Genomic DNA, 137,644 nt, shown 5'->3' with positions numbered 1-137,644 from the left:
CCTCGGGGTGGGCACCTCCTGGTATGGCGTGGGGTCTGAGAAGGGGCCTGGCCGGGCCCAGTAGTCCAGCGCTCGAACCCGGTAGGAGCCAGAGACAACAGCTGTTTCTGGGGACACAAAGACACAAGTGTGCTCTTGAGCATGTGCCCACCTGAACCCACCGTCAAGTCCCTGAAGCCCCTCATTCCAGGCTTTGCAAGGCCCTGGACCCCACACCATCCAATACCCTGCTGCAGCCCAGGAATGGGGTGGCCAAGGCCAGGGCAGTGGGCGGTGAGCACACCTGGGCTGAACACAAAGAGGTTGAAGGTCGATGGCCTCCTGCTGACTGGGGCGTACACCTTACCATCCTGGGAGAACTGGATCTCATATGTCCACAGGCACCTGGGGAGGTCAGAGGCAGGGCCAAGACTGGGGTCAAGGGTGGGGTCAGGGTGGCCCTTGAAGGTCTGCGGTGGGCAGGGCAGGACCCACTGCCCTGTCTCCTCCAGCACCCCTCTGTGTCCCTGGGCAGCATGGCAGGCCACACTGATGGAGGAGAGAGAGCTGGAGCCCAGCAGTCATCTTCAAATGTCTCCTGTAAGTGCCCCCACGCCCCACCAGATGGCGAGTGATCATGGGCCATAGTGCGTGCAGAGTGTGTGGAGAGGAGAAGTCAGACGGCCACAGTGGAGTGACCAGAGAGCATTGCAGCTGGAAAGAGGTGGTGGCCACGGGCACGTGCAGGATGGGCACAGGGGTGGGGCAGTGGCCCACTCACGCACTTGGAGCCCACGCGCTCATCAGACCAGACCAGGACCAGCTGCCCTCGGGTCAGGGGCAGAGTACGGAGCCGGGTGACCTGGGGGAGGAAGGAGCGTGACAGGTCGAGAGGAGCAAGTCCAGGCAGCTGAGGGGGTCGAGGGCTGCCACTTGCCTGGCCGGGTGGCTTCTCGGGTCGTGCGCACACGTGCACCAGCAGAAGCGAGGGCAACGCGAGCTCCGGGTTCAGCGTCAGGCGGCCACCGGCAGGGAAGGGGCATGGCGCCGTGGCCACCGGGTCCTGGCGACAATGTCAGGTCCTCAGGGCCCTGGTGGCCGGGCTGGTGACCCTCCCCCGCACCCCAGGGGCCCACGAACCTCTGCCGCGCGCATGCGCCGGAACTGCTCGGCCGAGGGGAAGACAGGCCGGCCCAAGCGCTGCCACTCGCTGTGTGGGCTGCAGAGCCGGTTGTCCAGGTAGCGCGTGACATAGATGAGCCCTGCGGAGCCAGACGCTGGGGCCTCTCATCGCCAGGCCCGCCCCTTCAGAGCCCCCGCAGGGCCGGAGACCTTCTTGGGACCCCCTCTCTGCTACCTGGGCCGGGGGGCACCCTGTGCAGTTGCAGTGTCACGGCGAGGCTGCGGTTGGCATGCGCGCGGGTGTCGTCGCTTGCGTAGAGCAGCACCGTGGCGCGCCAGGCATCAGCGGGGCCCTCGGGGTGGTGGGCGCTGGCCAGGACGCCCACCGTGTGGTTGCTGTCCAGCACCGTCCCGGCCCGCGACACCTCGGCCCAAAGTTGTTCCTCATCTACAGGGGGGTGGGTGGTGACTGTCACCATGTGGGGGTGGGGAGGGTAAACGCCAAGCAGGGCACGGCTGGAGGTGCTCTCCTCCCACCCCCGGCAGGCCCCTGCTCCCGCTGCCCAGCCCTCCGCACAAGCTACTCCTGGACCCGGGAGACCACCCTGCCCGACTGAGGCCCTCACCCGGCCCGGCACAGCCTCCGCCCGCAGCCCGACCCGCCGGCGCTCACCGAGCAGGGCCAGCAGCCCCATGGCCGTGAGCACCGGCTTGCGCAGCAGCTGCACGTGGCGCGGGCGGGTGTTGTTGACCTGGAAGCGCGCGGTGAGCGTGCGCTGCGAGAACGGGTGTGGGTGGTAGCTCAGGAAGGCGTTGTCGTTGCTCAGGAGCGCGAAGCGGACGTGGGGGCCGCTGCCGGCGACCAGCAGGTTCTGGTGCTGCGCGATGACCTGCGGGCGCGCGGGGAGGCTGGGACCACAGCCGCCGCCCCCACCGCTCCCGCCCGGCCAGGCCGGAGGGAAGTCCCGCGGGGAGGATGCGCGGGGGCGCAGCGTGCCCACCTTCACGACCATGGCCGCGTAGGTCACGTCGGCCCTCCACCGCCGCGGCAGGGACCAGCCCACCAGCGGGTCTGCCTCGTCGTTGTAAACGGGGCTGTCCGCGAACGTGGGGAAGAGCTGCTGTATCTGCGCCACGGCCACCTTCTCCTGCTCCAGGATGGAGATGGAGCTGCCCGCACCCTGCGGGCGCCGCGTGCTCAGCACCCAGGGTGGCTCCCGAGCCCACTGCCCGGGGGCGGGCGCAGGGGCCGCACCTTCTTGTGCAGGGAGATGTAGTCCAGCCGCACGCCCACCTCCCCCGTGAAGAAGTTGGTGCCGTTGTGACAGTGGCTCAGGAGGCTCCAACACAGCGGAGATCGCGGAGGGGCGTGGAAGGAGTCCCCAGGGCCTCCCAGCCGCAGGCGGGGGCTGGCAGCGCGCAGACCCTCGGAGCACGCGTCGTAGTAGTTGAGGAAACCTGGGCCGGGGGGACCGCATCCAGCCCGGCGCAGCGATGGACGCCGGGCTCCGTGCTCCCCTCCCGCCCTCCCCCCACGTCAGTTTGGCAGGACCCCAGGAAGCACTGCCCACCTTGTGTGGTCATGGAGACGTTGTCAAAGTCGTGGTGGTCCGGCTCGTTCCACGTCTCGAAGTTCCACTTGGAAACGTGCGCGAGTCCGTACCTACCTGCGGAGCGTCTCCGCGGTTGCTGGTGGGCTCCACCCCTTAGAGCGGGCCGGGTGCCCACGGCTGGGGGCTTGGACACCATGGGGACTGTCTGATTCCACGTGAGCCCTCTCCCACGCTGGCTGGCCTCCCCCTCCCATCGGGAAGCCCGGGCCGGGGGCGTCCATGACAGAGAGGACCCACCAGGTGGCCTGGGGGGTGGGGGAGAGGACAGTCTGCCCAGGAGTACCCACCCTAGTCCCCAGGGCCTGCGCCCTGCCCACCAATGTATCTCCTGGCCAGGAGAGAGACCAGGTCTTTCCACTCAAACACCTGCTGCTTGTCCTCAAAGTCCGTGAAGTGTCCTGAGGGGCTGCCCATCAGCTCAAATCCTGCAACACATGGGAGTGGCTGCCTGGCTGCCCACCTGCCACACCACACCCATACCCTGCCCTGCCCGGGCTCCCCCATGCCAGCACCAAGGCCAGTCCGGAAAGGGCAGAGCTGGCTGCTCACCCGGAAGGAGCTGGTTCTCCCCGAGAAGGTCCAGGTACCCGTCCAGGTGGGTGAAGTTGTAGGTCAGACCCTGCCCAGCCGACTTCCTGTGGAAGGACAGTCAGTGTTGGGAGGAAACGGATGTTGTGTCTCAGCACCCAGGCTGGAACTGTGGCCACATTCAAGCAGGTAGGAAGCCCAAAAGGTGCCACACAGGACACGGATCCAGGCTTCCCAATGGGCCCTTCCCCTTGGAGAACACCAACACTGAGAGCTTATCAGCCACTCACATCCTAGCCCCAGCTGGTGTCTGTACTGGGAATCCCCACCCATAAGCCCTCGGGAGACGGAAGACTTGGGGTGGGAGCTGAGAACAGCCATGAGGCTCAAGGGTGGCAGGGGATAGGCAGGTCCTTTGGGAAAGGCACACCAGGACAGTGTAGGGGAGGACAGGGTATCTTGAAGACAGCTGACTGGGGAGTGGCAGCTGAAGGGCAGCAGCCAGGCAGAACCTAGTGTGTGCTCTACCCTGGCTCTCTGCACCTCCTGAAGGCCAGGGCCCCTAATTTGGCCCAACAGTACCCCCTGTACCCGCTTCCACACTCCCAGATGCAACAGGGATGGGCAGGAAAGGGAGAAGGGAGCCTCCCCCACCCTGCACTCATCCCAAGCTGTGTCCAATTCCCACAAGGCTCATGCTCCAATGTGGAGGATGCTAACATTACCAAAGCATGATAAAGTACACGAACTAGCCAGGGCCTAACATAGAAAGGTTACGCCTGTGGAAACCTTTCCCAGGCTAAAGTCTCTGCTGTAGATGAAGAATTGTAACACAGCAAAAACGCTGGCACTGGGGGCGGATGTCCTTGCTGCAGCTAAACCTAGCGAGGGAAAGTCTTCAGTTTCTTTAAGTCTCTTGGGGGACCAAGTGTTGCCATGACAAATATTTACTGTTCCTTTTGTAACCATCTATGTTCAATTTCTGTAACCTTCCTACCTGGACAATAAACACTGAGAGAAGACCCCAACTCGGGGTTAGTTTCCAAAAATCCTTTTCCCTTGAAGGATCTGTCTGGACTTAACACTATTCGGGCCTCTCACTGCTCAGAAGAAATGAGTTTTGAGTAATCCTTTGCGTCTCCGTCACCCTGGGGGAGAGGTGACATTCCAAGAGAGGACAGGTGTCATCAGGCAGCTGCCTGGATCTTTAAGAGCACATCAGATGTTCGGGGAAGGGGATGTGATGGAGTGAAGGGGGCAGAGGGTCAGGGAGGGAGGACCTCCCTGAGGAGATGACATCTAAGACCTGCCAAGTGACAGGACAAATGTGACGGGGAACAGAAGAGAGGTACTGAGTTCTCCAGACCTGCGCTGCCTCGAGGTGGGGATGGGCTCATGGGAATCAAGCTGCAGCCTGGGACTGAATACAGGCACGTCCTGGGAGACGAGGTTATGTGGGGTGGGGATGAAACCTCGGGGCCATGTCAGGGCGAGATGGGGGGCCCGTCAGGGTTCTGAGCATAGAAGAGAGTGGCTAACTGGATCCAGAGTGGGAGCTGGATGCCTGACCAGGGCAGCAGTGGTCACCCAGGGAGATGCACCCAGACTGGGCAAATGCAGCTGCCAGGTGGTGGGGGCTCGGGGGGGACAGTGCTTAGTGAGGGGCAGAGGTGGGTCACCCAGATGCCTGCGAGCCAGCCTGTGGGTGTGACGTGCCCCCTTGTGGCAGCTGGGCTTGTCCGTGTGGGAGAGGGAGCCTGGGCGGTCACCACCACAGATGTGGACTCAGGCCTGACACAGCTCTCCATAGGAGTGTCTCCTCCAACCCAGTCACAGCCTGGCCAGCCCAGCGTCGTCCCCCTAAATACAGCACAGCTGTGAACAACTCAACACCTCTTTTTTGGTTCTCATTTCCCCAACTCTTGGCTTGCACGAGGTCAAGGCAGAGCCTAGGCCTGAGACCACCGCCCACAGGTGCCAGCTCCTGCTGTGCTGGGCCATCCCCTCTGCTAGTCCTGCTGGCCCCTCTGCCCAGGGACTGCGCAGCCAGCATGGGCACAGTGGGGGTCCACCCCACACCCTCCCATCCAAAGGTCACGCCCGTAGCAGCGAAATAAAACTTAAGCACTTAGGTAAAAATTAAATACCCAGGAGACAGGTTCCAAAGTCCCGCAGGTGGGGGGAGGGGTGCGGGAACAGATGGGGGCGGTGGGGACCAGGTGGAAAGTGAAGGCAGGGCCGCGGGCTCGGGCTTTTTCCGCAGATTTCCGAGGCCATAACCTGGGGCCGCGCCGGACACCGGGCCACGCGCCAGCCTGTCATCCTGGGTGGACATGAGCGCAGCTGGCCCAGCCAGCCTCGCAGCTAAGGATGCCTGGGGGCCGGCATACCCGCCCCAGGAACCACCCCGGGCGAGGACCCCCGGGGAGCAATCCTTCACCCCACGTCTGTGCCTCAGTCTCCCTCCCCTCGGCCCGAGCTGGGAGAGGGGTTTGAACGCCCTAAACCGGGGCGGGGCTGGGCTGGTGCGGTGCAGAGCGCAGCTCACCCCACGCTCGCCGTGCGCGGTGGCCGGGTCGGACACGAGGACAGGCCCGTCCCCCAACCCGGGCCAGGAAGCCGCGAAGGCGCCTCCCTCCCGCTAGACCCGCGCAGAGCCCCGGCAGGGCGGCGGCGACAGCAGCCTCGTTCGGCGAGGACCGAGCCGGGCCGGGCCGGTGAGTGCGGGGGGCGGGCGCGCGTGCACGCGGGGCCAGGGCGGGGGGAACGCGCACGGGGTCTCGGGGCGGGGCCGCGCGTGCCCGGAGGGGGGCGCGGGGCGGTGGAACGCGGGCAGCGGCGGACACGGGCCCGCCTCCGGGAGAAGGTGCTCCGCCGCCCGGGCTGGGGTGGGGGTCCCCGGGAGCACCCCGCCCACGGGCGGCTCATCGGGAAGCAAGCCCGGCCTGGTCCCCAGGACTCTGCCGCCGGCCTCTTCCCCGGAGGTAGCGGTACAGCGTTTGTTTTCCAAACAAATGCACTCAAATTTAAAGCGGTTGACTTAAAGACAAAATTAAGGAAATAACGCGACGCCCAGGACTGGGGTCCCGGCAGGCAGGCGCAGGCGCTGGGGACCCCTGCTCCCCGCCGCGTGCGGGCCAGGGCAGGGCGGGCCTGCACACCCTCTCCGGCCGGGACGTCCCAGATCCACATCGCAGCACCAGCTGCGGCCTCAATGCACAGGTAGACAAATGGGAGCAGAGAGATGGGGCAGAGGGGGGATCAGACCCCAGGGGTCCTGCGGTTTTCTCAGCAGCAGGTGTGACCTCACTTGTATTTCCTAACCTCTTAAACACCCAGCCTGGTGGGGGCTGAGCGGGGTGCAGGGCCCAATCCCTGCCACCCAGCACAGCCAAGGCCAGTGCGCCTGAGAGGCTTGGGAAGCCGGGTGCCGGGCGCAGAGAACCACCCCTCCATGAACTACCTCTAGGTGCCTAAAATACCACCACGGGTGCACCCTGAGAGCTTCCAGAAATCCCCATCCCGCCTTCCTGATGGGGGCAGAGCTGCCTCCTACACTAGGTTTTTCCATCCCTCCAGGCAACCCCCTACCCTGTCCTGCACTGGCACCTCGACCCCAGCATGCACGCACACGTGTGTGCCCTGGGCACTCCTGCTGGGTGAACCCAGGACCCCCGCCCTGTGGCACAGCCCAGCCCCTGCCCTCCTTTGAGGGAGACCCCTAGGGAGCAGGCCTCCCAGGGTAATGGGGGCCAGGTTAGCATTTTATGACCCCCTGGGTAGCTGCTCTCTCCTCCAACTTTATCTGCTCAGAGGTCTGAGTCTCTGAAAATCTATGACTCACCCCACCCCACCCTCTGGCCAACAGCTTCAGTACACCGCAGCTCCCAGCCGCCAGGCAAACAGCTGCCCCCCACGGACCAGTGGGTCTTGGCTACACTGGGGTGGGAGAGGAGGAGGCCCAAGCCCTGCCCTAGCTGGGAGGGGCAGGTCTTTGAGGGGAAGGAACTAGATGTGGACATCCCAAGTGGGGGGCTGAGAACAAAGGTGTGGGGGTCCAGAACCCCTGGAATATTGGGCCCTGCTCCCCCAGCTTCCCACCCTCTGGACCCCCCATTCCCTCTCTCCAACCACTTTCCACTCCCATTCCAGCTTGGACCTGACCTGGCTCCTCGCTGGATGGGGAGAATATCCAGGGATTGGACAAGGAGACTGGCCCCTCCTTCACACCCTCTCCTGGGTTGGGGGGTACTGAACTTGACCCCAGGCCCCAGAGCTTAAGGGTTGCTGGGTGTCTGTGCTCAGCTCTCGAGCCTCTGCCTCCCATCGAGGAACCCCAGACACACAAACATCCTGCTCCAGCCACTCACTGCAGCCCCTCCCCACCCCACCTGGCAGGGCCTCAGGCTGCACCTACAGCCCCACTCCTGGGAGGCTGGGAGCTTACCAGAGGCCCAGACAATTGTAATTATTTGTGAGCCTCTGATTACAGTACAACTCCCCAGATTAGCCACTCAGGTAACTTGTCTGGGGGGACCCATGACTCAGCAGTCTTCGGTGTAAATAATTTAACAGCAAGCCCAGCACACAAAGCACTGCCCACAGGTCAGACCGGCCACTGCCCCTGCTGCCCCACCCGCCGGCAGAGGCCACAGGGTTCCAGCCTTGGTGGACGGCCAGCCCGTGCTATCCTGCACCTGCCGCACCAGTGAGGGCCCCCTCAGGTAAGAATCATCCCTGAGCCCCAGTCTCAGGACAGTTAAGGGCCCAGACAACTGGGCCGCAGCAGAAGTGCCCACTGCAGAGGCAGGAGTCAACACTGAACCATTGGCCAGGGATGCCCCAGATTCCGCAATGTCTTTTGGGGGCTCTCAGGACAGGTGGCATTTACACAGTCCTGGCACTACACACCTGGGTCCTCAGGGACTCGGGGTGAGCTTCCAGGTGTCCGGGGACTCCTGTGTGGCAGGGGTTTTGTTAGAAGGCAACATCATCTCCTAACATCTTCTGAAGGGACAGAGCTGCTACTCTGGACTCCACGGGGTTTGTACCTGGACGGCCCAAGCTGAGCTGCCAGGATAAGACCACTGCTGTCCCCTACTCTCCAGGGAGACGCCAGGCCCCTTGTCCTGGGCCAGCCCATATATGGTGGACTCAATACCACCACGGGGTGTCCTGGGTGTTTGCTTAATGTCACTATGTAGGGGATTTAAAACATCAAAGTACTTTGGAGCCTGTAAACAGGACAGATCCAAGGCTGCTGTGTGATCAGTTTGGTCTCTAAGCGCCACCTTCCTGATGCCCATGGTGCTCTCCAAGGCTGAAAGCAAGGTGAGGAAGTGCTCTTAGAGCTTGAAAGGCCAGGCTGCTGTTTTCAGGGGGCTGGAGTGCCCCCGGGCGCTGTCCTAGGCATGGCGTACCCTGTCTGTGCACGTGCAGCCTGGGAAGGGGCTTTGGCACCCCATGTCCCAGAACACCCTGGGAAGGAGAGACGGGTGCCAATCACCCCCCAGGCTGGCCCCACCAGGCTACTGTCAAGATATATTGTCAGAATTCTGCTACAAGGATGGCTGGATGAGACTGGCTGGTGTCCAAGTGCCGCTCCCCAAACATGGCTTTGGGGTCCCAGCATCCACAGGCATGAAAGGACCCGCAGAACAGAGATGGTGGAGGGACAGGCCGAAGGTGTCCACAGAGGGAGAGTGGGCGACGATGGATGTGGGAAGGGCAGGGGCTCTGGTGTGAGCATGGGGTGGACGTGGGAGGTGGACGGCAGCCCAGGTCCGGTGGAACGTGTGCCTGGGTCTCTGCAACCCTCTGACCTGTGGCACGTGTGTGGCAGCCACCTGGCCAGCTCCTCTCCCTGGGGAGGTTTGCTCAAGGAGCTGCAGGCGGTTTTCAGGCAGGAGCTGCTGGGTAATGGCCAGACTGCCTGGAGCACACTGAGGCATGTGGCCGTTGCTCAAGAGGGGATTCTGGAGCACAGCCTGACGTGCCCGTCCACACAGGGCAGTGGGTATGGGGCCCGTGCTGTTGGGAGGGAGCTCAGCATTCAGTCCCCAGCCTGGTCCTCCCAGCACCTGGGAGCAGGGCGGCTTCCAACCTCCAACCTCGGTGCCTGGGCCTTTCTTGTTTGAACCTGGATCCTGGGTTCCTGGGCTCTGGGTCCCCACGAGCGTGCCCACTCCTTCCTTGCAGGTTGGCCTGAGGGCCAGGCACTGCGGAATGGAAGTGTTCCCTGAGCCCCTGCGGCAGGGCAGGGGGCTGGTGCTGGTCCGACGGCAGCCCCCGGCGCCCCTGACCCTGCACGAGAGGCTGAAGGCTCGGCTGCAGCGGGGCTGCGCATGCAGCGTGCCACGAGCCCAGGCGCTGCTGCAGGACCTGGTCCCCGCCACACGCTGGCTGCGCCAGTACCGCCTGCGGGAATACCTGGCAGGTGACGTGCTGTCCGGGCTGGTCATCGGCATCATCCTGGTGCCACAGGCCATTGCGTACTCGATGCTGGCCGGGCTGCAGCCCATCTACAGTCTCTACACCTCCTTCTTTGCCAACCTCATCTACTTCCTCATGGGCACCTCACGCCACGTCTCCGTGGGCATCTTCAGCCTGCTCTGCCTCATGGTGGGGCAGGTGGTGGACCGTGAGCTCCAGCTGGCTGGCTTCGACCCCTCCCAGGACGGCCCGGGGCCCGGGGCCAATAGCAGTGCCCTCAACAGCTCGGCTATGACGCTGGCACTCGGGCTGCAGGACTGCGGGCGGGACTGCCACGCCATCCGCATCGCCACCGCCCTCACACTGGTGACTGGGGTTTACCAGGTGAGCAGCTGTCACCTGGGGGCAGGGACAGGCTGGCTTGGCTGCTCAGGGTGCTCACCGCCAGGGCAGGCCTGGGAGGAAGTACAGAGCCAGGGCCCCGGAGAGAGGGTGGGGGTGGGCAGACAAGCAGGTCCTAGGGCCAGGCACTGACACACGGGGGCTGAAGATACAGGAGGGGCACGGGCGCTGGCCTGGCTAGTCGTGGCATGGGTGAGGTTTGTGGGCCAAGCATGGCGGTGGCTCAGACGAGCTGAACCACAGCCCACATGGCCTCCTGGGCTTCCTGCCAGGTGGGATTTAGGCCATGACCTCCCCACACCTGGCTCTCTGCAGTCAGTCTCTGTGCTGCGACCACCCTTGGGCCCCTGCCAGGTGCTGGTGACACAGGGTGCCTGACTCCCATCAGGTGGCCTGGGCCTGACTGCACTCTGCCCACAGGTCCTCATGGGCGTCCTCCGGCTGGGCTTTGTGTCTGCCTACCTCTCACAGCCGCTGCTCGACGGCTTTGCCATGGGGGCATCTGTGACCATCCTGACCTCGCAGCTCAGGCACCTGCTGGGTGTGCGGGTCCCTCGGCACCAGGGGCCCGGCCTGGTGGTCAGCACATGGCTGAGCCTGCTGCGCAGCGCAGGGCAGGCCAACGTTTGCGACGTGGTTACCAGCACCGTGTGCCTGGCTGTGCTGTTGGCCGCCAAGGAGCTCTCGGACCGCTGCCGGGGCCGCCTGAGGGTGCCGCTGCCCACGGAGCTGCTGGTCATCGTGGTGGCCACCCTCGTGTCCCACTTTGGGCAGCTCCACAAGCGCTTCGGCTCGAGTGTGGCCGGCAACATCCCCACTGGCTTTGTGGCTCCACAGGTGCCTGATGCCAGGCTGATGCGGCATGTGGCACTGGATGCCGTGCCCCTGGCCCTGGTGGGCTCAGCCTTCTCCATCTCACTGGCGGAGATGTTTGCCCGCAGCCACGGCTACTCTGTCTGCGCCAACCAGGAGCTGCTGGCTGTGGGCTGCTGCAACATGCTGCCTGCCTTCTTCCACTGCTTTGCCACCAGTGCCGCCCTGGCCAAGAGCCTGGTGAAGACGGCCACCGGCTGCCAGACACAGTTGTCCAGTGTGGTCAGCGCGGCTGTGGTGCTGCTGGTGCTGCTGGCGCTGGCGCCACTGTTCCAAGACCTGCAACGGAGCGTGCTGGCCTGCATCATTGTCGTCAGCCTGCGGGGGGCCCTGCGCAAGGTGAGGGACCTCCCACAGCTGTGGCGGCTGAGCCCAGTGGACGCGCTGGTCTGGGTGGCCACCGCAGCCACCTGCGTGCTGGTCAGCACGGAGGCAGGGCTGCTGGCCGGCGTGCTCCTCTCGCTGCTCAGCCTGGCGGGCCGCACACAGCGCCCACGTGCTGCCCTGCTTGGCCGCATTGGGGACTCAGCCTTCTACGAGGACGCTGCAGAGTTCGAGGGCCTGGTCTCTGAGCCCGGGGTGCGGGTGTTCCGCTTCGCGGGGCCACTTTACTACGCCAACAAGGACTTCTTCCTGCGGTCACTCTACAGCCTCACGGGGCTAGACGCTGGGCACCTGGCTGCCCAGAGGAAGGAGCAGGGCTCAGAGGTGGGGGTCAGCGAAGGAGACTCCGTCAGTGGCCAGGACCTGGGCCCTGCGAGCAGCAGGGCCGCGCTGGTACCCGTGGCAGCCGGCTTCCACACGGTGGTCATTGACTGCGCCCCACTGCTGTTCCTGGATGCAGCCGGCATGGCCACGCTGCAGGACCTGCGCCGAGACTACAGGGCCCTGGGCATCACCCTGCTCCTGGCCTGCTGCAGCCCCTCAATAAGGGACGCTCTGAGGAGAGGTGGCTTCCTGGGGGAGGACCAGGGGGCTGCAGCCGAGGAGGAGCAGCTGTTCCATAGCGTGCACGGGGCTGTGCAGGCCGCGCAAGCCTGCCACAGGGAGCTGGCCGCTGCAAACTCCACCCTGTAGCAAGCAGGGCCACGGCCTGCCCCCAGCCTCTTCCCCTCCCAGGAGCCCTCAGCAGACATCGCAAGCCACCACCGACATCCTCCCCAGGGAGCAACGCCAAGACGCACCCTCGCACCAGCTCTGCCCCAGGAAAACCAGGGAACCCCAATGGGGAAAGGGGAGGGAAGCAATCCGAACACACACAGGACCCCAAATGCTCGGTGATGAAGAACCTCGCCTTTGAGACAGGCGCTGCCTGGCAGTGCTGCTGACCCTGACACCAGTACACGGAGCCACTCGGCCCGAGGTCAGGAGGGCCAAGCCCCACCTGACACTGTGCTGCCATCTTATTCGAACAAGGGGCCCTGCAAATTACACAATCTCCAAGGTGCTGCAAGGACTCCGTGTCCCCAGGCCTGCCCAGCCCCTGCCCGGCTCGGTAGGAGCTGGTAGTACTGGCCCAGGGTGTGAGGGTCTCTGTGTTTCTAGAAGACCCCCACACGTCCAAGTGCCCTTCATAGCTCGTGCCTCAGCCCCTCTGGGCCTTACAGGAAAAACGTGGCATGACCCACACGATGTCAGCCTGGCCCTCAGGAATGGTGACCCTGCATAGCCCGACCAAGTAACACACTGCATGGGCACAAGGGCCAGTTGTAGCCCAAGGCCTTGACCCAGGCCTGACCCCAGACCTCCAAAGTGACCTTCAGAGAAGTCAGCAGTGCCCCATCCAGGGGCTGCCCCCAGCACACAGGGTCCCCTCCCCTCCCCACAGGATGCTCCGCCAGGAGGTGCAAGGGCAGCTAGTCCTCAGTGCAGCCCCCCAGCCCTGTGTTCCACTGCAGTACCCCCCCAATTGTCTCTGTAAGGCAGGCTCTGGCCAGCGGCCCCCAGGATCCCCCTGCATCACCCACCTGGCTGTGACGAGGTCCAGCAGCCAGTGGGTCCGGACCTGTTCAATCCCACCGTGAGGCACGGCGCCCACATAGGCGAGGTTGAGCTGCTGGTCCCAGCTGAGGTCGTACTGGTCAGCCTGGCTGTGCGGCAGTGGGGGGCTGGGACAGAACAAGGGAGTGGCTGCATTAGTCCTGAGCTTTGGGGCCTGGCTCCTGTAAGTCCAGGGCCCACAACTGCTGGGCTGCAGGGTCCAGCATACAAGCCATTGCATGTCTACTCAACGAATAATAAAGTGACCCTAAAGCCAGGAATGTTGTGAAGTCTTCTTAAGGGGGATGGGAGCTCCCCAGGACAGAAAACATAGTCCAACCCTCCCCTTGCCCTGACAGCCAGGGGAGGATCTCAACTCTCCACAGCGGGGATCAGGTCCCACTGCAGGGACATGTGACACCCCTGGGGCTGCCCCACTTGGCCTGTGGGTGACCAGGGGCAGCCACAAGCCTCTTCACGCTCCTGGGGGCTGCCAGGCAAGCTCAGGGCCTAGTTCCAGGCCTCCACCACGCCCGGCACCCCTTCAGGTAGAAACCCCCCACCGGACTCCAAATACGTTATAGATCCGGGGTACAAGAAAGAAGACGCCCACCCTGACAGACGGTCGACCCCAGAGTTAGGAGCTTGGGGCCGCCGTCCTCACTGTAGAGCTGGAGAGCACGGGCAGGGTCTCCCTAGACGCGACAATGGGCCCGAAAGGCCAGGGTGGATGGCCTGGGCTGGGAAGAGCGCACGTGGAGACGGAGACGGTGGGCCGCTCGGCCCTCAGTTTCCCCGCGCGGGGCGCTCACCAGAAGCCCGTGCTCCTCCAGAAGGCCCGCAGGGGCCGCAGCGCGCGGGCCGCGTCCACGCGCACCAGGTAAGGGGCCTCGGCCAGGGCCACCGGGGGCGCGGCCAGGAGCGCGGCCAGGAGCGGGAGCAGCGCGGCGTAGGGCCGCGGGGGGCGCATGGCGCGGGGCGCGGAGGGTGTCTGGGGTCGCGGGGCGCGCGGGGTCACGGAGGGTGTTTGGGGGCTCGCGGGGTCACGGAGGGTGTTTGGGGGCGCGCGGGGCGTTCGGGGCCTGCAGAGCCCGCGGGTCGGCCGGGCGGTTCCGCCTCCGGGTCGCGCCCCCACGTGACGGGCGCCGCGGGCGGGGCGGGGCGGGGCTGGGGGCACGTGGGCGGGCGGAGCCGCTTCCGGGCAGGTCCCGCCCCGCCTTGACGTCGCCGCCGAGCGTGGCCTCCTGCGTGCAGCGAGGGCGGGTCACTGAGCACAGCGGAGCGCTCAGGAGAAGACCTGGCGCTTCGGGGCTCTGGCGTGAGCCATGGCCGTCTTGTCCGTGCTGCGGGCTGGTCGCTCTGGGGGCCCCGGAGTGGCCTTAAGGGACCGGCCTGACGCCGAGGCAGGGCAGGTGGCTGCTTGGTGGCTCTGTCCCGCGATAGCTGGAAGGTGGGCAGATGTGAGGGACCTTGGAAGGTGGAGCGCTGGGACTGGCTGGTGGATTGGAGGGGGCGAGAGAAAGCAGTCGAAGGTGACCCCGAGGGTTTTGGCCAGAGCAGCTGGGGGAATGTGCCTTTTCTGAGATTGGGATGGTTGTTAAAGGTACAGGTGTGGCCAGGGGACACGCTGCCTTTGAAAAGCCAACTGGATGGCCTGGCCTGATGTCCGGGAGTGGTGGGGTCAGAGTGCAAATGTTTAAATTTTGAATTGTGTACATACACGCTGTAGGTTATGGCATCACGGACTTCAGCAATCAAAAGTTTCACAACAGGGTGAAAAGCCCCTGTCCCGGCACCATCTAACCCCAAACAGCAGCAGCCCTTCCCTGGAGTCAACCGATGTTACCAGCTCCTTAGGTCGCCGATCTTAAACTGCAGATCATGAGTACACAGCCAGTAAAAGGAAAATGTTATAAATGGAGAAAAGAAGGGGACCCACAACAAAGCCTCACACAAGTGTCAGCTAAAGGAGGAGCCTCCACCCTCTCCCCACCACGTGGCATTTCTGAAATGAAATGCATTTATTGAAACAAAAAGCTCAGTGGGTGGTTAGACAGCCTACTGCACACAGCTGGAGACAGACCTAGTGAAGAAGACATGTCTGAAGAAATCACCCAGAAGATAGCAAAGAGCCAAGAAAATAATAAGTGTTAAGTGTTCAGGAGAAGTGTCTAAGGAGAGTCCCAGGAGAGAATCCAGATCGTGCAGTAGAGACAAAATGTGAAGAAATTACTTAATGGGAAACCCAAGTCCATAGAAGCAGAAAGGACAGTGTGTGCCCAGGAGGATAAATAAGAAGTGATTCTCATCTGGACATCTTGTAGCAAAACTGCCTGCCACAAAGACTGCAACAAGATTTGAAAAGCAACCAGAGAAAAAGGTCGGATCACCTGGGAGGGAAGGACAGTCAGACTGACAGCAGAGTTGTCAGCGATGACACTGAAGCCAGAGGACAGTGGAAGGTCTGTAACAGCTTGAGGGAAAGAATCCTGCACCTGGCAAAACTAGTTTGCAAGTAGGAGGGTTAGATAAATACACTTGCAGGTCAAAGAAAACCGATAGTCTCCCCAAGATAACCATACCAAAGGGGTTCTAAGTGCGTTCTTTAGCAGGAAGGAAAGTCATCCTGCAAGAGTAGTTCAGTGTACATATGTGACTCCAACGAAACGTTGTATGTAATAATCATGAAAAGAACAGCCTAATAAGAAGAGAACTAAAATACCGGACAGTAGTGGCCTGTGAATTTGGAAGAGCATTATTAGAGTTACATTGTTCTGTGGCCTTTTTATTTTGGGGAGAGGAGTTAAGACACTGTTAACATTAGGTCATCTTATGTTGACGCTTCAAGGTAAAATGTCATGATTACCCAATTAAAAGAGAAATAGAGTGTATAAATTCCAAAGCAGCAGAAGGGAAAAAATGTAATACAAAACAAAACAACCAATCACACTGGACAGTGTAGCACAAAGATCTGCTTGAAGCGCTGAAGAGCTCAAAAGGGAGCAAGGGGGCCGGCCCGTGGCTCACTCGGGAGAGCATGGTGCTGAGAAAAGGCAGCAAGGATTTGCAGGGCCAAGACGGGAGGAAAGGTTTCGCAGATAGTGGGGCCAGCATTTGGAACTGGAGGGGATTTTCAGTCAAGAAAGAAATGGCTGAGAAGATGCGCCAAGTTTTAGCAGACTCATGGGGGCCACAGGACAAGAGTCAGAGTTCAGGCAGAGGCCCTGGAAAACACATGAGGTGTCGAAGGGCTGTACTCCAACAGTGAAGGGGAGCCAGAGGCGGGACTGAGGTCCAGTCTGGAGTCACCTCAGACCCTGAGTGAACTAAGGTGACCTATTCACCTAGCCACCTGCCAGAAGAAAAGTAAATCTTCCCTCAGGAAGATAAAACAAACAAAAACCTTTAACAGGTAATGCTGGAATAGATACTTGATCAGGAAAAATAGAAAAATAAATCTTTCCTGGAGGGAGATTTAAAAAAAAAAATACTTCGGGCTGACCCGTGGCTCACTTGGCAGAGTGCAGTGCTGATAACACCAAGGCCATGGGTTTGGATCCTACATAGGGATGGCCGGTTCTCTCACTGGTTGAGTGTGGTGCTGACAACACCAAGTCAAGGGTTTAGATCCTCTTACCGGTCATCTTTAAAAAAAAAAAAAGAGAGACTTCAATGTATGATACTGGAGTAGATCCTAAATCAGGAAAAAATGAGTATAAAGGGCATGACTGGCACAATTCATGACTTAGAACATACACTATATGTTGCATGATAAAATTCTACCAATGACAAATTCCAAATTTGTTAATTCTACCAATTTTGTGAAGTATGCATAAAACAAATGTAGTTCACAGGGCCTGGTTTTCCAAAGGCTTGCAGTTTCAAATATTGACCTTGCAAAGGACAGGAAATTTTGCCCAGGCCATATAGTCTCTGCTGTAAGATAAAGAATTGTAACATAGCAAGGTTGCTGGCTCAAGGACAGACAGGTTACTGATTGATATGTAAAGATACTGGGAAATTGCTGTAAGAAGAGAATGTTTGCTGAGGTCAAGCTTTTGTTGCAAATTGCGTTATGGAAGGTCACCTTGCTTGTCTTACTGAATGTTACCAGCTTCTATTATTAAACTTGTTAAATTATACTTAGTAAAACCCCCACCTATGTTCTCTTTCTGTAACTTACTGGTCTGGAGAATAAATGTGGAAAGAGAACCTCAACTCATGGTTAATTTCCCAAATGAAAGGAATGCCTCTATCTTGAGGGTTCTGGGAGATTAACCCCTTTCTGGGGCTTCTCACTGCTCAGAAGAGATGGGCTTTGAGTAATCTTTGGCAGCTCCGTCACCCAGAGGAAAAGGGGTGACAAATCCATGGGAGGCAAAGCAACAAATTTGATAATTGATAGAATTCATATTCTACCAGTGACAAATTCCAAAATTATTCTGACTTAATTGCATCATGATTGTGAATGGAGATGTACTTGTTCTTTTGGGATCCATGCTGAAGTGTTTAGAGGTGAAAGGTCACACGCCTGTACCCAAAATGGCTCTGAAAATTAAAATAAAAAACAGTGATATGATTACCTATAGAGATAGTGAGATAAAAGCAAATGTTTAACAGAATGTAAGCAATCGTGGACCTGGGTGAAAAGCATATACTAATTTCCATGAATTTTCAGTGAGTTGCAATTTTTCAAAATGTTGAAAAAAATATAAAAATCTCAAGAAAACGTAGTCAAAAGTTATTAAATTAGACATTTTAAATTCGTCCATTTTATTGTAGGTAAATCATTTGTCAATAAAAATGATAAAATCTTAATGGATTGGTTTATCGGCAGATCAGACCCAACTAAAGAGAGAATTAGGGAATTAGAAGATAGATGGGGAAAAGAAAGCGTTGACACTGAAACATGGAGAGAAAAATAATGGAAACTGCAGAACAGACATGGTGAAAAGGTCTGACATAGTGTAATTGAGTTCCCAGCTGGAAATGAGAGGGAGAATGGGGCAGAAACAGTACTTGAAGGGGTAGTAGCTGATAATTCTCTAAAAGTGATGAAAGACATTAAGCCACAGAGTCAGGACGTGCTGCAAAACCCAGAAGGAGATACAGACAGAAAGCAAAACATAAGCACATCCTAACCATCGGCTGAGAACAAACACAAACTGGAGCGTCCAAAGGAGTCAGAGGGGACAACGTGCTGCCTTCAAAGTGCAACATGGTAGCAGTGAGCACTGATGCTGAGCAGGAGCTACTGGAGCCCGGAGCCCGGAGCCCGTGAAAAGAAGACTTCAAGGTCCTGAGAGTAACTAACTGCTAACCTAAAATTCTAAGTCCAGGAAAAAATGTGCTTAAAATATCAAGAGTGTTTGTCACCATCCAACCTTCACTTAGAGAAATATTAAATGGTGTCCTGCAGCAGAAGGAAACAGCCCCAGACCACAGCCCAGAGGAAGGAGTGAGCCAGAGGAAGCCCATGTGTGTGGAAAGGTGCCGAGTGGTGACCATGCGAGACAGCAGCAGTGACGTCGTGTGGGGCCTGAGCTGCATCTAGAGAGTTAAGAGCATGTGATGCAGGAGCATAGATGTCACAAGGGGACAAATGGGGTGTGAGAGACTGAGTAGTGGCTCCCAAAGACGTGCCCTGTCCTTGCCCGGGCACCTGTGCATGTCACCGTAAGTGGTGAGGGACTGGGCAGTGTGAGTATGTTGAGGATCTGGAGCTGAGGAGATTATCCCAGATTAGCCAGGTAGGCTCTAAATGTCATTACAGAAGGCTGGGGGGGGTGGGAGGGTGCAGACAGGAGACTCAGAGGCTGCGACAGCTGCACAGGAGAGAGAGGTTTGAAGATCACCTAAAATCTGCCCCCAAGATTTGTTTTCATCAGGTATCGTGAGACTCGCAAACATGGGAAAGACTGCCATGAAGGAAAGGAATAGGGCATGTCTTGGCAAGGCCTTGCATTGTGGCCTCAGTACAAGATATGTGACTTTGACTTATATTTTGGGTGTCTGTGAGGCAGCAGATTCCTGGAGTTCTCTGCCCTGAGGGGGACGACTTTTAGGTAATGGCCTAACAGTTTATAATAAATGTGAAGACGGTGCTGTCCCTCGGCCAGGGCATCCAGTGCTGAAGTGCTGCCTGCATCTTGACCTGGTGCCTTGTGTTTGGGTCCAGCCCTGCAGCAGAGACATGTCTGGCTGCAGGTGCAGAGCAGCAGCTGCCCACAGAGCTCCGTCTCATCTGGTGGTCGGCACTGCCGTTCAGGTGGTCCACGAACTCCTGTCCTGTTGTTCAGTGAAGTCCAGGGGCTCCAGAGAGCCCGGCAGGTAGCCGGTCACTTCCTGCTTCAACCTTGGGTAGCCCGAGGTCAGGGGGGCAGCCTCTTGTCTCAGAAGCCCGTGAGCAACTTCCAGCCACTGTCAGTGGCCAAGAGAGTCCAAGAGGCAGGCGCAGAGGCTGCCAGATCCTCTTGGTAAAGGGGTCTCGGGGGGCGCTCGCAGGAGAGCCCATTGATGCTGATGTGTAGGAAAATTTGTAAATGAGGAACATGTTGCCACCAGAACCCAAAAGCACTAAGAAGTATTGGACTTGAACGTCCTTATGTGTGTATCGAGTGAATCCCCTCCTCGGGGGATGTCGACGTAGCGCTGCACCTGTGCTCCTGGGAAGGTGGTGTCACCAGACCTTGTTTGCAGAGTGTGGTGGTGACAGAGCTGCATCCCCAGGGCAGCCTGGAAAGGTGCGTGTGTCCTGCTGGAGGTGAGGCAGGCTGCAGCCGAAAGACCAGGGAAATGGGCCACAAGAGCAAGATGTGTCTCAGGTGTCGATCGAATGCTATCAGCAATTTTAATACTATTGGACGTTGGGTGTGGGGCCCTGACGGGTGGGACCGCAGCATCAAGGTGGCACTGATCCACCGCGAAGTACAGAACAGGAGCAGTCGGGCTTTTGTTTTGTGCCCGTTGTGTCTAGGTGGGTGGTCCTCGCCACCCTCACCCTTTTTCCTCTCTTCGAGGCTTCTAGGTGCTGTGATTTTAGTTTCTGCCTCTGTCTGATAAGAGCAAAAGGGGGTGAAGGAGGCTGTCCCCAGCAAAGTCACTCCCTTTCTCCCTTCTTTCCCCCTTAAAATCTTATTTCTTCTCTTTAAACAAAATCTAGCTTATCTCTCTAGGTGGGTAAAAAATGTTTCCTTTTTCTTTTTTGTCTGTCCTTAGTGTATTGACTATATAAGGTACTTTAAAAAGTTCGTGAAAAAATGGAATTAAAAGATAATATGACTCTTTCCATGAACTTTTTGAAGACCGCCACATCTTATTTTCTGTTCTTTTTATGCACTGGCATTTGGACCTTGATAGTGGAGAGGCTGCCCGAGTCCCAGAGAGAGTGCAAGACTCCCCTGTGAGACACAGACCAGCCACCCCAGCCCACAGCTGTCTCCTTTAACGAGCCCTCCCACACCAAGCCAATGTCCCCCCACCCACCCCAAATCACCCCAGGGCCAGGACAGGAAAACTAGGGAGCACCCCTAGAGCCCAGGGCCCGGGACTTACTCAAACTCTGCAGTCCTCACCTCACGCAGTGTCACCCAGCCTTCCTGAAGAAACCCCCAGCAAGTCTCTGGGCCACGTTCTCCCCCTCTTGCTCCTGACCCTGACCAGAGCAGGGCCCTCCCTGTGGCCTGTGTGGCATGGCATGGCATGCCCCCTGCTCCTGGGGACTGTGAGTAATAAATCTTCTTTCATGTGTGTCCCCTAACACTCCTGATTAAAACTGACCCCAGGTACGAACTTTAGAACACAGGTGCCCCATTGCTGGCCTTGGGGCTGAGGAAGGGGCCGGGAGCTCAGGAATAAACTCTGGAAGCTGGGAAGGGCCAGGCGCCTTTGCCTCTGCAGGAAACATGGTCCCGCCGCAACTTAAGTACACACAGAGGGCATGAGGACAGCATGGTGCTGGCAAAGGTGGACACAGGACCACGGGGCCACAGCAGGTCCACACAATGAGATGGGTTCACAGGAAGCCCTTTCCATAGTCCTGGAGGGAGCCTCGATCCTGTGGTCACATGGCTTTGTAAAATTTGCTGCGCTGAGCTATCGTGACCACAGCAGTTCCCACGCCCCACACTGTCTCTGGCTTCCCCTCTTGCTGGGCTGGCACTGGGGAGGTGGGGGGCTCATATGGGACCTGGCCGAGAGGAAACTGAGCTGTGGGAACGTCAGCTGGGGTTTAGCAGAGTCTATTTATGTCCTTCCCAGCTACTTCCCTTCCTGGCGAAGTGAAGGCCGGATATCCTGGTGTGGAAAACAGCTTCCAGGAACACCGTGCAGTTAACAAAGAGGAGTGAACCACACAAACTTCTGGAGAAGGATTAAAGGTCTTGCTAATTTAACAGGAAATGCTGACACTGGCAACTTGTCGAGCCTTGACACCCGTGCTGTGGTGAGCGTCCCCACAGAGCCCTTGCAACCCATCACCTCAGAAGAAAAATGCAGCTGGTAGGGAAGAGACACTTAGTGACATCTTCTCCAAGTTTGACAACAGCCTTAACGACGTATAGGACGTAACCAGTCATGGGTTGTGAAGGACAAACTTTTGTAAGACAACAGTCACGCTTTTCTTCGGCCAGCACATCAGTGGACTAAGCTACTGCTCTCTTTCCTTGGAATGTGGTTTTGTTACAGTAAGCAGGGCTGAAGCCATGTTGGGACCTAAAATTGCACGGGCTCTAAAAGATTTTAAAAGGACACAGTTGTTTTCTTGGCATGCATTTCTCTGAGTTCCCTCCCATGGATATTTGATATTTTGAACCTTGATTATGGGTCAAAATGACACTATTTACATGAATGTAGTTTTCCAGCCAGCCCAAAGCTGCAGACTTGCATGTACTACCCAGACCCTGAGATGACAGCAAGGACGGGAGCAGAAACCAGACGGGTCTTGACTTTGCACCTGAGACCTTGCACGAGCCCCCGTGGCTCACGTGCCCTCCCTCCTGCTCTTCGTCCCCACGGTCCATTCCCTCAGCCCCCTCTTTAAAAACCCCTCAGTGGACCTGAGTCTCTGAGATGCTTTAGTCTGGCCATTGTCCTCCAGGTTTGCGAGAGAGATGGGTGAGCCCAGCATCTCTACACAGGTCACCAGTGTTCCTGAATAAAAGCTGACTTTTGTTTTCACCAACGTTTGACTTTTTTTTTTAAGATGACTGGTAAGGGGATGTTAACCCTTGACGTGGTGTTGTCAGCACCACGCTCACCCAGTGAGCCACGGGCCAGCCCCTCCAACGTTTGACTTTTGAGTGGTTTGTTTTGGTCTGGGGGCAGGCGGCCAGACAGTGAGTTTGATATCAATTTTGGGGAGCCTCAGCCAAGAGCTGAGCATGCCCTGTAACAGTGTAGCAAACTTGTTATAAGCAGAGACATTAGAAATGTATGTGAAAAAAAATATTATGGTGTAGCAGGCACTTATGAATAAAAACTGTGACGTTTTCTGAATTTTTTGATCTATGTGCTTGTATTAGTCCATTTTGTGTTGCTATAACAGAAATACCTGAGACTGGGTAATTTATGAAGAACAGAGGTGTATTTGGCTTATGATTCTGGGACAGCTGCATCTGGTGTGAGCCTCAGGCTGCTTCTACTCATGGCAGAAAGTGGCAGGGAGCCAGCGGGTACAAGCAGATCACATGGCGAGAGGAAGCAAGAGAGAGGGGAGTTCCAGGGTCTTTTTAAACAACCAGCTCTTGTGAGAACTAATAAAATGAGAACTCACTACCCCCCCACCCCCAAGGGAGAGCATTAATCCATTCATGAGGGATCCGCCCCCATGACTCAAACAGCTCCCAGCACTGCCACATTGGGGATCAGATTTCTACGAGTTCTGGGAGGACAACACATCCAAACTCCATCATTCCGCCCCTGGCCTCCCAAAACTCATGTCACTCTCACATACAAAATATAATTATTCTATCCCAACAGTCCCAAAAGTCTCAGCTTGTTCCAACACCAACTTAAAACTCGAAAGTCCAAAGTCTCATCTGAGGCCAAAGACAAAGCTCCTTCCAGCTGTGAACCTGTAAAAATCAAAACCAAATTTATCTACTTACAAGATTCAATGGTGGAACAGACATTGGGTACACATTTCCATTCCAAAAGGGATGAATAGGCCAGAAGAAAAGAGAAATAGGCCCCAAACAAGTCTGAAACCCAGCAGGGCAGACATTAAGTCTTAAAGCTCCAAAATAATCTTCTTTAACTACAAATCCAGCATTATGGGCACACTGGGGCATCTGGGCACCCAAAGCCTCAGCAAGCCCCCCCCCCAGCTCTGCCAGGAATAGCCCACTGGGCTGTGCTGGTGCCTGTGGCTTTTCCAGGCCTGCATTACACATTGCCAGTGGCCCTACAGTTCTGGGGTCCTGGCGGCAGCCCTGCTGCCTTGGCTCTACTAGACATTTCCCTAGTGGGGGCTCCCTGTGGGGGCTCTGACCCCACATTCCTGCTCAGCATTGCTGTAGTAGATGACCTCTGTGGTGGCTCCGCCCCTGCAGCAGGTCTCTGCCTGGGCCCCCAGGCTTTTCCATACATCCTCTGGAATCTGGGTGGAGGCTGCCACACCTCCATTGCTCTCATGTCCTGTCAGCTTGTAGACTTAACACGGTGTGGCTGCCACTGAGGTTTCAGGTCTCTACTCTCCAGGGCTGCTGCACAAACCACACTTTGGGCCACTTGAAGAAGCAGGGCTGCTCCAGCCAGAGCAGCTGGGGTGTAGGGAGCATGTTCCCAAGGGCAGTGGTGACCCAGGTCTGTCCTCTGGAATAACTCGGGCCTCCTAGGCCTCTGAGTCTGTGATGGGAGGGGTGCCCTTCCAGAATTCTGAAATGCCTTCAGGGCCTTTGTTGGGAAAATAGAATAATTTAATCAGGCCCCCACGCCTGCCCGGTTGGGGGTGGTGTGGTGCATTCTTTGTAAGCAAATTGTGTGTGGGGTGGAGTTAGTGTGCCTGCGCTGTGCCACAATTGACTGGCATCTGCCTCAGGCATCCGCCCCACGTGGCCATGCTTTCTAACCATGACTTCCAAGGACCTGTTTGCCAGTTACCTAGCTAATAGACCTGTGTGTGAGGGGTCTGGTGACCCAGCCTGGCATGTGAGGAGTCTGGGGACCCAGCCTGGCATGTGAAGACTTTTGTGACCCAGTCTGTGAATGGGCCTGAGGGGTCTGTGAGCTCCAGACCCAGCCCTAGCTCGACAATTGGCCCAGTCAGTTCAGGATTACAGGCAGGTAAAAAAGCCTGACAGCCTTTCTCCCACTCTCTTGGCTATTAGCATCTGGCAGTCTCACCGCCAAGCTAATGTCTTTATCAACCAGTTTATCTGCTTCAACCTTGCATTTTTCTCCTGCTCTCCGCTTCTCTACCACATGGCCAGACTGCAAATTTTCCAAATCTTTATGCTCTGCTTTCCTTTTAAATTCTGGATTTACATCACAGGTTTGCCATAACTCAGCATAGGCTGTTGCAAGCAGCCATGCAGCTTCCTTAACGCTTTGCTGCTTGGAAATTTCTTCTGCCAAACATTCTGGCTCAAAACTCTTAGGTCCCATCTTTCACAAAGTCCAAGGGCATGGACACAATGTGCCCAAGTTCCTTGCTATGGTGTAGCAAGGGTGATCTTTTGTCCAATTCCCAATAAGTTCCTCATTTCTATCTGAGACCTTATCATCTACATGGCCTTTACTGTCCACATTCCTATCAGCATTCTGGTCACAACCATTTAAACAATCTCTAAAATATTCCAAACTTTCCCTCATCTTTTTCTCTTCTTCTAAGTCCTCCAAACTCCTCCTTCCTTTCTTTGCCCATTACCCAGTTCCAAAGCTGCGTCCACATTTTCAGGTATCTGTATAGCAACACCCCACTTCTGGTAGCAATTTTCTGTATTAGTCCATTTTTGTGTTGCTATAACAGGACACCTGAGACTGGGTGATTTATAAAGAACAGAAGTTTATTTGGCTCATGATTCCAGGACAGCTGCATCTGGTGCAGGCCACAGGCTGCTTCTACTCATGGTGGAAAGTGGCAGGGAGCAGCAGGTACAAGCACATCGTGTGGCAAGAGGAAGCAAGAGAGCAAGAGAGAGGGGAGGTGTCAGGGTCTTTTAAACAACCAGCTCTCAGGGCCGGGCCCGTGGCTTACTCGGGAGAGTGTGGTGCTGATAACACCAAGGCCACAGGTTTGGATCCCTACATAGGGATGGCCGGGTAGCTCACTTGGGAGAGCGTGGTGCTGACAACACCAAGTCAAGGGTTAAGATCCCCTTGCCAGTCATCTAAGAAAAACAAACAAACAAACAAACCAGCTCCCACAGGAAATAACAGAGTGAGATCTCACTCGCTACCCCTCCTTCCCCAGGAAGAGCATTAATCCATTCATGGGGGATCCACCCCCATGACTCAAACAGCTCCCAACACTGTCACATTGGGGATCAGATTTACACATGAGTTCTGGGAGGACAATACCTCCAAACTCCATCAGTGCTATTAGTCAATTTTTAAAAAATGTTTAATTTGTTGTGATTTCTTCTCCCCTTCTGATCAAATTTGTAACTAATTTTGTAATAATCATTTTGCATTTTTTTCTTGAAGAGTGTCCCATTGGCTCCAGGCTGCCCCAAACCTGGGCAGCTCCAACCTGGTGCTTACTGGCTCAACTGCCCATGGCAGAGGCACCCCAGAGCCCTTGAGAGCATCAGACTGCAGGTGAGACCCCACCTCAAACCACACCCCAAAGTCAGCACTGGCTGCTTGAGGTATAAATGTAGGAGGTAAACAGCACTCTCTTACAAATAGGGAAGCCCCTTTGTGACCTCAGGGGCTTACTCAGGACACATACCCTCAGCAGAAGGGAAATCTCAATGGGTGGAATGATTTGGTGGGGGCTTGCATGACATTGCAATGATGTGTACAGTCATTTTTCATTATTGACAGAACCCATATTTGAAGTTTGTCTACTTGCTAAATTTGTTTGTAACCCCCACACCAACGCTTGTTGTGCTTCCAGGGTGTAAAGCTCTTTTACCTACCTGTAATCCTGCACTGACTGGGACAATTGTTGGGCTAGGGCTGGGTCTGGAGCTCACAGACACCTCAAGCCCACTCACAGACTGGGTCACAGACCCCTCTTAGGCCAGGCTGGGTCACCAGACCTCTCACATGGCAGGCTGGGTCACCAGACCCCTCACACGCAGGTCTATGAGCTAGGTAACTGGCAAACAGGTCCGTGGAAAGTCGTGGTTAGAGAGCATGGCCACATGGGGCAGATGCCTGAGGCACTAGATGCCAGCCAAGTTGCAGCTCCATGCAGATGCACTAACTCCAACCACGCACACAGAATTTACAAAGAATGTGCTGCACCACCCTCAACCGTTTCCAAGGCAGGGGACCTGATTAAGTTATTCTATTTTCCCAACAATCCACACCTTCGGGGTCCCTCGCCATATAATCTATACATTCAGAATCTTCTGGAATGTTCCCTTAGCAAGGCTAAATGACCCTTACATTTACAAAACCTATTGTCTATTCAATATGCCTTAAGGCTTGTAGTTCTGTCCTTTTAACTATTAGCCACATATGTCTGGTTAGTAGTCACCGTTGGTGTGATTCTCCATGCGAATCCTGCAGTCATACTGATGGGCAGTTCAGTGCATATTCAGTAGATGATCACACCAACTTATGTCTGTACCCAGTCGACTCTGGTGCAGTGCCTGCAGCCAGAACACACAGGCGAAAAGACAGAAGGGTTATTGGTACCAATAGGGGAAGTTTTCGCCCCTCTGGTAAGATACATGCCAGTTTGCCATCCTGAGAAAGGATGTTTGCAGGAATAGGTATCTTACCTGGCTTATGATGCCATACCTTATCTGCTAATGCTGTTGGATCTGTAGGTTCTAAATGTAACAGTATAGGGGAACTCATAATTGGCCATAATTATAATACAAATGTGCCCTTTGGAATAGAGCGCTTGTCTATTCCAGGCCATGTTACCTTTACTCAAGGAGGCCACGTACTTGTCACCCAAGGTGAAACTTGCAAGCCTTCCTCTACTCCTTTCCCCCAAGGCCCCATTAGACCTGCCCAGTGTATATGGGGGGCTTTTATTCTCCAAGGCGATTCCCATTGTATTGTCTGTCCCTGTTGCAAACAGGTTGGGGCTGGTAAAAGAATATTTCCATTCTTACCATATCCTGGCTTCAAAAGCTTATCTTTAGTAGTGATTTGCAGCTGTATAGGTGCTGCAGCCCTATGCAACAGAGCTTCCACTGGAGAGGGCCTGCCCTTGCGGGGTCTCCCCGTGTCCACCCCTTCAGGGATGGGGGTTGGGCAGATAGCCTCAGTCCCTTTTTTAGAGGGCCATTGTACCATTCAATCATTCCTGCCGCCCGGGGATGATATGGCACATGTAACTTCCACTGAATGGACAACTGGGAGGCCCACCTCTGAACCCCATGTCCAGTAAAGTGGGTTCCATTATCACTTTCTATAACTATAGGCCAACCATACATGGCTGTAAGGCTATTCAGTGCCTTCACAGTGTTTACCTGGGCTGGGGCCTTGCAAAGCCGTACAAACAAAAGACCCATAGCCATATCATCAACAGCTGTGAAGATGTATCTGAAATTCTCTGACCTTGGCAGTAGTCCGACAAAGTCGGCTTGCCATCGAGTCAGGGGCCCCCTTCCTTGAGTTATTTGCCCATCTGTATGGGGCACCCACTGGCGGTGTGGACTCTCTTGAGCACATACTGGACAAGCATGACAGGCATTCCTACATCTTCCCATTTTATAGGCAGGGCCTATCTCTGAGCCGCCATCCACATGGTTTTGCTGCCAGCATGCTGCATTCATTGATGTAACCACTGGGCTACATCAGTAGATGGGGCTCTCTCCAGCCATCTTACCTTGTCACTCAGTGACAGCCAAGGCATTGGCTTCATCATTTCCTCGACTGGCTAAGGGGAAGTGTCCTGTGACATGGGAAAGAGTTACTTCTTTTTCATGCCCCAATTCCCATAACTCTTGCCATGTGGCTTGTCCCCACAGGGGTCGGTGGCCTACCGTCCACCATTGATATTTCTGAGTAGAAATCCAAAGGGTTAAACCTTTGCACACAGCCCAGCTGTCAGTACAGATGGTTAATGGCCCAGGCTCATTTTTTTTTTATATAAAGATGACTGGTAAGGAGACCTTAACCTTTGACTTGGTGTTGTCAGCACCACGCTCAGCCAGTGAGCTAACCGGCCATCCCCATATGGGATCCGAACCCATGGCCTTGGTGGTATCAGCACTGCACTCTCCCGAGTGAGCCACAGGCCAGACCAACCTAGGCTCACTTTTTGTCACCATCCATACTGCTCTGAATTCAGCCCGTTGACTGCTTTGCACATTTTCATACCATATGGTGTCTGTTGAGGGCTGGACAGCAACTGCTGTCCACGATGCTGAAGGTCCCATGCTAGAGCCATCTGTATACCAAGCTTGCTCTGTGATAGGTCCCTGTCCATCATGGAAAGGTGTAGCTTCCACCTCCATGGGTAACGGTTCTGTCAAAGTTTCCTCCACGACCTCTACTGGGCCTAGCAGAGTTTGCAACTCTTTGGACAGAGGACTCGTTGACACAGTGCTCCTTTGTTCTGTATATGCTCCCCATTTAGAGAGAATGGGAGTCTGAGCTACACCCGTTTTAGGGTTGGTTGCCCACATGCGTAGCCAAGCTAGTATGGGATATGTTGTCCTTACTAGGACTTTGGCAGTTCCTGTGATAGCTTCAGTGGCCATCAAGGCAGAACACACAGCCATTAACTGCTTTTCTATTAGAGAATAATGCACTTCAGCACCTTCCAAAGCTGAGACCAGAATCCTACAGGTGTGTGGAATCGGTCTTGTCTCTGCCACAAGCCCCATCCTAACCCCTCCTGGGTTATATGTACGTCTAACTCAAATGGCTTAGTGGGATCAGCCTCTTGTAAAGCCTGTACTTGCTGTATTGCCCTTTTCATAGCCTGATAAGCTTGTCCTACTTCCTCAGTCCAATCCCAGATGGCTCTTTTCTTTTCAATGCCTATACTGGATGTGCCATTTGGGCCTACGGTGTACAAAAGCTCTCCAATACCCCCAAAGTGCCAAATAAGTCTGTAGCTGAGCTACCGTTGTGGGTCAAGGGCATGCCTGTATCTTGCCTATAATAGCTTCTAGGATGACTCTTGTCTTACCCGACCAAACCATTCCTAGGAATTTGACTGACAGTCCAGGACCTTCCACTTTGGCTGTGTTCATGGCCTACCCACATTGTTCCAAATGACTTAACAGCATTGCTGCTTCCTGGGTTAAATATGCAAGAGAATCAGAGGTTAGTAACATATTATCAGTGTAGTGAAATGTTGTAACCATGCTGGGCCTAGTCCACTTGCCTAGGTTCCCAGCCACCAAACCACGATGGGTAATAGGGCTATGCAGATAACCTTGGGGCAGTACTTGAAAGGTCCACTGTCTTCCTTCCCAGGTGAAGGCAAACTGACCTTGGCTATCAGCTGAGATTGGAATAGAGAAAAGAAGCATTTGCAAAGTCCAATACATAATGATAAGTCCCCAGCTGAGCCATCAGCTGATCCATCAAGTCATGAACTGAAGGCACAGCTGCATGCAAAGGAGGCACTGGTTGTTCAGTTCTCAATAATCTACAGTCATTCTCCAGGTACCATCAGGCATTTTCACTAGCCATACCGGAGCATTAAATGGGCTATGAGCTGGACGAATAATGCCAACTTTCTCTAACTCCAATATAGTGGCACTTATCTCTGCATGTCCTCCTGGTAGGTGATACTGCTTTACATTAACTACGTCTTGGCTGGGGTAACATCTGTGGTTCATGTTTAGCACATCCTCATAACACAGGCTTTACTGTCCATATCCACAGCCAAAACACTCCAACTGTTGTTTGCAGGTTCAAACCATAAAGTACATCCATACCCAAGATGTATGCAGCTACAGGGGATTTATATACAGTATATACATGAGGAGGTAATCTTCCTGTGCCCAATAGCAGTGACACAGCTTTGACCTCAGTAGTATGTCCTCCATAGCCACGTATATGAACTGTGGCCCCTGGAAACTTATCTGGATTGCCATTTATCAAGCCATATTCTGCTCCTGTATCCACCAATGCCAGAACATATTGCACATTTGTCCTTGACCAATGTATTGCCAATTCAACATGAGGCCTCCAGTAGTCACCTGCCCCCAAAAGACGAATACCTTGGCCTGCTCCCTAATCGAAATGGAACAGTTCATCCACCTCCTCAGAAGCAACCTTTAAAAAGTCCTTTAAATCCACTGAGTGTAACTTGCTATCTGTTTCCAGACATTCAGTGAAATGCTGTTCAGGTGCAATTGCTGCCAAAAGGCAAACAGAACTGCGTTTGGCTGCCAGCCAATTTTCTTCCTATCAACCTCTGCTGCAAGCAAGTCAAACCACATCTGCTTACAGCTAGTCTTGCTTGGTCCCTTTGGGATAAAATCCTGAGCATTTCTTGGGGGTTTGGACTTAGCCACCTTTCAGACCCCTTTTGCTTGTCTGCTATCCCTACTTCACCCAAGCTGGATATCATAGTCGTTACCTCGTGTATAGAATGACCAATGTATGGGCCAGTATGGCCATCAGTGGCCCAAAGGACGTTGATGGGGCATTTTGCAGCACTATGTCTCTTGTGCTGCCTGTAAAGCTTTCATTGTCTGGGCCACGAGTGTTCACATTAAACATGGACTGTCGCATCCCCAGCTCCCGAATGATTCAGACCAGCTCAGCATACGTTTGCCATTTACTCACAATCTTGGGCAGTTCTCCAGCATTTGCCCACATGGTTTGGGCAGCTGCGTTCACCCATTCCACCAAGGAGTGATCACGTGGCCCTTGTGCATATCTGTGGCTATTCTGTAGCCGCTGCCTCAGGGACGGGTGTATGGTGATGGAAGCCAACTTCTCCACTTCCTCACCAGAGCACATCACACTGCCCACCCCTAGGTCTCATAACCACAACAGCCAAGCAGCCAGGGTCTCCCCATGTTTCTGCCTGAAATGTCTCCCCATGTCAACCAGTTCAACCTGGGTATACGGGACATAGGTGGTGAACTGGGTCACCTGTGGATCGCCCACGGGTTGTCCACCTGGTCCCATAGGCCGCTCGTGCTTCATTTTCTCATGCACAACAGGTCGTGCCTAGAGACACACGGTCTCCCGCAACTCACCACTGGGTCAATTGTCTTCCCTGGTGTGAGAGGCAGGAGTGGCCAGTCGCTGCACGTTGTCCTCCAGGACATTCATCTGTGCTTCCAGTGACTCTGCTTTCTGCCACAAATCTCAATCAGTTTGTAGCATAGTTAACAACAGCCAGGCCCTGGTCAGCAGAAAAGTGGCCACTGGGCACCACATGCTCAAGGACAGCCACATTTCCTCCCCTTCCCAAGGGGTTTTCTGCTGTAGTGCCTGGTCTATGCTGCCTTGCGATACAGTGAGCAGCAACCAGATCCCAGTCAACAGGAAGGTGGCCATAGGGCAGAGCATGTTCAAAAGTAGCCACATTTCCTCCTTCTTCCAGGGGCTTTTGGCTCCTGTACCTGCTCAGAATCCTGTCGCAGACTATGCCCATTGTCAAGCTCTTTTACCTGCTTGTCATCCTGCCAACTGGGCCAATTGTTGGGCTAGGGCTGGGTCCGGAGCTCACAGACCCCTCAAGCCTGTTAGCAGACTGGGTCACAGACTCCTCACACACAGGTCTATGAGCTAGGTAACCGGCAAACAGGTCCTTGGAAGTTGTGGTTAGAGAGCATGGCCACGCAGGACGGATGCCCAAGGCAGTCAATGCCAGGCAAGCTGTGGTGCCATGTGCAGGTGCACTAACTCCACTCCCCCCACCCACAATTTACAAAGAATGTGCCATACCACCCCCAACCATACCCAAGGTGAGGGAACCTGATTAAATTATTCTATTTTCCCAACACAGGGTCATTCCTGGACACACACAGAGCAAAGAAGAACCTGAACACTAATGCACATGTTCCCACTGTGGTGGAACGAGCCACACTCCACCTGCTAGTGCCAGCTCATACTGTCTACAAGCGTCCTTTCCACGGTTGTGGTCTATCCAGGGCCATGTTCTCTGCACCTTTGTGCTTCTGCTGCGATTTCACTGTTTATAATGGTCCCAAGCACAGTGCAGGTGCTGATGGCTGTGTGTGCCTTACAGGGAAAACGTGTGTGTTCAATGAGCTTTGCTCAGGCCTAAGGTACGGTGCCGACGGCCGGTGTTAAGGTTAGTGAGCCAGATGTATACACCATCAGCCCTCCAGATCTGTGGGCTTTGCATCTGTGGCTTCAACAACTGCAGATTAAAAATATGCAGAAAAGAAGGATGGTTGCGTCTATAGTGAACGTGCACAGACTTTTTTTCACACCATTATTCCCTAAACAACACAGCACAGCACTATTTACATAGCATTTACATTGCATTAGGCACTGTAAGTAATTTAAAGATGACAAAGCATCTGGGAGGATTGCATAGGTTATAGGCAAACACTACAGTATTTTATATCAGGGACTTGAGCACCTGTGGAATTTGGTATCCTCAGGGGGTCTTGGGACCGACCCCCCACAGGTACTGAGGGATGACTGCACATACGTGTGTGTAGACGAGGGCACTCCAAAGAGCTCATGAAGTCGCATCATCTTTTGATTTGATTTTCACTAACTTTTTGACGGTACCCTTGTGTATTCACATTCAATAAGGTGTCCTTCAGTGGAGACACATAAGCCAGGTTACGTCCTCAGCTCCACATGTCCTTGAGAGCGCCACTCCCAGGCTCGCTCATTCGGTGCTTTCAATGAGCAGTTAACACAGTTCTTTACAGAACAGAACTACTGTGAATAGGCGAATTGACTGTCATTGATGAAAGAATCACCTCCAGAGTATACGGATATAAAGAATTCCTAGAAATCAATAAGAAAAAGAAACTCAATAGAAAAATGCTCAGGGCCGAGCCTGTGGCGCACTTGGTAGAGTGCAGCGCTGGCAGCGCGGCAACGCTCCTGCCGCGGGTTCGGATCCTATATATAGGGCTGACCGGTGCACTCACTGGCTGAGTGCCGGTCACGAAAAAGAAAAAAAAAAAAAAAGAAAGAAAAATGCTCAGACATTTGCTGGAGCCTTACCAGAAGACCTGCAGGTAGCAGACGCATCTGTGACAAGTGCCAGCCCCCCCAGCCATCAGAAAATGAGTCAAAACCACACTGACAGATGGCCACACCCCTCCCAGAAACGCTGCAGCTGTGAAGCTGTTTGTGTGCAGGGTTGGCAAGCGTGCGGCAGAGTGAAGTCTCCCACATTGCTGATGGAAGAGCAAATCACTATTTTTGTGTGGAGTTTTGGAAAACAGTTTGAGATCATCTTCTGAAGGTGAACATAGCATGTCGCATGACCCAGCAGTATTACTCCAGCAGATGTGTGGACATGTGTGCATGTGTTATCCAGACACATGGACAAGGATGCTCACTGACAACAGAATAAACAAACCGTAGAATACAACTACAATGGAATGGCCGCAATTGACAGGCAGCTTAATTTGCAGCAGCAATTAAAAAGACTGATCCACAGAGCTCACAAATAAAACACTGAGTGAAAGCTAATCACCAAATAACACAGACCCTGATTGCATTTCTGTGCCATTCAACACAGGCCAGCACAGTCGAACAAACTATCGGGTATGGGTTTCCTGGGGTTGTTGTAACAAAGCACCACAAACTGGATGGCTTAAGCAACAGGAATTACCATCTTGAAGGTCTGGAGCCTGGGGTCCCAGATCAAGATGTGGGTGGGATTGGTTCTCTCCAAGGCTATGAGGGAGAATCCATGCCTGGCCACTCCTCCAGCTGTGGCACTCCTGGGCTTGTAGAAGCATCAGCCCCACCTCGGCCTGTGTCCTCACATGGCATTCTCCCTGTGTGTGTCCAAATTTCCCCTTTGTAAAAGGACATCAGCCATATTGGATCAGAGCCCACCCTAAAGGCCTAATTTTAACTTGTCTGTAAAGACCCTATCTTCAAATAAGATCACATTTTGAGGTACTGAGGGTTAGGGCTTCAGCATATGAATTTTGGGGGACACAATTTTACCTGTAACAGTGTAGTTAGACATCAGCATGGTGGTTGCCTTGGGGAGCAGGGACGGAGGAGGCCCTCACCAGAACGCGACCACACTGGTGCTCTGGTCCCAGACTTCCCAGCTCCAGAACTGTGAGAAATAAACATCTGTCACTTGAGCTCCCGGTCTATGGTAGCCCCTCCATGCTGACTAAGGCAAGGAGGGAAGGGTGTTGCATTTTGTTGCTTTGCCCCCTGCTGGATTTGTCACCCCACTTCCCCTGGTTGATGGTACCACAAAGGATTACTCAAAGCCCATCTCTTCTGAGCAGTGAGAGGCCCCGAACTGGTTTATGTCCCTTTGGGATGCTCAAGCAAGAGGCATTCCTTCCATTTGGGAAATTAACCCTGAATTGGGGTTCCCTTCCTGCATTTATTTTCCAGACCAGGAAGTTGCAAGAAGAGAACATAGGTGGGGTTATAGTTTAATAATATAGGCTGGTAACTTTCAGTGAAACAAGCCAGATGACATTCCATTGGACAATTAAGTGATCTTACAGCAATTTCTCAGTATCTTTACATAACAATCAGTAACTAGTCTGTCCTAGAACCAGCAACCTTGCTGTGCCACAAATCTTTATCTCAAACCAGAGACTTTATAGCCTGAGGAAAATTTCCTGTCCTTGCAAGGTCAATATTTGAAACTGCAAGGTTGGAAAACCAGGCCCTGTGAAGTACTTTTGCTTTATGCATATTCCACAAAAGGGAGTTGGAGAAGACAGCCCCAGAGGTCCAGGTGGTCTTGAGCCGTGAAAGCCCGTTCATGGAGCCCACCCATGCTAGCAGCAGGCATGGGACAGGATCTCCCCCTGGGGTGGGTGCTGTGTTCCTGGCAGGTGTTTAAAGGTTTAAGGTACCTTCAAGGAGAAGCCGCTAATTATTTTGGAAGATATTCTATGAAGTTCATGAGAGGGTTCGACAGAAATATTGTTTGCCATTTTAATTAACACGTGGGGGTCAGAAAGCACAGTTAAAGTTAGCCAGCAACGGTCCAATGTGAGTTTTCCTTTTTAAAATGTTTCGAAGCACCCCGCCTTCTTCTGAAAGGAGAGAGGAATGACCTTGAATACTGCTTCCCTCAGAAGGCAGCTGCGGTCTCGACCACGGGGAGCTGGCTTTAGCCAACCCCTACCTCCACACCAGCACCATGCCTGGGCCGAGGCAGGCAGGCAGGTTCAGGGGTGTGGTCTGGTTGAGGGGGGCGGTGGGGCCCTGAGGAGATGAGGGGAGTAGCAGGCTGGGCTGAATGCTCAGGGCCAGGGTCTAAGGGACCCCTCAGGAAACGGGCGCCTTCTCCTTCACTTTGCATTGGCTGTCCCTTGCCCTGTCCTTCCCTTTGCACTGGCTGTCCCCTGACCTGGCCAGCTCCTCCCGGTCACTTAGTCCCGGCTGCCTCCAGACACTGCCAGCCTCAAGACACAAGAGCCATCTCTAGCTTGTTTACTTTTCAGTTTGTTGTCTGTGCGCCCCAGAAGGCAGCTATGGAGGGCAGAGACGGCCCCTAGATGTGGCTGCGTCTCCAGAGCCTGCGCAGAGCCCTGCCAACAGCAGATGCTCAATGCGGTTTGGGGGGAATGGCTGAGTCCTCCAGGGATTGAGGACTGTGAACCCTCGCACCTTCCCAGGGCCTGCTCTCCTCTTCAGACCCGTGGGCACCACCCTCTCTGCTGGACTCTGCCTCCCAGCCAGCCCTCAAAGGGCAGGGTCCCCCGTGTCTCCTTGGCCCTCCCGGAGGCGCTGGCACATCCCCAGGATTTTCCTCCGCAGCACTTGCGGTCACTAGCGCCCCCCCGCCTCCCATCCACCTCCCCGTTTTTCTCTTCCTCTGGGACCACCTGCGGCCCAGGCCCCGGAGCACCGCCCTTCTGTCGCGCCCTGCAGGTCCCTGCTCCTGGGCCGGGGTGGGGCCTGGCTCGAGGGCGGCACGGGTGGGTTCTCCAGGAGGCCCCTTGGGCGGAGATGTCCGGCGCGGCCCGCGGACGCCTACCCACCGCTGAGCCCATAGGAGCAGGGACCCCGGAGCGCTGCCGGCGACGGGGACACGGCGACCCGCGTGGCCGCGGCCCCTCCTGGACAAGCAAAGCCGCGTGCGCTGGGGCGGCGCCTCCGCGGGGCCGGGCGGCGTCCGCGTCCCCAGGGCAGGACGCGACGGGCTCCAGGGGCAGGGGGAGTGCGGGGCAGGCGGGTCTTTCCGTGGGGGAAGAGGGTCGCGGCAGGACAGCCCGGACGGGGGGATAGCGCGCCTCCGCGGGCCCCGCTGCCCGCGCCAGCCTCCCTTCCACCTCGGCGGTGCCTGCGCTCCCGGAACCCGCCCGGGAGGCCGGACGGTGCCGCCCGCTCCGCAGGTCGCCAGCGCAGCCGCCGGCCACGCGCCGAATCCGCGTCCCGCGTGGGAGGCACCGACTGCGCAGCCGCGGGCCTGGGCGCCGCAGGTGCCAACGCCTCGTGTCGGGGTCGGGAGGCCGCGCGCGCACAGATTTGCCCCCGCCCCGGCCTGCCGGGCTGCCGAGATCCGCCAGGCCCAGCCCAGGCCGACCGGTCTCCGGCCGGCTCGGACCGAGCCCCGCCCACCCCGGCTGCTGGCCCCGCCCCCAGAACGCGCCTCGCACCGGGTCCCAGCTCCGCAGCAGGCCCCACCCCCAGGCCCCGCCCCTCCACTGCCCGGCCCCGCCCCACGGCGGCGCGTGCGCAGTGCGCGGAGCAGTCGGAAGCCGGCAGCGAGCGCGGGCGGGCTGCGGAGCTGTCCTCTCAGCGCGGACCCGGCCTCACCGCCCGCCGGGGCTCGGGCCGCTCGGGCCGGGATGGCGGCGGCGGCCGAGCCCGGGGCCCGCACCTGGCAGGGCGGCGGCTCCCCGCGTCCCGGCAGCCCGGCCTGCAGTCCCGTGCTGGGCGGCGGAGGCCGCGCGCGGCCGGGGCCGGGGCCGGGGCTGGAGCGGGCGGGCGCCAGAGCCCCGGGCCCCGCCGCCGCGCCGGGCCACAGCTTCCGGAAGGTGACGCTCACCAAGCCCACCTTCTGCCACCTTTGCTCCGACTTCATCTGGGGGCTGGCCGGCTTCCTGTGCGACGGTGAGCCCCTCGCCCCTCGCAGACTCCACCGTCTGGCCCGGGTCTCCTACCCGGGCCGCTCGCCCCACCTTCAGCTCCGCTGCCCGAACGATGCCTCTCCAGGCCCGGGACCCTGCCCCAGGGCAGGAGCGCGCAGGGCCCAGAGCCTTCCGGGGGAGGTGGAGGGTGGGGTCGTCCCGGCCCTGCCCCAGGACCTGCCCCTCGTGGCTGTGGGGTCTCAGCGCTTCCTCCCCGGGCGGTGGGGGCAGCTGCAGTGTCTGAGCGGGAAGCCAGCGGTCCCAGGGGCAAACGGGTCCTCTCCTGGGGTCCCGCGTCTGGCTTCCTCTCCTAGCAGCCGAGGCAGCAGTTGTGGTCAAGCAGGGCTGGCCTGGCCCCCTGGCCCCGGTCATTCCTGTCCAGAGTGCTGGCGCTGCCCAGGCTCAGCCGCGCGGGGAGCCAGGCCGGGCCCTGTCATTCCAGGTGCGGCGTGCCCCAACACGGCTCCCAGGCTCCCGCCCAGCTGCCGATCCAGCCAGGCGGGGGCAAGGACGGCCCTCCCCGCCTCTGGCTTTCAGTGCTTTCACGGCTGGCTCTCTGCTGTTCCTCCTCCCTCCTGCAAGAAGGCAGACCTGAGGACCAGCCCAGCCTCTGTGGAGGAAACCGGGGAAAGGATCGGAGTGTTTGTGTGGAGGGCATGGACGTTTGACCTTTACTGTGTCCTGGCCAAGGATGTGGAGGTGGCAGGAGGCTGAGGAGCCTCTGCCCTGCTCAGGGAGGGAGACTGGCCTTTGCTGTGGGGCAGAGGGACCACTCAGGCTGAGGCCTGTAGAGGGGACTAGGCCCCTCACACAGGGATGCCTTCTGCGGTGAAAATTGTGTGGTCATCCTAACCCCCAGGACTGCATGAAGTGGTCTGGCCAGGTGGCATGGCCAAGGGGTTGGGTTCCACTGAGGTGGAGCTCCAGGTGTCTGAGGTTAGACCCTGGGACCTTTTTCATGCGGGAGAGGTGGTGAAGGTAGGGTTCCAGGTATGAGACTAAATCACTGGATTTGCTGCACAAGTGAAAGGTGCAGAAGGCAGAGCTCCAGGACTGAGGCTAGAGCTAGGATCCCTATACAGGTGAGAGATATGAAGTCAGAATTAAAAGTTGTAGACTAGACTCCTGGTCCCGCCTCACAGGTGAGACCCCGTGCAGGTCTGGGCGAGCTCAGGAACCCTCAGCATGGTCCTGGGGTGGAGCAGCTCATGGAAACAGTCTGGCCTGGTGCTTAGGAGATGATGCAGACGCCCTTCCCAGGCAGCGTCCATGGAGAGTGGGCCAGGGTCTGAGGTAGCAGAGGGGCCCGGCAGTGTGTAGGAAGGAGAGCCCCCTCCCTCTCCAGGGAGCAGCAAGACATGGAGTGTGGTGTGAGCAGGCACTGTCTCCTCAGGCAGAGGAGGAAGCGGGACACCCTGCCCACAACCGCAGCCTCCCGCGGCAGCGCTAGTGGTAGTGCCCTGGGGAGATGACCCGGGCAAGGCTGCCCCTCCTGTCTCCCCACTTCTCTTGTCGGACCAAAGCCTACTTACAGAAGTTTCCTCTAGAGCAGCCCGTGGAGGAACTTCTGTCCATCCCTTCCTAGGGACTGGGATGGTTGGGCTTCAGCAGAGGGGTGGGGCACCATGTGGTAGTGCCAGCTGGGGGCCTTCTGGGGGAGCTGCCAGTCCGAGGCTGGGCTGCCTCGAGGCTGCTGTGGGCATAGTTTTCTCCATGGCTGTCTTTGCAGGTGTATCCCTTTGCCTCCTGCCCACCTGCCAGCTCCCCGTAGCCTCATCCATCCTGGTCCACCTCTGGGGTCCCAGCCCAGGCCCCCTCTCCCTGTCCTGGCCCGCCCTGCTGGGTCTGCTATTCTCCTGTGCATCTCTCCACCCTCCTGTGCATCTCACTAAAGAGCCTTTGTTCCTGCCAAGGCCCGGGGTGGGGGTGGGGGCGTCCTCCCCGAGGATGGGTGCAGTGTGCCACTTAACACTCCCATAGCCTCCTGAGTACCCTCTGGCCGAGGTGCTGCCCCAGGCCCTCGCACCCAGCCAGGGTTTAAGTGCTCATTGCCTTTGGAGGCTGGGGGCTGCCTACACTTCCTGCAGCTCCTGCCTTCTGGAGCCCTCACCTGGCCAGTGGCCCTATCTGCTTCAGGTGGTTCTGGGTCTCAGGCACAGTCCCTGGAATGTGGCAGGGGTAATTAGGGGTGTATGCAGTGTTGGGAGTGAGGGAAGGATGTCCCTGGCATAGTTGCTTTGGAGGGATGTACGGAGATGCAGGAACTTGCAAAGCCCCCTGCCCGCCTGGTAAGGGTGGTGAGCCTCAGAGGGCCAGCTTTGCAGAGGGCCAGCTACAGAGGCAGAAGAGCTGGGCCTGCATGCTCCTGAGTGCTGGGCCACTCCCAGAATGGGAGGACACACTCGTCGTCCTCCAGGATGGTTAGAGCCAGCATCCCCTTGCTCCCTGGCTGTGATCTCTCTCCGATGGGGGTGGGGAACGTGGAGGATCACAGTGCCTATGGTGCTGCCTGGCATTGTGGCTGTCGCTATGCCCTCCTTCTGCTCCCCCCTGCCTCCCATGACAGTGGGGATAGCAGGAATCACTCTCCCCACTACTTGCACAATGGGTGGGGCTGCCCAGTGCAGAAACCACCCCACCAGCTCTGGCAGTGGGTGCTGCTATGGTGGGCACCTGTGCCCTATTGCAGGATGCTGGCTTCCTGACGTGGCTCTCGGTGGTCCTGCTGGCCAAGGCTGAGCCCTGGGGTCTCTTACTACGTGGGTGGGATGGGGCTGTTAGGCAGGATCGGGACCAACTCATGCAGCTCTCACTCCCACAGTTTGCAACTTCATGTCCCACGAGAAGTGCCTGAAGCATGTGAGGACCCCGTGTGCGAGTGCTGCGCCCAGCCTGGTCCGGGTGAGCGCGGGGTGGGAGTGCTGGCTCTTGGGTCAAGGAGACACTGGCTGTCCATGCTGCCAGTTTAGTTACACCCGTGGTTAAAAAGCCAAGGGTGGAATACTGCACAGCGATAAAAAGGAACTAGCTCTTGATGCGTGGAGAGCCGTGGATGGATCTCCAGGGAACTGTGCTGAGAGAAGCCAATCCCTAAGGTGATGTACTGCGAAACCCTGTCCGTAGAACATTCTTGAAATGACAGAACTAGAGGGAGCACAGACGAGAGGTCTCCAGGGGTTCAGAAGTGGGTGTGGCTGTAGAAGGGCAGCCTGAGGGATCTGGTGGAGACGGAGATTTCCATGTCTTGACTGCACCAGTGTTGGTGTCCGGGTTGTGACAGTGACTAAGGTTTACAAGATGTTACCATTTGGGGGAACTGGGCAGAGGGTGAAAGGACTTCCCTTCTGTGGGTGGCAGTGGTGGTGACGTTCAGGGAGGGCTGACGGTGTCAGGGGCTGTGCTTGTTCCTCGCCAGCCTGGCCTCTGCACTGAGGGACCACCTTGCCGCCCGCCCCTCTCCTGGACGGCCCACGCTGCAGGCAGGGTGCTGGGCAGTGGGACCCACTGGTGTTGGTGCAGAGCTGGGTGTAGTTCAAGGCAGGATCTGCCACGAGAAGTGGTGTGTGCGGGCAGGTGAGGAAAGCCAGGCCAGCAGATGCACCTGCTGCTTAACCTGGTTTCCTGCTGTGGCGTCTGCCTTGTAATGTTTGAGGATGTGTCTGGGGAAGGACTTGATTACCAGGTGTGCACACAGAAGGGCTGGAGGACGCTGGCTCCTGGTGGCGTCCCTAACCCTCAGGACGCCACATCAGCCAGGTGGTCCCTCCTCATGTGGATATCCTGAGGCTGCAGTTTTCAAAAGTTGATTTTCATGTTTTCTTTCTACCTTACTAAATTAAAAAAGTACAAATATGTACTTCAAATTGATGCATTATGGAACATTTAGGAGATATAGATATTTAAAGAGAAGGTAAAAATCATCCACCTTTCTGGCATCTCCATAGTTACCGTTCTAGTATACGATTTTTCTGTTTGTTCTGTTATGTGCATATTTTAACTTAAGTTTGGAGTAGAGACAAGAGTAGTGGGAGTGAAGACTTGAGCCGCTCCTGTCCCTTCTCATGGAAAGGCAGTGTGCTAGCGCGCACGCACGCACGTTACACTCCTTGTGGCCTGATTGCCTCCCACAGGGCAGTCTGGGGGTGCGCTGGGAGCTCTTGGATCTGAGGAGACAGATGCCTGGTAGTTAACGCAGCCTCCAGTGGCCCAGGGAGGGACGTGTGAATGGCAGGTGGACGCTCTCCCCTCCTTGATCAGCCAGGCTGCCCCAGACCTGGGGGTGAGGTTGCTGCCAGATCAGGGCAGAGGAGTCGCCAGCAGAGGCCTGAGCTTAGAGCTGTCCAGGGAAGAGGGCGCGCGGTGACGCGCGGTGACCTGTGCTGCCAGAGCAGTCAGGGCCCGGCAGCCCTGTGTTGTCCCTCAAGGACAGCGCAAGGTGGGCGTGTGGCTGCAGGCCCTGTGGGGGAGGGTGCCGCCGGGTCTGAGGCCGGGCTCTGTCCTGCCAGGTTCCGGTGGCCCACTGCTTCGGCCTGCGGGGACTCTACAAGCGCAAGTTCTGCGCGGTCTGCCGCAAAGGCCTGGAGGCGCCCGCGCTCCGCTGCGAAGGTACGGCCGGAGCACACCGGCCCCCCGGGTCTGAGCCCCTCGCCCAGGACCTCCCCTGTCTCAGGGGTGAGGGGAGGGAGGCAGTGGGCGGGCCTGGGGGGCTGAGGCTGCAGGGGCAGTGAGTGCCGAGTCCCACGTCCCCACGTCGGAGGGGCAGCGGGGGCCGGGGCTGGCGAGGAGGGTGGCGGCGGCACCACGAGAGGCCTCTAACCCTGCCCGCCCCCCAGTGTGTGAGCTGCACGTTCACCCCGACTGTGTGCCCTTCGCCTGCAGTGACTGCCGCCGGTGCCACCAGGACGGGCACCAGGACCACGTGAGTGCGCAGGTGCCGGGACGCTGGCGCGGGCCTGGGGGGCGGGGCCGGGCCGAGCGCTGACCGCCCCCTCCCCAGGACACGTACCTCCACCACTGGCGGGAGGGGAACCTGCCCTCGGGCGCGCGCTGCGAGGTCTGCAGGAAGACGTGCGGCTCCTCCGACGTGCTGGCGGGCGTGCGCTGCGAGTGGTGCGGCGTCCAGGTGGGCGCGGGGCGGAGCCTGGGGGCGCCCGGGGCGGGGGCGGGGCTCTGGGGCGGGGGCGGGGCGCCCGCGGCCCGGGCCGGAGCGCTGAAGCGCGTGCCCCGCAGGCGCACTCGGCCTGCTCGGCGGCGCTGGCCCCCGAGTGCGCGCTGGGGCGCCTGCGCTCGCTGCTGCTGCCCCCCGCGTGCGTGCGCCTGCTGTCCCGCAACTTCAGCAAGACGCAGTGCTTCCGCATCGCCGAGGCCGCGGGCCCGGAGCAGGGTGAGGCGCGGCGGGCGGCGGCGGGCTGGGCGGCCTGGGCGGGGCCGGGCGCGAGCGAGGGCAGCCTGTGCTTCCCGCAGGCGACGGGGACGACGGCACGGACGGGACTGCCGCCGCGGGCCCAGGCAGAGAGGCGCCAGCCGCTGCAGAGTCCGGTAAGTGCCCCGGCCGTCCCCGTCCGCCCCGCGCAGCCGCGCCCCGGCCCGGGGCTGACGCTCGCTGGCTTCCCCGCGCAGGCAAGCAGACCCTGAAGATCTTCGACGGTGACGACGCCGTGAGGAGGAATCAGTGCCGGCTCATCACGGTGCCGCGCCTGGCCCGCAGCGAGGAGGTGCTGGTAAGAGGGCGCGGCGGGGGGCTGCGGGGCTGCGTGGCCCGCCGCCCGTCACACCCGGCCCCACCTCTGCAGGAGGCGGCGCTCCGAGCCTTCTACATCGGCGAGGACCCTCATGACCTCGAGCTGCAGGCGCTGCCCCTGCCTTCACAGGCCGGGGACTCGCGAGCCAGGGGTGAGGCCTCGGCGGAGGAGGGCAGCGGAGGCCCCGGGTCCTGTGAGGCCACGCCTGAGGCCTGGGTCATTCGGGCTCTGCCCCGTGATCAGGAGGTCCTGAAGATCTACCCTGGCTGGCTCAAGTGAGACCTGTGGCTCAGGGCACAGGGTCTGCTGGACAGGGTGGGAAGGGATGGGAGGGGCCCTGCAGCCCAGCTTAGGAGCCTGTTGCCCGCAGGGTGGGTGTGGCCTACGTGTCCATCCGTGTGACCCCACAGAGCACAGCCCTGTCGGTGGTGCAGGAAGTCCTCCCACTGCTTGGACGCCAGGTGTGTATCCTGGTCCCACCCCAGTCTTGGCCATACTTGCGGGCGTTGCTGTACCCAGTGGGCCAGGCCACTGACCACACCAGGTGTGGCTGCCCCTGTAGCTGTCCTGGGGAGGTGTGAGGCTGGCCCCAGGTCTGATGCCTTGTCCTCTGTCCCCACAGGTGGAGGGTCCCGAGGGCTTCCAGCTTGTAGAGGTGCTCATGGGCAGCAGGCAAGGTGAGCGGGCGGCCTGTGGTCAGTGCCCTCAGGTCTCTGTGCATGCTCTGGGCCATGGGCCTGGACTGGCTATCCAGGGCTCCTCCAGAGTGGTGCCAGGACATGGGCCACACCCTACCCTTCTGGCCAACTCTGCCACATGCCTTCCCACGTGCCCGGGTCTCAGGCAGCTGTTTGCAGAGGTGGGTAGGGAACCTGCTGTTGACATGCTGTGCCCCTCACCCCTGCAGTCCAGCGGACGGTGCTGGCGGAGGAGGAGCCCTTGCTCAGCCGGCTTTGGGACATCCGGCAGGTCAGTGGGTGTGGACACCAGCCCCCAGGGAGCTGCCAGTCCTCAACCATGGCCTCCCCAGAGAAGAGGGTGTTTTCCTCTGGGATGCCACGTCCTCTCCAGCTGGGGTGCTACCTGACCTGGCTGGCAGTGATCTCCATAAGTCATCTGTCTCTAGAAGGGTGGGGTCAGGAGAGCGGTGGACAGGCTCGTTCACAGGAAGGAAGCCCCTGTGGTCTCTCTCTTCCTCTTTTCCATCTAAACTTAGCTCAGCCCCTAGGAGTCCTCCCAGTGTCTCCCGTTGTGGACAAGGAGGGTGGAGGGTCCTAGTGCTGGTGGCGCCTCCACATGCCCATTCCTCTCTCTCTGTAGACGTCCATGCGGCAGCTGGGCCAGACGAGGTTCTACGTGGCAGAGAGCAGGTCTGTGGCCCCGCACGTCTCCCTGTTTGTTGGTGGCCTGCCACCTGGCCTGTCTTCCCAGGAGTATGGCAAACTGCTACAGGAGGCTGTGGCCACCAAAGGTGTGACTGCTGGGGCCGGCCGCAGGCTGCTGGCGGGGGCTGGGTCCTGATGGAAGGCAATGGGGGTGCAGTGCCGAGGCCAGGCCCCCCTCACCTCCCGGCCCAGCCACGTCACCTCTTCTGAGGGGCCTCTGGCTTCCCACCTCCGTGGCCTCTCCCTCTGGATGGCCCTTGTCATCGCAGGGCAGGGAGCCCTGTTACTGGAGGGGGGCGTGGGCATTTCTCGGGGAGCTGCCTTCCGGTGGTGTGAAGTCACCCCCAACCAGGTGGCAGGGACTGGCCCCAGAGGCTGGCGTGGGGCTGCCTGGGCTAGGCTGTGCCTGCTGGAGTACGGGCGCTCTCAGGAGGGAGGTCACTGGGCCTCACACTGTGCCTCCCTCGCCATGGCTGACCCTGACTGAAGCCTGCCTTTGCAGCCGCCGTGGTGTCCGTGAGCCATGCCTACTCCTCACAAGGTGAGCTGCTCCTGATGGCTGTGGTCCAGTGTGACCAAAGGACATTTCTGGAGTTGGGTGGAAAAGCCCCGCCACGTGCCAGAGAAACGTTCTTGGTTTTGTTTCCTGGTTCATGGTTTTGCTGTTTTTCCTAAAATGTGGCTGAGACTCAAAACTATTTTTTCCAAAACTCACTCTGCTCTTGAGTTTGTGCGTTTTATTGTGCAAAATCTCAAGTACTCCACCGTCCTTCCGTTCTGGTGTTCGTGTCCCCCAGGGTGCCCTGGGCGGAGGCTCCTTGGGATACCAGAGGGCTCGATAGGGTTTGGTGTGAGGACCGTGGTGCACGTGGTAGGCTGACCTTAAGCTGGCTGTGACTGGGGGTGTGGGAGGTGGCTGAGCCCCTGCCATGACAGGTGGGGTGCATGGGACAGGCCCTGCCCTGAGCCATGGCCATTTGCCGCAGGTGCGGTGGTGCTGGATGTTGCCTGCTTCGCGGAGGCTGAGCGGCTGTACATGCTGGTCAGGAACACGGCTGTGCGGGGCCGGCCGCTGACTGCATTGGTACTCCCTGACGTGCTGGTGAGTGAGTGGCCCCCCAGGCTGGCTTTTCAAGTTCAGCTCTGCACATGTGCAACCCCCATGGCCAGCCATGCTCTGGTATCTCTTTCTCGTGTTTGCTGATGGCTGGCAGGTGCCGCCTCATTCCTGCCTCGTGACAGCTCAGGGAGAATGTTGTTGTCCATTTTACACCAAGGGGACCAAAGTGAGGCCAGCGCTTGTCCAGGACTGCCTGGCGGGTGAGATCTGCTCTGTGGGGTACTACCGGGCCAGGGTTGGCTGTCCTCTTGGGACCCTGAGGTCTCTGCCCTGTGGGGATGGCCACAGGATGCAGCTGGAACCCGGCAGTGGTGCCTCTTTAAGGGCCAGAGTGTGCGGTGACCGTGTGCCAACATCCCACTGGGCCCCTGCCTTCTCTGGGGTATGGCGTTGGCCCCACTCCCCAGCCCATTAGGCCTCAGGGCCCCCTGCTCTGTACCTGGGGCCACCCAGTAGGTGGAGCTCCCTGACTTTGGACGGGTCTAGCAGTGCCCGGAAGAGGGGTTGCCTGGCAGGTTAGAGCAGCGGGAGGTGGCTAGAGCCCGGACCCTACCCCATGCCTCGCGGTGGCCTCTCTGTTCTGGAGTCCTGCTGGCCCCCAAGGGTCCCATGAGGCCTCCCCAGGTGTCCGTGGTTGTTCTACCCCTGAACCCTCACCTTGAGCCCTGAATCCAGTCCAGGTGGAGAAAAACTAGAGCAGACAGTTTGGGGGTTTGTGGCTGGGTGGGTGATGTCTGCCTCTCTCTCCTGTCAGCTGCCTGCCTGGGGTGAGTGGTAAGTGGTGGCCACATGGCCCTGAGTGTATCCTCGCCCCGAGCCGCGGCCCGCCGCGTGCCACCCACCCTTTGTCTCCACTGGACTGTCTGTCTCCTGTTACCTGGCCCTCCCCTGTTGTGGGGACCTCAGCTCCTGTTATAGGGTTCCCAGGCCCATTGTGTTGAGACACTTGAGGCTGCGTGTGGGGAGATGGGCTCTGTCCTGTGGCCCAGGGAGACATGTGGCTGCCCTGTGGACTGCGCAGCTTCTCCAGGCTGCCGTGGAGGTGGGCGGGGTCCTGGGAGCTGCCATCCTCCAAAGGGCAGGCCTGGGCCAAGTGGCCAGTGGCACCAGGCAGGGGTCGACGTGGGCTTTCAGCTTGGACTTCTGGCTGTGTGGTCAGGCGGGGCGTGTGGCCCACTGGTGTGTGTCACAGTGGTGGGGCTGTGACCTTTGTGCTTGGAGCACGTGGCAGCCTACGGTGCCCCCTCTCAGGAGGGGGTGCCATGAAGGATCAGTAGCAAGGTGGGGATGGCCAGGGGGCCCACTAGGCCTCATGTGTGAGGACACAGCTGTGCCTTCCTTGGGAGGGCTAGCCCCAGGCCCAGTGGATTCACATTGGGGTTGGACACTGTCCGTCAGCCCCAGTTTGGGGGATCCCAATCTGGGGTCCTCCCATAACCCAGCCCCCTGTCTGACAGCATACGAAGCTGCCCCCAGACTGCCGCCCCCTTCTCGTATTTGTGAACCCTAAGAGTGGGGGCCTAAAGGGCCGAGAGCTGCTCTGCAGTTTCCGGAAGCTGCTGAACCCTCACCAGGTCTTTGAGCTGACCAACGGGGGGCCTCTTCCTGGGTGAGTCTGGGAGAACCCCACATCTGGGGCAGTGCCCAAGCCCCCCTGCACTGTGTGCAGCCTGGGTGGGAGGACGCAGGAGGCTGGGCCACTGCACAGGCCCCAGGAGGGGGCACTTCCTACTCCCTGTCTATGGGTCAGTGGGAACTCCAGTTGGGATTCCATGTTGGAACCTTCAAGTTCTCTGGTAGCCAGAGATAGGCATTTAAAAAAGAAGGAGCTATATGGGGTGAGGACGAACTGAGGTCTGCTTCTGCCCCTGGGGGGCCTGGGCAGCCAACATCCTGCCCGTGTGCACCATGCCCTGCCGTGGTGGCTGATGCAGGATGCATCTTGTCTTCGTCCTGCCAGGTTGCACCTGTTTTCCCAGGTGCCCTGCTTCCGGGTGCTGGTGTGTGGTGGGGACGGCACTGTGGGCTGGGTACTCACTGCCCTGGAGGAGATGCGGCACCGTCTGGCCTGCCCGGAGCCTTCTGTGGCCATCCTGCCCTTGGGAACAGGTGGGGGCAGCCGTTGAGTCAGAGGATGGGCCTCAAGGCCTGTCCCTTGCTGCCCCATGCTTCTCTCAGGCCTGTAGTGGATCCCTGTCCCCTGCTGGTGGGTGGATGGGTAGGTGTGCGGTGTTCCTCTGCATCTCGCCTGTGTCCCAGGGAACGACCTTGGCCGGGTCCTCCGCTGGGGGGCGGGCTACAGCGGAGAAGACCCTTTCTCTGTGCTGGTGTCTGTGGATGAGGCCGATGCTGTGCTCATGGACCGCTGGACCATCTTGCTGGTGGCACACGAGGCTGATAGCGCAGAGAACAGCGTGGCAGACACAGAGCCTCCCAAGGTAGCAGTGTGGCCCCCTGCTGGGCTCTTGCATGTGATGCTTGACCATTTTCATCCAAGCAGTCATCCTTCTCCAGCCACACCCTGATGTAGGCACCAGTACCATTTCCTCTGAGAATGGGGCAGCCGAGGCCAAGAGTGCAGCAGCTTAAGGGGGGTTATGCCCAGGGATGGTGGCTCCAGAGCATAGCTGGCACCACGTGGCCGTTGTCTTCTGCTGTGGTGCTGGCAGTTGTTGAGCAGGCAGCACCCGTGAGGCAGCAGCTCTGGCAACAATGGAGGGCTTGGGCTGGAGAGGAGGCCGAGCCCACCTTGGGGACCTTGGGAGCACCTTGTGGGGGCTGACCCGGGTCCTGGGAGGTAAGTCCCTGATCCTCAGGTCGTGCAGATGAGCAACTACTGTGGCATTGGCATAGATGCGGAGCTGAGCCTGGACTTCCACCAGGCACGAGAGGAGGAGCCTGCCAAGTTCACCAGCAGGTACCAAGGAGCAGGGGCGGAGCCTGGGCTGCTCCGGGGTGGGGGGCAGGGGCCGCCATCTGGTGATGGCAGGTGCATCCCTTCCTGCAGGTTCCACAACAAGGGTGTGTATGTGCGGGTCGGGCTGCAGAAGATCAGCCACTCGCGCAGCCTGCACAAGGAGGTCCGGCTGCAGGTGGGGCAGCAGGAGGTGGAGTTGCCCAGCATCGAGGGCCTCATCTTCATCAACATCCCCAGGTGAGGGCGGGTGGGGCTCCCCAGAGGACCTGCTGGGCCTCTGCCTTGTGCTTCGGCTTTCCCGATAAGCCCTGCCCAGCCTCTGCCTACACCAGTGTACCCTCTCTCTTGGGCCAGCTGGGGCTCAGGGGCCGATCTCTGGGGCTCTGAGAGTGACTTGAGGTTCAAGAAGCCATGCATGGATGACGGGCTGCTGGAGGTGGTAGGCGTGACAGGCGTCATGCACATGGTGAGTGCGACCTACCCGGGTGGCTCAGGGTGTTGCCCGTAGGCCCTGCTAAGCCCCTAATCCTCCTGCTGCAGGGCCAGGTCCAGGGCGGGCTGCGCTCTGGGATCCGCATCGCCCAGGGCTCCTACTTCAGAGTCACACTTCTCAAGGCCACTCCTGTGCAGGTGGATGGTGAGCCCTGGGTCCAGGCCCCTGGGCACATGATCATCTCGGCTGCGGGCCCTAAGGTAACTCGGGTGAGGCTGGACAGCTGAGGTGAGGTGGGCTGGGGTGGGTTGTGCAGAGTGGCCAGCAGTGCCCTTGGAACCTGGATGGTCCTGGTGTGTCCTCTGTGGGCTTCAGAAAAGAGGGTGTGGGCTGAGGGCAGTGCCACGGTCGGGTGGGACTGCAGGCCAGGGCAGCTTTGCCAAGTCTTCCTCCTCCTGTGAAATGGGGCTGAGATGACACAGGGGTGTCCTGGGGTCCCTCAGGGCCTTCTGACCCCACGTGCCTCGGGGCAGGTCCACATGCTGAGGAAGGCCAAGCAGAGGCCCAGGAAGGCCGGGGTCACCAGGGATGCCCGAGCAGATGCTGCGTCAGTCTCTGAGAGCGAGCCCAAGTAGCGGTGGTGAGGCAGTGAGGTGGGCCAGGTACCCTCAGGCATCTTCAGCCATCCGGGTGCAGCTCTGCTCCAGGTCTGCTCAATGCCAGTGTGGTGGATGGACATGGCTACAGTCCTGATCACAGCGTCTTCTTGGGGCCTCGGACGATTCTGGCCTTCGTCCCTGTCCAGTGCCATACGAAACTGCTGAGCGGGTGGCAGCGGTTCCCCTTCTGTTCCAGAGCCCATCGTTCTATGGGGGTGGGCACAGGGCTGGCATGAGCAGAGCTGGCCCCACACCGGGTGTGCATCACGGGAAGCTCAGGGAAGGGAGGTGGGGGCCCAGGCCTCACTCCTGGAACGTGGGCACTCCTACCTTCGTGGCCCTGAGCTGGGGCAGTGCCACATGCAAGCTGCCCAGGGGGCCTCTGACCCCACACTGTGCCCCTCAGCTGTCTGTCCTGAGCAGCTGGGTCTGTGGGGACCCCAGGTGAGCCCTGACCCAGCAGATGGAGAGCTGCCAGCTTCTCCCAGCCTCACTCTCCCACCTAGGGCAAGAGGGCCTGCGGGGGGATGGTGACCTCCCATTTGTCTTGGGGGAAGCCGTCTGCCCTCATTTTCTGGCTTCGTCACCAGATGGCAGTTCGCTGCTCTGGCAGAGGCCAGGCATTACCAGGCTGGGCCTGTGGTGTTGGCCAAGGCTTGGGGTGCTGGTATGACAGGGCTGCCCCTGGGAGGAGGGGAACTTTGTCCACCCTGAGGCCAGGTGGGGTTGCGTGTGCCCGTGCACCAGCTGGAGCATGGGCTGGGCCCCCCAGCGTTGCCCCCCACTTGGCCCTCGGGGAAGGACCAGCAGCAGGGTTGGGCAGCCCAAAGTTCAGTGACGTGAGGTGCGTCGCTTTAACTCTGACTCAGCTTTGGCACTTTGCATGCTGCTTGCCACCAGCACCCAGCCCCAGCATCTCTGAGCTGACCAGCTTTCTGCTCCCTCAGTCTTGCTCCCGTCAGTGCCCAGACCCAGCTCCTGCCTGGTCCACTCCCGCGTGCCCCAGCCCCCTACTTGGCTCTGCAGGGTGCGGCCGGCTGGGCCACAATAGGGATTTGCAGTTGCTGTTAGATGAAGCTGCTTTCTTCCACGTGCCCAGAACTTGAGCTTTATCCCACCTGAGACCCTAGGAAAGACCCGACCAAAAGGGGCAACCCATGTGGGAGCCTCCTGAGGCCACACCCCCCAGAAGGGGGTCCCACAAGTCCAGATCTTTCACGTTTGACCATTGGTGCTGGGTTCGTGCTGCCGGCCGGGTCAGGGCTTTGCCCTGAGTCTTGGCCTCTATCCCAGAAGAGGCTCTGGCTTGGCCCTGGGAGTGTGAGGTGTGCCCTGGCCAGCAGCCTCTCCAGGAGCCCTGGTGCCACGAAGTCCTGCCCCCACCCTCCCCTGCCTCTGCGAAAATTGCACAGACAAATGTATTGTTAAGGGCCGTTTGTGGCCTCCAGTATGTACATTCCTTGTGTTTGTATGTCTGTAATCTTCAAAACCAGCCCTTAATGGTGTAATGAGTCTTTGCTGCGCAAGCCCTGGTGTCAATTCTGAGCTGTAGGAACTGTCTGTAAATTGTGGTTAGTTGGGGGGATATGTCCTCCTGTATTTAAGTACATCTGTCTGCTCCTCTGATGTAATTTATCTTCCCTGCTGTAACAGCGACTTGAATCTGGGACAATACAGTGTGGGCACTGCTGTCCTGCCACTGTCTCTCTTTCATCAAGCAACTGATGTGTGGTGAGCGGGTGGGCAGCCCCTGGGGAGGCCGGCTTGGCAACGTGTTTTCAGGCCAGGGAGAAGAGAGAGGACAAGCAAACACAATGAAACATGTTCCTATAGAGCTACTCTCTCTGCAAGAAGTGGAGAACAATTTGAGGACTCTGAAATAGGTGATATTTCACAACTAAAATAAAACCCAGGTTTCATAAAACTGCTGTCCCCAGACCATCAGATGAACCGCTGCCAGTCCATCCATGCTGCGGGTTCCCCGCCCAGAGTCCCCTTCCTTCCTGGGTGGTCTCAGGCTGTGGCAGGTGGGAGCGGCCTCCCTGGCCTGAGCCCTGGGACCCTGGCTGCTAGCAGGGAGCGGGGAGGAGTTGTGCCTGTGCATCAGCCTCACCCGCCTGGCTTGGCAGGGGCTCTGCTGGCTGGGCCAGGCCCCGAAGGCCCCGCAGACCTGCCAGGGTGAGGCGCACGAGCAGGCGCAGCAGCAAGAAGGCGAAGGGCACGGCAATCTGGGTGAGGTGGAAGATGGCCGTGCTGAACCTGCTCAGGAGGCAGGTGGAGGCGAAGGCCAGCAGGCTGGCACAGGGGTACAGGGCAAGCTTGGCGAACATGAACGTGTGCTCACAGCCACCAAACCTTACTGACGGCTGCAGTGTCTCCGCCTCCTGCAGCAGGGCTGTGGTCCAGATGGCAAACTGGAAAATGCTGGCGAGGAAGATGATGGCACAGCTCACGCGCACGCGCTCCAGCTCGTCATGGGGCTGCCGGGCAAAGGCCGCAGTCTGCTGGTAGGCCAGCGGGAGGCCGCCCACGAAGGCCAGCGAGAGCGTGTTGAGCAGCCCCATGGGCGGCGTTGCCCTGCGGACATGCAGGAAGAGCGAGTGGTGGGCGAACCAGAGCAGGCCCACGGTGGTGAAGGAACCAAAGTAGGCCAGGAAGCGCGGCCCATACACGCTCAGGGCCGCCACAAGGCTGCCACGAAACTGCTCCCGCACGTCCTTGGGATCTGGAACGTTGTCCTCACTGGGAAGCATGAACAGAGAACATTTGTACCAGCATCACAGAGGCCCAAGCCGGCCCCACAGGGTGGGCTGAGCACCGGTCAGGGCTGCCTGCCCAAGCACATGTTTCAGATGAATGCCATGGCCTTTTTGGTACACTAGACTCATTTCATGTATCCGTTCACCTGAACTTCAGACCTAGGGGCATCCTGCATGCTCTTGGCTAACTGGCAGCCCTCCCCGTAAGGTCGGGGGGCTCTCCTGTCTAGGGGTGGGGCCCAAAGGTCTGTTCCTTCTCTGCCTCCACATGCCTCCTGGGTGCACTGACGCCTCCTTGAGTGGGGCAGCCCCCAGGTCTGAGGGTTGGCCTCCTTGCTTCTCATATTCACCAGGGGGGGTCTCAGGATGACGACTCCTGGGCCAAACTTTCTAAGGAACATCAATGAGGCATGTCTGGCCCCAGCACCTCTAGGCTGCTCAAGAACCCAGCTGTGGGGAGATTGTGTAAGCCCCCTGGTCAATGCTGAGGCCACTAACAGCACAACCTAGAAAGCCTGGAATGGCATCTCCTTTCACCAACTGGCCACAGAGAATGCTGGACCTTGAAGCATCCCCAGATGGGCCTCCATCCTCCAGAGCAGTAGGCTGAGGGGAGGGGTCAGGGGACAGAGCCTGGGGAGGCTGGGCTGGGGATGAGACCCTGAGGCAGCTCCTCAGCATGTGCAGGGAACCTGCAGGGAGCTGCTGGGCTTTCCCTTGACCACAGTCCCTGGGCAGGTGTTCAGTGAGGGGACCCTGGCTGCAGGGCAGAAGCAAAGGCAGATCGTTCTGGCGTGTTCCTTAAATCTAGGCCTTCAAAATTGGGTACCAATGAACAGTTGCTTCTAATTTTTAAAAGTTCACATATTAGGGCTGGCCAGTTAGCTCAGGTGTTTAGAGCTTGGTGTTATACCACCAAGGTCCAGGCTTCAAGCCCTGTACCAGCCAGCTGCCTGCCCCCTCACCTCAAAAAAATGGTCACAAACTACAGAAGGAAGAAACTAGCAAGAGGGCAGGTATTAGGAGAATCGGTCTAAATGGCAGATACAGAATATAAAATCAGGGTATTGTAACACTTGCAACAAGATACAAGAGTGTTCTGAAATCTGACCAAGGGACAAAAGATGTAAAGATGATGGAGGATTTGAAAAAGCAAATAAAGACACTCAGAAATAAGAACATAAGTAAGATTAGAAAGTGGCAGATCAGACCACACAGAAGCAGTGCGGGGAAGCAACGGGGCCCCTGGCGCAGGACACAGTGGGGTGTGAGTGGCGAGGCCCAGGGCTGTCCCCGCCGAGCACAGCTCTGGGAGTGAGAGGAGCGGGGGCTGCACTGGAGAAGCTGTGCTGGTACTGGTCGCACTCTTAGGTTGAGGGACGCTGGGATGGGACCTCACTTTCGGGAAGCTCTGCCTTTCTTGAGGTGCCCTCTCCTTACAGAAAGCTCTGGGCACCCAAGAGGAGGGTGCAGCTGAGACCCAAGTGTCTTTGTAGTTTCCAGGATGAAACACCCAAGACTCAGATATGAACCCACACCACCTGACAGATTGGCAGGGCCTGGGGGGCTCAGGGCAAGTTCCAGCACCCCGCCCGGGTCCTCACCAGATGTCCAGGATGAGGAGGGTGGCCACGATGGCGTAGACACCGTCACTGAAGGCTTCCACTCGCTCTTTGCTGAGTGGCTGGTGGAGGTCGAAGGTGAATGGCACACTGTGAGCTGGGGGCTCTCGGCGGCCTGTGGATATGCCAGGAGCGGGAAGCTGGCCAAGCCCCCCGGGCCAGTGTGGCTGTCACTGCCCTCTTTCCTGAAGGGGCTGGGAGCGTGCAGGGTAGGAGAGCATACCTGTTTGAGCCCTGCCCACCCGACGATCCACCCCTGGTCACCTACCCATGAGCTTGTCTCTGCACCAGCTGGTGGCCTTGCTGACGTGGGGGAGGAAGACGACTGTTGCCATCAGCAGGTATGACTGCAGAGACAGAACACGTGAGCGTCCCCTCCATGGTGAGGCCAGGGCTGCATGCCACCCTCACACCAGGTGGCTGGCCAGGAATCCCGCCCCAGAACAGTCTGCTCCAAAGGGAAGGCCAGCACCAGCGGCAAGAGACAGCAGGGAAGTGCGCTTTACCCAGGTGAAGGCGCGTGTCAGAGCACGCCCCAGAGTGCAAGGACAGCCCACAGGTGGGGGACGCCTTCTCAGATCATCTACCTGAGAAGAGTCTAGTATCCAGAGTGCACAGGGAACTCTGACAACTCAACCCCAGACAGACACACAACCCAATGGAAAAATGGGCAAAGGACTCGGACAGACATCTCTTCAAAGAAAATACATCAATGGCTGATAAGCACATGAAATGATGCTCAGCGCCATCAGTCAACAGGGAAATGCAGATCAAACCCACAGGAGACGCCACCTCACACCCACTACAATGGCTAGAATCAACCAAAGTGACAGCTTTAAGAGACGTGGAGAAGCTGGAGCCCTGTGCGCCTCTGGAGGGCCATGAAGTGGCACGGCTGCTGTGGAAAGCAGTTTGGCGGCTCCTCAAAAGACTAAATGCAAAATTCCCATAGAATCCAGCAATTCCACTTCTGGGCATATACACCAAAGAACTGAAAACGGATTTGAAGAGAGACCTGCACAGCCATGTTCACAGCAGCCTTAGTCCCAACAGCCAGGGGGTGGAAGTCACCGGTGTCCCCCCCGACTGATGGCGGGTAAAAGGAACGCGGTCCTTCTGTACCAGGCACGTACTGGGCAGTAACGAGGAAGGAAATTCTACCACATGCTAGACACAGATGAACCCTGAAAACATAATGCTGTTTTAGGAGCCGGACACAAAAAGCCACGTGTTGTGTGATTATGCAGAACATCTGGAACAAGCAAATCCACAGACAGCAGGTGAGAAGGTCCGGGGACTGCGGGAGGAAGGACGGGCCTCACTGCGCATTGGGGACAAGCCTCTGCTGAAACTGGGCAGAGGGGGTGGTCGCACACACTGTGAACACACTAAATGCCACGCCATTGTCCACTTGAAAATGGTCACGGTGGCAAATTTTACATCACGGGTACTTTACTAAGATTTTTTTAGGCATGGAGGGCAGAGGGCCAGGCCAGCGTGACGCCTGGCCCTGAGGTGCCCATGGGAAAGGGCAGGCTCCGCTTCCTGGCGCTTGGCTCTGCAGCAGTGCCGGGAACGCACAACGCTGTGCTCAGGCTGGTGCTGCCCACACACACAGCGACCCCTGACACCCTGCCAGGATGCTCGGTGTCCTGGGCTATGGCCCCTCCACTTGTCAGGACCGCCTCAGGCCTCTGCAAGGGTGCCACCCCACCCGTGTCCTTCACTGAAAGCACCCCACGTTCACTGGAGGTGGGTGAGAACTCTTCACAAGTAACGAGAGTTCTCAGGTGTGTTTATAACCCAGTCTGCCAGGCACAGAGCCACATGTCACTCAGGCGCAGCGGCAGCAGCGCACAGACGTGCCAGCAGGAGGCACGCGCGGGTGTACTGCTGGGGGTGAGGGTGCTGTGGGGAGGCAGAAGTTGGAACTGGGCAAGGGGGGCCTATCGGGGTGCCTGCAGTGTGGTGGGAGGCGAAGCAGCGGGGAGGGAAGGCTGCAGGGAGTGGGTGTGGGAGCCTCATGTCTGAAAAGAGGTGGGGGCGTGGGGTGTGGCCTGAGATGAGGAGCCAGCAGGTAGGAGCAGCAGTGATGGAGTAATCTGGGAAGGATGCAGCTAAGCAGCAGCTGCCAGTGGGCTGGGGGAGGGGTGCGGTGGCAGGCATGCTGGCCACTGTGGCCTGAGTCACCTTTCCCTCTGGGGTCCTGGATGTGCTGGCTGCTTGGCTACCTACACCCCATACAGAGGACCCTCCTTTCCCCAGTGCCGTGGCCACGCTGTCCCGCACCTGCTTCTGCCTCACAAGGCAGCCACTGCGTGCGAGCGGGACCTGGCGGCCTGCCCTCCTGTCTCGTGAGCACCAGTCGCACCGTTGTCTCTGAGGAAGCAGCCACACAGCAGCGCCCCCCACCTCACACCTTCCTTCTCCCCTCATCGTGGAGGCCTCCTGCCACGGCCCCACGTGGTCTGATGCTCAGCCTGACTGCTGGTGCCTCCGACCCTCTGGACCCTGAATTCTAAAGTCAGAATTCTCTTGAAATGTTCACTGAACACTGAAAAATAAAATAAATACTAATCATCACCACCACCAACCATTATTTCTCCATGATTCTTACGATGCTTCAGGTTTAGAAACTCCATTTACTTCAAGAGTGCACAAGTCGGTCCATCAGCCATAAGAAGCTCTGTGACCGACGGAGGCAGCTGCTGGTCAGTGTGCGCCTCGCTCCTGGCTGCTGCGAGCTCTGTTAGAACAATGTTCTCGCTCCTGTTGAGATGCTTTCACTCTTGCTTGCCTGAGTGTTGCCGTCGACAGAGGTACAGTGGCCAATAGGCCCTGCTCACAGCAGGGCTGCCCAGACCCCGTTACCACAAGTGTACACAGCAGGCACCTCCTGCCAACATCTGGGTCCTGCAAGTGTCTTCTCCAGTCCTCAGCTTCCTCTCCGGGTCCTGGGACTTCCTTTCTCTGCTTTCCCCCCCTCCAGTGGTGGCTCCCTGTCATCAAGGCAAGGCTGTTCTGACCCCTCCACCCACATAGCTACTTGGTGTCTACTACTCTGGCAGGGGTTTGTGCAAATTCCTGATCCAGAATAAAGAAGACACGCAGAGCCCTGCATGCCCGGTGCCTTCATTTCTCACCCTCCTCTTGCTAACACTTCACAGGAAGGGATGACACATGCACCGCCCCGAGGGGTGTTTCTTGAACTTGGCAGCTGGGTCCAGGGAGCCCTGGACAGAGCAGCAACCACATCTTGGACACCTGTCTTCACCCAGGTCACTTGCTGCAGCCACAGGCCTCGCACAGCCCTCGGGGGACGTCCTCACATACCAGCCCTCCCCTGCCACCCCCATGTGTGATCCCACCTGGGCCCTGGGTGCTGTCCCGGCACTCACCATGGGGAAGAAGAAAAGGGAGAAGATGGCTGCCATGAAGCACAGAGCTGGGCCCCGGAACACGATGCCCAGGATGTGCTGCCGGTGCAGGGCCCTGTGGGCTGAGCGCTGGATCTGCGGGCTCAGCAGGTGTGGGAAGTGGAATGCGTACCCCACAATCAGTGCCTGGGAGAGATGCAGGCTGCAGATGCCAGCCCCAACAGGGCACACAGACAGAGCCAGCCCACCCTCGGGCTGCCTAACAGCACCTGCACAGGGGTTGCGGGGGACCCCAGAGGTGGGCTTGTGCCCCAGGATGTCCTGGGGAGGAGGCTGGAGTGGAGAAGGGGAGGGAGCCCTGCTCCTGGGGCTGTGTGTGGGGGTCCCAGAGCCAACCCTTCCTTGTCTCTGCTCAGCAAGGAATGGGGGCTCTGGGCACACCACATCCTATGTGTGTATGTGGGCAAGACTTGGGCTCCTTGGGACGTGTGGGGGCAGGCCCTCGGCGCCCCACCTGCACGGCCCTGATGGTGATCACACACACACACATACCCCCAGGCCCTGGGGACCCTACCTGTACAGCCCCAATGGCGATCACACACATGCAGAACAAGAAGATGCCCAGAGGCACGTCAGGGAAGGTCACCATTAAGGAAAACTGTGGTGGAAAGAAAGAGGAGAAGAAGAGAAAAAAGCAAGTAAGAACCCCAAAAAGTTAAAGGCCCCAGGGGTTCCAGGGCCTGAAAGTGAGGGCACAGTGAGCCTCCCCGTCTCTGTGCTGTTCACTGGGATGCAGGGCCGTCACAGGGTGGGACAGCCAAAGTGTGGGTGTATATCTGGGGGGTGGTCTGCCCACCCCCCCCCCACAGGAGCAAATTCTATCAAATGCTTCAGCCCTCCGTAGCTAAAATGTCATCAAATTCCTACAGAAGTCCGCAGATCCAAATTCTCTGTGATACACAGCCCTGCAGCCCAGCAGTCTCTGTCAGAATTCAGAACGTGTGTGCTTATGGGCCTGAGCAGCGGCGGGTGAGGGAGGGAGGCCAGCTGGATGAGGTGCGGGGCTGCATGCTGCGGATGGTCTGGAATGGGCAGCAGGCTGCAGCCTCAGGGGCCAGGTGGGAGCCAGGAGCATTGGTGACAACCCTCACTGTGGTCTCTGCCTCTGTGTGCCCTCCTCTGAGGCCTTGGAGGCCTCCTCTCCCCCAGCCTGACAGTCCCTGCCTGCTGGCTCCCCCAAAACCTTCTCTCCTCGTAGTAACGCTGTGGCCTGGGCCCTGGAGCACCCAGCTGGTCTGAGGGTCTGAAGACCGGCCAAGCCCAGCGGTGTTCAGCAAGGCTTCGAGGAGCATCGGAGGAAGTGGCTGTCACTCACCGTGTATGGCAGGAATGTGATGGTCATCATGCAGGCCTGTGGGGAGGAGGGGAGCCACAGTCACGGTGCGGCCTGGACCAAGGGGGAAGGAGGGCACTCATCTTCCCTGCCCTCACCCCATAGGCAGGCGGCACAGCCAGCATCCGCGACCCCTCCACCCCCGGTCTGTCTGGGCTGAGGCTCCATGTGGGAGCATCTGAGGAGCTTCCAGGTATGGGCTGGTTCCAGGCTCTGAGGGGACACAGTTTACAAGAGAAGCAGCTAATGCTTCCTCTCGCTCCTCCTTGGATGGTTGAATTACAGACTAAAATCACTTCCCAAAAAGTGGCAGGGAAAAGCTCACCAGGTTAAGCAAGGCAAGCGTGTCATCTGTTTTCCCAACAGCCTGGAACAACCTGAACAATTTAAGAAAAACAGGAAGAGACAGATCATCAGCAAGATGTGCTTCTGATAAAATTAAACATGCACACACTTTTTCCAGTATCTTCTGGTTAGACATCATTAAAACATGTCATTTTTAGCTAAATATAAGATACCACCCAGGAAACGAGATTTGGAAAATACAAAGAAGGAAATACCAGTTCCCGAGACGCACCCTGTCACCCCTCCTACTCTTCTGGTCATGCTCCCCCTAATTTAAAGCATGTTGCTTTAAACAGCACCAATCTGAAGAAACAAATGTGTACACGTGGCAGCTTTGGGGTGCATGGTCTCTTCAAAGCATGCTTTCGGAGACGGTTTATTACATGGTGCTTGGGGCTGGCTGCCACTCTCTGAGGCCTCCCGACTGTGCCAGGCTGTCAGCGGCCTCTGGGGCCTGCAAATCACCTGTTCCAGGCATAGAGGCCAGATCCCCACATGGGTGCCCAGCCCAAGCTCTCTGCAAACACCCCTTGGTGGAGGTTCAGCTCTATCCTACAACAAATGCCCTCTTAAGGCCTTGTGTCCACAGTTTTGAAAAGAAATCCTCTTTTCCTCATTGTTTTTTCAGGGATTTCGTATCTAAATCTGTTGAAACTGCCTATCTAATGGATATGGTTTTACGCTGAGGCAACAGGCATAAACAGAAAACTAGAAACAGATCAGTGTCCATCCAGGAAGCATGAACGCAACTCACCAAGGGTCCTGCTCCTGAAGCCCCATCCCCTGCTGGCCCCTCGCCTGGGGTTGCCCCACCCTGGGGTTGCCCCACCCGGGCACTGACCCACCAGGGCACTGACCCCTTGCGGTGGGAAGAGTAGTGCTACACTTGCCCTGTCCACTCTAAAGACCTGGCTTTCGGCTGGCCGGTCCCCCGTCCTGGGAGTTCTGAATCCAGCTCAGGGGGCCCAGGGTGGCCTCAGGGGCTTATTCTGGGGCTGTGCGGTTCACTAAAAAGTCAAAAAGAAGGGGCCAGGTCCCACTGGAGGGCACCCTCAGCCGTGATGCACAAAGGCCAGGGAAACCCCTCACTGGCCCCTGTGCTCCACACCAGGGTGTGCCTTTGACAAATGAAAGCACAAGCAAGGGACTGTGTAGCACTGTCCATGCTGCAGCCCCTCGAACCCCACCAGACTGTGGGCCCGAGCGACTCTGTAAACAAGGGAGGCCCAAGAGGAAAGCCCTCCCCTCAGTCTTGAAAGAAGAGGGTCATCTGTCACCACCGGAAACAAATCATTCTGCTGAGACAAATGAATCACATAAAACAACAGGGACACTTTCAATGCAAGTGGAGATGCTCGACTGGACCTAGCGATTTTTCTGCACCCTTGGCATTCCCCAGAGAGCACTTTCTTTCAACAGGCCCATTTGTAATGGAGGACAATCCATACCCCCAGCTCTACCTCCAGATGTCCTCTGTCCCTCTCTGTCCCCTGCAGCTCTGGGACCCCATTCCCCTGGAACTTAAGGAAGCTTTTCCTCCCCAAAACACAGCCCAGGCCTTGCGCATGCCCACGTCCTGCTGATTCAGCCTCCAGGGAGAAATGGCAGTACAGCTCGTGAGTCCCCAGGGGCAGGACGGCAATGGGGAGGGAGTTGTGCACATCGAGCGATGGCCTGAGCAGGACTTAATGGCCAGGACGCAGCTTGGGACACATGGCTCACAGCCCCCTCTTGGCCCTGCTCCGGCCTGGTCTGGCAGCTCTAGCAGGTGGGCACTCGGCTGTCCCACCTCAGATAGGAGGAGCGCCCGTGGGCAGCGCTGAGCATCTGGGAGGTGCCCACGTTGGGGTGAAGAAATGAGGATCAGAGAAGAACCTGGGGCAAGGGCAGGAAGGAGCAGCCTTCCAGGCCTAACCTCCCCAGGATGCAGAATGTGATGGGGTAAGGGTCCCAGGGACACCCTGAGAACCATGTGTCTCGCTGGTACTGCTGCTGCTGCTGTACTGCCCCCGTGCCCACTGCACCCTGCAGTCACTGGGCATCTGCACTGAATAAGCCATGAAGATGCAGACCTCACCTGGGAAAAGCCCTGGCCCCTACCTTATGTGTGCTGCCCAAGCCTCAGTCACAATCAGGAACGTCATCAGGTAGACAGCAATCCTGGTTGCTAGAAGTTTCTGTATACTTTTGTCAAACTGCTAGAATGAAAGACCACAGACGTCAGAGGAAAGTTACACAAGTGAAACCAGCCCGAATCCCAGGTGAACCCCCACGAGGTGCTGCCCATCTCCCTTGACAACAAGCCCCACCCTCTGGCCCCTGCCCTTTCTGCACGGCAGTGACCAATCCCCCACATCCACAGCTGGGTATTAGAGTCTTCTGTGGACTGTTTTCCTGCTGGAATGTCAGCTCGAGACCCTTCAGTGACAGGCTCACAGGACCAGAGCAGTGGGCACCACAGGCCTCAAATGCCATCAAGGAGCAGGAGGTGAGGATGTGTCTTAGTCACTGGCAGGTCTGTCCTCACATGCAGAAGGGACAGAGGGCAAAAGGGCATAGCTAGCTCCCTCCGGCCCTTTTATAAGGTCACTAGTCCCATCCAGGAGGGCTCTGCCCCCATAACTTAATCCCCTCTGAACGGCCCCACCTCTTAATACCATGGCCTTGGGGTTTAAGTTCTAAACTACGGATCTCGGAGGGACACACACATTCACAGAGCAGCAGGGTTACACTCGGTGTTGCCTGGGCGAGCAATTCTGAAACAGCGAGGGGAAAGGTGCCTCTGAGGAAGGCCCTGCCCCTCGGTGGGATCTCAGCCAAGGCCAGTGGCTGGAACGGGACAGAGGCAGGGAGGACACACCGTAAAGCAATGGGAGGGGTTTTAGGTTTCATCTACGGAGACTCAGAACACCGGCCTCTTCACTGCTTTCCTTGCTTCTTTATTTGCAAGTCAGTGACTTACTATTTTAGTTAAATTACTTCTTTTATTGAGTGCTGTCATGTTTTTTTGAATCACTGGGCTTTCGAAGTCTTGGCTAGTGGGTTTTTTTTAAAACAAAACAGAGAACAGATCTGTGAATCCCCTTCATGTCCAGGGAAGCGTCCACTGTTCCAGCACCTTCTGCAGGAAGCACATCCTATCCTTCCTCCACTGACATGTCTTCTCGGAATGAGTTCCATGGACTCTCAGGGAACTTTCAGAGGCTCAGAGTCCTCTGTTAACCAGTTAGGACACACAGAGAAGAGACTTTGCACTAAAAGTTACAGTCTGCATAAAAATGACTTGATCGCAGAGAAGTGTGAGGAGATTTAGCCTCACAGGGTTTTCCTAGATCTAACCACAGTGAAGGCCTTCATGTTATGTGGCCTCACGGCGAGGCATCCCCCATCCCTGTGGCCTCACTGACAACTCTTTTCCCAAGCTGGTGGCTGAGGCAAGCACAGAGGCGGCTGTAGAGCCAGGGCCAGCACCCGGGGGCCACCTCTCCTGAGCAGCTGCTGTGGCTCCCTCACACGCCAGCCCCCTTGGGGAGGTGGGTGCACCTCTGGTGGATGAAAAAGCCAAACTCTAAGCAGCACCCATGGCCTCCAGCACCACCTAGGCTTGGCTCACCAGTCAGGATTGGTGCCCAGCCTGCTGGCCTGAGCGCCACCACGTCTTCACTCCTCTGTACCTCACAGTGCTTGTGAGGCTGGCATCAGGACACCCAGGGCCTCCCATGTGGGGAGGTCTAGCAAGGCACACACCGCCCCCCAGGGCCTCTAAGCATCTTCTGAAACCATTCAGCTTCTAAGGTGCTATGTGTTGCTCTTTAACTCAGAAACATTCCAGTAAAGTTGACCATAAATGGAAACTCTGCTTCTAAAGCCTTTTCCCACTCACCAGTGGAATGAAACTGCCTGAGTGAGCCAGGGTCTCTGCAGAGGGTACAGCAGCAGGCTTTCTGTTTAGGGTCAGGGTACCACTGTGAGGGATACTCGGGGGTGACAGAGCAGAGACCCCACCTGGGGAGCTTCCCCTGAACAGAGGAAATTGCTGTCCTGTAAAAATCAGCCTCTCAGTACAGGCCTAGACCCTCCCTTCCCTGCAGGAGCCCAGGGGGGCGCCTCCACTGCCTTCAGCTGTGCAACCCCCCTACCCCCCAGACAAGGGCCCCTTGGGTCGGGTGGGCACAGGCTGAATTGGTGCTGCTGAGGGAGGAGGCACCGACAGCCTGCCCGCTCCTCCAAATGAGGACCCCACCTCCTGCCCGGCCCCCTGCCTCCCCTGGGTGGTTCCCCGAGCCCAGAGTGGGTCTTCTCATGGCCACGCTGTACGAAGACAGCCTGTTCCCATACCTGTTCGGGGGAGATCTCTGTGTGGGTCACAGGCAGGATCTAAAGGGACAAAGAGGGGAGAGGAGCTCAGAGACACTTCTGGGCCCTATGGGCTGCTCCACAGGTGGGGTGGGGTGGGCTGAGTGGGCGGGCCCATACACACCATGACGGTGGCGATGATGGACAGCAGCGCATCGCTGAAGCTGAGCATGCGGTGGGAGCTCTGTGTCTCCTCCCCAGCATCCTTGTCCGTTCTGCCTAGGGGGCCATCCCCCTGCACATCCAGAGTCTGCTCTGGGGTCCCAGGCCTGGACATGATGGGGCCGGTGGTGGCAGGAGCTGTGAGGAAGCACAGCTCTGAGCATGCCGGGGGGGCCCCAGCTATTCCACCCCTGCAGGCTGCAGCCATGATGCAGGGGCAGAGGCCAGGCGTGGGGGGGTGGGTGTGGCTGCAGCTGAGAGACAGGATTGGTCCCAGCTGCTCTGTCCTCTCCCAGGCGGCCCCTCCAATTTCTAGCCTCCAGGCTAACAGCACCGGCATCAGACTATGCCCTTGGCGCTATCACTGCTGAGCACTGTGACATGGGCAAGAGACAGGCTCTGTGCCTGTTTCCCTCAAGAACGGGGAAGACGAGGGAAGGCAACATACAACAGATAGTGGGTGCTCAATACAGTACCATGTCACCAGGGAAGGGATATGAAATACCTGACCTCCAAGGGCCGACTCTCCTCTGTGAGTCGCTTTCATCCTAAACATGGAAAAGGAATGAGGCGCCGTGTGGGGCCCGAGTTCACAGAGTCCTCTGGGGCCTTGGTGCCCATACATGCATGCAAGGGGCAGCCCCTTCCCCCAGGGGCTGCACTGTTGCTGTAGTCTTTGAGGAAACCGAGCCCTTGCATGACTATCTGGCACCAGGGGAGGGCGCTCTCGCTCCCCTCATGGTCATTCCACCTGCAGGGGCCAGGCTGGGCCACTCAGGGCCGAGGCACACACCTAAGCCAATATCCCAGCTGTGGCTCACTTAGCACAGGGCTCCATGGGCATTTTTAATATTGGAGACGGGGCCAGGAGGACCAGTGGATGCGGCTGGAGGGTGCTCTGGGCAGAAGAGAGTTTGGTGCCTCCGAGAACAGAGCTGAGGTGTGACCAGGGTGGTCAGAGGCACCGTGGGGGGACACTGAGTAGTTCTGGTCCCTACCCAACTGAGCACCTTGGATTCTGCACTGGACCCCAGGGTGAGATCAGCAAGGTTGAAGGAAACAAGATCAATATACAAAAATCAACTATAATTTCTATACACTAGCAATAAACAAACTGCAAATGAAATTAATAAAACAATTCCATTTATAGTAGCATCAAAAATACTTAGGAACAAATTTAACAAAAGAAGTACAAAACATTGTTGAAAAAGATTAAAGAAGATCTAAATAAATGGAAAAACATCCTTTGTTCACGGATTAGAACACAATATTGTTAAGATGGCAATACTTCCCAAATTGATCTGCAGATTCAATGCATCCCGTCAGAATTCCAATTGCCTTGTGCGCAGAAACTGACAAACTCACCCCAAAATTCACAGGAAATTCAAGAACCCAGAATAACCACAATAATCCTGGAAACAAGAACAAAGTTCGAGGAGCCACGCTTTCCATGTGCTGTGGGAGCTCAGCAGAGGTGTCCTGGATGGACTGAGGAGGGGAAAGCTGTCAGAACGGGAGATGCTGAGCTGTGTCTGGAAATATTTCTGGCAAGACAAGGATGTTTATCAAGCATATACCAAGTACCAAGCACTGTTCCAAGAACTTATATTTAGGGCCGAGCCCGTGGCGCACTTGGTAGAGTGCTGTGCTGGGAGCGTGGCGACGCTCCCGCCGCGGGTTCAGATCTTATATAGGACTGACCGGTGCACTCACTGGCTGAGTGCCGGTCACGAAAAAACGACCAAAAAAAAAAAAAAAAAAAAAAAAAAAGAACTTATATTTAATATCTCTTAATTCTCACATAATGCAGTGAAGATTACTGAAAGGCAAAAGGAACCGACTGTGTGTGTGTTTAATGGGGAGAGCCTGGAGTGCAGCAAGGCGCAGGAATCTGACAAGGCCTAAGCACGAGGCTCAGACTTGGAGAAGCACTGAAGAAGGCAGTCAGGACTAACTCGCAACAAGCCTTGTACACCCCATGCAGGAGTCTGAGCACTGTTCTGGAGACTGTGTAGAGTCCGAGTACATTCCAGATACAAGTCTATGATCAGATACGTGATGTGCACATATCTCCTCCCAGCCTGGGCTGTGTTTTCACAAAACTGTTTTTTAAAAATTAATAGACATCTTTAAAGCAGGTTTAGGCTTACAGAAAAACTGAGCAGAAAATACAAAGTTCTTTTGTATGTTCACTTCCCCCTTCCCCTTATTGACATCTTACATTAGTGTGACACATTTGTTACAGCCGAGAAGCTAACACTGATACGTCATTTCCAACTTAAGTCCAGTTTACATCCGACTTCACTCTGTGCTGTACACTCTGCAGGTTCTGACTAACGTGAAATGGCTTGTGTCCATCTTTACAGTATCACACAGAAAAGCCTCACCGCTCCACACCCCGAGCACTTCACGCATCTGCCCCTCCCTCTCTCTCCCTGCAACCACTGATCTTTTCACTGTCTCCATAGTTCTGCCTTTTCCAAAATCTCATAGTGTTGGAATCTAGAAGGCAGTCTGCACCCTTTCAGACCGGCTTCTTTCACATAGCCATGTGTATTTATGGTTCCTCCAAGTCTTTTTGTCTTGATAGCTCATTTCTTTTTACTGCTGAATAATTCCACACCTTATGCCTGTATCACAGTTTATCCATTCTCCCATTGAAAGTATTGGCTGCTTTCAACAGTGTACTTTGAAGTTCTTAATTTTTATGAAGTCCAGTTTATCTATTTATTTTATGGATACTTCTGGTGTCATATCTAAAAAACTCACAGAATACTTCATAGATTTTCTTCTGTGTTTTCTTCAGGAAGTTTTAATTTTAGATTTCAAATTTACATTTATAATCTATTCGGTGTTAATTTTTATATATGCTACAAGTATGGATTATGGTTCCTTTTCTAAATATATGGGTATCTAACTTTCCAGTATTACTTGTTGAAAAGACAATACTTTTGGGCCGACCCCGTGGCACACTCGGGAGAGTGCGGCGCTGGGAGCGCACTGCCACGGGTTCAGATCCTATATGGGGAGGGCCGGTGCGCTCACTGGCTGAGCGTGGTGCGGCCGGTCACAAAAAGAACAAAAAAAAAAAAGAAAGAAAAGGCAATACTTTCTCCAACAAATTACCTTTGCTCCTTTGTAAAAAATCAATTGACCATATACCTACTGGCCAGTGTCTGGACTCTTTATTCTGTTCCACTAATCTACTTAGCTATCTTTATAGCAACATCACATTGTTTTGATTACTGTGGCTTTCAAATAAGTGTCCAAGTTAGGTGATGTAAGTCCTACAATTTTTTGTTTTTGTTCAAACTTGTTTTGGCAATTCTAGTTCCTTTGCAGATCCAAATGAATTTTAGAATCGGTGTGTCAATTCTATAAAAGAAGTCTGCTGGGAATTGACTGGATTGCATTCAATCTATAGATCAATCTGAGGAGAACTGATGTGTTAATACTGAATCTCCCCAATTATGAACAGGGTATATTTCTCCACTTATTAAGGCTTTAAATTTCTCTCAGCAAATTTTTGTAGTTTTCAATTTATAAGTCTTACACATCTTTTTCAGATTTACCCCAAGTATTTTACACTTTTTGATGCTAATATAAAAAGCATTTTTCTCTAACTTCAACTTCTAGTATCTGCTAGTATGTAGACATATAACTGATTTTTGCATATTTATCTTGTATTCTGCAACCTTGATAAACTCACTAGTTCTAGTAACTCTGTAGATCTCATCTGATTTTTTTTATGTACAGCAGTGATTCTTTACTGAGGGTGAGGGGAAGCACACATTTGGCAATGTCTGAAAACATTTCTAGCAGTCACTAGTAGTGTGTGTGTGTGTGTGTGTGTGTGTGTTTGTGTTAGTTGTATCTAGGGAGTAGAGGTCAGAGATGCTGCTAAACCTCCTACTATGCACAGGTTACCCACCTCCTCACAGTAAGAAACTAGCCCAAAATGTCAACAGTGCCAAGGTGGAGGAATGCTGACAGATGATCATGTCGTTTGCAAATAAAAAATTTAATCCACTCCTTTTCAATCTGGATGCTTTTTATCTCTTTTTCTTGTGTCATTACACTGGCTGGAATTTCCAGTACAATGCTGAACACAAGTAGTGAACATAAGTAGAAAAGACACCGAAAGTACTCTGCTGTTATTGTGGGGAGTGTTCTATAAACGTTTATTAGGTAAATTTGGCTGATAGTGTTGTTCAAGTCTGGGTACTTGTCCCATCATTTACTGGGAAAGAAGTATTCTCCAACTACATCAACCTCCAACTACAGTTGTGACTTTCTCTCTCCTTGCAGTTCTATTACTTTTTACTTCATGCATTTTAGAACTTTGTTATTAAGTGCATAAATGTTTAGGATTGCTTTGTCCTTTTGATGAATTCACCCCTTCTTCATTAAGAAATGGTCTACTTAATTTCTGGTAACATTCTTTGCTATGAAATCTACTACAGGGAAATAGATTTGGAAATTAAGACCATAAATTGAGTTTTACACACACACATATATATATAGTGAGAGACCTAAGGAGAGAGAAGTATGGAAATACAGATTTGGGTTAAGATGGTGTAACTATATCATCAACTGCAGTGCCAGTAAATAAACGTGCTCTGTAAGTACTTACGAAATAAACTGTCAAGTAAGCTCTGAGTTCTAAAGTAACTACATGGTTTAGAAATCCCTACTTGATCCTAGCTCATGCCAATGTAAGTCCATGGTCTCCAAACTCAAGCTCTATCGTGCTCTCTAGTGAGCTGTTCAATAGGTCTCCCACAACAGTTACTTTAGGTCTCTCCCACACTGCTTAAACCTTGGGTTTTCCACCTTCCTCTCACTTTCTATAGATCTTTTCTTTTCCTTATTCACAGTGAAAACACAAGCCATCAGAGAATTCTTTCACCTTCATTCCAAAAACTACATCGTTTCCTGCAACTGCAACCCATTTTTCCTCCTTGCCTCCTCTCATAAGAGTGTTTTTCCTGTGTCCAAAGCAAACACCCCCATCTATGCTCTGGATGTCACTCCCCTCCTATCTCCTACGGGACCTTACTCCATTATTTCCCTCTCTTCTGTACCAGCAAACCTCCTCTCCCCACTGGCTTCCTTCCATCAGCTTTAGGCTGCTCAAGAATCTCCCATCCCAAAACATCTCAACACTACATCAACCAGCCAGCTCCCACCCTCTTCCCTTCACAGCCAAACTTCCTAAGTTATCTCCACTTACCATCTGTACCTTGTCATCTCTTTCTTCCTCCACTTATAGTAATGTATACCTTCCACCCTGCCACTCCAATGGAACTCTTAGTGAGGTCACCAATGACCTCATTGTTGCTAAATCCAATGTACATCTTTCATTCCTTTTTCTACTTGACTTTGAAGTGGCACTAGACACCTTTAGCTACCTTTTCCCCCTGGAAACATCCTCTCTCCTTGGCTCCATGACATAATACCCTGTGGGTTTAATTCCTGCTTCCCAGGCTGCTCCTTCTCCATGTGCTGTTCTGTTCTCTGAAGGTGCTAACCTCTTTATGTCTAAATTGGTCTCTGTGGGTCCTCTCTTCAGCTCCTAGAGCCAGCTGCCATCTATATGCCGAGGACACCCAAATATCTGTCTCTAGCCTGGACCCTTTCCTGAACTTCCTTGTATTTCACAGTCCACTGGAAAAATGCACTGGTTGGAAAAGCCAGATAACTTGTGTTGAATTCTAGCTGTATCACTTGCTGACCTTAGCCAAGGAATAACATTGTCGAGCATGTTTTCCCATCCAAAAAAGGCGGGAGTTAATTATACTGTGCTTTCCACGAACGTATTTCTGGGTTACTAAAATAAACCATTACATAAAAGGATGTTGTAAGCAATAAAGCACTCTATAAACTAAGCTACTGTTATCATTACCTCTTATGGTAAAGTTAACAGATGTTAGCTTGTTTCAAAAGGTATTTTTAACAGACAGAAATTCTGGGAGGGTTAAGATGCTGATTTGGGCTTTGGGATCCACTTTCAGCTTGAGAACAAATGCTCTACGCAAGGGGCTGCAACCTCAAATGCCTACAGGAAGTAACTAAGGCAGGTAACACAGATAGCGCTGTTAGCCAGGAAATAATTGCGTCTTACCCGAAGGAGCAGCTCTAGATGACTGGTAACGCACAGGATTCTAAGTCCAATATTGCAGATCTGATTTTTGTTTTCTCCAGAAGCTGGAAAACATATTTTTTTAAACATAAACTTTTCGGTCTCAAACACCGTGGGGCCGATTTTTTTCTTGTTTAAAAAAAAGCAAAAACAAAAACACTATGGGGCCAAAAGAAGAACGCATGTCTTATTTTTTGCTCCTTATCTTCTAAGGAAAGTCACCTTTCCAACCCCAAATGACTGGGCATTACGAACCCTGCCAACTGGTCCACAAAGGCGTGCTTTTACCTTGGAAAAGTGCCCAGGGTGCGAATGAACCTCGAGGGTCACGGGGCGGTCTCCGCAGGGTGGGGGTCACCGAGAACGAAGGTTTTCTGGCATGGGGATCCCATTAGCGATCACGTCCCGGAGCCGACGCTCTGCTCTGAAGGAAGAGCAGTGCTACGGCTCCGTCACCTCCGCGGCGTCCGCCGTCGGGACCAGCCGGCAAGCAAGCTGGTGCACCCAGGGCCCGTCCGCAAACGCGGCGCGAGCAGCCGGAGGACTCCACACAGGGAGGCGCGGCGCTGACTCAAGCCAGGGCGAGCCGGGAGTGAGCCTCTCGCGAACAGAGCCTGTAGGCAGCGGCTGCGGGTCGGGACGAGCTACCTGGGCGGGAACTGCCGCGGCCACTCCGCAGCCCGTCCCCGCTCCAGTCCGCCCGGCTCGCGAGCTGGACGACCGGAAGTTCGTCACGAATCCGGCGACGCCGCGCACGCGCGGCCCACGCCCGCACTCTGCGTCTGCGCGCCCAGCCAGTGCGGCGGAAATGAGGCGCCGGCGTTCTCCCGGGCCGCGGCGCCGCCTGACGCGACGCGTCCTCCCGCGCTACGTCACGGCGTCGGGGCGGAAGATGGCGAAGGCCCGGGCCGGTGGTTGCTGAGCGGACCCGGACGCAGCTGGGCCCGCGCTCGGCCATTCCAGCTGCCGCGGGCGCGCCGCCATGTCGCTTCTGCAGTCCGCCCTCGATTTCCTGGCGGGCCCAGGCTCCCTGGGCGGTGCTGCCGGCCGCGACCAGAGCGACTTCGTGGGGCAGACGGTGGAGCTGGGCGACCTGCGGCTGCGGGTGCGGCGAGTCCTGGCCGAGGGTGAGGCCCAGGGTCAGCAGCGCGGGGCCGGGCGCGGAAGGTGTCGCCGAGGACGCTGGGGGCGGGGTCGGGGCCCGCCAGGGGGAGGGTCACCGCGGGGGGCGTGGGTCGGGGCCGGGGGAGGGTCACCGTTACTGCGGGGTGGGGCGTGGGTCGGGGCCCGCCAGGGACGTGCGTCAGGACCTGGGGAAGGTGACTTCTGATGGCACGGTTGGGTTTGGGTTGGCACTTTACTGCTGGAGGCTTAGGGCCAGGCCAGACAAGGTAGAAGGAGGCCTGGGGCAGGAGGAATTTCCTCAGGGTCTGTGGGGACGGCGGTGGGCAGGGAGTTTGGGTGAGGGGCTGCGGTTGAGGCTGAGGGAGGGTCCCAGAAGGCTGAGGGCTGGATTCAGGAGGTGAGCAGGTCAGGGTGGGTGTAAGGGCTGGCTCCTTGCTTCACGGTCACGGCTGTTGTGTGGGAGGGGACAGGGCCAGACCTTTGGACGTCCGGGCGCGTTCTCCTTCCCGGGAGCTTCCTGCTGGGCAGAAGCTCACACTGCTGCGGGCAGCGCAGGCATGCTCTCCTTGGGCTTTGATGGAGAGCAGAAAGTGCCCCGTCCCGTGATCCCTGTGTCTTCCTCCTACCCTGAAGGTGCATCTGTGATTCCACTTGCGTGACCTATGTAGAACCTGTAGGGTGGACAGGTCAGTCAGATTGAGTGCTTTTGAGTCAGTCTTTGGTAAGTTTTGTTTCTGTGTGCTGTTGCTAACTTCCCGAAGGTCCTCTCTCTACCTCAGAACCAGTTGTCCGCGTGGGTGCAGTCCCATCGTCCTCTTTGGTTTCCTTACATTTGTCCAGAGTGCCCAGGGCATGTCAGGCTTCCCAAGCTGTGAGGCTGACAGGCTGAGCGCAGCTGACTTCAGTGCTGGTGCTGAGGTGTAATTGCGTTCTGCCCCTTCAACGCCAGGAGAGGAAGTGAAGCAAGTGGTCACCCTCACCGGGGCTGTGGCAGTACTCAGGGCTGGAGGGTCAGCCTGTCCAAGGTGGCCACCCACGTGGCCGTTTGTGATCAATTTGAGGCAGGAAACCGGCCCAACTTTCTGATGTTTTTATTCCAGAAGGCCTGGAGACGTTCTGTTTGTAACATTGCTACATCTTTTCTCCACTGTGGTCAGAAACAGGTTTTGGGTGTGATTTGGTGAGAAAATCTTAGGCTCTTCTCCTTTGAGAAGTGGGGGCCAGTGTCTCTACTAACATCTGAATTGTGATATTCTCTCACATCTGTTAGAACGACGAGAGTTCCCCCAGGTCAGTTCACTTATTCTGAAAATACCAGGCAGTTATCATCTTTTAAGAAATTCATAGCAGACAGGACCTGGTTTCTGGTATTATGGAACTTAAAATATGACACATGCTCAAACTGCCGAGGGACAGGCAGTGTAGGGGCAGATCCTCAGGGGTGGTACGGACTGTGTGGAGTAACCTTTGGGGCAGCTGAGAAGGCATCAGGGAAGGGACCAAGAGGAAGACAACATCTCGCCTGGGGCAGGGCCAGGGCCAGGGCCAGGGCCAGGGCAGGAGGGGAATCCCAGATGGGAGGAGTCCTGACAGGCAGGAGAGGAAGGCTCGTGTAGAGAAGGAAGCTTGCGCAGGTGGCTTCACAGCCAGGGTGGAGAGCACGGATGTGTGGGCAGCCACTGTGGTGTGCAGGACTTGCTTTCTTTTCCTGTCTAGGTGAATCAAGAGATAGAAGTGACCAGCACAGTTATGAGCCGTAGACTTCCTCCTTGTAAACTTAATGGGTGGCTTGCACCACTTAAAGCATTTTAAACCTCTTTCTGAACTGAAACAGGGTAAGAATCCTGTATGAAGTATTTCACATAAACATACTTAAGTAAGTTTTGCCTGGACAGCAACCTTAGGCCGTCAGCTATGGGAATTCAAATTGTTGTATGGGATGGCCCATAATCTAAAGCTCTTGGGTACAGATGCTTACAATTTTGGAATTTTTCAGGTTTTAGAATGCAGTATATATACTGTACATCATGGGACACTTTCAGAGGGGTTAGGAGAGTGTTCTGTAATTAAATACATTATTATATCTGTAATGATAAGTATTCTGACTTCTGTAAGTAGCACTATATCAGTTTATGTCAGGTTTTGTCCCAGATGAGTTTATGATAGACCAGGTTTTGCTGTCGAATGAGTTAAGACAAAATAGTTTTTGTAGACTTTAGGAATTTGGGCCTGTAATGTGGAGCTGGATAGCTTTCTAATCTTTTCAAAATTCTTTCTACGTCTTCATTTTTTAAGAAAGCAGATTGTCAGGAGTACCAACAATGTCAGAGATATCCGGTCCAAACATGTTCTAGGATACATTTATTGTCTTCTCTTGTTTTGGGTTCTGCATGCTGTTGCTTCTGAAATGGATCACTACTGCTCAGGCAATTGTGTCTGTCATGCAGGGTGAGTCCCCCTCTCCTGGCTGATTGGAGCCCTCTGTGAACTTACTGCTCAAGAGGTCACTTGAGGCAGAAAGTGAAAACAGTGCCATGTTGTTTAGGCGTAACTCATCCATTTTGTTAGATGTTACCTGTAATTTCAGTCAGTAACTATTTGCTTGGAGCCTTGTGTGCCACACACAGTATTAGTGGCATGGGAGGACATTCTCACCAACTTAACGTGGTTCTTGCTCAAGAATCTGTGTTGCCTTCGGGGTCAAGCTCTGGCCTGAGAAATGGCGAGGGTGCAGCCCACATGAACCCCAGGGCCACTTGGTTGCAGACCTGGTTCTCCATCCATCTGCCTCCTAGACATTGCTTTTATAGGGTTCTTCCCTTCACTTCTGCAGAATGTTCTGGACTGGGTGAGGGCACAGGGAGTATTTGGTATTGATTGACAGTTGCAGAATTGTGTTACAGTCAGGACTTGTGGCTGCAAGGTTCAGAAACCCAATGAGGAGGGTGTGATGGAGGGAGAGACTGTGCTGGGCCAGGATGTCCTCTACAGGTATCAGCAGTGCATTTCAGGTTGATTTCAAAAGCGGACCATTAGGGGGTTGTAGTGTGCTGGCACTGTAGCACACCCCATTTCCTATGTAGCAACTGTGACCCAGGCCCTGAGCCCCACAGCTGTGCAGTGTTCTCTCAGCCATCAGCGTTCTGTCCTCTTGGTTTCTCTGAACCTGTCCCTGGACCCAGAGCCAGAAGTGCAGGGGCTGTTCCCACCCTGGAGGGCTGCCTAGTGATGCTTTCTCTTCTCCAGACACTGCAGAGCTCAGATAGCCAGGGTCTCTGGGGCTTGAGCAGCTGATTCCCAGTCATCAGGCCTGTGTGGCCTGTGTCTTGTACCAGGTTAATTGCCCTCTCTCTCCGCTCTCCTTGCCCTGCCCCCTCCTCACTTCCAAGTTGGCAGCTTTTATCATCAGCCCTTTGTCCACTCTGACTAATACTCAGTGCGAAATAATCACCACCACCGCCGCACTTACAGGCTCTTGATACTTGCTGGGCACAGCCCCTACCATTTTATGTGGATTGTTTAATCCTGATGGTGGCCCCAGAAGGCAGATACTGTAATTATTCCCATTTTACAGATGAGAAAACAGAGTTGGGGAGGTTAGTAGCTTACCAAAGCCGTCAGCTGGTGAGTGGTAGAGTTGGGGCTGGGAGCCCCTGGGGGTCCTGGTCTTGCCCCTCTGCTCCTTAGCATTCTTAGGGCATGCAGGTGGCCCAAATTGATCCACACGTTACTTCCTGGGAGGCAGAGATGTCTGCAGTATTTAAAGATCACAGAAGCAAGTTGCAGTGTCTTTTACTGTGTTCATTTACGTAAAAAAAGAGAAAAGCCCCTGCAAGCCTAATGCCCTGTGGAGATGAGGAGCCACTTGCAGCCCATGCTTCTGGGGGGCCAGCATGGAGCTGAGCATGAGGGGCCATGGCCCATTTTTGCTCTGTACTGCAGCTGACCCTTTGCGGTGAGGAGCCCATGTTACTTCTGTAGTTTTTGTAGTTTCTGTAGTTGACATGGGGGGAGGGTCAGCACTGGGGTCGGGGGAGGCCCCTCTCTGTTCCTCCTGTTCTGCTCAGCCTCATCCTCTCCATGGACACTCGGTGGTGTCACACGCCACCTGCATGGTTGTGTATCCCTGTGGCTTAGGCCGTTCCAGCTTGCTGTAACAAAATACCATACACTGGGAGGCTTATAAACAACAGAAATTTACTTCTCACAGTTCTGGACCCTGGAAGTCCAAGGTCAAGTGCTGGTGGATTTGATGTTTGGTGTGGGCCTGTGTTCTGGTTCATGGATGGCACCTTCTGGCTGTGTCCTCACATGGTGTAAGGGGTGAGCACTCTCTCTGGGGTCTCTTTGATAAAGGCACTGATCCTGATCGTGTGGGTTCCACCCTCATGACCTCATCACCTCCCCAAGGCTCTGCCTCCTCAAACCATCACATTGGGTGTTAGGATTTAACACATACATTTTGGGGAGACACAAAGTTCATTCTATAGCATAGTGGATTATCTGTGTACTTAAAATGTAGATAAGTAGGGGCCGAGCCCGTGGCGCACTCGGTAGAGTGCTGCGCTGGGAGCGCGGCGACGCTCCCGCCGCGGGTTCGGATCCTATATAGGAATGACCAGTGCACTCACTGGCTGAGTGCCGGTCACGAAAAAATGACAGAAAAAAAAAAAAAAATGTAGATAAGTAGAATCTTGCTTCATAAAAATGTCTGTTTCTTAGAAACATGCTGTCAATTGATTGAAAAGTACTAAGCTTTGACCACATTGATCTTTGTGCTACTGTGTGCTGTCTCTGACTGCTGCATCCCGTTCCCTTGTGTGCACCTTACACACTGTGGGGGTGACAGGTATCCCCACTCCCACAGCCTGTGACTCTTGTGGGCTGTGGGTGGGAGAATTGCTTGGCCTTGTACATAGAGGCCCTGGTGGGCTACTTCAGCCACAGCAGATTCTGGTCTCCCTGTGCCCTCGTACCGTTCCCTGGGTTGGTTTTTGTTTTGTTTTGCAGCTGGCCAGTAGAGGGATCTGAACCCTTGGGCTTGGTGTTACAAGACTGTGTTCTAACCAATGGGTAAAAAGTGGTATCTAGTTTTGATTTGCCTTTTCCTGACTAGTGAGTTTTTCAGTAATGCTTATTATTCAGGCTCCCCTTCTGGAATTGCATGTTCATAGCTTGTGCCTGTAGTTCTTTTAATTAAAAAAACAAATTGAGTTATTATTGACGTATATAAAATTTATGTCAAAGTGTAGAATTTAAGTGCTTGACAAATGCATTTACCTGTGCAGCTGAAACACCTGTTGAGAGAACAGTGGCGTTCTCTGTCTCTCCCAGTCATCCTCCCTGCCCCAGCCTGGCAGACACTTGCCCCAGTCCACTTCTACTGCGGGTTGCTTTTGCCCCTTCTAGACTGTCGTATACGTGGAATTATACCCTAACTGCTCTTTCTGGCTGTATTCTTTCCTTGGCATCATGGTTTTGAAGTTCACTCATGATGTTATGGATGTCAGCAGTTTTTCCCTTTGGTGCTGAGTTGGATTCCATTGCGTGGATGGATGTGCTGCAGTTTGTCATGCACTCACCTGTGGATGAGCATTTGGGTTGGTTCCATTTTGCTCTATTATGAATAAAGCTGCTGAGAACTTTGTTTTCACAAGTCTTTTCGTAGACATGTTTTCCATTCTCTTGGGTAAACTGCCCGGGAGTGGGATTGCTGACGCACAGGTTGGGCACAGGCTTAACTTTATATGAAGCACCAGCCCTTTCCCACAGCAGCTGCACCGCCTTACATTGCTGTTTACACACCTGCACTGGGATTTCTTACTGTCTCTCGTTTTGATTGTATCCATTCTTATGGGCGGGCATGCAGCGGCGTCTCCTGGTGTCTTAATTTGAATTTTCCTGATGTTACACTTCCCAAAAAAGAAAGAAAGATTTCACTCAAGGTAAGGTGAATGAGGCCTGGAGGGACTGCCGCCCATCAGGGGAGCAGCCCTGATTCAAAATCCACCTTTCTTTTTATTGACAAGACAGGTTTCACAAGAAAAATCAGTTGATTCAATCATCAAAGAAGGACAGAAAAACAGGCAGTGTAAAACTTGTAACAGCAGTAAATTAACAATGCGACATTCCAGAATGTAATTTGTAAAAAGCTAGGGCAATTCACCAACAGAGCTTGTCCTTAGTAAACATTTTCTTTTTTACCTGCTTCTTACAGCGATTTCTTTAGCATATTTAAACAGCATTCAAGCAGTTTCTTTAACATATCTTAAGAACCATCAGTAGGTTAAAGAGTCAGAAGTCCTTTGAGCTGGAATCAAGCCAACAACCTAAAATAGTCAAAGTACACAATCCCATCCCTAAACAGTGATTAGAATTGATTAGATGGCTTTTACCAAACTATCTGTGGACTTACTACTTGAGAACCTTTTAGCTCCATTCATGCATTACCTAAAAATCCTATTCTAAGATCAAAGGAGAATCAAGATTTCTGACCCACTACACCCTGATAATAACGAGGTTGAACACTTTTTTACTGCTTATCAGCCAATTGTATGTCTCTTTTTTGTGAAACATCTGAGTCTTTTGACCATTTCTTATTGGGCAGGAGTTGTGGGAGTTTCTTCTTATTCTTCACGTAAGTCTTGCTTCTTGTATATATTTAAGCGAGAAAGAGGAGGTAAGCTACAGATGTGATCATTCTGGTGTCCCAGGCCAGGCTCCCTCCAGGAATGAGGGCTTTGGAATCTGGCTTGGCCTGGGCAGTTGGCATGTCTATGCCTGTTTTCTAATTTGAGAATATATGCAGTAAAATGACTGTATACAATAGGGTCTCAGAGGTATTGGCCTGTCATTTCTTACTATGTTTTGTACATTATTGTTATTATTTTTAATTAAGCTTGTTATGCTGAGATACTTGTAGGTTCACATGCGGTTGTGAGAAATGATACAGAGAATCCCTAGTGCCCTTTGCCCAGTTCCCCTCAATGGTAACATCCTGTAAACCTCAGTCAGCATCACAGCCCAGTTCCTGACACTGGTGCAGTCAAGACGTGGAAATGTCCATCCCCACCAGATCTCTCAGGCTGCCCTTCCACACCTGCACCCACTTCTGAACCCCTGGAGACCTCTTGCCTGGGCTCCTCTCCGTGTTTTGTCACCTGGAGAGTGCTGCATGAGTGGAGCCATGCAATGCTGGATTTTTCAGGTGCTTGTGTCCCAGAAGTCTGCTCCAGCGGTTGGATTACTTGCGTGGATGGCCACAGTTTAACTACTCACCCACTGAAGGACATCGGGTTGTTTCCAGTTTTTGGCTATTACAAGTAAAGCTGCTATAAACTTTTGTGTATGGAGTTTTGTGGGAATACGTTTTCGTTTCTGGGATAAGTGCCCAGGAGTACAGTTACTGGTTCATATGACAGTTACATGTTTAGTTTGTTAGAAAACTGCCAAAATATTTTCTAGAGTGGCCTTCGTTTTACATTCCCACCGGCAATGTGAGTATTAGTCTGCTGGCGCTGTGGTAACAAAATACTATAGACTGGGTAGAGCAAACAATGGAAGTTTACTGTCTCACATTCTGGAGGCTCAGCATTCAGGATCAGGGTGCCCACGGGGCTGGTTCCTGGTGAGGCCTCTCTTCCTGACCTGCAGATGCTGCCTTCTTACTGTGTCTTCCCATAGCCTTTCCTCTGTAGTCTTGGGGGGCTGGGGGGCAGGGAGATATCTCTGGTGTGTCTTCCTCTTAGGACACCAGTCCTATTGGATCAGGGCCCACCCTTATGACCTCGTTTATCCTTAATTACCCCTTAAAGGCCCTGTCTCCAAGTACGATCACACTGAGTGGTATGGTAGGGCTTCAACATATGCATTTTGGGGGGACGCAGTTCAGTTCATAAGAATGAGTGATCGAGTTTCTGTACACCCTCACCAGTGTGTGGTGTTGTCGCTTTTTATTGTGGTCATCAGGGTAGCTGAACAGTGATGACTCTTTGTGGTAATTTACAACTCCCTAGTGGCTAGTGATGGGCTTGCTGCCCGTCTGGTATCCTCACAGGTCAAATGTCTGTTCATGTCTTCTGCTTATTTTATAACTGTATTTTTTTGTTGAGTTTTGAGAATTCTTTATATATTCTAGGTGCAAGTCCCCTGTAGCTATATGGTTTTTATCAAGTACTTTCTCCCCATATGCAGCTTGTCTTTGTCTTCTCTAAACTGGGTCTTTTGCAGATCTAAAGTTTTTAATTGTGATGAAGTGTGATCTGCCATTTTCCTTCTATGAACCATGCCTTTGTTACATCTAAGAACTCTTTGCCTAGCTCTTGACCTTAAAGATTTTTCTATTTTTTAGAAAGTTTTATAGTGTTACAATTGTACATTTATGTCTGTGATCCATTTTTCCATTTTGATTAATTATTGTGTACGGTGTGAAGTTTAGATCAAAGTTTATTTTTTTTCTTATGGATGTCCAATTCCTCTGACACCGCTTATTGAAAACACTATTCACCCTTCACTGAAGTGTTTTGAACCTTTGTCAAAGATCATCTGGGCCTGTATGCATGGCTGCATTTCTGACATTCTTGTTTTCCTTGCTTCGATCTGTGTGTGTGTGTCTGTCCAGTGATACACACAGACACCTGCATCCTACTTTCCAGATTGACACACGTTAACCTTTTAAAAAATATTCAGCTCCAGACCTTTTTAAAATTTAGATTGAATTGGACACCACAGATGTTGTTGAAGTTCCATTGACCTTCTCTTTCTTGGTTGCATTTCCCGCTTTCTCTTCGGAGACAGTCACCACTATGAATATAGTACATGTCCTTCCTGGTCATCTTTTTGCCCTTTGTCTGCATATGTGTAATACTGCTTTCCGGGTGTTAAATGTAACAATGATGTTGTGCTTTAATATCTGAAAATTGCTGTTCCACCTGGGATTTGGCTTTTGTGATCTGTTCATGTGCTCAGTGCACAGTTGTGACTGTGTCCTAGGTCTGGGGACGTGGGTGTAGATAATGTAGATGGAAGTTCTGCATCATGGAGCTCACAGTCTAAGAGGAGAGACAGACAGTAAACAGGAATCCAAATAGATCTGTGATAAATGTCAGATATCAGCAAGCCCCGGGAAGAAGGAAGGATATTGGGATAAAGAGTGGCTGGGGTCGGCAGGTACACCAGGGAAGGCCCCTCACATGTGAGGAGGAGCCGATCCCAGCGAGTCAGGTAGGTGTCCAGCCTCAGGGCCTTCCAGGTCTGTGGCAAGTGGAGAGGCCCTGGGTGGTAGCGGGCCTGGTGTGTGTGTGGAAAAGCAGTAGTGTCCATGTGACAGCCAAGAGAGAGCTATGTTGGGGCTGGAGAGCCCCTGAATACTGAGGATGAGGATATCACAGCCTTGCTGAGGTTACGTGTTCGTAAAGTCCTTAAGGTGGTCTACTTTTACAATCATATATATTGTCTGCAAACAAGAAGAGTTTTCTTCCTTTCCCCCCCAGGTTTAATTATTTTTTTTATTTTTAAATTGACAGATGAAATTATATGTATATATCATATGCAGTATGACATTTTGAAGTGTTTGTATATACTTTGTCAAATGACTAAATCTAGCTAATTATCAGATGCATTACCTCACATAGTTATTTTTATGGTGAGAACACAACATCGACTCTTTTTCAAGAATACAGTGTGTCATTAGCTATAATCACCATGTTGTACAGTACAGGTCTTGAACTTATTTGTCCTGTGTAACTGAAATGTGTCCTTTGTTACTTCCTTTCTGATCTTTACACCTCTTCTAGCTTTCTTGCATTGACTAGGAGCTCCAGTGAAATGTGATATAACAGTGCTGAGAGCAGACATCTCGCTTCGTTCTTGTCTCATGTTAGCTGTAGGGTTTTTTGTATGTTAGTTGCCTTTTCTCAGATTGAAGAAGTTCACTTCTATTCCCAGTTTGCTGAGTTATTTTATTATTTCGACAAAGCACGAGTGGGTTTTGTACTTTGAGGGGTGCTTCCTCTGTATCCATGGTGATGATCTGGTGCTCCCTCTTCTGTTAATGTCAGGCACTGCAGTGATTCATTTTTTCAACGTTCAACCAACCTTGCATTCCTGGGATAAATCCCACTTGGTCATGAGGTGTTATTCTCACTATGTTTTAACAGAACTGATTTGCTAGGATTGTCTTGAGGGTTTTTGTGTCTGTGTTAATGAATGATCTTGATTTACAACAAATGATCTGTTTTTCCTCTGCTCTCACACCACAGTCAACACAGAAGACTTGTGACCAAATGTGTGGAGGGTTTTCCCCGTACACCAACCAAGCATCAGTTCTGCAGCAGATACCTGGAGTCTGGTCTCTAACTACCTGGAGATAGCATCAGATCCTACAGGTTCAGGGCTCAATCCCGCAAGACTGCCCCCCTACTTTCAGTGCCAGTCGCAAGCCCCAGGTTGTTGACCAGCTAAATCAGGGTTTCCACAACCCTCTCCTTGGATTTGATTAATTTGTTTGAGTGGCTCACAGAACTCAAGGAAACACTTATGTATTAGTCCATTTTGTGTTGCTATAACAGAATACCTGAGACTGGGTAATTTATAAAGAAAAGAGATTTATTTGGCTTATGATTTGGGACAGCTGCATCTGGCGCAGGCCTCAGGCTGCTTCTACTCACGGTGGAAAGCGGCAGGCAGCTGGCAGATACAAGCAGATCACATAGCGAGAGGAAGCAAAAGAGAGAGAGTGGGAAGTGACGGTCTTTTTAAACAGTCAGCTCTGGCGGGAACTAATAGAGCAGGATCTCACTCACTACCCCTCCTTCCCCAGGGAGAGCGTTAATCCATTCATGAGGGATCCGCCCTCATGACTCAATCAGTTTCCAACACCGCCACATTGGAGATCAGATTTCCACATGAGTTCTGGGAGGACAACACATCCAAACTCTATCAACTTACTTACTTTTTACCAGTTTATTATAAAGGATATTACAAAGGATACATGTGAAGAGATGCACGGGCGAGGTATCAGGAAGGGGCACAGAGCTTCCATGCCCTCCCCGGGTGCACCACCTTCCAGGAACCTTCACGTGTTTGGCTATCTGGAAGCTCCTGAAACCCTCTGCTCTTGGGTTTTAGTGGAAGCTTCATGACGTAGGCATGATTGAAGCAAGGACAGCCGTGTAGAAATATGATTGGACAAAAAAAGTCTGATCTATCACTAACAGCCTGGATGGGGAAGCCCAGCGAGGCCTGTCTGCTCAGGTTCTTCTCGGGCTCTCTGTGTAGCATTCTTTCCACCTGTGCATGCGGCAGGACCCCTTCTGGGATGGGGGTCTGTGACCTACAGTCAGACAAGGTAGGTCAGAGAATTTCTTCATAGCTGCTGCAAGACAGATGGGATGGGAGAGGGGAGAGGCAGGTGGTGATTAGAGCAGTTTCTGTGGCCGCCTTAGGTAGAAAAAGCAGCAGGTGAAACGAAGGCAGAAGGTCAGAGAGCAGCCACTTAGGACATGACCAGGGCTGTGGGAGTCACGAGGCAGGAACTGTGGATGAACCTGTGTTTGTGTGTCCTAGTGTCACAGTACCCTTCTGTGGTTCTGCTGGCCTCACAGAATGGGCTGGGAATGCTGCTCCTCCTCCATCTTATGCAAGATTTTGAGTAAAATTGTTGTGCTTTCTTCCATAATTGTTTGATAGAATTCAGATGAAGAGCCATCTGTTTTGTTTCATGGGTCTTCATTTACTTTTTTCCATCTATTTTAATTTTTAACAGCTGTGTTGAGATAGAAATGGGATATACAAATTGCACATATTCGAAGTGTCCTGACTCGTACGTACAAGGCAGTGAACACGTCCATCACCTCCTTCCCTTGTATCGCCCTTTCCTTCCGCTTCTCCATTCCTGTAGGTCAGTCTGCACTTTCTGAAGCTTCCTGTAAATGAGATCATGCATGTGGGCTCATTTCTTGCCTGCCCTTTCTTTACTCAGCCTGATTATTTGAGTTACCCATGTTGTTGCATGTTGCATGTAATGTAGCTTCATCCTTTGTATTGCTAAGTAGTGTTCCACGCGTGGATACTTTGTTTTTCCATTCACCTGTCAATGGACATCTGGGTTGTTTCCAGTTTGGGGCTGCTGGAGATGACGCTGCTGTGACCATCTGTATGAGCCTGTGGTAGATGCACACTTTCCCTTTTCCTGGGTGCACTCTCAGTGTTGTGGTGTTAGGGCCCTAGAGTTAGTGTATCTTTAAATTTTTAAGAAATTAGTAAAATGTCTTCCAAAGTGATTGTATCATTTCACATTTCCACAAGCAATGTATAAGCATTCCAGTTGCTCCACATCCTAATAACACTTGGTCTGGTCAATTTTTTTTTAAGTCTTAGATATTCTAATAGGTGCTTAGTGGTGTTCTTGTGGTTTGAATTAGCATTTGCCTAAGGTAGTGATGGAACGTTGTGTCATGTGCTTTCTGGCACTGGTATGTCTTTGGCAGTATCTATTCCTATCTTTTGCCCATGAAAAATGTTGTTATTATTGAATTTTGTGTTCTCATTATATCTTCTGGATAGAAGTCCTTTATCAGCTATGTGATTTTCAAAACCTAGCTTGACTTTTTATCCTCTGATGAGTGTGTTTTAAAAGCAGACATTATTTATTTGAGGAAGCCCGCTTACCGTTTTTTTCCTGTTATGGATCATGCTTTTATGCTTGTATTTAATAAATCTCCGCCTAACCTGGGATATGTAGAAATAGTTGATTTTTGTATGTTTGTATGTTGCTTTTATATCTGACAACCTTCCTAAACTCATTTATTATAGTAGCTTTTTTTTTTGTAGATTTCACCAGATTTTTCTTCATAGATGATCATGTCATTTGTGAATAAAAGTATTTTTCTTTCTTCCTTTTCAATTTGGATGCCTTTTTTTAAAAATAAAAAAAATTTTTTTTTTTTTTTTTTTTTTTGGTGGGTGGCTTGCTGGTACAGGGATCTGAACCCTTGACCTTAGTGTTATAACACCATGCTCTACCCATCTGAGCCAACTGGCCAGCCCCTGGATGCCTTTTATTTCTTTTTCTTGCCCAGTTGCACTGGCTAGAACTTCCCGTATAATACTGAGTACCAGTGGTAAAAACAGACATCTTTGTCTTGCTTCTGATCTTAGAAGGAAGCATTTGGTTTCTCACCATAAAGTATAATGTTGCTGTTGGTCTTTCATAGATCCCCCTTACCAGGCTAAAGAAGTTTCTTTCTATTCCTAGTTTTCTGAGAGTTTTAAATTTCACGATGTAATTTTCCAACATAGAAAGCTTAAAAAAAGCTAAGCAAATTAAACCTAAAAACAGTAGAATCAAGTTAACTTTCAAATGTTAAACCAATTCTACTTGATCATGGTGCAGTATCCTTTTATATTAGAAGGGTTTGGTTTGCTAGTATTTTATTTTATTAGAATTTTAACTTTTTAATTTTATTAGGAATTTTTGGTCCATATTCATGAGCGATGTTAGTCTGTGCTTTCAATGTCTTTTCCTCTTGGGGGCATCAGGACAGTGATGTCCCTTTTCTTGTTCCAGATATTGGTGATTTGTTCTCTCTGTGTCAACCTTCCTCTTTTTTGGCTCAATCTGTCTAGAATTTATCAGCTTTGTTTTCAGAGAACTGGCTTTTTGTTTCATTGATTTTTCTCTGGTTTTTTCCTTTCATTGGTCCCTGTTCTTAGGTGTATTTCCTCCTGTCTTTGAGGCAGACCATGTAAAAGGCAGCAGTGCATAAACTGGGCCATTGCTTTTGTGAAAACAAACTTCTGTCCACAACTACAAGTCCAGTTTGTATTTCACTTAGTAAAGACATTTTTTTAAGTTTAATATGTTAACTAAAATCATAGTACTGAAGAGTTTTTCCTTAAATTTTCAGGAGGATTTGCATTTGTATATGAAGCTCAAGATCTGGAAAGTGGCAGAGAGTATGCATTAAAGGTAAAGTAGAACAATTTAACATTTTTATGTGGGTTTTTGAAGTGTTTTAAAAGAGTTCTCTGAGTGACAGTGTTTTCAGAGATGTATTCTCATTGTTTAGTTTCTCTCTTTCTTTCATTCTGTATCTGTTTGTCCCATTCATTTCCTCTGATGGTGAAGCTGTCAGCAGTTTTGGATGCTGTGCTCTCAGAGTGCACCTTGAAACCCCGCTCTGGCATCATGGCGGGGTCACAGCCCTTTGGTCTTGGTGTGCCAAAATAAGGGCTCCGTGAATACAAGGAGTTCAGAAGCTACTTATAGAAAATACATGTCCTCACTGTATCTGGAAATAGTAGTCACGGTGGACTGGTGGGATGTGGGTCTGCACTACCTGGTTGGTTTTGTCCTGAGACACGGTCAGGAGGCCCACGGCTGCACCAGGCCCGGCACTGGGATGGCCTGCCTTCACGAGTGGATGTCGCATGGTCTCGGCAGTCCACACGTGTGCCCCCATTTCTGCTAAGCCCCTGCTCTCATTTTCCTTGTTTGTCATATTTTACTCTGGCCTATTTGGAGAAAGGCTGCTATTTTACTTTTTCTTGTGTCCTTGAATCATTAGTCTTTCAAGAGTCTTAACCTTCTGTCAAGTTTTTGCACAGGTCAAATGTTAAAATACAGTTAAACAGGTTAAGCTCTCTTAGACCATTGCGTTCATCCTCATGGGTGTTTATATCTGAGATAGCTGTTATGTAAAGTGGAAAGGTAATCAGTCTTTGATCTTTTTGTGTGCTGTTTCCTGATACAGAGGTTATTGTCTAATGAAGAGGAAAAGAACAGAGCCATCATTCAAGAAGTTTGCTTCATGGTATCCTTTTTCCAGATCTGAGCGCCAGCCCTGCCACTTAGGGAGGCACAGGCCTGCGTGATGCTGTGACAGCCATCTGCTGGGAGGCCACTCCGTGATGTTGTTTGATACGTTAAAATTGGCCTTTGCTTTTACCGGACTTACCTGTACACTCTTTCTAGTAAAAAGGAGTTTTCTTCTCTCTTCTTTACTCCCAGGGTAATAGTAAAGGATTCAGAAGTGTTGGAAATGGAGGCTTTGTTCCTGCCCAAGAGGTCTCCATTGCCCAGTGGATGGGCCAGTCAACCACAGGCAGGGACCCTGCCCTTCATCTGCCCCTTGTCTGCCCTCTAAGCACCTGGCCCAGCTGTGCAGATGAGAACTGTGCAGACAGCTGCACTGCAGCGGGCCTCCACAGGCTTCTCCTCAGCCACCCCTGCACATCCCTTCTTGCCCGGCTCAGAACTGCTCGGGCCGGGGGTCTCCCTGCACTGGTGGCGGATTCACGGGCCTTTCTTCTTGCTCTCCACTCCACACATGTCCTCTCTGAGCCTGGGGGCCTGGCCCTCTGCTACTGTGGGTCTGCTTCTCATTTCTCTCTAAGCTCTGTCCACTCAGAGCCTGCTGGCCGCCTGAGCTGTGTTTGGTGGACACAGCCTCCCTGCTGTGCAGCCCTCCAAGGGCCCTCTGCCTGTTCCCGCCTGGTGCAGGACGGATGCTGGTGCTGCTGTGGTAGGTTGTCTGGCCAGTGTGTCCTGGCCTCATCCCACCCCCTCTCCCTTCTCCCCTCCTGCTGTGCCCTGCTGCCTTTCTCACCCACCTGCCGTCTCCCTCTCCTTTCTGCTCTGATGAGCTAGAATTGTGAGGGAATTCAACCAAGCATTATGACTCTAGTGCCTTTATAGTGCCTATGTTCATTTTTAAGTGCACGGAATTACAGACATGGTTATGTTCATTCTCCTTTAACCAGACACCTGCAGAAAAAACTTTCCGGCCACCCCAACATTGTCCAGTTTTGTTCCGCAGCGTCAATAGGGAAAGAAGAGTCGGACACGGGGCAGGCTGAGTTCCTCTTGCTCACAGAACTCTGTAAAGGTAACTTCCTTTAGAATCTAAATCATTGCTTTCTGACGCGTTTAAACAACTGTGATATATTCCAGTGTCTTCTCGCAGAGTGTGTTGGTCTTCACGGGAAGAGCAGGCTGGCTGTCCAGCAGGAGTTCTTTGTGTGGCATGCATTTATTTCCTGTGGCGCTCCTCACAGTCTGGAACGCTCTTTTGTGTTTTCTCCCTCGTGAGGTGGTGGCTCCGAGAGAGCAGGGGTCTCGTCACGTTTGACTCCAGGGATAGGACAGAGCTGGAGCATGATGGGCCTCCAAAGAGTGCCTTGAACAGGCATGGGGAGGACCATCCTTCTTGTGGCTCCGTGGTGTGCTCTGGAGCAGGTGGAAGTAGTGTGTGGGTGGGAGATGGTCAGGTCCCCATGAGGGGCAGAGTGGCTGCAGAGGTGGGTGCCTGCCCCACAAGGACAATGACAGCAGGAAGGGGAGAGGCCGATGGGAGGGGAGGTGCCCTCCAGAGAGTTGTAGGAGTGGTGTGTGTGAGTGACCGTGTGCGTGAGCTGCGCTGGTGTCGCCTGAGCCCATGCTGCTTGGTGCAGGGGTGTCTGCCTTGTGTTTCTGCATTCCGGAACCCATGGTCTCCTGATGTGTGATGCCGAGTGGGAAGGAAATGCCTCTCTTAGGGGAACAAGGTCCTGTCCTGTTAGGGATATGTGGGTAGAATTCCAGGCAGAGGGCCCAGCAGGTGCCACAGCCTGGTTGGGAGGACCTGGAGACTGCGGGGGTGGTGACAGCAGTGGCTGCTTGTGCGTCTGTCACCTGGCAGTGAGTGTGGGGAGAGGAGGAGCAGTAGGGGAGACTGAGGCAGGAGGCCCAGAGGGGAGGGTGAGAGCAGCCACATGAGCTGCCACCTATAACCCAGTCCCTGTGGCCAGAGACCTGATTGGAGCAGGCAGATGAGGACAGAGGAAATGGCCAGAGGCCATGGTGGGGACAGGTCTGGGAGGAGCAGAAGAGAAAACGAGGCATGTTTAGCAGGTAGGGAGAGCCCTGGAAAGTCATGTGTGCAGAAGTGGCGGCTGTGACTGATCCAGTGAGGAGTCCTTTAGCCCAGTGGAGGGAGGGATGGCGGTCCCTTGCCCGGTAGAAGAGGGGGATCCCTATGTTGGAGCAGGCAGAAGGCGGAATGTGGTGTGCAGACTGCTTGGGCAGGGCCCACGTGGAACCCCTGGCAGGAGGGGCATCAGGGAAGGCCTCTCTCCAGCCGTGCCCTAGGTTCAGCAGCATGAGAAGTGGCTGCCGCTGGCCCTGGCCCCGGCCTCTACCCCTGCCACTCTGCCTGGAGGCCCCACCTGACCCTTCCTCTGTTGACTCCCCGCCAACTTGCCCAGGCCCCAGGCCCCACTGTGATCCCTGCAGGGCCTGTTGCCTCAGTCATCCTGCTGTGCCTGGTGGGCGTTTGCCTGAGGTGGGTTGAGAGCTCACCGTGGGGGTCATGGGTCCCCTGTGGGCTGAGGAAATGGCAAGTGACCATGGCAGCACTGATTCTTCAAACTGACACCGTGAGGATGTTTTGTTCGTTTTCTCAACTTTTCATTCTGCAGTTTTAAACCCACAAAAAACTTGGAAGAGGTAAAGGACGCCCACTTGGTGTTCACTAGCTGCACCAGTTTTTAGCATTTTCCACAGTTGCTCTGTCTCCCTTTATGTCCTTGATGAGCCATTTAAAAATAAGTCACAGACATCAAGGCCAGAAACTCGTGTTCATGTCCCCTGAGAGCAGGGCACTTTCCGTGACAGCCTGAGAAGGGCCCCATGCATCGATGACAGTGGGTCATGTGCAGGCCAAACCCACTCCAGGACCCCATCATGGCTTCCGTGTGGCAGTCGGCTGTGACGACCCTTGAGTCTCCTTTTTTCATAATGCTCTTTCTCAGGCAGCCCTGGCTTCCTTCGGTGGGGACTTACCCTGGACTGTCCCTGCTTCTAGGGTCTTTCAGAGCTGGGAAGACGCTCGGATCACTGGTAATGCTGGTTCCTCCAGCACAAGTCTAATGCCGCGGGGTCTTCCACTTCATGGGTGGTTATTATTTTTTTAATTACAAAATACATGTTCATTGAAAAAATGCAAACAGTACAGAGGTGTATAGATGCTTATAAAAATGGAATTTTACTGTAATGCTTTTCTGGCCAGTACAGGGATCTGAACCCTTGACCTTGGTGTTATAAGCACCACTCTCTAACCAATAGATCTAACTAGCCAGCCTAATACTTTTCTTTAAAAAAAAAAAAAAAAAAATTAACTGTCAGGCATGTTTTTGTGCCAGTAGTACACACTCACCGCACTCTATCTCGAAGGCTGCATAGTTTTCCTTAATTGTGATGCACCACGAATTACACGGCCAGTCTTCTGTTCTTTGCTGCCTGGAACTGCATCGTGTCTGGGTGTGGAGAGGTGGCTGGGTGGGCTGGGTCAGGGAGACTGTGTCTGCTACTCTGAGAGACCCCAGCCCCGCCCCAGCGTACTTAGGACAGCTTGGATCAAGGGCTTCCCTTCTGTCCAGTCTGCTGTCTCTGATGGCTGGTGAGGAGGTCGATTTCTTTATTATCTCCCTTGTTCATCATTTGAGATATCAAAGTTTTCACATGATGTAAATCTTGGTTTTAGAAATCTTGTTCTTAAAAGGTGTGATCAGGATCAGTGTGGGAAATGAAGCTGGCAGCACACTGGGCACTTTCCTGAGATGGCGTGATAAAGGATGTGGCAGGAATGGGGCCTGGTGTCAGTGGCTTGAGTGCTGTCCCCAGCCCCAGCTGTGTGGGGAGGGAAGGGGTGGAGCCCACTGCCTGGCCCAGCTTTTCTGTGGTGAGGCCCCATTTCCTTTTTTGTTGATCCAAAGTTATAGTTACCATGAGATAAACTAACAAAACTCATGCTAAATGCAGGCAGGTGTGGGGGACAAGGAAGAAGTTTTGTGCAGCTGTTGAGAGCCAGGGTGGGACTGGCAGGTGGGGCCGGCAGGTGGGGCCTATACTCATTCTGGGCAGGGGAGCCTGGCAGGGGCCAACCCCCCACCCCATTTCTGTAGTCACTGGAACACCAGCAGAGACTCAAGGCATCAGGGGGCATCTCCCTGGGCTGTGCTGTGGGCACGGGTGTCAAGTTCTTGTTTGTAAGCTGAATTATAATGAGGCCCAGCATCCGAGTGGTAGCAAAACTAAAGACTGATGCACATGTAAATTCCTTTGTTTGAAAAGTTGCAAAGGCATTGAGATTACAGAAGTTGCCCCTCCAGAGTGGTTAGAATCTAGACTACCACACGCTCTGGAACATGTCTATTGGCGCTGCCATGTGCAGGCAGTCGGGGTTCATGACAAGCCCCAGCAGAGCTGACTGACCCCAACGTAAGTTAGAGTCAAGGGTTGGGTAGTTCCAAATGCCATGGAGAAAACGAGTTCAGGGGACGGTTGTGCACATTTGGATAGGGTGGTCAGATCTCCCTGGAAGATGGATCCATGAGCTCAGAGAGGTGAAGGTGGGAGGCAGTCCCGGCTGAGGGAGCAACAGGTGGAGAGGTCCTGAGGCAGCCCAGAAAGGTGGCCAGTGTGACTGGAGGGACAACCTTTGGAGCATGGGAGACGAGGTCACCAGAGGAGGGGCGAGGAGCTGGCCCTGTGGCCTGAGGCTGTGGTAATGGCCTTGGCTCTCATGTCAAGTGCTTGGCGGTTGTTGGGGATAGGTGTGTGCTGAGCAGAGGTTTGTGGCAGTGCTCTGTGGAGAGCAGATTGCAGGAGCGTGGGGGCTGAAAAGAGGGTGGGGTCTCTGACTGGGCATACGATGAAGAGACGCATAGTTCTCTTTGTAGCTGCCATTAACGACATGCCCGATTCAGCTTTGGTGAGCAGTTTGCGAAGACGTAATTGGTGGCTTGTGGACCCTTTGGGCATCCCTGGGCGTTCTTCTGCAGCTGCAGCAGTGTGTCCACGTAGGGCTCTGTGACTCAATGGGTTTGCTTGTTTTGTCATCCTGGGACTGCTCCACGCCAGCTCCTGCACACCTCTCTGCTGCAGCTGGAGGAAAGGCCTCAGCGGCACCTGGGTGCGCAAGCTGGGCTCCCACCCAGGTGGTGGTCTCAGAGCAGGCAGCATGTGGTCAGGGTGGCCAGGGAGGGTTCAGCATTATGGCTTCATGGTGATGTGAATTTGTTTCTTTTAGGGCAGCTGGTGGAATTTTTAAAGAGAATCGAATCTAAAGGCCCTCTGTCGTGTGACACCGTCCTGAAGATATTTTATCAGGCGTGCAGAGCAGTGCAGCACATGCACAGACAGAAGCCACCCATCATTCACAGAGACCTCAAGGTAGTGACTGCGCTCACGGATTCCGGGATGTGCTCCTGCCCTGGGTCCAGCTAGAGTGGGTGTCGGGACTCGTCAGTGAGTGAGGTTCTGTGATGGCCTTGCCTGAGAGTCTGAGAAGATGTGCGTAGGAGCCTCTTAACTTTGGGAATGGGTTTTCCAGAAGCTTCTCCCACTCTAGCCCTAAAGAGAGTTGTCTCTGTCTGCCAGGACTTTGCCCGGGTGCTGGGGGCCCACCGGCACTCGCCGCCTCCTTGCTCTGCCTGGGAGTTTGCTTACTCAGTCTCCGTCAGGAGAGCAGATGAGGTGCCCACCTAAGTGTGGGGGCTCTGGGGTTCCCCGCTCCTGTTCACGTGCTCCCTGCCTCTGTCAGCACTGTGCCACTTTTCCTCAGCTACCTCTGTGGCCCTCGCCTGCACCACGTCTGTGCTCTTCCCGGCTGCCTGTCCCCTGCTACCCTCTTCTCCCATCATGCTGGGCTTCCTCCACCAACACTGGTGGGTGTGGCTACAGTGGTGGCGCTCCATTGCGTGTGTGTCCTGGGTGCTGTTGTGACACTGAAGGTCCTGCCTCACAGGGTTTCTGGGCTGGGGCTGTGCCATGTGATGCTGCCATCAGCATCTCCCCATTTTCTAAGTGGGTGGTCGTTTCCCACAGCTCAGCAGAGGATTTCTCTCCCACGTGCTGTCTGTACTTGGAATGCCCTGCTGCCCGTGGGTGTGCATGTGGGAGGCTTCATGTGCCCTACGTGGTGACGGCCCGAGGCTGTGCACTAACAGGAGGCTGCCTCAGCCTTCCCTCCTTGGTTCATTCCACCATGAGCCCCCCAGCGCGAGGTTCTGGAAGGCAGTTTTCCTCTGTGTCTCCCTGCTTAGGGGTCAGGTTTCTTCCACTCGGCCTTGTGCTGGGAGTCCCACCGTGTAGGGAAGGTGTCTTCATTTAGATTTTGAACCATGGGTGAGCCTGACCTTTTTCATTTGCCCTCTGAATTCAGGGAGGCCTAGAAAACCAGGGTTTAAGGTGACTCGGACAGACATCCTTGTGGCAGAAACTTGCAGGGCCAGGCAGCACTTCCCTGCAACAGCCCTGCCATTCCTGCTCCTGGTGCCTTCAGAAACTTCCCCCTCCTCCCTTCTCCCTCCTCTTCTTTCTTCTGTATTTCCTTTTTTCCAGTACTGCTAGTTGGTTTCAGCAGGAAGGTTTTTCAAGGTTCCAAGACCTTCTTATTTCCAGACACCAAAGTGCCTGAGGCCCCATTGTGATGTGGAGTGAGGGTCTCATCCCCAGGGGGCTGGTCCTGCAGGACTCCATGCAGTGGTGGTTCTTCTGCTGATGGAGAGTCCTGCTCTTTGCCATCAGATGGTTCTTCCTCAGTAGACCCTGAGGAGTTGGGGGATTTTCTTACAGCATCCAGTCTCTTGTGTTTTAAAAGTGTGATGGATTGTGTTGTGTGTGCTTGTGTGTGGGTGTTTTAAGGAAAGTAGAAAACAAAAAGGATGGAATTAGTAAAGAATCGATATTTGTGAGCTTGCCAGGGTTTGACATCACCTGTCTTTCCAGTGAAAAGTGTCCCTTGCCTGCCCATGGGTGATGCTTGGCCAGGAGCCTCGGCAGCAGGCCCAGCCACCCCTTCAGGTGCTCACCTGTGGCCTTCTGCTGCAGGAGTCGTCTAGTGGCAATTTGCAGAGGGGCATACAGGACTCGTCCCACTTAGGCTGCCTACTCCTTGCTATGCGGTGCACACAACCGAAAGAAACACTGCTGGCTGTGAGATGGGTGCAGGCATGCACAGTGCCCGGACAGCACCCCACATGACACGCCCTCCTGAGGCCTCCACCACATGGCACACCCCTCCCCAGGCCCCCCCACATGGCATGCCCCTCCCTAGGCCCCCCCCCCCCCACGTGGCAAGCTCCCCACTTGGAGTGTGCTGTGCTCACTCGTGGTGGTCGGGTGCTTGTTCACTTTTCTGTGTGTGCTCTGCTCTGTTTTACTTTTGGACATGATGTGCATGGTGTTGCACGTTACACATTCTTTTGTGTCTGCTTCTTCTGCTTGGCATTGTGATTTTAAGATTCACCTGTCTTGTGTGTAGCCCATGCTTCACAGATGGTCCCGTTGTGGGAACACGCTTCGCTGTGTTGATCTGTTCTGGGGCTGTCATGTGTGTTTGTCTTATTTCCCGTTTGTGAACTGAGCTGGCCCGTGCCCTCTGAACGGCCCCGTCTGGCTCCCCTGTCCATGGAGCGGGTCCTCCATGGGACAGAGGCCTACAGAGAATTGAGGTTGGGTGTGTGTGCCTCTTTAACTCTGGATGTTCCATCGTGTCCTGCATGTTCTGCGGGTTCCATGGCTCCTGGCTTTGCTCATGCTGGCATTGCAGGGACCTGAACCTCAGCTGATCTGGTGGTGCGCTCCTCTTCTGTTACAGAAGCTGACCGTCTTTCATATGTGTACTGGAATTTGGATTTCCTCTTTGGGGAAGTACCTGTTAAAGTGCTCTGCCTGTTTTTCTGTTGAGCTGTCTCTTTCTTTTGATGTGCAGAAGCCCTGCTCTGGTTCTGCGTGGCACACGTTCTCTCCTTTGCAGCTTGCACTCTTACTCTGTTTGTAGTGCCCTGAGGATGGCGCTGTCTCTTAAGCTAGACACTCATCCTGTCAGTGCTGTGTGTCTCATTGAAGTCGCTCCTTCCTAGGTCAGGAAGATGTTCTTGTATGTCGTCTTCTAAAAAATGTGTGGTTTAGGGCCGGCCCATGGCTCACTTGGGAGAGTGCAGTGCTGACAACAAACACCAAGGCCACGGGTTCGGATCCCTTATAGGGATGGCCGGTTCGTTCATCGGGTGAGCGTGGTGCTGACAACACCAAGTCAAGGGTTAAGATCCCCTTACTGGTCACCTTTAAAAAAAAAAAGAGTGTGGTTTTGCTTTAATGCTCAGGGTTGAGGCTTCCTTGGTTGATCATGGGGGCGGGGGAGCCTTATTCTTTTCTTCTGCATGGATGCCAGCTCTCAGCACCTGGGCCGAGTCACCATCCTCTCCCACCTCCCTCAGTGTCACCTTGTCATGCGTGTGGCTTGGGTGTCTGTGGCTCTGTCTCTGTGGTGCTCATTAGATGGTCCATTGAACCAGTCCTTTGGCCTGTTGCCAGAGCATAAACTGATTCTCTGAAATTGCCTTGGCTCTTTTTGGCTCTTTGTGTCTTCTTATAAATTGTTGAATTAGTTTGTCAAGTTCCACCCGGAAATCTTGGGAATTTGATGAGAATTGCTGCGAGGCTCTTTGATTTTGGCTTGCGGGTCCCACGGTCTCTGTGCAGCTCCTCACCTCTGTCGCAGCACAGAAGCAGCCACAGGCTGCTTTTTCATTCTCTGACTTTTCTGAAGGCTTTTCTTGTGTGTCCCACATTATTGATTGGGTTATCTCTATTTGATTTATGTTTGATCTCAACTTTCTTCCTTTTATTTTTCTGAGTTATGTACTTTAAAACATGCATATATTGGTTTTGATGAGAAAGAATTTAGGACATTGTGACTCTTGCCTTTGAGGAAGGCCCCTTTGCTGACCTGTGTGAAATCTCTGTTGCTGCCCTTAGGGCCTGCCTCTTAGGCTGGCGCCCACTCTTGAACGCCCCCTGCCCAGGCCTGGAGCAGCCCCTGCAGCCTTGCCAGGACAGGTGCGGAGCTGGCTGTCTCCACTGCCCTTGAGGGGCTGCGGAGGTTCTCCATGTCTTCAGGGTGGTCTGGGTAGCCCAGCAGCCTTGACCTCAGAGCAGACGAGCTGTGTTTGATAAGGTGCTGGCGTGTTTGATGCTCCTGTTTGTTTTTCCTCAAGTCCAGTCTCTGTCTGCACCCCAAGTTCATGAGGACTGTCTTCTGGAATTTTGCAGGTTGAGAACTTGTTGGTTAGTAACCAGGGGACCATTAAGCTGTGTGACTTTGGCAGCGCCACGACCATCTCGCATTGTCCTGACTACAGCTGGAGCGCCCAGAAGCGCGCGATGGTGGAGGAAGAGGTGAGAACGGGCAGCTGCAGCCCATCCCTGGGAAGCTTGTGCCACAGGCGCCTTTCTCGCTCCGTAGTCCTCTTTAGCCCAATGGGACTCCTTGAGCACAGGCATACAGTGTGGCCCTGCAAACTGCAGCGCTGGTGTCCAAGAGCAGTTGAGTTTGATGGCCCTTGGGCTGGCTTGTCGACCACAGAAACGCCACAGGGGATGTGACATCTCATCTCATCATTCTCCTCACACAAAACCAGCTCTGAGTGTCTTACGGCTGTTTTTTTCCTCGAAATATATTTTATTGTGGTAAAATACACATAACAAATATACCATTGTACCCATTTGCGAATGCACAGTTCAGCGACATTAGGTACATTCACAATGTTGTGTAACCATCATCATCTTCCATCTCCAGAACTTCTCCATCATTACAAACATGGCTATTTTTTTTTCTGAAAGTCCTTTAGAGATATGTCTTTATGGGAGACTTGGTGCCTCTGCCCAGGAGACCCTGCAGGAGATTGGGTACTGCGTGCTCTGAGCATCAGCAACCACAGCCCCTATGACAGTGTGGCAGAAAGGAAGTGGGAAACTGGTGGAGCTGAGCGTCAGCATTAGCCGCCACGAGGGGGTCGCCCGTGGAGGGGCCAGAGGGCAGGCACTGTATGGGCATGGAGGCTCCAGGAGCTGCTGGTGCTGGTGGGGGCTCCGTGATATGTCCACTCAGTAAATCCTGAGCTGTATGCTTATAGACTGTGCATTTTCCTACAGGTAGCTTATGCATCATAAAAAGTTGTCATAAATTGTATGAACAAAACAATACAGAAGAAAGAAAATGACCACAAATGATGGGGGTGGTGATGGGGGAGGTTGTGAGTATGGAGGGTGTTCAGAGGACGAGTGCACAGGGAGGCTCCCTGTTGCGGAGGTGCTGCCATGGCTGAAAGAGAGCATGAGTCTGTCTGTGCTGCCCCAGTCTGCCGGGGATGCTTGTGTGGAGGCCAGGCTGCCTGCCTCAGGGTGGGCGCTGGTGTCTGCTTCCTGGGGCCACTGAGATGATGTGGGAAGATGCCTGGCTGCCCTCCCTGAGTAGCACAGCTCTCCCAGCAGCTGCCTGGAAAGGATGCTTCTGTTTATTCCCTAACAAGAAACAGACCTCCTCAAAGGAAGGGCTTCTGTCCTTTTCAGGAGTCTCATTTAAATCAGAGATCATCCCCAAATCTGCTATGCTCTTACTTTTGCAAAAATCATGCCCAGTAGAGTGCCCTGCATGCCAGTGTCTAGAACTGGGCTTCTCATAATGTTGATTGGCAGTGCTTAAATGTCTGAGGGGAGCCTAGGCCATGTGCGCTGAAGCTGGACTGGAGCACAGGAAGGAGGCCACATCCCTTGTGGGAGAGGGTACCCACAAGGGCCACCGCCCTCACTGCGTGACTGTGTTGGTCATTTTCAGCAGATGCACAGAGGTGTGTGGCCATCCCCACCACTATTGGGTGGTGGAGACTTTGGGTGATGTTCAAGGGGCCGTCTCTTCAGTGACTCTTTTCCTTCCGCGTTGTGACCACCTCTGGGGTGCATTAGGGCCGTCTCCCCCTCTGGGTTTGCCTCCAGTTGCGACTGCTCCTCAGCCATCTCTGCCACCCACCTGCCTGCCCACATGCCACATAGCAGGAGCCCCTGCACCTACTCACTTATTGTTAATAAGACTTATGGGTGCCATATTTTCCAAGGTCATGATTCAATGTGTCCTTAATTATTTTGGTGCTAAAATGTCCCAGATTTTTGACATTCTCCCATCATTTTGCAGCACTTTCTACCTCTGGAACACCAGATGTTCCTGGTACCCACTCTGCCCTGGCCCTGGGACCTGCCGTCTCATCTAGGAGCCCTTGCTGCCTTTGAGAGGGGTGTGGCACTCGAGACCAGGGTCTGGGCACGGGGAGCTTGCCCAAGCCCTCTGAGCAGAAATGTAGGCAGGTGGGTGGGCACACGCATGCTGCCGAGAGCCCACGCAGCACCTCAGCCCCAGCATGAGCCTTATTGCTCCTGGACCCTCATTTCCTCCTCCTCGGTGAGAGCCCTGCTGCCAGTGGTGTCAGTACACAGGATCGCGCTGAGTGTGGCACTGAGAAAGCAAACCTCAGAGAGCTCAGGTTTCTTCCTGGGTCTCCGCCCACCCTGCCAGTACCAAGGGCCAGGATGTGCCACCAGACACTGCCTGCACTTTCTCCTTCAGTGTGGCTGTGCTGCTTGTTCGAAATGCCTTTGGACTTGTTTATTTAAATTAATAGACTGTATTTTTTAGAGCAGTTTTGGGTTTATAGAAAAACTGAGCTGAACAGACAGCGTGGCCGGTGCCCCTCCCCCCTCACAGCTTCCCGTTCTGCAGAGGCCCAGCCTCACTGTTTCTCAGTTTTCCTCCTGAGTCTTCCTTCAGAGATGGCAAACAGGTGTGCGTTTCTGGCTCTCTCTCTCTCCCACACTCTGGTGTTCTTTTGGCTTTTGTTTGTTTTTTCACTTACTGGTTTCTTCTGGTAGTCAGTCCACCCTGGTGCATTAGATGTTTTTGTGTTTTCCCGTGACTGTGTCATGCTCCGCCGTGTATGCTCTGTGGCTCATTCAGCCAGTGCCTTTTGCTTGTCACTCAGGTTGTTTGCAGCATTTTGCAGGTACGGAGTGTCCTGCCGTGAACAGCCTGTGCACGGTGTCCTTATGTTGGAGGCATGGGTGGCGTTGTCCACAGGGTGGACTTCTAGAATGCGTTGTGCTGAAGGGTCTATGCCATAAAGTTTACACACAGGAAGCTTTCGATGGAAGTTTGTCACACACACAACAGTGCAGAATTGTAAGCATGTGTGCAAGGGCCCCAACCTACCCGTCCCGCCTGATCACTCCTGTCAACGAGCCCTAGAGTATAGTTTTTAAAGTACACTGTTTGTCCACTCTGTCTCTATCTCTAGGAGTTGCAGGAGCTGTGTACGTGTTCTGCTTATGAGCCTTTGGTGCTTCGTGTCTCCCCTGTGTCTCCTCCCCGGCCATGGGTGCCCATTTTACCGTCTTCAGGGAGGTTCAAGTGGAGACCGTTTATGTTGCTTCCCATTCATCCCTGGTTTCTCCATTCTGTTTGAGAAACCTTTGCCCGGCCGCCGCTGTGGCGCTTTGTGCTGTGTCGCTACACACGCTTGTTTGCTTGCCGGCCCATGCACAGAGTCAGGGCTGCTGTGCGTGTGTGTGCCGTGCACAAGCTTTACTCTCGTTGGGCAGCTGCACCCACCTCTCCTGTCATGTGCCCCCATGTGTATGTGAGGTTATGGAGATAAGTCAGTCAGTGCACATGGTGAGAGATGTGTTCACTCTGAAAGTGAAGGGCAAGGAGGGAGGGTAGGGAACTGAGTGCCCAGAGGTCTTCCTGGAGCACAGATGACAGGTGCTCATCAGACCTGCTGTGTGTTTTGGAAAGTCACAGGACACTGATGCAAGAAAAAACATTGCTTGCATATAACGTTGCCTTTGAAATGTTTGTGTTTTTCCTGCAGATCACAAGGAACACAACGCCCATGTATAGAACGCCAGAAATCATAGACTTGTATTCGAACTTCCCTATCGGCGAGAAGCAGGATATCTGGGTGAGGTCCGCAGCGCCTCTCCCTGGAGCTGGGGTGTCGAGGGCTGTGGGTGGCCTGCATGCGGCCTCTGTCTGCCCTGGGCCTCTGGCAGCTGCAGGGCCCTGTCTCTCCTGTGACTAAGAAGTCTTCATGTGTCCTCAGCCTCTCTTTTTTCTTTTCCTTTTCTCTGTCTTTGTTTTCTTAAGACTCATGACCACTTTCTGTGGGGATGAACTGAGTAGAAATCACTCAGTGTGTCAGCTTGGAGCTGAGTTGGCACCGAAGGCCTATGGTAGCTAGCTCTGCCCAAGATTTGGATTCTGCACCCGCCCTGACCTGTGTGTCTATCATCTGAGTTCTGACCCTGGAACATCTGTGCCACACCCTGGCCCTGGCCTGCTTGGCTGTCCTGCTCAGCCTGGCCAAAGTAAGGGCTGGCCTGATGCCCAGGCCTCCTGTGCTGCCCTTCCTTCCTGTGCCTCTGCAAGGCCATGTCCCCAGCAACCAAGGGCAGCCTCCAGGTGGGGTGGGCATCGTGCCCTCACTGCTCCTGCTGTGTCCACTTGCCCTTCAGCTGCTGCGTGTGGAGCTCTGCCCAGATGTTGCTCCCCTTTGGCTCTCGTGTGGCCAGAGCTACTGGCATTCACCTAAGAATAGGGACCACATGGCATCAGCCACAGCAGACCACAGCAGACCAGCCCTGAGTGCCCACCTCACTGTGTTATGGACTGTATGAGGGGCTCGTGCTGACCCCACAGTGAACATGCATTGTCTGCAGCCTGGGGTTGTAGGTGGGACATGTTGTTGAAGGTTGTGAAATGACAGGCATCTGTGTGTCTCTTTATTAGCTTTTTTGTCTCGGTGGTCCACACGTAAGGGGCCTTCAGCACATGTTGCAGCACGGGGACACGCATGCTTTGTGCTCCATGTGAGCTGTGCTTGTTCCTCCTTGGGGTCCACATCATTGGGTGTTGTGGGTAGAATGAAACATGAGAAGAGGCCGTTGCTTTTTCAGGGTGGCTCTGTGGAAGCCCCAGCTGACCCACAGGCTTCGTTCCTGCATGTGCCGCTTCTCTGCTCCTTCACTCTGCACTTAGTGTTGTAACCGAAGAATGTCAGGATAAAGCTTTACCATGGTAGTCGCTCTGCCATCGCTGAGGGCAAGATGGGTTCATGCCCCCTCACAGGGAGGGGTCCATGCCAACACCCCACTGGCTGACACATCTCAAGTGCTTAAATGTGGGAACCGTGTTGATTTTATAGGAAGCTTTTGATCTGAGGGCTTGACGTTTGTTCACTACTGCAACCTGTTCAGTCCTCTGTGGTGGGTATGGACAGAAGAAGCAGGCTCCCTGCGTTGTGGGAGTCTGCTGCTAACTGCTCAGCTGGGTCAGCCAGTGTGCGACTCTGTAAACCAAGCCCATGATGAAAGCCTTGACTGATCGTCCCCCCAAGGAGCCTGTGGAAGTGGCTGTCCCACAGCCTGTCCTTTGGGCCCCTGCTCTCAGTCTGTGTCCTCGCCCTCTGGCCCCAGCTCTCAGCCTTTCTTCTCCCCATAGGCCCTGGGCTGCATCTTGTACCTGCTTTGCTTCCGGCAGCACCCTTTTGAGGATGGAGCAAAACTTCGAATAGTCAACGGGAAGTATGTGATTCCTCTGAACGACACCCGGTACACGGTCTTCCATAACCTCATCCGTGAGTTCCCATTGTGACCTACGTGTGTCACAGGGACTGTGGGAGGACACCCCCTCTTGGGTTTTGGGTGCTGCCCCCTTCTCCTGCCCAGCACAGCCGTTTTGACAGCATCCCTGGCGGGTGCTTCTCTGTGAAGCCCCCATCCCCGCTGCCGCCCATGTGCCCTGAGTGGTGGCTTCTGGTGATTTCATTCAGGCTTGCTGTTACTCTATACCTCCTTATTCCCTCACTTGCTTTCAAAACCTGTAACGCGAGTAGAGTGAGCGGCCTCTGTCAGTTGGTAATCTCTGCAATAGCGGGAGGTGCTGTCCTGCTTGGGGTCCTGGGGCTCTGGGTGACACTTGGTCGAGCTCAGTGCTGTGCCTCTGCCGCAGGTGCCATGCTGAAGGTCAACCCAGAGGAGCGGCTGTCCATCGCGGAGGTGGTGCACCAGCTGCAGGAGATCGCAGCCGCCAGGAATGTGAACCCCAAGTCACCCATCACAGAGGTGAGGGCACCATGCAACTGTGTATCTCAGCATGAACCCGAGGGTGCCCTGCCTACTTTAATGTGCAGTTGCATGGCCCTTGAGGGCTCACAGCAGTTGTGCAGGGCAGGAGCTCCCGACGGCAGTCGAGACCCAGGAGCATTCTGGGGTTATGGCTCAGGGGTCTCTGCACTCTAGATACGCTGTTCTTGCTCACTCGAGCTCCAAGGGTTGCTCTGTAGGTGCCTTTCTCGTGGTTATTTCCCCCACTTGGGGTGGTGTGTTATTTTTTGCATCTCACAGTGTCTGGGCGTCAGTCTCCAGGCATGGCTTAGCTGTTCCTTTGAGGTCTTTGGACTATGGTCATCTCAAGGTTTGACCCAGGAAGGGCCCACTTCCAGGGTTTTGTGGCTGCTGGCAGCATTCAGGGCCTGGTGGCTGCAGGACTGAGGCCCCTCGCTGCCCTTTGTGAAGGTGGGCAGGCCTGGCAGGTGGCAGGGTGAGTCGGCCGGAAGGTGCCTTGTGGTTCTGTCTGACCCAGCTGTGGAGGTGCTGTACCCTAACCTTTACCAGAGGCTCATGGGCACAAGAGCTGTGAGCTTTGGCACACACTCATGGGGAGCACATGGGAACATAGGGGCATCTTTGGGGTTCCCCCATCTATGTACACAGCGCAGGGCTGTGTTTAGGATTCAAGGGACCCCCAGCAGCCCCTGGAGCCCCTACTCTGTGCAGCCCTCTACCCTGGCACTCTGTCCATGATTCCAGCCACCCCAGCCTCCCTGGCCTCATTTCTCTCTTCCCAGCATGGCGAGGACTCTCTCCTGGGATCCTTGTTCAGTGACCCAGAGCTTATAGTTCCTGTGTTTTGTCTACTTCTTAGTTGTTGGGTCCTTTTCACTCTGTCATGGCTGGAAGTAAAAGTCCAGGGCCATTGAAGTGGAGCTGGTTATGGTGTGTGTGGCTGACACTCTGTTGTAGAAGGGGTGATTATAGAACATGAGAGAGAAAGGCCAAAGGAGCTGGCCTGAGTCCTCGTCCAAGGACAGGGGACCCTATGAGAGGAGGTGGGTTTAGGGGGAGTTGAGCGCTTGCGATTCCTGTGGGAGCCTGGGGGTCAGGGGAGTGGCAGGAAGAGAGTGGGCAGGGAAGGGGCCAAAGGTGCCTCCCTCTGGCGGGCGGCCAGGAGAGGCCAGAGTGGCCCGTGGTAGGGAGAGGCGTGGGGGTTCCTGAAGTTAGCAACAGGAAGCATTGGAAGGTATCAGGTGCTCTGAGTTTGGAGACTTATGTCCTTGATAACCTCATGGAGGAGTTTTCTGAGGGTGGGGGTCAGTCTTAAAGAGGATACTGGTGAGGAGGAGGAAGAGGAGACACCCTGGCAGGTCTGTTCTGTGTGTAGTGGCCTGGACCTGCCTTGTCCTGTTTCCTCTCTGGTCCTTTGCAGAAGGCTGTTGAGGACTGGGCAGGTGTGCAGGGGAGATGGGTGGCCTTGCTCCCTACTGGCATGCTGGTGGGGGTTCTCGATGTGGACAGTGGAGGTGCCATTGGTGTGTGGGGGCGCGCAGGCATGTTCCACTCTCAGCACTTCTGGAGCCCAGGACCCAATGGGAGCAGACACTGAATCCCAGAAAACGCAGTCCATGGTGGGGCTGGGCTCGCAGTGAAAGAGAAGTGCTTTGCCTGAGGAGGCAGCCTGTGTGTCAGTGTGCGGAGGTGTGTGATGGTGGTTTTATTTGTTGAGCGTCCCATGCTTTGGTTGAAGTTGGCCATTCAGACTTGTAGGAAAGTCTTCCCTGGTTTGTAATAAACCAGGTAGAAGAAAGAAGGACTGGTTCGGTAGCCAGCATGCCTGGCGCATGGACACTGAGGGCACCTATGCATGTGTTCTCCCTGTGTGACGTGGAGCAGGTGCCAACAGTAGCTCTGACTTCTGCTGAGGTCAATTCAGAGGATTGACTTGCATGTATTGTAACTCTTACAGCTCCTGGAGCAGAATGGGGGCTTTGGGAACATTGCACCTTCCCGAGGGCCAGCCCCTCCCATGGGCCCCGTGAGCAGCGGCTACAATGGAGGTGAGTACATCCTTGTGGCCATGCTCCAGCAGGTGAATGCCCTGTCCTGACCCATCTGCCCACAACATGGGGGTCTCACACTCCTGCCATGCCTGGGCACCCAGGACACTTTGGGGCTGAGACCAAAATCCTGCTCTCATGGGGTTTTCTGCCATGTAGCAGAAGACAGACTGTAAGATTCGGCCGCTTATGACAACTCACTGAATCAGCAGAGCTGATGCACTCAGGGTGCAGTTTAGGACAGGGAGAAAGGGAGGCCAGCCAGCCTAGGGTAGAGGGGGCAGGGCAGGGTCCAGAAGAGACCATCCTGGGGTGACCAGGTATCCTCTCCAGGGCAGCCGGGCACAGCAACAACAGGCACCAGCCAAGGAGCCTGGCCCACACCAGGTGTCCAGGGCCATTATTGCAATCAGTCAGTCTCCAGCTCCTCCAGCGGTCAGGCTGATATCCCAGACCCCCACCATAAATCACGCAGTGTAGAAGAGCACAGCCCAAGTCCCTAAGGAAAGAGAACCTCTTTGGGGGGCATCCCAGATCCCCTTCCAGGAACTGGGGACAAAGGACTAGATCTGCTTTGGGCAAGTTATTCCTTTTCTGCAACAGCCAGGGGCCCTGAGGTCATAGTGCATCGGGGGTGCCTGGGGTAGGACAGAGGGGGGAGTAGTCATGCCACCAGAGGAGGTGGGGGCTGAGACAGGGAGGTGGGAGAGATGGCTCTGCTGGTAGTTCGAGGTGGGTACTGCTCGGCTGAGTAGTTAGCCTTCCACCGCACACTGCGGGGGCGTCTGGGTATTCCCCGAGGGGCCCTCGGCCTGTGGGGAGTGTGGAGTCCTGGGGTGAGGACGCCGCATGCTATTGGGGCTGTGTTCTGGGAGGCACTCTGGAAGGTTCCGAGTGGAGCCATCGAGGCCCTGGCCAGAGCAGAGCGTCAGAGACATGGCCTCAAGCGGCAGTGGCTGGACATTCTTGGCCTGCACTGACTGTAGGCCGAGACCCCCCCCGATCTCGGCCCCCACTCCCATTTTGGGGTATGAAAGAGCTCACCAGGATCCTTCTCCAGCTCTGTTTCCCGGGGAGGGGCTCGTCTCCAGCCGTCAGCTGGCCCCAAGTCCTGGGCACTCCAGGACCACACAATGAATGGCTGCCATGGTCTCCACGGGCAGAATGAGGTTCCATGGTGCTGAGCCCTGCAGCATCCCATTTGGGCTAGGTGCTTCTTGGGACGTGGCATTGCCAGGGGTCCTCTGTCTCCTGTCTACATGTGCTGGGTGTTGTCAGGCACCTGTATTCCTGCACCACCTTCTATCACCAGAGCTCCTGTTGAGGGCCTCACTCCTGGGACTCTGGTTTTAAAGTCCACATTTTTTGGCCACCACTCTGCTTGCATCTAGGGTGGCAGTGGCCTGGAGTTGTAGCCATGAGGTTGCCCCCGTCTCCAAGGACGGAGGAGTCCAGGCAGGAGCCATATTGGAGGGGCAATCACAGGCTTTTCTGTGCCCAAATCAGCCATATCCGTGGGTCTGTGGAAAGACTGAAGATGGTGATCAGCCCTGCTGGCGCCATCGCCAGGCTCACTGCTGGGTGTTGGTGGGGCCTCCCAGCTGTGCCACTTGCACAATCAGATGTGGTAGGACTGCATGTGCCCACAACCTGCTGAGACCATCTCTCCCTGCAGGCCTGGCTCTGGCAGAATACGACCAGCCCTATGGCGGGTTCCTTGACATCCTGCGGGGTGGGACGGAGCGGCTTTTCACCAATATCAAGGACACCTCTTCCAAGGTCATCCAGTCTGTTGCCAAGTAAGTCTGAGGATGGCAGTGGGAGGTGCTGAGGCCGGGCCTGCTGGGCTCACTCCAGACTGCAGTCTGGACCCTCAGGCCCGTTTCCCACACTCCTGTGGAAGAGCTGCTCTTGGGCCACACGGGAGCCCTGAGTCAGAGGGGCGGTGTCACCCCTCTCTCCTGAGCAGGGCCAGACTTCGGCAAGTCCAGTGCCCACACAGATGGGGAGGTCCCTCTCTTAGACCCCTTGCAAGCATGGCCCCTCATGCTGGAGCTGCTTATGTGTCTGCTGTGAGAGGCGATGCCATTGTAGAGCATGGTGATGCCCCACTGCTGTGTGCTTTGCAGTTACGATTCTCACTATGGAGACATGGGCTGAGGTGGATTTGACTGTGTGGTCACGTGGAGTCACAGGTGGTGTGATTGTCCAAGGAGCGCACACGTCTCTGTAGGCGGAGGCTGTCCTGTCCTGGACACTGTCTGTAGCCCCCCACACCCTGTGGAACACTCTGGAACATGGTCCCCTCTGCAGCTCTTCTGAGGGGCTTGGCTTTAACTAGGGCATGCCCTGAAGCCTCAGCCAGTTTGAGGGCGTCACCCATTTCAGGAGACAATGCGGGAGCTGAGCAGGTGCTGGACGTGTTGGGACCACAGCCCTCGTGGCCCCCACATCCTCCTGCAGACACTGGGACCTTTTGGCCGTGTTTGTTCTTTTGTGCCATGATCATAATTTTGTGTCCAGAAGTGTCCACAGCCCCAGGCAGATGCATGCGCACGTGAGCATGTGCAAGTGTGTGTGAGCTGGTGTGTGCAAATGTGTATGTGAATGTATGTGAGCATATCTGCATGTGTAAGCATTGCGAGTATGTGTGAGCATGATTGCGAGCATGTGTGCAAGTGTGTGAACGTGAGCATGTGTGAGTGTGTGAACGTGAGCATGTGAGCGCGTGTGTGAACATGTGCATGTGCAAATGTGTGAACGTGCGTGCATGCGAGTGTGTGAACTTGTATGTATGAGCGTGTGTACATGTGAGTTGTGTGAGCATGTACGTGTGAACATGTGTGTGTGAGTGGGAGCATGTGTGAGCATGTTGAATATGTGTCTGAGCATGTGAACGTGTGAGTGAATGCAAGCATCTTTGTGGGAGCATGCGAGTATATGTGTGTGTGCAAACGTGTGTGAGCATGTGTGTGCATGTGCAAGTGTGTCAGTGTATGTGAGCATGTGTGCGAGTATGTGAGCATGTGTGTGCGATTGTATGTGAGCATGTGCACACGTGTGCTGCACGTGGTCCCGCATTTGTGCCATCTGTCACGTTGCACACTTGGACATGACCTTTGTGACAAGGAGGAACTTGGTCTTCACCACGTGGTGCACCCCCTGGGCAGGGCAGCAGGAGATGCCTCACGCTCCTCTGTGCTGCCTCCTCTGTGTGGCGGCTGATTGGTGCCTCTGTCCTGTGCTTGACTCTATCCTCTGGGGTTGGGGCTGTGGGACCTCCAGCCCTGGGCTGGCATTTCTGGATGTTGGAGGCCAGGCAGGGCTGGGCCAGGTGCTCACCTGTCCTATGTGTGCAGACCTGGAGAACGCTGGGAGATCTTGGTGGTGGTGCTGTGCCATAGGCGTCACATATGTGCTTGGGAGTGCCACTCACCCCATGGCTGGAGCCGTGGTTGGGCATGACCCCCTGCAAGGCAGTCATGGGTCCTTGTGGCTGCAGTGCCGCGTCTGGGTCTGGGTTCTGCTGGCCTGACCCCCTTTGCCACCATCTAGTCCCCTCGTCTTCATCTTTGCCCCACAGTAAGTTCTTCGTGTCTCCTGCCCAAGTGCGGCACTCAGTCTGGGTAGGGCACACAGCTCCAGTGCCTGTCCTTGTGGATTCTGGGATGGGGACTTCTAACCCGCATCCCCCAAATGACAGTGGCCAGCAGCTCAGCCTCACTCAGCTGAAATGCTGAGAGTGAGAGACTGCCAGGCTGCGCAGGGCACAGTACGATGAAGTGGGGTTGAACATGACTTGTCTGTTTGTGATCTCGAAAACAGTGTTAGGAGAACAAAGGAAGGTCGAGCATGGCTGCTCACTCCTGCATTTGTCTGGTCTCATGACTGTGACTCTGGAGCTATGTAAGCATCTCACGTGACGTGAAAAGAAAGTTGTTCCTAAGATGGAACATTAACTTAAAGAGGTGAGCCTAACCATGTGTACCGGGGTGGTGGCACCACCAGAACCATCTCCGGTGACTGTGAGGTGCAGTCCCGGGGAGGCACCCAGGGAGGTACTCTGGGGACGAGGCCTAGGGGCAGAGAGGCACCCAGTGCCGTCTCATCAGAGGTGATGCTAGGATCACATCAGGATGGAGAGAGAGAGAGAAAACATAAAGTGACTGGTTCAAGCTGGTCGTGAGGAATGAGTGCTTCTTATAGATGGAGTAAGGATGGGTGTCAGGCCCAGGACCACCGCTGGGCTGGGAGATTTGCCAGGAGGACTTGTTCCGATCACAGCTGCGTCTTATTCTAGGGAAAGGACACAGAGCAAGTCAGCAGAGGGAGGGGTCACAGGGCTGAGTCCTGGGGTCCCCACCAGCGAGCCGTGATGATGCCTGGGATGTGTTGAGGTGCCATCTGCGTGAGGCCCAGCCTGTCGTGGGGTGTGTCATGCAGGAGTCGAGGCCCCGGAAGGATGTAGTTTCAGCGTGTGCCAGATTGTGATTTGTTTGTGTGGTGTTTAAGCACAGCGAATGCTTCTTACCGCTTCTGGGAGTGGCGGAAACCCTTCTGAAACCCTCAGACTCCAGCCAGGTGCCGCCTGCAGGCAGGCTTCTGAGGCTAGTAGTCGGCTGCCCTGTGACCTGCCTCCTGCCCGGACATGTGCTTAAGACAGATGAGGTTCCGTAAGCCCCTGTGTGCACCGAATTGGTTTAGAAATAACAGTGAATTCTTTTATCTGTTTGGCTCTCCCCATTGGAAAGGCCCAGGTATGTGTCAACGCACTATCCAGCTGCTCTACATCCTGGGGACCCTATTCCTGGGTCTCGTCTGGCCCCGATCAATGTTAGGTACAGGCCTGACACATGCACACCCCTGCCCATGTGCCAGGTCCACATGGTCCACCACTTAACTGTTCAGTGTTTCTTACAGTGATGAAGTGTTCTTCTGTTTAATTCCAGTTATGCGAAGGGCGATCTGGACATCTCTTACATCACATCCAGAATTGCGGGTACGATTACTGAGTTAACTGGCTTCTGCCACAGGACTGGCTGCTGCCCCTCCTCCCATGTGAGAGCAGCTGTGGCCCAGCTGCCACCAGCAGTCCCTGGGAGTGGGGTGGACTGGCTGGCAACACATGGAGGGGCCTCCTCAGCCTCCTGGCAGCCATGGCCTCGCCCAAGAAATGGCCTGGGGCATGTGCCCCTGGCTTGGCCCCTTCTTGAACTCTGAGGCCAGGAGGAGAGCGAGGCGAGGCCTGGCACGCGTGGAGCCTGGGTCTCCAGGCACAGAGTCCAGGGAAGCTCATCCTGACACTCGGAGGCCCCACTGGGCACCAGGCTGTCAGGGCAGAACGTATCGTCTGGAAAGCTCACTCCAGAAGTCCTGGTGATTGGTTAGCGGGATCTTCCTGGTGACTGACTGGCAGGCTTGTGGGAGGGTGGGCGTCCTTGGGAGGGTGAGGAGAGGGCCTGGTATGGTTGCTGTGTGTCTCGTGGCTGGTGCAGCTGCAGGGGGCTGCCCTCCCAGAATGGTGGTCATAACGTGGCAGCCAATGTGGCTGCTAATGTGGCCTGCTTTGTTTCAGTGATGTCATTCCCTGCGGAAGGCATGGAGTCAGCAATCAAAAACAACATAGAGGATGTACGGCTGTTTCTGGACTCCAAGCATCTGGGGCACTATGCCGTGTACAACCTGTCCCCAAGGACGTACCGGGCCTCCAAGTTTCACAACCGAGTGAGTGGCCCTGGTTCTGTCTTGGTGTAGCTGTGGCGATTTTTCTTGACTTGGGACGGTTTTGTGAGTAACCCTCCCAGAGCTGCAGCCCTGGGCTGCCCTTTGACCTTGCCCAGGCAGCCTCAGTGAGTGGTCGGGGCTCTGACCGGGGTAGGGCTGCAATGTGCGGCCAGGGCCCAGGGCAGGCTGGGGCATCTTGTAAAGAGGGCACCTGGTGGAGTTAATTATGTTAGCTGGAAGCCACAGCACCTCCCTCACTGCCTCTCGCCCATCAGAGGGGCATGCGGCCACGTGGTCTTTTTGGTAAATAAACATTTGGGACACAGACCTTTTCACAGGGCCTGATGCAATGCCAGGAAAGGGCAGGTTCAATTCTCTTTGCAAAGTCAGCGGTAGCCCTTGTGCACAGATCCTCTAGCACAGAGGTGCTCGTGAGCAGCGGTAGGCGCCTGTGCAAGAACATCAGCAGGTGGAGCCACTGTGCTCCAGCAGGAAGGTGCTCCAGGGACTTGTGCCCCTGCATCTGGTAAAGTTTGTTCCTCCTGAATGGCAAAATGGACACTGCTGTGCAGAGAGTGGCACACCAGAAGACAGGTGGCCGTGCGGAGCCCTCTTCTGTGGCCCACACTCACATGCTGGCAGAAGAGCCACGCTGAGCAGGACCTTCTCCCTACAGGTTTCTGAATGTGGCTGGGCAGCCAGGCGGGCACCAAACCTCCACACCCTGTACAGCATTTGCAGGAACATGCACTCTTGGCTCAAGCGTGACCACAGGAACGTCTGTGTGGTGCACTGTATGGTGAGTTTGAGATACCTGTCCTGTCTGGGCATTTCAACTGAAGTCTACAATTGCACACACTGTTCAGCAAAAACTGAGCGCTGGTCACGAGCTAGGTGCTATCCTGAATCATGGGACTCAGTGGAGAAATAGATGGAACCAGAGTGAAGTCTCTGCACCAGGGTGCTCGGGGTCTGGTGGGGAAAGACCCTCAGGTGGCCCCTGCCCCTCTTTGTGGAACTGCTCTCTGCAACAGCGTCCCACAGGTCCCCATGTGGCCTTTACCCCAATGCAGCCCTTCCTCAGCTGTGACCAAGTCCTGACATCCAGTTTCCCTATCAGCATAGTGAGTGTTAGAGGTTTGTGAGCTTCACACACGGAGTGGCCCCTGCCCAGCAAACACACCCCCAGCTCAGCTGCTGCTGTTGTGTTGGTAAGAGTCACATCAGTGACGACAGGGAGGTTTCAGTGAGGTGTGAGCCTGAGGCTGGGGGACAGTGTCGAGAGTGGAGTCCAGGTGGAGAAGCTGGCAGGCTTGGGCTCTTTGCTGAGGAACCTTTTTTCTCTGTTGGACTCTGAATTCTCACCAGGCTTGTGCATGTAGGTTCCTACATGTGTCCCCAAGTCAGGGAGGAAGGGCTCTGTGTCACTCCCTTGGCAACATGGCTGGCAAGGGGGTCTGCAGGAGCCATGGCAGCCGGGTGTGAACAGGCCCTGTGTCCATCTGTCTAGGATGGGAGAGCTGCGTCTGCCGTGGCCGTCTGCTCCTTCCTGTGCTTCTGCCGTCTCTTCAGCACCGCAGAGGCCGCTGTGTACATGTTCAGTATGAAGCGCTGCCCACCAGGCATTTGGCCGTCCCACAAAAGGTACTGTGGGTCCCCGTGTAGGGACAGCACAGCCGCTAAGTGCTGTCCTCACTGCCGGGTCAGAGCCACATGGGCGCTGGTAAGTGGGAGAGGGCGGAGCCGGCTCAGCCCAACCAGCCCTGCTTGCACAGGGACCCCTTAGGATTGGTTGTGGTGGATGCCTCACTGGGACCCAAGCATCTGAGCCTTGTGTGGCTGCACTCCATGGGCAGCGGGGCAGCTCCTCCCACAGGAACCCTCTGTTGTGGGTATCGGCAGATAGTGTGTGTGAAAATGCTGTGGACCATCGGTGCTGTGCAGACATGTACTGAGGACCCTCATGACACTCAGGTTTTCACACAGCTCTGCATCAGCATGAAGTGGCAGTTTGAAGGAAGCGATCTCTCATGGCCGTGATGAGCCCTAACCCCTCCACCTCTCTGGGACCACTCCATCCAACAAGCAGAGGCATCTCACGTCCACCTCTGTCCACCCCTCTGCAGTGAGAGCGGCCTTTTGGGTGTCTGGACCAAGGAGTCCCTTTGCACATAAACCCCTCTGTGGGGAGTGAGGGCTGGAGCAGTCTCCTTCCCTCAGAAAGAACGGGCCTTGCCATGGACGACAAAGAAAGAAGAGCCCGGCCAGCTGGACTGTGTGGCTCGCTGTCTCTGCTCTGGATGGCAAGTCTTGTTCCCCGTTCACTCACTGCTTGGGCCCTTCCTTTCCGCCTCATGAGGAGCCAGTGAGAGACAAAGCAGCACGCTGGACCTCTGGCACACATTCACAGTAGCTGGGACAGGCGTGCCACAGACCCTGGTGGGGAAGGGAGTCACAAGCTCACAGAGGAATGCCTCAGTGGACATGAGGATGGGTCAGCAGGCGCTGCTCAAAATAAAGCACCGAGAAAATAGTGAGGAAGGACAGAGCCTGCAGCGGCTGCCACACCGTCACACAGCACCGAACACACACACGATTGGAATCCCAAAGGGAGGAGAGGGCGGGGAAGCAGAAACATTGGAGAAATGGCTGAGAATTTTCCAGAATTAACAACAAATGCCAAACCACAGGTTTGAGAAGCTCAGAAGATACCCAGCAGGATTGAAAACAAAACAAGCACTTGAAAAGCCACCTAGGCATGGCTTACGGGCTCAAACTGCTGCAGACTGAACACAAGGTAACCTTGTGAAGGCAGCCAGAGGAGAACGATGTGCACATGCAGACAGAAGTATGAGTTACAGTGGCCTCATCAGAAGTCTTGAGGAACTGGTAAGGGTTGGTAGGTGCTGTGATTAATTAGGTCAGGAGAAGAGATGAGGTGAGGGCATAAAAAATGCTTAATTGATCCAAGAGAAGGCAAAAGAAGAAAAAAGATACCCAGAACAGGTAGAACGTGTGGAAAACAACTGGCAAGATGAGATTTCAGTCCAGCCACGTCACTGTTCAGCCTGAGTGTGAGTGGTCTAAGGAAACCAATTAAAAGACTGATTGTCCCACTGAGTGACAAAGAAAGACCAACTGGACACTGTCTCCAGGAGCTCCCCTTAAACATGAAGGTAAAGACAGGTTAAAAATAACACAGTAGGTAGCGGAGGATTGTATTATCAGTTGCTGCTAGGCCAGTTACTATGCTTAGCAGTTTAAAACTGCATGTGTCTGTTCTCACAGTTCCGTGGGCACCAGCTCCTACCTGTGTCCTCTGTGCAGGGTTGCGTAAGGCTGTGGTCCAGTTGCTGGCTGAGCTGTGTTCTCACACGGAGGCTCGACTCTGAGAAAGCTTCTTTCTCCTTCATTTCTGGATCTGCTTCTGAGCTCACACAGGCTGTGGGTGGATCGCTTGCTTGTGGCTGAAAGACACGTGTCTCAGCTTCCCACTGGCTGTCAGCTGTGCCGTTAGGGAGACTGTGGAGAAGCCTGCTGCAGAGGTGGGGCCTGTGCCGCAGTCACAGGACAGCAGCTGCTCCCACACGACTCCAGGGGGAGTTAGACAAGGGCCTGAACCCCACAAGCAGGGGACAGCACCCTAGGGTGTGCACACTGCGAGGACTTGCCCTGGCAATGCTGACCAGAGGAGTGAGCACGAGACAAAATAGATTGAAAACTTATAAAGCAAGAAACGGTAGAACTGAAAGGAAGAACTGACATCCGTAATTACAGTGTGGACTTCAGCGTTCCCCTCAGCAGTCACGGGCACGCAGACAGACGTGAGGAATGAGGGGCTGAGCTGCGCCGGCAGCCCCCGCCCTAACTGACACCCCCACGACACTCCACTCACCGGAACAACACACTCCTCCCTCAAGTCCAGCAAGAAGTGATATTTTGGGTCATTACACAAACTTCAACAAATTTAAAAAATTGAAATCATGCAAAACATTTCTCAGGTTATAATGGGATGAAACTAGAGATTAATGACAAAGTTATTTGGAAAAATTCCTAAATAGTTTTAAATAACTTCTAAGTAACCTGTGAGTCAAAGAGGAAGTTTCAAGGGAAGTTTAGAATAAAAATTACAACACCAAATTCATGAGGAGCAGCCAAACATTGCTTCAGGGGGAACTTAGAGCATTATATGCTTCCATCTGAGGTGCATGGCTGTGCCTCAGGGACACGCATGGGTGATACTGGGGGTGTCTGCTCCTCAGGTACATCGAGTACATGTGTGACATGGTGGCAGAGGAGCCAATCACTCCCCACAGCAAGCCGATCCTGGTGAAGGCCGTGGTCATGACCCCCGTGCCGCTGTTCAGCAAGCAGAGGAATGGCTGCAGGCCCTTCTGTGAGGTGTATGTGGGGAGCGAGCGTGTGGCCACCACATCCCAGGAGTACGATAAGATGAGGTAAGGAGAGGCAGGTGTAGCCCGCCTGCCCCTGTCAGCTGCGTTGGCTCCAATTCCTCCTGAACACAGGGAGGAAGCTCGATCCTGTTGGGTGCAGATGTCTGCTGCATCACGTCTGTTTGGAACTAGGGTGTCTGTGGCCGTTGCCTTGGCAATGAGCCCAGTGAATAGAGGGGCCTCTGCAGACAAGGCCCCAGCACTCATAGCAGTGACACGTAGTAGGCATTTCTGTGGGCATCTTGGGCTCGACAGAAACTTCTTAGGGGAAACTCCCATGGAATAATTTGGTGCCATAATTCGCAGGAGAAGGACGTGTGACTTTAGTGTTTGTACTTAGAGGATTCCAGCATTCTTGCTAGAGTTCATCATTCTTTGAAGGTCACATTAGAATGTTAGGTTATCCACTTGCGTGAACCATTTTTCATCTTTTATCTTAGGGACTTTAAGACTGAGGATGGCACAGCAACCATTCCCCTGGGCATCACAGTCCAAGGAGACGTGCTTATCGTCCTCTACCATGCAAGGTCCACACTGGGTGGCAGGCTGCAGGCCAAGGTGAGTAACTCTTGTGCTGCTGGGTACCCCTGGTGGTTCTTGTAGAGGCTGCTGGGTCGAGCTCACTTGTGAGTGCTGTTAAGTTTTTGTTCAGTGACTGCCTTGAGTCCCCAGGACTCATCATGTAGCACAAGGCAGAGGGGATTTTAACATGAAAAGTCTAGAATTCTCCCCTCGAGCATTACAAGACTAAAGTGGTTATGGAGGTTCTGCTCGGCTTCGGCCTGGGGCTGCCCCCACCGCAGACCTGTGAAGCCACCTGTCAGGGCCCTAGGAAATGTTTTCCAGGGCCCCATGCCTCACGCTGACCCTGCCTCTCTCCATGGCACGAGGGCAGCTGCCTGTCGTCCTGTCTGTGTGTCCCCAGTACCATGATCAGCACAGGAGAATGAGTAGGTTCTCAGAGTTTGTTGAATGTGAAGTGTTTTCCTGTGACTTGATAATAGCTGTGTTCTGTGATCTGAGGGTCTGGTTTCCTGCTCTTCCATGTGAGGGTCTCGTGTTTGCTTTCTCTTTGCAGATGGCATCCATGAAGATGTTCCAGGTTCAGTTCCACACCGGTTTTGTGCCTCGGAATGCGACCACTGTGAAATTTGCCAAGTATGTTGGTATTGCACTGGGCTGCTGTCGGGAGAGGGACAAATACCCCAAACTGCTGAACGCATGCATGAGGGTCAGTCTAAAGAACGCTGTCAGGAGTTGTGTGCAGTGTGAGTGTGTGCTTGGTAACGGTGAACTTAAATTCTGCGACCCTCCTGCACTGCCGTGTGTTCAGCTCCCAGGATTCCTCAGTTTGGGCCAGGGTGACTTCCACTGGGCACCTTGATGGCTTTGGATTAACCTGGAGCATTTCTTTCCAGAAGTTAGCCACTTATACCTGGATGTGGTATAAGCAGGTGTGTGGGTGTTTACCATGTTCCAACAAGTGTGTTTGAGTACCTGCTATGTACACAGTGCTCTGCTGGGTGCGGAGGTTGGGGGTAAGATGCTGTCCCTCCTGTCTGGAAGCTCACGGTCTAGTTTCAGAGACAGGCGCATAAATAAGCACAGCTGAGGAATAATCGTCTTGTCCTGTGCAGCACTTTTTAGCTTACTGTGTTAGAAATGAGATGCCTGACTACATGTGCCTGGCCCTCAGTGACACAGGTGACATTCACCTCACTGGACATGGCTGGGGATCAGCAGAGCAGGCTTCCAGACTTGGGTGTTCTGATTCTAGCTGACAGTCTTTCTACTCAGTCACACACACACTTACCAGCTGAAGCAGAATGGAATGAATGTTGTCCCAGGAGCCAGAGGGGGCTGTGTGCAGGCTGTGCAGGGCCCGCCATTTCCCAGGCCCTGTGCTCTTATTTCCTAACCAGTAAACGAAGGAAATATTGGGACCAGCCCCACAGGGGCCTAAGGGAGAGTCTGCACACTCCTGCAGGGAAGCACTGGACCGGGGCCTGCCACGCAGTGGGCGCAGGAGGCATTAGCGGCCTCTTCTCTTGTGAACGTCAGCATCAGGAGACGGAGGGTTCATCTCGTGTTTTCATATCTTTGTTTTTCTTTTCTTTTTTTTTTTTTTAAAGATGACCAGTAAGGGGATCTTAACCCTTGACTTGGTGTTGTCAGCACCACGCTCTCCGAAGTGAGCTAACCGGCCATCCCTATATAGGGATCTGAACCCATGGCCTTGGTGTTATCAGCACCACACTCTCCCAAGTGAGCCACTGGCCGGCCCTATATCTTTGTTTTTCTTTCTTACATTTCTCGTCTGTTTTACATTTCTTATCTTTCTCCTAGTGGCACCTTACACTTTTTAAAAAACCCAACGTGCACAATTTCAACATTTCTGTTTCTTTTTTCTCCTTTGGAGGAAGATAACAGCATAGAATCAACAGCCCTGCAAACAGCAAACAGGATTTTTTAATATCAAAGAACAAAAACCCCACCTCAGAACCTCATAGTTAAATTGCTGAAGACCCAAGATAACACTACCAAGCACCTGCGGAGGGGGACAGAGGGGGTGAGAGCTGGTGACCTTCAAAGTGACGTGATTGGCAGCTGACTTTTAACTGAAGCAGGAAAGCCAGTAGCCCGTTGAGTGACTTTCTAAAGTGCTGAAAGAACAATCTTGGGATTCTATATCCAGCATCATTATCCTTGAAAAATGAAAGCCAAGTAAAGATGTTTTCGGGCAAAGGATGAGTTTATCACCAGCAGAACTGCTGTGTTTCAGGGAACACTGCAGGGCAGGTGGAGAATGATCTAGAAGCAAGCCTAAAGCTCGAAGAAGGGAGATGCTGAGGAACGTTGGGAAGCGTGAGCTTGTGGGTCAAATCAGACTGGATGAACGCCAGCTTCTCAGAATACCACCCTTGCACTGTTACAGGCCCTGAACCCAGTGTGGCAGTGAAGGCTGTACAGCAGCACACACGGACAGGAGAGGTTAGAGAAGCAAATCTGTAGGAGGGGTGTCCATCCCTAGGAAGTGGAGGGCCATAGGTGCACGCCGTGAGCCCCAGGTGAGCGGTCAAGAGCTGACAGAGGAGAAGAAAATGGAAAAAATACACGCTCAATCCAGAATAAGACGAGTAGAGAAGTAAAGGCAGATGGGATAGAAAACAAGTAGATAGTCAGTAGACCGAAGCCCAGCTATGTCTGCCATTTCCCTAATGTCCATGGATGAAACATGTAATGTCCAACCAAAAGACAAGACTCTCAATGTGGATTAAAAACAAGCAAACCAAAAAACTCAAGTACACACAGTTTACAAGAGCCACACTTTAAGAAAGCACATGAATATGAAAACCCAGAAAAGCTAAAATTAAGTGATGGAGATCAGTACCGTGGGAACATTAACAAGAGAGCTGGTGCCCCTGTGTCAACATCAGACAGTGTAGACAAGGACAGGAAGGGCCGCCGAGAGGGAGCGTGCCACGGTGTGTGCGAGCACTTCAAGCACAGCTTCAGGACCTGCAGCAAGGCGCTCAGAACCAAGAGGTAAAATTGGCAGACCCACACTGGTGGTCTCTCCTCCCGTTGGCCACCAGAATAAGTAAACAAAATCAGTTTGGATGTAGAAGTCCTTTTTAAAATATGTTGTTAACCAAAAGGACCTGAGTTTTACACACTTCAACAAAGACCTGAAAAAACTTCATCTATTCAAGTGGAGCATTTGCCAGAATAGACTGCATGTTGGGTCTTACACCAAGTCTCCAGACGTCTCAAAAGGTGGGTTAAAGTGGAATCAGTGCTAGGAGAACACCCAGAGATAGTCCACTCAAAAGTAACCCTGGTGCCAAAAAGGAATCATAGTTAAGTAAGGAATACCTTAAACTGAGTGCTAATCAAAATACCACTTATCAGAACTCGTGGGGTACATCTAAAGCAGTGTATAGAGGACTTTAAATGTGTATATTAAAAAGAAGAAAGATTGAAAGTCAGTGACCTGAGCTCGTGTCTCAGGAAGTTAGAGGAAAAAAATCAAATTAAACCCAAAGAAAGTGGGTGGAAAAAAATAGCCAAAGGTGAGAGCAGAATTCAATTAAATGGAAAGAAAGCACAGGAGAAATCAACAAAGCCAGAAGGTGGTTTTTTAATTCTCCAAAAAAAATAACGAGCCCTTAACAAATCTGGTCAAGAAACAGGAGACAAAACTCAAGTTCCCAACTAGAAATGGACAGGAGGACCCTGCAGACCCTGTAGACTGTGAAGATGGTGAGAGCATGTGAGGAGGACATCATGCCCTTACTCTTGACATTTTGGGTGAAGTGGACAAGTTCTCTGAAAAACAGCAATATCTCAAGATGGCCATATGAACATACACTAAGTTGGAATATCTATTATAAAATGTGTCTGTAATTTAAAACCCTCCCACAAAGACAAGCTCCATGTTCATATTGCTGCATTAATAAAACTTCCAGACATTTGAGGAAGAGACTGCACTAGTTTTGTAGACTCTCCCAGAGAATATGAAAAGGAACAGCACTTAGCTGTCGTGAAGCCAGCATGACCTTATAAAGGCCACCTGATAAGAACAGCAGAGAAGGGAACGTGGCAGGCCAGCATCTCACGAAAACAGGTGTAGAAACTCTAAACGGTGCATCAGCCAGGAGGACCTGGTGTTAAGCAACAAGGGTAGACGCTCTTGAGCACAACTGGTTTGTTTCAGCAGTGCGAGGTGGTCTTAACACTTGGAAATCAGTCACATTCACAGAATGGAGGTGAGAGCACGTGATCATCTTTCCATTGATAAAGCCTCCGATGAGGGAACTTTCTCGTTCTGATGAGGAGAACACACAGCCCTAAGCCCCAGCATAGTTGACAGTGAAGTATTTGAACATTTTCCCCAGGTTTGCAAACAGAACAAGGAAAGCAAGGCCAAAGAGAGGAGGAAAGGGCTGAAGGAGGGAAAAGGAAGGCACCCTGGCCGCCTTGTCTCGCAGTCACATGGCGGCTCACAGCAGAGCATCAGAGAGCTTGCACCCCTGTGGGGAACATAAGAAGTCGGTGAAATTGCTAAATAAGAATTTAACATGCAGCTATGGATTCTATCTCTATGTACCAGTGACAAAACGAACTAAAAAACAATGCCACTTACAGTAACTCAGAAAGCATCAAGTACCTAGGAATAGATCTTACAGAAGACACGTAAAACCTTTATTCTGAAAACTACGAAGACTTGCTGAGAGAAAATTAATCCCAAAACGTAAACAGTAGAAACATACCGTGTTCATGGATTGGAAGACTCAATATTACTAGGATGTTGTGCAGAGTTGGATAGTATCCTCCCAAAATTCATGTCTTTCCTGGAACCTCAGGATATGCCCTTATATGGAAATAGGGACATTACAGACACACATAATCAAGATGAGGTCATGCAAGTGAGCCCTAATTAAGTGACACTGTCCTTGTAAGGAGAGAACATGCAGAGAAGCCACATGAAGACAGAGGCAGAGACTGGAGCAAGGCAGCCAGCCGCCGAGGACTGCCTGGAACCCCCAGAGCTGGAAGAGGCAGGAAGGACCCTCCCTGGAGCCTTTGGAGGGGGCACGGCCCTGAAAACACCTTTACTTCTGACTTCTGGTCTCTAGAACTATGAGGCACTTGGTCTGTGGTGCTGTTACAGCAGCCCCAGGATGTGGTAGAGATGTTAGTGGTATCTAGCTCCAGTGCGACCCCAGTCGGAGCCTAGCAGGGGTGTGTCGTGTGGGTTCCGCAAGCTGCTTGCGAAGGGCCTTGGGCGGTCAGACAGCTTGAAGAAGAACACTGTTGGAGGACTGACCCTGTCAGGGATGGAGAGCAGCTCTGCAGCCCTCAGTGTTGTGTGCAGGGTGTCAGCAGTCCATGTGGACAGCTCCTTGGGGCCTAATGTGGGAGCACTGATCCCGTTCATGGGCCCCACACTCATGACTGAGTCACCTCCCAAAGGACCTATTTCCTAATACTGGCATCTTGGGGTTTAGATTTTAGCGAATGAGTTTCAGAGGTACACAAACAGACCGCAGGAGTCAACAAATGGAGCCAGAGAACAGCGGGGCCCGAGACTGACCCTCACACGTTGTGTATTTACAGCAAAGGAGCCGCCTCAATGCAGTGCGGGTGGGCCGAGCCTGCTGTGCTCTGAGTGTCCCCACAGTTTTTGTGCTGGAAGCTTGATCCTGGGGCAGCAGTGCTGAGAGGTGGGCCTGACGGCAGGAGCTTGGGTCAGGGGGCTCCCCCTCGTGAAGGGATAAGTGTGGGTGACAGAGGGGTCTGAGGCTGCACGCTCCATCTCCTGGAGCTCTCGCTTGCGTGCTGTTTCACCCTTCCTCCTCCGCCGTGGGACACCGTGACTCGGAGGCCCTCTCCAGAGGGGGCCCCTCGATCCTGGACTTCCAGCCTCCAGAACTGTGAAGAAGTAAACATCTGTTCTTTATGAACTGCCTGTGTGTGGTGTCCTGTTACAGCAGCACAAAACAGATGAAGACAGGCTTTGACCTTTCTCACAAGGTGCATGAGACCAAGATATAGTTCGTAGAAAAGAATATAGAATGTCTTTATAACCTTCAGTTAGGCAGAAACTTCCTAAACAGAGGGACTAACCATAAAAGAAAATAATTTATGTTTCCTTAAAACTAGAACATTTATCATCACACGCCATTAAGAGGCTGAAAAGGGATCAGTGGTTGGGAGAAGCTGTTCACAGCACACATATCAGACAGGAGACCCACGTCCAGAACGTGCAAAGAACCTAAGTGGAAGAGAGAAGGATGGGCCATTGAAAACGGGCCCCTGGCTGGGCACCTCCCCAGTGAGTGTGTGCAGGGTCTCCTCGCTGGCGGCAGGTGTCGGGGGTGCCACTGCGGGCCCCGACCTGCACGGCTGAGGTGGAGGTTGGCGAGGGTGTGGGAGGGTGGACCTGTCCCCAGGAGAAACGTGCTCAGAACCAGCACAAGGCTCCTGAGAGTGTCCGTCAACAGAGGGTAGACATGTGTCATGATGCCTCCTCACAGTCATGCACGATGGTGAAAAAACACGACTGAGCACAGGACACGGGCCGCGTTGTCTGGTCCCATCCATCATCTCCAACTTTGCTGCAGCGCACTTGTGCCACTATAGAGGGACAGCCGAGACTGGCCACTTACGCAGAACAGAGCCTAGCTGCCCATAGATCTAGAGGTGCAGGCAAGGTCAGGACGCCAGTGTCCAGCCTGCAGCAGCATTCTTGCTGGGTTCTCGTGGCAGAAGGTGCGAGGGCAGTGGAACCAGTCCACTTCCGCCACCCCTTCTTAGCCTCTCTCCAGTGGCATCAATCCGTTCATGAGGGGAGCTCGCGTGGCCTGCTCACCTCCCAGAGGCCCAGCTCCCAGCACTGCTGTGGCACGACTAAGTGTCCAGCATGTGGACTTTGGGGGACCTGCTGACATAAGAGCAGCTTTGTTGAGGTATGCACTTAGACTTGTGTATTACCATGTACACCTCCAAAAACAGATGGAGAAAGCCTGCACCTGCTCCGTGGGTAGGGTCGGTTGCAGAGGCGGCTGGACCAGGGCAGCATGAGAGAAGAGCTTGGAGTGTTGGTGGCCAGACACTCATGTGAGCCTGAGCTGGCTCATCCTCAGTGGCTGGACACATGGCAGGGCAGGCCCAAAGTGTCCTGGACAGGGTGAGGGTCCCAGGCAGTTTCAGTGCAGGGGGCTGCATTCAGTGTTGTCCTTTACTAGCCAGGCATGTCCAAAGCCCTCTTGATGCCCTGTGGATCCTGAGCACGCTGGGGCCCGTCCTGTGGGGCCCTCCCGTAGGGCCCGTGGCTGCGTCTCCCTGCAGTGCAGGGTCCCTGGGGGCTGCCACCCCGCTCACAGACCTCATTGTTCCCTCACCGCCTGGTGCGGGGGCAGGCCCAGGGCCAGCTGGGTAGGGAGGACAGGAGCAAGCCATGCCCAGAGCTGCCCACGCCCATCTGTCCCCAGGAGCTGAGCCTGCCAAGCTTGTGTGGCTCCTGTGTGGTGTCTGCTGCCCGCCCCGCTGTCCACTGTGTTGCTGGCAGGTCAGAGCTTTCCTCTGCTGTGGCTGCCATTTCATGGTGGGCACCCTTGCTGGCCACTGGACTCCTTCCCGGTGCCTGCTGACCTCGTCACAGACACTGTGGTCCCTGCCTCTGTGTATTAGCTGCTCCCATGTGGCCAAGCACTTCTCCGCATGGCCTGACTGGACCAGTGGACCCAGGGGTGGAAGGAAGTCCACACTGGTCTCAACTTCTGCCACTGCCACCTCCGCCTGGAGCCTGAGAGGGGCGTGGCAAGGGTGCTGCCTCCTGTGTGAGGCTGAGGTGGCTTGTGCTGCTGGCAGCCACTGGCAAGGAGTGGGGATGCCTGTCCCCTCTGGGCAGAGCCCTCCTCACCCACACAGGCCGCTCGGCTCTGTTCCCTTCCCTCGTGCAGAGGTGATTACATTTGTGGGGCAGGAAGGGGTGAACCTAGGGGTCTTTGTACCTCAGAGTCAAGTGCGCTTGACAGTTTGTTTTGTAAAGTCCAGAGAAATCAGAATTAAACTCAGCCATAGGTTTGTCCCCCTAAACCACCCACCTGTCACCTTGGCCTTCCCCAGCTTCGCGTTGGTGCTTTGAGCAGTCGTACTCTGAAGCAGACTCCGGCAGAGGGGCCTGCACCCTGGGTCTCCCAAGAGCCAGCCGCCAGTTCTTTGTGTTTGTTTTCTGTTGTTTTCAGTACATATAAGACCTGAGTGTGAGGCATAGAATGGATGAGGCAGACAGTGGGAGTTGCTGCTGGCTGCAGAACCAGGGTTGTCGTGTTGTCCCTGGTGACTCGGGAAATGTGCAAAATGTACCGTAGTTCCCTAGGGAGATGTGGGGCCACAACATTAGGATGGTTTGGTGAGATGCCCTGAGGTTGCTCCTGTCCTGCTGTGCCTTGGGCAGCTGCCCCATATGGAGTCTGAGACCCCGAAATGTCCTCCTCTCGCTCCCTGCCTTTCTCTGCTTCCCACAGCCGAGCAGGGGCAGGCTCCCTGAGCCACAGCTACATCTTTCTGGGGTCTTGTTCCCAATCCCTGGCAGCCAGATTCCAGGAGAGTAGTTGGGGATTTTTGCCAGGGTAGGCATCATCATTTTTATGGAAAAATGCATTTGAGATGCCAGAGCACCCAACCTGAGCCAGCTGGGCAGCCGTGGCACATGTGTAGTTGGGGGTGAGGCTGGCACCTGCCTTGGAACCCCTTGTGTGGGGGTGGGGTGGGGGACCCAGCCGCCTGCATGTGGGAGCTGTCTCATGTGCTCTGGTCACTTTTTGACCTCTTGTGGACTTGTGGGAAACATTGGGGCCCAGCCCAGTGCTCTTCTGAGGTTAACGCTGTCGGGAAAGTCCCTTCCCTAACATCAGAGGAGATGGTGAAATGATTCTCTGAAGGGGCTGTGACCCGCAGGGTGCTCCAGACCCCTCTGGACATCATGCGTTCGTGCCCTGCGGGCTCCTGGGACCCTGGCTGGGCGTTGGCTTACACGGCCACAGGTTTGGCAGGGGCGGGGACCCACTCTCCACACTTTCTCAGTGAAGCTTTCAGTGGCTTGTAAAGCACTCCGCAGCCTTCCTGACTGGGGCGCCTCGACACTGTAGGTATGACCTGGATGCCTGCGACATTCAGGAGAAGTATCCGGATCTGTTCCAAGTGAACCTGGAGGTGGAGGTGGAGCCTAGGGACAGGCCAAGCCAGGAGGCCCTGCCATGGGAGAGCGCCAACATGCGGGGACTAAACCCCAAGATCCTGTTTTCCAGCCGGGAGGAGCAGCAGGACATTCTGTCTAAATTTGGTAAGATTCACAGGTGAAGTGACGAGATTCCTGCTTTCCATATGCACTTGCAGGCAACCCAGTTCTGATGATTCACTGTGGTGAGAGACCCTGCAGGAGCTGAGTTCTGCATAGGGGTGGGGCAGCGTCCCCTGGCTCTGTCCTCGTGCCACCTGCACCCAGTGCGGTGCTCAGGCTGTGAGCTGGAGGAAGTCTGATAATGGCACTAGCCACAACACGGGGGAAGGGAGGAAAGCGTCATTTCCCATCTGTTTACGGTTTGTGCGGCCATGGCGGGTTCTCAGAGCCACGCCCCATACGTGAGCTGCCCTCATCCCGCCCACAGGCACAGCATCCTGGCCCCAGCATGTCCCTCCCCTTGTCTTAAGTGGGAAAGAGACAGCACTCAGTGCCCTGGACGTGGCAGTGATTTGCTGTGCGAGTGCGTCCTAGCCCTGGCCTCTGGTTTATGGGGTCCACATGGGGCTGGGGCTGCTGTCCACCTGGAGGACTTTGCCTGCAGGGTCGGGTTTCAAGGCTTGCTGCCTTGGGTGTCTCCTGTTGTCTCCTGTCTGGACACATGTCCATTCTAGATGTGGCCTCGAAGTTGTGAGAGCCTTGTCTCAGGACCTGCTAAGCGTGGTCTTCTCACTTCAGAGCAGCTGCGGGAGAAGCCGTGCAGGGAGCACAGTGGCCACAGGGATGTGCGAGTGTTTCCTGGCCACGTCTCATATTTCTTTGTGGTTCTGGTTTGTGATTTTTACATTTTCTTGTCTGAGGACAGTTAAGTATCTCTTAAAGGGGTGTGGGCATGTGCACCTGTGTGCATGTGTGCTGTGCACACGCGTGTGACCCAGACAGCAGTGGCAGCGTGCCCACAGTCATCCCTTGCCATTCTTGTGTCACTGGTGTGGTTTCCCAGCAGTTTGGCATCAGGGCGTTTGTGGGCATATGCCCACCCCTGTGCACGTCCCAGTTCCGGGCCTGGCTGTGGCAGGTGTCTGATGCGCCCCCTCCTCCTGCAGGGAAGCCGGAGCTCCCCAGGCAGCCTGGCTCCACGGCTCAGTATGATGCCGAGGCGGGGGCCCTGGAGGCTGAACCTACAGAGTCGGATTCTCCTCAGAGCAGCAGCACAGACACCAACCACTTCCTGCACACGCTGGACTGGCAGGGTAGGCGGCAGGGCTGGCCCCAGACCCTCCAACCCTTGCAGGGGGTCCAGAGTGCCATGTGGACTGGGGCCTGCTGGTCACTGTGGGCTGCTTGCTGCAGATCAGGCCGGTCTAGCCCCCACACCAGTTGCGGGTTTGGAGGCATCTGGAGGGTGGGCATAGGACGAGCTAGGGCTCCCTCAGATTAGGCTGCAGATCCCACTCTCCAGCCTGCATTATAATGGCTCACACACAATAATAGCTTTTGTATTTTTTAAAAGGTTGGGAAAAAAGGAACATGCCCACAAACCCTAAAACACCAACCCTGTTCCTCTTTTGAGGTCTTTTCTGGCTGAGACCTCCCCCAGATGGTTTGGGGGTGTGGGTTTAGGGAAGCTGGTCACACAGGCCCTGCGGAGTCATGGAGTTACATCCCCACCAGGGCCGGGGGGGCCCCGTCCTGTGCTTTCCACTGTTCAGGCACCCGCCCGGTGTTGTCACCCTGACCTCTCACCTTCTGTTCCTGTGAGGCTGTTCCTCCCAGAGCGCATGCTCTCCCATCTGTCCTGCTGCCCCTTGCCAGGTGTTCCTTCCCAGATGTGCACTGTATCTGAGAGACGGAACTCGGAGAGCCACCTGACGGGCGTGTGCATGTGGCACCCAGGACAGCCCAGCAGACCCTGCTTGGGGAGTAGGGGGGTAAAGAAAAGCCTTGGAAACCCCAGAAGTGTCATTGTCAGCGGTTGTGACGTGGCACTGGGCCCTTGGGCAGGAGAGCACCAAGGCGGTCTGGGCCGTGCGTATCTGCCTTGTGCCCCAGGCCCTGGAGTGGCCGCTGGGGTGCGCATCGGGACCCTGGGCTGCCCCTGTGACCCGCTGAGTCCGCACCTGGCACCTGCTCATGTCTCCCAGCCATGTGAGCATGTGGCTCCACCAACTGTGGTTTGGTTTTCTTTTTGCAGAGGAGAAAGAGTCAGGGACCGGTGCAGAAGACCCCTCTTCTCAGGAGAGTCACTCCGTCCTTGTTGAAGACAGAGATGACAGCGAAGTGTCTGAGGCAGAAGAGTCACTCTTCCCGAGTGAGAGCCAGGAGCCGAGGGCTGGAGAGTGCCAGCTGGGCCCAGCAGCACAGGCAGGGCAGCAGGAGCCTGAGACACAGGAGCAGGAGGAGGACGGTGTTGACCTCCTGGGGCTGCATGTGGAGGCAGGCCCGGGGCTGATTGCCCCCTCTCAGGCCCCTGGGGCCCCCTCCAGCAACGCCGACCTGCTCAACCGCCTTCTGGGGCCCCCTGAGGCTGCTCCAGAAGAGCCCCCAGACGATCTGCTGGGAGGCGAGACCCCACTGCTCCTGGCAAGCCCAGCTGCCCCCCTGGGCATGTGCAGCACTCCGAGAACAGGGCTGCCCACCACCGGTACGCACAAAGGAACGATGAGGCTTAGTCATTCTTGTACTAGGAGCCGGAGGTGCCGTCACCCTCTTAGGAGTGCTTGCGGGGAGGGGGACATGTCTTTGCCCCACGGCCACCCCCCTGAAGGAGCAGCCTCGGGTAGGGCTGCTTCCCATCATGCTCCTGAGTTGTGGGGTGTCGGAAGGCCCCTCTTCCCCCATCCCCTCAGGCAAGCGCCGTCCTCATGTCCAGGCTGACAGCCTCGCGGTTTCCTGAAGGGCCACTTTGTGCTCTTGGTTTGGTCAGCTGAGGAGGTTTCCTCTGTGGATGACTTGTCCGACTCCTTTTCCTCCTGAGATGGGTTGGTGCTCCAGCCCTAGAATTCTCACCCTGGTGCCACCTGTCTTTCTGCAGCCGACCCATTTGACCCCTTCCTGCTGTCCTCTGATGCCAACAGCCAGCCCTGCTCCAAGCCTGATGTCTTTGGCAAGTTCCTCAATTCAGACTCCTCAGCTGCCCCGCCTGCCTTCCCATCCACCCACAGTGCTCCGCCCCCGCCCTGCAGCACCGACTTCCTGCACCTGGGTAAGTGTGTCCACCTGGGGCAGGCCTGTAAGCCGTGGGTTGCAGCGGGGGGGCCGTGGGTTGCAGCGGGGGGGCCGTGGGAATCTCTGCTTCACATGGCTCCTCCTTTGGGACTGTGGCTTAAAGTTGGAAGTGGAGCCAAAGGTCTCGGGTGGTGGACGAAGCTCACCTGTGGTCTTGAGCTCCCAGGGAGCCAGGCAAGGGCCCCCACCTCTCGGTGCCCTTCCAGGTGGCCCAGGGCTGGTCGAGGGTCCTACAGGGTACCCACAAGGTCAGGACAGATGCTGTTGCCCATTCTTGCGTCTCTCCCAAACAGCCCCAGATGTGGAGCAAGCCTGGGTCCCCACAGTGCCCCAGTGGTTCTTGGGCCCTTCAGCAGGTGATTCTCTATCCCCACACCATGGCAAGGCCTTCTCTGGGCCCCTGGACTGCAGCTGTGAGCAGGGATGGCCACTTTCACCCAGAAGGGATCATGGGGACAGAGGGTGAGGGGGATAGAGGAGTTGGACAGATGGGTCAGAGGGACAGAGGGATCAGAGATACAGAGGATCAGGGGGATAGGTCAGATGGGTCAGAGGTAGAAGGTCAGGGGGGCAGAGGGGTTAGAGGTACAGAGAGTCGGAGGGTCAGGGGTCAAGGGATAGTGCAGCAGGAGAGTGTCCAAGGCTGGTGTACCTGTGTCGGGAAGGCTGGGCCACATGTGGCCCCTCAGAGGCTGGTGGGGCCAGTAGAGGTGAGGGGCCGGGCTGCCCCTCCAGCCTGGTCCTCAGGGAAGGAGCTTGGGTTCTTTTTCCTGAGCAGGGAGCAGCGTGGTCCAGGATGGGCTGTGGGGTATGCCTGTGGGTGGGGTCCTCCAGAGCTGTGCAGCATGGCGGGCACCAGGACAGATGGATCTTGCCACATACCCTGGGGTGGGTTTGGTGGGTTTTAGGAAAGGTGGGAAGGTGTGTTCTGGGGGCACCAGCGGCTGTGGCAGGAGAGGAGGAGGACTCTGAAGACCCTCTCAGATGAGGGAGGTGCAGACGCTGGCTCTTGTTGCCTGCTGTCCCCTCAGCCAGTCAGTGCAGTGACCTCATGATGCATCCTTTGGGTCAGTCAGAAGGAGTGGGTAGGGTGTCGGCCACTGGGGGCATCTGGCATTGCCCGCTCCCAGGGCTCTGTGCTCAGCAGACTTGTCTGCTGCTCCCACGGAGAGGAAGACAGGGAAGATGGGGACCCACATGGACAAGGTGTACTGCCCCACACCAAATCATGCTTTTTTCTGGCACCTCCTTCCCAGGGGACTTGCCAGTAGAGCCCGGCAAGATGACGGCCTCCTCCAGCCACCCGGATCTGCTAGGAGGATGGGACGCCTGGGCTGAGGCTACAGCTCCTGGGCCGGCCCCCACGCCAGCCACAGATGGTACAACTGCAGGCCTCTCTGAGGGTCTTGGTGCCTCTTTCTATGATACACATAATGTGACTGGATCTCCTCCCCCTAGAAAAGGAAGGAAGGACTGGGGCGTGCTGGGTGTGACACTGGCTCCCGCACACCTGGTCAGCCTTGAGGTTGCTCGTGGCGGCTGCAGGGTTCTCGCTCGCTCACTGGTGGGAGCATGCAGACGAGGTGTGTGTGTGCCATGTGTCCTCCTGAGCAGGGCAGTGCCTGCCCTCCACGCCACTCAGTGTCCTCTTCTCCTATAGGTCATCCATGTTTTGTAGCATGATCTTGTACCTCACGTACTGTTTATTGCCCAGTTCTTTTACCCATAACATACCTCAGCATACTCTGTGTCCCATGGCTTTTTTGCACTTCTGAAGGACTCTTGTGAAAGACTGAGGCTGTCTCCTGTGTGTCTGAGCCACAGCCAGCCTCACCATTGCATGGAGTGGTTCACGTCTGAAAATACCTGTCCTTTTTGTGAGTGCACGAGTCTGTCCTGCTGGGACATTTCTGGTAGTGACTGAATTTCTTGTCCCACACAGTTGTATTTGCAAAGGCTTTGATGCATGTCCCATCTACTTACGTCTTACTAATTTATTTGCCCAGGTGCAATTCCTATCTTTAGTTTCTCACCAAAGTTGGATAACTTTAAAAATATTTTGTCAGTTTGATAAGCCATCAGTGCTTTTAATTTCATTTCTCCTTACAAATTAGGTTGACTGTTATTTTGTATGTTTGGGTTTTTTGTACTTCTTTTGAGAATGATTTCATGTTCTTTATTCTTTTTTATTGATTTATGAGAGCTCTTTATTTATGAATGGCTTTTGTTTTTAATGACTGCATAATACTTCATCAATTAGCTTATAATAATTTACTTAACTATTTCATAACTTTATTAGAATATTCTCAAATTTACACTGTCAAGAATATCATGAAGAACTTTGACATTTTAGATAGATTCCAGGAAGTGGTATTACAAAATCAGAATAATATGAACACTTTTTGGGTCTTGATAGGAATTGTTATTTCCATGAGGAGTCATGTGGGCACTGGAGGCAGCTGTGCCATGAGCATGTGATTCTCTCAGGGCTGGCGTGTTGTGTGTGCCCTTTCTTGTGTCTTGTCAAAGCTGTGCAGATGCTGGCTGTGGGCTGAGAGAGGCCCGTTGGATTGTAAGGAAGGAGGAGCAGAGGCTCCTGGAGGTGTGTGTATTATTTCAAGTGGTGATTTTTCTAATGCCCTGTGCCCTTTCTCCAGGCCCCCTCTTCACTCCTGGAGGTCAGCCAGCCCCTCCTGGCCCCCAGGCCAGCCGGACTAAGGCTCAGAGCCTGGACCCATTTGCCGACCTTGGTGACCTTAGCTCCACCTTCCAAGGTAAGTGCCCAGTGTGTGGAAGGTGTCATGTTTCCTTGCAGGAGGTTTATTCTTGTTTGCCCCACTCTGAGCTGCCTGAGGTGAGGTCTCTGCCTCTGTTCACCGAGACCCTGAGTCCAGAGCACAGCAGCTCTGGGGACGTGTGTCTGCTCCCATTCAGGTATTTGTTAACTGGCTAGCTAAAACCAGGAGCTGCAGAAACTGGCCAGCATTGTGTTGTGTGGGCTGTCAGGGCAGTGCAGGGGCTCTGTGTGGGAGGGGTGTGGCTGGGCTTTGGCCCCAGGACACCATAGGCCTCGAATCTCCCGGAGCTGATCCGATGCCTTGTGGTCTCTTGTTGCTTTGCCTCCCACAGATTTGTCACCCCTTTTCCCCTGGGTGACAGAGCTGCCAAAGATTACTCAAAGCCCATCTCTTCTGAGCAGTGAGAAGCCCCAAAAAGGGGTTAATCTCCTGGAAACCTCAAGAGTGAGGCATTCCTTCCATTTGGGAAATTAACCAGGAAGAGAACATAGGTGGGGTTTTTGCTAAGTACAGTTTAACAAGTTTAACAGTAGAAGCTGGTAACCTTCAGTAAGACAGGCAAGGTGACCTTCCATAATGCAGTTTGCAACAAAAGCTTGATTTTAGCGAACATTCTCTTCTTAACAGCAATTTCCCAGTATCTTTACATATCAATCAGTAACCTGTCTGTCCTTGAGCCAGCAACCTTGCTGTGTTACAATTCTTTATCTTACGACAGAAACTTCATAGCCTGGGCAAAATTTCCTGTCCTTTGCAAGGTCAATATTTGAAACTGCAAGACTTGGAAAACCAGGCCCTGTGAAGTACATTTGCTTTATGCCTACTGCACAGTCTCTCGGGTTCACTTCTGAGCTGTTTCCCAGGGTCCCTGCAGCTCCCCTGCCTGTATCTCCTTGTCCAGTAGCTTCTGAGAAAAGCATGGGGGGTGATGATTATCTGAAGGTGTCTCTTGTCTGCTCTCGTCCCTTGACTGTCGGGCGTGGAATTCCCAGCTGGACTTAACACCTCTTTGGGATGCTTGTTGTAGCTGGTGCTGATCGGACCGTCTGGGTGTGTTGTAGCGGCTGCTCTCCCTGCAGCCCCCGCACTGGGCCTCTGACTTTCCTCAGCCCTATGAAAATTTCTTGGCTTGTCTCTTTAATTTCTTTCCTTTCCTCTCCCTAATTATCCTGTGCTCCTGAGACATGCATGTTGGATCTCCTGGGCTGGCTTCTATTTCCTGTCTCTTCTCTCCTTTATCATCTCCTGTTCACCTTTGTACTTGGGGAGGTGGGATTGAAGTTCATTCTGTTACCATGTTATTAAGTCCCAAGAGTCTTTTTATTCTTTGAGTACTCTTAATTTTTAAAATAGTTTTCTGGGTTATTTTTAAGGTTGCGGTGTCTTTCTGAGGACATCCACGGAAGTTTTTGTCTGTTGTTTTTGTCTTTTCTTTCCTGGGTGGTCTCTCTCGTGTTGTCTGAGAGCAGGGTGGGCTGCAGGGAGAGCAGCCTGTGTTTGCTTGGGGGCCCTGAGTCCTCCTGGGCTGCCAGGTCGCCTGTTCTTAGGCTAGAGCCCTAGCCCTCAGCTTGCTTGGTGGGTGGCCTGAGATCCTCTGTGATACCCTCTTGGAAAACAGAGCAACCCTGAACAGAGCACAGTTGATGCAGCTGAGAAGTGGACCCGCATCATGGTTGGAGATGTTGAAACTCCGCTGTCCACATTGATATGAAACCAGACGGGGAGTCAGTGGGGACGTGGCAGAGAACAGGTGCTCCCCGAGCACAATGGAATCGGTAGCAGCAAGATGACAGACAGATCTCCTCACTTGGAAACAAAACAGCACTTTGTACATGACACATGGGCAGGAGAGGAAGTCTCAAGGGGAGTAAGACGGTACATGGACTCAGATGAGAATGGAAACACATCAGACCAACACCTGGGCCCACAGCTAAGGCAATGCCGCGGGGACGTTCATAACATGAAATACTTACTCTAGAGGAGATGGAATGCCTCATGAGTAACATGAGCTCTCACCTCAAGAAACTTGGAAAGGAGGAGCAAAATAACCCTAAAGCCGACAGAAGGAAGGAAGTAATGAAGCGCTGCAGTCAGTGAAGTGGGAAAGAAAGAGAAAGTCAATGAAACAAAAATAAAATTGACAAACCTCTGCTGAGACTGACAAAGTAAAGGAAGGTAACACGAGTTACCAGTGTCAGGACTGATACAGGCAACATCATACAGAACCTGTAGGCCTTGAGAGGACGGTAAGGGAGTACAGGTGGCTGTGCACATATAAGTGACAACTTACACGAAATGGACAAACTCCTCAAAACCAGTCACTACCAAATGCACCCAATAGAAGTGGACAATGCAAATAGTTCTAAAACTATAAAGAAAATGAATTCTAATTAAAAGCCTCCCCAAAAGGAACCCTCAGACCCAGATGGGTTCATTGGAGAAGTTTACCAAATGCTTAAAGAGTACCGATTCCACACAATTTCTTCCAGGAGCTGGAAGAGAAGAAACACTTTCCAATGGATTTTATAAAGCTTGTGTTAATACTCTGATGCCAAAAATCAGACAACAGCAGTTTAAAAAAGGAAGACTGCAAGCCAGTATTCCTCGTGAATGTAGACACAGAAACCCTCAACAAAATATTAGCAACGTCCATCAATATATAAAAGAGCTGTACACCATGACCAGCTAGAGTTTATTCTAGGAATGCAGTGCTGGTTCAGCATTCCACAGTCAGCCAGCAGATCTACCTCATTAACCAGCCAAGGAAGAAAACTCATGTGATCATATCGATGGTGCAGAAAAAGCATTTGACAGAATTCAGTGCTTTTTTATGGTAACACTTTTGGCAAACTGATAAAAAGAGGAGACTGTTGTCCATTAAGCATTCAGCTGCCATACTTAATGTTCCCCTGAAGTCAGGAACAAGGCAGGAAGGTCCTCTCTCTGCTCGTAGTAAGTCCCAGCAACCACCATTAGGCTGGAAAAGGAAGTAGAAGTTATACATCCTGCAAAAGAAAAAATAAAAGTGTTCCTGTTTGCAGGTGACATGATTGTGTAGGAAAACTCAAGGAATCTACCAAAATCTTTTAGAACTGAGAATTCGGTAAGGTCTCAGAATACAAGATAAACACAAAAATCTATTGCAATTTCTGTTTACTAGCAACTGCACAAGGAAACCAAAATTAAAAACAATACAATTTATAGTCACTTAAAAAAGGAAACATTTAAGTGTAAATCTAACAAAACATGTACAGGACTTGTATAGTGAAACTACAAAACTGAACATGATGACAAAAATGAGAGGTCTGAGAGACATGCCACGTTCACAGATCGGAAGATCGAGCCTGGTAGAGATATCTGTTCTCCCTGTACTGATCTGTAGGGTTAACACAACCCCCACCAAAATCCCAGCAAGGATTTTCGTAGATACAGACAAAGCTTATTGTAAAATTTATTTGGAAAGGCAAATGAACTAGAACAGTAAAATTTTTTGTAAGGAATAACGAGGGAGAAATTAAATAAGCATTAAGGCTTACTCTGTAGCCACAGAAATCAAGATAGTGTGGTGATGGCAGAGGGACAAATACACAGATCAGTGCAGCAGAAAAGATAACCCAGAAGTAAACCCATACAAGAAAGACCAGCTGATTTTCAGCAGGGGCGCAAAAACTATTTGACAAATGGTGCTAGAGCGATTGGACTTCCGTAGGCAACAAATGAGCCTTGACCTAAGCCTCACCCCTCACACAGCAGCTCAAAGTTGATTGTAAAACATAGATGAGTTCAGACATGTCACCTGAGCCACTGTACATAGGAGGAAAAAATTGATAAATTGGACTTTGCCAGAACTCTGTGAAAGACTGAGCTACTGATTGGGAGAAAATACTTTCAAACCACATAATTGACAAAGTACTCATATCTAGAATATGTAAATATGATAAAAAACAAACAGAAAAGCAGTCTGATTAGAAAGTGGGTGAGAGACAGGAAGGGACATTCCAGCAAAGGTGACACCTGGAAAGCTGATAAGCACACGGAAAGACGTTCAGCGTCACTCGATGTCCGAAAATGCAAGTGAAAACCTCCATGGGACATCACCCCATCAGGATGCTAAGGAGAAAATGGTGCAGCACCAGATGCTGATGAGAACTTGGAGAAATGATTTCTCACATGTTGCTGGTGGGAACGTGAAATGGGACGGCCACGTGGAGAGCAGTTGACCATTTTTTGCAAAACTAAACACGTGACTGCCACACGACCCTGGACATTGATCCCAGAGAAATGACTCGTGTTTGCACAAAAATCCATAGACAAGTGTTCAAAGAAGCTTTGTTTGTAATCACCAAACACTGAATCAGCCCTGATGTCCTTCAGCAGGTGAACAGTCAAACGTGAATGGTCGAACACGCAGGCAGCCCCTCCACACCGTGAGGTGCCCCTTGGCAATAAAAAGGTGCGGGCTGTGGGTGCCACATGGCTCAGATGGACGTCGTACTGAAGGTAGAGCCAGCTGCAAAGTTGCCCGCTGGTGCATCTCTAGAGTGTCCTTGAAATGACAGACCATAGAGGGACGGAGCAGTGTCTCGACTGTCCTGGCACTTGCGGGAATCTACACATGGTGAGACTGCACAGGCCTGCACACGTGTGTCTGGACAGGCTGTATCGGTGGGGTCACCTCTGGGGGTGCCCATGATGGTGCTGGGGTCTCGCAGTACTGGTATTGCTTCCTGTGGTTCTCGCTCTTCCGAAGTAGAAAGTTAAAGAATGTGCCCTACACTTGCGGGGCTTTGAGGGGCGGTGCCCCACACCACCCGTAGCAGTGGCCCTCCAGGCTGCTCTTCAGACGAGGACACTGGTGCCCAGACCCTGACCAAGCTGGGCTGAGGTGGCCAGACGGTGTGAGTGGGGTGTGTCCTGCGGCAGTTTCCCTGACCTGAATGCAGAGTGCTCTCATGGTGCAGCGTGGGCCCGTGCCGCCCAGCACTGAGATACGCACGCATTAGGTGGAGCCCGCGATGCGGGACTGCATCGAGGGGTGGATAGTTCATTCTGTGAACACAGATCTCCCCACAGCTGTGCTGTCTTAGGTCCCAGAAGTGGCATCAGCCAGTGCTGGAGTGGCCTCCGTGTGACGCACAGACCCCGAGTATCCTGTCCTTTCTCTCTCCCCAGGCTCGCCTGCTGGGCTGCTTCCTGGGAGCTTCGTTCCCAAGATGGGGCCCCCTCCCAAGGGCAGTGGCTCCTGGCAGACCAGTCGGCTGCCGGCCCAGGGCACCTCGTGGTCTCCCCAGGCCAAGCTGCTGCCCAAGGCCTGTGCACAGCCAAAGCCTAACTATGTGGCAAACTTCAGCGTGATTGGGGGGCGAGAGGAGCGGGGGGTCCGCACCCCCAGCTTTGGTAAGTCCTCCCTCTTCCTCTCCACTGTGGGTTTGCCCCGAAGTCCTGCTCTGTGCTCTCCTCAGAGCCTGGTCCTGGGTGGCACGGTTCAGGCAGCCAGGTCTGTCTTCCCTGTCGGGGCTTTGCTGGGCAGAATGAAGGGGCTTCAGACGAGTCTGCTGGGGTCTCCTCTGAGCCCGCTCGCCCCATGTCAGCCTCTCAGCCTGGTCTAGCAAGTGGCATTTGGGGCCTAAAGACAGTGGCCCCGTCCCCCGGGGGAGCAGATGGAAGTGCACAAAGGGAGAGTCGGGGCCTGCGCATCTTTATAAAAAGTTTCTGTTCTTTGCAGCTCAAAAGCCGAAAGTCTCAGAGAACGACTTTGAAGATCTGTTGTCCAACCAGGGCTTCTCCTCCAAGTCTGACAAGAAGGGGCCAAGGACCATCGCAGAGATGAGGAAGCAAGACCTGGCCAAGGACACAGACCCACTTAAGCTCAAGGTGCGGCATCCCCGGCTCCTGCGGGGGTCCCAGGTTAAGGTTACACCCAAAGGCCTCGAGTTGGGGCCCCTGTGGCAGGGGCCTGTCATGGCAGGTGGACCCAGCAGACCTCAGGGTCAGCTTTGGCCTGAGGCCTGTGTGGGGTGCCTCCTGGTTTGCCACAAAGGCTCAGTGTGATGGTGGATCACCTGTCCTGGGATCCTCCAGGGTTGGTGACAGCAGTCCTGGGTGGTGAGAGGTGGAGGACTGGGTCTGGGGCCCAGGACTTCTGCAGAACCAGTGGTGGTCAAGCGGCTTCCAATGCAGCCCTGTGCTTTCCTGAGAGGGATGGGCAGGGAGGTCCCAGGACTGTGCGTGCCCCAGAGATCCTCCATGGTCTGGACACACACCAGCTGCTACAGGGGGTGATTGCCCTTGGGAAGCCATGGGATGGCCAGGAGCCCAGGTCTGGGATGTCCTGCTGGGGCTCAAACTGCTGCCCACCCCTCCCAGTAGCTACAACACCCAGTACTTCTCTACTGTGTGCCTCCATTTCCCCCATGCAGCAGGGGAGGGTGTGTGGGAGGTGTTCTGTCCTGTTCTGCTGAGAGCTCCAGGACCTGCCTGCAGCAGAGCCGCGGCTCAGTGTGCTCCTGTGCCTCCTGCAGCTCCTGGACTGGGTTGAGGGCAAGGAGAGGAACATCCGCGCACTGCTGTCCACACTGCACACGGTGCTGTGGGACGGGGAGAGCCGCTGGACGCCCGTGGGCATGGCCGACCTGGTGACGCCGAGCCAGGTGAAGAAACAGTACCGCCGCGCTGTGCTGGCCGTACACCCTGACAAGGTGAGGGCAGGTCGTGGGTCAGCCGCTGCCCTGCAGGCGGGTGTGTCACGTTGGGTGCTCTTGCGGAGCTGGTGGGTGGGCAGTGTCGGCTCTCATGCGCCCTGCCATCCACAGGCCACAGGGCAGCCGTACGAGCAGCATGCCAAGATGATCTTCATGGAGCTCAACGACGCTTGGTCAGAGTTTGAGAACCAGGGCTCCCGGCCCCTCTTCTGAGGCCCGCGACGGCTGCTGCTACACATGTGGCTCACGGAGCTGAGGGCTGCTGGGCCTGACTGCGAGGCCTGTCCTGCAGCAGGTGCGCAATGGGCGGCTGTATCGGTCGTCACCCACTCCTGCTGTCCCTCCATCAACTGGGATGGCGTCATTTCATTGATGAGAAGAGAAAGCATTCCAAAGCCTCCGATTCTTGTCTTGTTTTCCTCCTTCTTGTCCCGAAGGAGGTGTTGATTCACGCTCCTCCTGTGGTTGCCACAGCTTGTGATTCATTCTGGTGTTTGGTGACCTTCGCCTCCTGAGAGCCTCTGCTCTTGGTTGACTGTGCCGCTCGGCCATCCTTTCTCCGGATCTGAAGGAGTCGTGCACATCTCCCGTTGTAATCAGTCTGATGATCGTCTGTACATAATTAAACTATTTTCTGATGGCTGCTGAGTGTCCAGCGTGGGTGCAGCTCCCTACTGGGCGCTCTGTAACACGTTTCTTCTCAGGCTCCCCACCCGTTGCTGGATTGTTGGATCTTGACTCTGATCTGGAACTGGGGGTGTGGCCAGCTTGGCCGTGGCCTTCACCAGCCAGAGGGGGCGTGGCTGGGATGTCAGATACTGCACAAGGAAGATTCCGATGACAGACTGAAAGGGAGATATGGAGCTGGGGCTTTGACTCTCCTGCCAGGCCTCATCCCAGCTTCCTTGGAGGGCCTGGTTATATCACTGGTGGGACCCTGGAGGGGCCGGCCTGCCTATCTCTGGGAAAGCTGCTGATCTCTGCACCCGAGCACGTGCCAGAGCTTCTCTGGGGGCCATCATGTTGCTGCCTGGGTGCTTGCTGTGCTGGCCATGTCTGGGCCTCTAGGGCAACCCCCACCAGTGGCCTGTGTGTGCAGTCACAAGCAGGAGAGCCATAGTGTGTGGGCAAGAGCAGAGGCTTTGGGTCTGGGGGCACCAGGCACACTTGTGGTCATTGTGTGTGGTAGGGAAGATGCCGTGGAATGGATGCCTGGAGGCTGCTGCTGTGGGGCTGGGCATCTGTGGTCACAGCATAGCCTAGGAAGTGGGGACACTGAGCTCTAGCCCCTGCCTTCACCCTGCTCTGCCCCGCCAGCTGGACTGCCCTGGGTCCCTGCGTCCAAGCAGGGTGGGGCAGGGCCTTTAGATTTGATCATTCAGGGAATTTAAAACAAAAACTAGATTTCTTTAAAGGCCTGCTGGGCAAGTGCCTGGCTGCTCAGGCATGTTGGGCGAAGATGGTACTGCTGAGGCTTCAGAGGTGAGCCCATCCATGAATGGTGCCAAGTTGAAGACGTGACAGTGATTGTGGGACTTGGTGTTTTGGTCAGAAATGACTTTCTAAGTTTCGTTTGGATCTGTGACCTGCCGCAACCCTGGCCTGAGCACTTGTCCTGGTGACCACAGGTTCTCAGACCAGGGCAGCACTGTGGCCCTTGAGAGGCTCTGGGGGGCCTTTTCTTTATCCAGAATGTGAGTTGTTGAATCAAACGTCACACAAAGCAGGATTCAGTGAGTAGTTCTCACGTGTCTGTGGTCGAGTGGGCAGGGTGGGTGGGCAATAGAAACACCTGTGTGTGTGTAGAACCCAGTACAGAGGACCTGTAGTCTGTTGAGGTCTCATGAGCACATGTCCTCAAGTAAAGCTTTTGCCTAGGAAGTGTCTTGGGGGTGATGAGTTAAAAACTCTGACCTGAGGCCTCAGATCTACCTTCCACATTAGCCTCCAAAGGGCACTGTAGCCCTGTGGCTTCAGGCCTGTGGCCTCCCCCTGCGGTCACTCCTGGGGAGCCTGGGGGCCAGGGGCACACACCAGTGGGCTGCAGCATGTGGGAAGTGGTGGGCCTGCGTGGGGGTCTTTGGGAGGGGGCAGCAGGAGAGTAGGATGGGCCTGTCTGGGGAAGCTGGAGCAGTTGGGTTGGGTGGT

The 137,644-nt window shown here is 54.3% G+C and overlaps 5 protein-coding genes across 25 annotated transcripts in view; 3 read left to right on the top strand and 2 right to left on the bottom strand.

Annotated features, from left to right (window-relative positions):
• Positions 1–14,057, bottom strand: part of IDUA (alpha-L-iduronidase) — a 14,213-nt gene extending 156 nt beyond the window's left edge. The window contains exons 1-14 of one of the 4 annotated variants that reach the window (XM_063108430.1): positions 13,742–14,057; positions 12,917–13,057; positions 3,264–3,349; positions 3,032–3,139; positions 2,673–2,768; positions 2,357–2,559; positions 2,103–2,282; positions 1,775–1,991; positions 1,337–1,549; positions 1,120–1,241; positions 917–1,042; positions 765–841; positions 284–384; positions 1–107 (exon numbers count right to left, since the gene is read on the bottom strand). The exon at positions 1–107 is cut by the window's left edge and continues 156 nt beyond it. In XM_063108430.1, coding sequence (XP_062964500.1) covers positions 1–107; positions 284–384; positions 765–841; positions 917–1,042; positions 1,120–1,241; positions 1,337–1,549; positions 1,775–1,991; positions 2,103–2,282; positions 2,357–2,559; positions 2,673–2,768; positions 3,032–3,139; positions 3,264–3,349; positions 12,917–13,057; positions 13,742–13,899 — 1,935 coding nt within the window. In that variant the 5' untranslated portion in view covers positions 13,900–14,057. Of the gene's footprint in view, positions 108–283; positions 385–760; positions 842–916; positions 1,043–1,119; positions 1,242–1,336; positions 1,550–1,774; positions 1,992–2,102; positions 2,283–2,356; positions 2,560–2,672; positions 2,839–3,031; positions 3,140–3,263; positions 3,350–8,153; positions 8,188–12,916; positions 13,058–13,741 lie in introns of those variants that run through there. The other 3 variants (XM_063108429.1, XM_063108432.1, XM_063108431.1) reach the window with 3 other exon arrangements.
• Positions 9,468–12,356, top strand: SLC26A1 (solute carrier family 26 member 1). Its single transcript, XM_063108529.1, has 2 exons — positions 9,468–10,058; positions 10,497–12,356. The coding sequence occupies exons 1-2, from the start codon at positions 9,468–9,470 to the stop codon at positions 12,024–12,026; spliced, it is 2,121 nt and encodes a 706-aa protein (XP_062964599.1). The 3' UTR covers positions 12,027–12,356.
• Positions 14,058–36,976: 22,919 nt separating the features above from the next.
• On the top strand, positions 36,977–51,437 carry DGKQ (diacylglycerol kinase theta). Of its 5 annotated transcripts, XM_063108618.1 has the most exons (24): positions 37,227–37,241; positions 39,395–39,436; positions 40,080–40,159; positions 41,764–41,863; positions 42,137–42,176; positions 42,255–42,380; positions 42,488–42,641; positions 42,722–42,796; positions 42,878–42,978; positions 43,051–43,274; positions 43,370–43,460; positions 43,622–43,676; positions 43,907–43,968; positions 44,320–44,470; positions 44,887–44,925; positions 45,371–45,486; positions 46,962–47,113; positions 47,465–47,613; positions 47,764–47,942; positions 48,321–48,421; positions 48,512–48,658; positions 48,776–48,887; positions 48,962–49,114; positions 49,358–51,437. In XM_063108618.1, exons 2-24 carry the CDS (start codon positions 39,426–39,428, stop codon positions 49,487–49,489), a joined length of 2,550 nt encoding a protein of 849 aa, XP_062964688.1. In that variant the 5' UTR covers positions 37,227–37,241; positions 39,395–39,425; the 3' UTR covers positions 49,490–51,437. The 5 variants fall into 5 exon arrangements, with proteins under 5 accessions (XP_062964684.1, XP_062964686.1, XP_062964683.1 ...); XM_063108614.1 differs by lacking the exon at positions 39,395–39,436 and having other exon boundaries at positions 36,977–37,241; positions 42,091–42,176; positions 48,330–48,421; XM_063108616.1 differs by lacking the exon at positions 39,395–39,436 and having other exon boundaries at positions 36,977–37,241; positions 42,091–42,176; positions 49,388–51,437.
• Positions 50,951–70,376, bottom strand: TMEM175 (transmembrane protein 175). Of its 10 annotated transcripts, XM_063108620.1 has the most exons (13): positions 69,958–70,376; positions 69,652–69,734; positions 64,033–64,075; positions 63,490–63,665; positions 63,348–63,386; positions 61,110–61,207; positions 58,990–59,041; positions 58,647–58,682; positions 57,846–57,929; positions 57,293–57,457; positions 54,163–54,241; positions 53,877–54,009; positions 50,952–52,255 (listed from the first exon to the last, which is right to left on the bottom strand). In XM_063108620.1, exons 4-13 carry the CDS (start codon positions 63,640–63,642, stop codon positions 51,583–51,585), a joined length of 1,512 nt encoding a protein of 503 aa, XP_062964690.1. In that variant the 5' UTR covers positions 63,643–63,665; positions 64,033–64,075; positions 69,652–69,734; positions 69,958–70,376; the 3' UTR covers positions 50,952–51,582. The 10 variants fall into 10 exon arrangements, with proteins under 10 accessions (XP_062964693.1, XP_062964690.1, XP_062964689.1 ...); XM_063108619.1 differs by lacking the exon at positions 64,033–64,075; XM_063108622.1 differs by lacking the exon at positions 64,033–64,075 and having other exon boundaries at positions 50,952–52,090.
• Positions 70,377–70,529: 153 nt separating this feature from the next.
• On the top strand, positions 70,530–137,259 carry GAK (cyclin G associated kinase). Of its 5 annotated transcripts, XM_063107577.1 has the most exons (28): positions 70,531–70,796; positions 84,702–84,763; positions 85,548–85,607; positions 86,567–86,681; positions 90,864–91,006; positions 94,892–95,017; positions 98,539–98,628; positions 100,167–100,302; positions 100,677–100,789; positions 102,750–102,840; positions 104,516–104,639; positions 107,790–107,839; positions 108,416–108,564; positions 109,241–109,363; positions 110,075–110,208; positions 112,827–113,021; positions 113,459–113,576; positions 114,097–114,176; positions 122,678–122,871; positions 123,876–124,022; positions 124,964–125,413; positions 125,804–125,974; positions 127,254–127,376; positions 128,655–128,771; positions 133,968–134,192; positions 134,521–134,669; positions 135,317–135,493; positions 135,608–137,259. In XM_063107577.1, the coding sequence occupies exons 1-28, from the start codon at positions 70,652–70,654 to the stop codon at positions 135,707–135,709; spliced, it is 3,909 nt and encodes a 1,302-aa protein (XP_062963647.1). In that variant the 5' UTR covers positions 70,531–70,651; the 3' UTR covers positions 135,710–137,259. The 5 variants fall into 5 exon arrangements, with proteins under 5 accessions (XP_062963649.1, XP_062963650.1, XP_062963648.1 ...); XM_063107579.1 differs by lacking the exon at positions 94,892–95,017 and having other exon boundaries at positions 70,530–70,796; XM_063107580.1 differs by lacking the exon at positions 123,876–124,022 and having other exon boundaries at positions 70,530–70,796.
• Positions 137,260–137,644: the final 385 nt, after the last annotated feature.

The sequence above is a fragment of the Cynocephalus volans genome, chromosome 9 (assembly GCF_027409185.1).
Source record: "Cynocephalus volans isolate mCynVol1 chromosome 9, mCynVol1.pri, whole genome shotgun sequence".
Lineage (NCBI taxonomy): Eukaryota > Metazoa > Chordata > Mammalia > Dermoptera > Cynocephalidae > Cynocephalus > Cynocephalus volans.
Note: the sequence above shows the minus strand (reverse complement) of the source record. Positions and strands in the feature narration are given on the sequence as shown.

Coding starts and splice junctions, on each gene's coding strand:
- SLC26A1 (XM_063108529.1), top strand. CDS start 9,468: ATGGAAGTGTTCCCTGAGCCCCTGCGGCAGGGCAGGGGGCTGGTGCTG. Junction 10,059..10,496: donor TGGTGACTGGGGTTTACCAG/GTGAGCAGCTGT, acceptor CTCTGCCCACAG/GTCCTCATGGGCGTCCTCCG.
- DGKQ (XM_063108613.1), top strand. CDS start 36,977: ATGGCGGCGGCGGCCGAGCCCGGGGCCCGCACCTGGCAGGGCGGCGGC. Junction 42,797..42,877: donor GCCAGCCGCTGCAGAGTCCG/GTAAGTGCCCCG, acceptor TTCCCCGCGCAG/GCAAGCAGACCCTGAAGATC. Junction 48,888..48,961: donor TGACAGGCGTCATGCACATG/GTGAGTGCGACC, acceptor CTCCTGCTGCAG/GGCCAGGTCCAGGGCGGGCT.
- TMEM175 (XM_063108620.1), bottom strand. CDS start 63,642: ATGTCCAGGCCTGGGACCCCAGAGCAGACTCTGGATGTGCAGGGGGAT. Junction 58,683..58,989: donor CGCTTGCCTTGCTTAACCTG/GTGAGCTTTTCC, acceptor TCCTCCCCACAG/GCCTGCATGATGACCATCAC. Junction 54,010..54,162: donor GTGCAGAGACAAGCTCATGG/GTAGGTGACCAG, acceptor GCATATCCACAG/GCCGCCGAGAGCCCCCAGCT.
- GAK (XM_063107577.1), top strand. CDS start 70,652: ATGTCGCTTCTGCAGTCCGCCCTCGATTTCCTGGCGGGCCCAGGCTCC. Junction 95,018..98,538: donor GCGCGATGGTGGAGGAAGAG/GTGAGAACGGGC, acceptor TTTTTCCTGCAG/ATCACAAGGAACACAACGCC. Junction 134,670..135,316: donor CAGACCCACTTAAGCTCAAG/GTGCGGCATCCC, acceptor TGCCTCCTGCAG/CTCCTGGACTGGGTTGAGGG.